Source organism: Camelus dromedarius, chromosome 25 (assembly GCF_036321535.1).
Source record: "Camelus dromedarius isolate mCamDro1 chromosome 25, mCamDro1.pat, whole genome shotgun sequence".
In the NCBI taxonomy this organism is placed as follows: domain Eukaryota; kingdom Metazoa; phylum Chordata; class Mammalia; order Artiodactyla; family Camelidae; genus Camelus; species Camelus dromedarius.
In genome coordinates, this window is record NC_087460.1 from 30,812,514 (window position 1) to 30,951,813 (window position 139,300).

The following is a 139,300-nucleotide window of genomic DNA, read 5'->3' on the forward strand; positions in this document are numbered from 1 at the left end:
CCCTGCGAGGGACCACCTGTGACACCAGGCAGCTGCGTGGATGGCGGCCCCAAACCTCGCCCACATTGTCAGCCGTGTTCCGAAATTCTGAGTGTGGGGAGGTTCCGTCTTCGGTCTGCAGCACTCGGAATATCCTAGGAGCCCTTCGGGTGTCTTCCCCGAGTGCCTACGAGTGCGGACGGCGGGGAAAAGTCAGGGGTTTGGCTGGAAATGCATTTAGCATCTAGCGCCTCCCCCTGGACAGGGGAGGTAATTAGCGGATTTCCCCCTGCCAGGGACCACCTGTAACACCAGGCAGCTGCGTGGAGGACGGCCCCAAACCTCCCCCACACTGTCAGCCGTGTTCCGGAATTCTGAGTGTAGGGAGGTTCCGTCATCTGTCTGCAGCACCCGGGATCTCCTAGGAGCCTTTCGCTTCTCTTCCCCGAGTCCCTCCCAGTGCGTGCTGCCGGGGAAAGGCGTGGGTTGGGCTGGAAATGCAGGTAGCATCTACTGCCTCCCCCTGGACAGGGTGGTAATTACCGGACTTCCCCCTGCCAGGGAACACCTGTGACACCTGGCAGCTGTGTGGAGGGCGGCCCCAAAACTCCCCCACACAGTCAGAAGTGTTCCGGAATTCTGATTGTGGGGAGGTTCCGTCTTCTGTCTGCAGCACCCGGGATCTCCTGGGAGCCATTCGCGTGTCTTCCCCGAGTGCCTCACTTTGCGGGCTGCCGGGGAAAGGCTGGGGTTGTGCTAGAAATGCAAGTAGCATCCAGTGCCTCCCCCTGGACAGGGGAGGTAATTAGCGGACTTCCCCCTGCCAGGGAACACCTGTGAAAACTGGCAGCTGCGTGGAGGTCGGCCCCAAAGCTCCCTCACACAGTCAGCCGTGTTCCAGAATTCTGAGTGTGTGGAGGTTCCGTCATCTGTCTGCAGCACCCGGGATCTCCTAGGAGCCCTTCGCGTGTCTTCCCCGAGTGCCTCCCAGTGCGGGCAGCCGGGGAAAGGCGGGGGTTGGGTTGAAAACCAGGTAACATCCAGTGCCTCCCCCTGGACAGGGGAGGTAATTAGCGGAATTCCCCCTGCCAGGGAACACCTGTGACACCACGCAGCTGCTTGGTGGGCGGCCCCAAACCTCCCCCACACTGTCAGACTTTTTCCGGGATTCTGAGTATGGGAAGGTTCCGTCCTCTGTCTGCAGCACCCGGGATCTCCTCGGAGCCCTTCGCGTGTCTTCCCCGAGTGCCTCCCAGTGCGGGCTGCCGGGGAAATTCGGGGGTTGTTCTGGAAACGCAGGTAGCATCTAGGGCCTACCCCTGGACAGGAGAGGTAATTAGCGGATTTCCCCTGCCAGGGAACACCTGTGTCACCAGGCAGCTGCGTGGGGGGCGGCCCGAATCCTCTAACACACTGTCCGCCGTGTTGCGGAATTCTGAGTGTGGGGAGGTTCCGTCTTCTGTCTGCAGAACCCCGGATTTCCTAGGAGCCTTTCGCTTCTCTTCCCCGAGTCCCTCCCAGTGCGTGCTGCCGGGGAAAGGCGTGGGTTTGGCTGGAAATGCAGGTAGCATCTACTGCCTCCCCCTGGACAGGGGAGGTAATTACCGGACTTCCCCCTGCCAGGGAACACCTGTGACACCTGGCAGCTGTGTGGAGGGCGGCCCCAAAACTCCCCCACACAGTCAGAAGTGTTCCGGAATTCTGATTGTGGGGAGGTTCCGTCTTCTGTCTGCAGCACCCGGGATCTCCTGGGAGCCATTCGCGTGTCTTCCCCGAGTGCCTCACTTTGCGGGCTGCCGGGGAAAGGCGGGGGATGGGCTTTAAATGCAGCTAGCATCTAGTGCCTCCCCCTGGACTGGGGAGGAATTTAGCGGAATTCCCCCAGCCACGGAAAACCTGTGACACCAGGCAGCTGAGTGAAGGGCGGCCCCAAAACTCTCCCGCACTGTCAGCCTTGTCCCGGAATTCTGAGTGTGGGGAGGTTCCGTCATCTCTCTGCAGCACCCGGGATCCCCTAGGAGCCCTTCGCGTGTTTTCCCCGAGTCCCTCCCAGTGCGGGCTCCCGGGGAATGGCTGGGGTTGGGCTGGAAATGCAGGTAGCATCTAGTGTCACCCCCTGGACAGAGGAGGTAATTAGCGGACTTCCCCCTGCCAGGGAACACCTGTGACACCAGGCAGCTGCGTGGAGGGCGGCCGCAACCTTCCCCCACACAGTCAGCCGTGTCCCGGAATTCTGAGTGTGGGGAGGTTCCGTCTTCTGTGTGGAGCACCCGGAATATCCTAGGAGCCCTTCGGGTGTATTCCCCGAGTGCCTTCGAGTGCGGACGGCGGGGAAAAGTCAGGGGTTTGTCTGGAAATGCATTTAGCATTCAGTGCCTCCCCCTGGACAGGGGTGGTAATTAGCGGAATTCCCCCTGCCAGGGAACACCTGTGACAACAGGCAGCTGCGTGGTGGGCGGCCCCAAACCTCCCCCACACTGTCAGCCTTTTTCCGGGATTCTGAGTATGGGAAGGTTCCATCATCTGTCTGCAGCACCCGGGAACACCTAGGAGCCCTTCGCGTGTCTTCCCCGAGTGCCTCCCAGTGCGGGCAGCCGGGGAAAGGCTGGGGTTTGGCTGGAAATGCAGGTAGCATCTAGTGCCTCCCCCTGGACAGGGGAGGTAATTAGCGGACTTCCCCTTGCCAGGGAACACCTGTGACTCCAGGCAGCGGTGTGGAGGGCGGCCCCAAACCTTCCCCACACAGTCAGGCGTGTCCCGGAAATCTGAGTGTGGGGAGGTTTCGTCTTCTGTGTGCAGCACCCGGGATCTCCTAGGGGCCCTTCGGGTGTCTTCCCCGAGTGCCTCCCATTGCGGGCTGCCGGGGAAATTCGGGGGTTGTTCTTGAAACGCAGGTAGCATCTAGTGCCTACCCCTGGACAGGAGAGGTAATTAGCGGATTTCCCCTACCAGGGAACACCTGTGTCACCAGGCAGCTGCGTGGGGGGCGGCCCGAAACCTCTAACACACTATCCGCCGTGTTGCGGAATTCTGAGTGTGGGGAGGTTTCGTCATCTGTCTGCAGCACCCGGGATCACCTAGGAGCCTTTCGCGTGTCTTCCCCGAGTCCCTCCCAGTGCGTGCTGCCGGGGAAAGGCGTGGGTTGGGCTGGAAATGCAGGTAGCATCTACTGCCTCCCCCTGGACAGGGGAGGTAATTACCGGACTTCCCCCTGCCAGGGAACACCTGTGACACCAGGCAGCTGTGTGGAGGGCGGCCCCAAAACTCCCCCACACAGTCAGAAATGTTCCGGAATTCTGATTGTGGGGAGGTTCCGTCATCTCTCTGCAGCACCCGGGATCCCCTAGGAGCCCTTCGCGTGTCTTCCCCGAGTCCCTCCCAGTGCGGGCTCCCGGGGAATGGCTGGGGTTGGGCTGGAAATGCAGGTAGCATCTAGTGCCACCCCCTGGACAGAGGAGGTAATTAGCGGACTTCCCCCTGCCAGGGAACACCTGTGACACCAGGCAGCTGCGTGGAGGGCGGCCGCAACCTTCCCCCACACTGTCAGCCGTGTTCCGGAATTCTGAGTGTGGGGAGGTTCCGTCATCTGTCTGCAGCACCCGGGATCCCCTAGGAGCGCTTCGCGTGTTTTCCTGAGTGCCTCCCAGTGCGGAATGCCGGGAAAAGTCGGGGGTTGCGCTGGAAATGCATTTAGCATCTAGTGCATCCCCCTGGACAGCGGAGGTAATTAGTGGACTTCCCCCTGCCAGGGAACACCAGTGACACCAGGCAACTATGTGGAGGGCGGCCGCGTAACTCCCCCACACAGTCAGACGTGTTCTGGAATTCTGAGTGTGGGGAGGATCCGTCTTCTGTCTGCAGCACCCGGGATCTCCTAGGAGCCATTCGCGTGTCTTCCCCGAGTGCCTCCCTGTGCGGGCTGCCGGGGAAAGGCGGGGGTTGGGCTGGAAATGCAGGTACCATCTAGTGCCTCCCCCTGGACAGGGGAGGTAATTAGCGGAATTCCCCCTGCCAGGGAACACCTGTGAAAACAGGCAGCTGCGTGGAGGACGGCCCCAAACCTCCCCCACACAGTCAGCCGTGTCCCGGAATTCTGAGTGTGGGGAGGTTCCGTCTTCTGTGTGGAGCACCCGGAATATCCTAGGAGCCCTTCGGGTGTATTCCCCGAGTGCCTTCGAGTGCGGACGTCGGGGAAAAGTCAGGGGTTTGGCTGGAAATGCATGTAGCATCTAGTGCCTCCCCCTGGACAGGGGAGGTAATTAGCGGAATTCCCCCTGCCAGGGAACACCTGTGACAACAGGCAGATGCTTGGTGGGCGGCCCCAAACCTCCCCCACACTGTCAGCCTTTTTCCGGGATTCTGAGTATGGGAAGGTTCCGTCATCTGTCTGCAGCACCCGGGAACTCCTAGGAGCCCTTCACGTGTATTCCCCGAGTGCCTCCCAGTGCGGGCAGCCGGGGAAAGTCTGGGGTTTGGCTGGAAATGCAGGTAGCATCTAGTGCCTCCCCCTGGACAGGGGAGGTAATTAGCGGACTTCCCCCTGCCAGGGAACACCTGTGACTCCAGGCAGCGGTGTGGAGGGCGGCCCCAAAACATCCCCACACAGTCAGGCGTGTCCCGGAAATCTGAGTGTGGGGAGGTTCCGTCTTCTGTGTGCAGCACCCGGGATCTACTAGGGGCCCTTCGGGTGTCTTCCCCGAGTGCCTCCCAGTGCGGGCTGCCAGGGAAATTCGGGGGTTGTTCTTGAAACGCAGGTAGCATCTAGTGCCTACCCCTGGACAGGAGAGGTAATTAGCGGATTTCCCCTGCCAGGGAACACCTGTGACACCAGGCAGCTGCGTGGAGGGCGGCCCGAATCCTCCAACACACTGTCCGACGTGTTCCGGAATTCTGAGTGTGGGGAGGTTCCGTCATCTGTCTGCAGCACCCGGGATCTCCTAGGAGCCTTTCGCGTGTCTTCCCCGTGTCCCTCCCAGTGCGTGCTGCCGGGGAAAGGCGTGGTCTGGGCTGGAAAAGCAGATAGCATCTACTGCCTCCCCCTGGACAGGGGAGGTTATTACCGGAATTCCCCCTGCCAGGGAACACCTGTGACACCAGGCAGCTGTGTGGAGGGCGGCCCCAAAACTCCCCCACACAGTCAGAAGTGTTCCGGAATTCTGATTGTGTGGAGGTTCCGTCTTCTATCTGCAGCACCCGGGATCTCCTGGGAGCCATTCGCGTGTTTTCCCCGAGTGCATCACTTTGCGGGCTGCCGGGGAAAGGCGGGGGATGGGCTGGAAATGCAGCTAGCATCTAGTGCCTCCCCCTGGTCAGGGGATGTATTTAGCGGAATTCCCCAAGCCACGGAAAACCTGTGACACCAGGCAGCTGCGTGGAGGGCGGCCCCAAAACTCACCCACACTGTCAGCCTTGTCCCTGAATTCTGAGTGTGGGGAGGTTCCGTCATCTCTCTGCAGCACCCGGGATCCCCTAGGAGCCCTTCGCGTGTCTTCCCCGATTCCCTCACAGTGCGGACTCCCGGGGAAAGGCTGGGGTTGGGCTGGAATTGCAGGTAGCATCTAGTGCCACCCCCTGGACAGGGGAGGTAATTAGCGGACTTCCCCCTGCCAGGGAACACCTGTGACACCAGGCAGCTGCGTGCAGGGCGGCCGCAACCATCCCCCACACTGTCAGCCTTTTTCCGGGATTCTGAGTATGGGAAGGTTCCGTCATCTGTCTGCAGCACCCGGGAACTCCTAGGAGCCCTTCGCCTGTCTTCCCCGAGTGACTCCCAGTGCGGGCAGCCGGGAAAAGTCGGGGCTTGGGCTTGAAATGCATTTAGCATCTAGTGCATCCCCCTGGACAGCGGATATAATTAGCGGACTTCCCACTGCCAGGGAACACCTGTGAAAACAGGCAGCTGCGTGGAGGACGGCCCCAACCCTCCCCCACACAGTCAGCCGTGTCCCGGAATTCTGAGTGTGGGGAGGTTCCGTCTTCTGTGTGGAGCACCCGGAATATCCTAGGAGCCCTTCGTGTGTCTTCCCCGAGTGCCTCCGATTGCGGACGGCGGGGAAAAGCCAGGGGTTTGGCTGGAAATGCATTTAGCATCTACTGCCTCCCCCTGGACAGGGGAGGTAATTAGCGGACTTCCCCCTGCCAGGGAACACCGGTGACACCAGGCAGCTGCGTGGAGGGCGGCCCGAAACCTCTAACACACTGTCCGCCGTGTTGCGGAATTCTGAGTGTGGGGAGGTTCCGTCATCTGTCTGCAGCACCCGGGATCTCCTAGGAGCCTTTCGCGTGTCTTCCCCGAGTGCCTCCCAGTGCGTGCTGCCGGGGAAAGGCGTGGGTTGGGCTGGAAATGCAGGTAGCATCTACTGCCTCCCCCTGGACAAGGGAGGTAATTACCGGACTTCCCCCTGCCAGGGAACACCTGTGACACCTGGCAGCTGTGTGGAGGTCGGCCGCAAAACTCCCCCACACAGTCAGAAGTGTTCCGGAATTCTGATTGTGGGGAGGTTCCGTCTTCTGTCTGCAGCACCCGGGATCTCCTGGGAGCCATTCGCGTGACTTCCCCGAGTGCCTCACTTTGCGGGCTGCCGGGTAAAGGCTGGGGTTGGGCTAGAAATGCAGGTAGCATCCAGTGCCTCCCCCTGGACAGGGGAGGTAATTAGCGGACTTCCCCCTGCCAGGGAACACCTGTGAAAACTGGCAGCTGCGTGGAGGTCGGCCCCAAAGCTCCCTCACACAGTCAGCCGTGTTCCAGAATTCTGAGTGTGTGGAGGTTCCGTCATCTGTCTGCAGCACCCGGGATCTCCTCGGAGCCCTTCGCGTGCCTTCCCCGAGTGCCTCCCAGTGCGGGCAGCCGGGGAAAGGCGGGGGTTGTGTTGAAAACCAGGTAACATCCAGTGCCTCCCCCTGGACAGGGGAGGTAATTAGCGGAATTCCCCCTGCCAGGGAACACCTGTGACACCACGCAGCTGCTTGGTGGGCGGCCCCAAACCTCCCCCACACTGTCAGCCTTTTTCCGGGATTCTGAGTATGGGAAGGTTCCGTCATCTGTCTGCAGCACCCGGGATCTCCTCGGAGCCCTTCGCGTGTCTTCCCCGAGTGCCTCCCAGTGCGGGCTGCCGGGGAAATTCGGGGGTTGTTCTGGAAACGCAGGTAGCATCTAGTGCCTACCCCTGGACAGGAGAGGTAATTAGCGGATTTCCCCTGCCAGGGAACACCTGTGCCACCAGGCAGCTGCGTGGAGGGCGGCCCGAATCCTCTAACACACTGTCCGCCGTGTTGCGGAATTCTGAGTGTGGGGAGGTTCCGTCATCTGTCTGCAGCACCCGGGATCTCCTAGGAGCCTTTCGCGTGTCTTCCCCGAGTCCCTCCCAGTGCGTGCTGCCGGGGAAAGGCGTGGGTTGGGCTGGAAATGCAGGTAGCATCTACTGCCTACCCCTGGACAGGGGAGGTAATTACCGGACTTCCCCCTGCCAGGGAAAACCTGTGACACCAGGCAGCTCTGTGGAGGGCGGCCCCAAAACTAACCCACACAGTCAGCCGAGTTCCAGAATTCTGAGTGTGCGGAGGTTCCGTCATCTGTCTGCAGCACCCGGGATCTCCTAGGAGCCCTTCACGTGACTTCCCCGAGTGCCTCCCAGTGCGGGATGCCGGGGAAAGCCCGGGTTTGTGCTGGAAATGCAGGTAGCATCTAGTGCCTCCCCCTGGACAGGGGAGGTAATTAGCAGAATTACCCTTGCCAGGGAACACCTGTGACACCAGGCAGCTGTGTGGAGGGCGGCCCCAAAACTCCCCAACACTGTCAGCCATGTTCCGAAATTCTGAGTGTGGGGAGGTTCCGTCATCTGTCTGCAGCACCCGGGATCTCCTAGGAGCCTTTCGCTTCTCTTCCCCGAGTCCGTCCCAGTGCGTGCTGCCGGGGAAAGGCATGGGTTGGGCTGGAAATGCAGGTAGCATCTACTGCCTCCCCCTGGACAGGGGAGGTAATTACCGGACTTCCCCCTGCCAGGGAACACCTGTGACACCTGGCAGCTGTGTGGAGGGCGGCCCCAAAACTCCCCCACACAGTCAGAAGTGTTCCGGAATTCTGATTGTGGGGAGGTTCCGTCTTCTGTCTGCAGCACCCGGGATCTCCTAGGAGCCATTCGCGTGTCTTCCCCGAGTGCCTCACTTTGCGCGCTGCCGGGGAAAGGCTGGGGTTGGGCTAGAAATGCAGGTAGCATCCAGTGCCTCCCCCTGGACAGGGGAGGTAATTAGCGGACTTCCCCCTGCCAGGGAACACCTGTGAAAACTGGCAGCTGCGTGGAGGTCAGCCCCAATGCTCCCTCACACTGTCAGCCGTGTTCCAGAATTCTGAGTGTGTGGAGGTTCCGTCATCTGTCTGCAGCACCCGGGATCTCCTAGGAGCCCTTCGCGTGTCTTCCCCGAGTGCCTCCCAGTGCGGGCAGCCGGGGAAAGGCGGGGGTTGGGTTGAAAACCAGGTAACATCCAGTGCCTCCCCCTGGACAGGGGAGGTAATTAGCGGAATTCCCCCTGCCAGGGAACACCTGTGACACCACGCAGCTGCTTGGTGGGCGGCCCCAAACCTCCCCCACTCTTTCAGACTTTTTCCGGGATTCTGAGTATGGGAAGGTTCCGTCATCTGTCTGCAGCACCCGGGATCTCCTCGGAGCCCTTCGCGTGTCTTCCCCGAGTGCCTCCCAGTGCGGGCTGCCGGGGAAATTCGGGGGTTGTTCTGGAAACGCAGGTAGCATCTACTGCCTCCCCCTGGACAGGGGAGGTAATTACCGGACTTCCCCCTGCCAGGGAACACCTGTGACAGCTGGCAGCTGTGTGGAGGGCGGCCCCAAAACTCCCCCACACAGTCAGAAGTGTTCCGGAATTCTGATTGTGGGGAGGATCCGTCTTCTGTCTGCAGCACCCGGGATCTCCTGGGAGCCATTCGCGTGTCTTCCCCGAGTGCCTCACTTTGCGGGCTGCCGTGGAAAGGCGGGGGATGGGCTGGAAATGCAGCTAGCATCTAGTGCCTCCCCCTGGACTCGGGAGGTATTTAGCGGAATTCCCCCAGCCACGGAAAACCTGTGACACCAGGCAGCTGCGTGAAGGGCGGCCCCAAAACTCTCCCGCACTCTCAGCCTTGTCCCGGAATTCTGAGGGTGGGGAGGTTCCGTCATCTCTCTGCAGCACCCGGGATCCCCTAGGAGCCCTTCGCGTGTCTTCCCCGAGTCCCTCCCAGTGCGGGCTCCCGGGGAATGGCTGGGGTTGGGCAGGAAATGCAGGTAGCATCTAGTGCCACCCCCTGGACAGAGGAGGTAATTAGCGGACTTCCCCCTGCCAGGGAACACCTGTGACACCAGGCAGCTGCGTGGAGGGCGGCCGCAACCTTCCCCCACACTGTCAGCCGTGTTCCGGAATTCTGAGTGTGGGGAGGTTCCGTCATCTGTCTGCAGCACCCGGGATCCCCTAGGAGCGCTTCGCGTGTTTTCCTGAGTGCCTCCCAGTGCGGAATGCCGGGAAAAGTCGGGGGTTGCGCTGGAAATGCATTTAGCATCTAGTGCATCCCCCTGGACAGCGGAGGTAATTAGTGGAATTCCCCCTGCCAGGGAACACCAGTGACACCAGGCAACTATGTGGAGGGCGGCCGCATAACTCCCCCACACAGTCAGACGTGTTCTGGAATTCTGAGTGTGGGGAGGATCCGTCTTCTGTCTGCAGCACCCGGGATCTCCTAGGAGCCCTTCGCGTGTCTTCCCCGAGTGCCTCCCTGTGCGGGCTGCCGGGGAAAGGCGGGGGTTGGGCTGGAAATGCAGGTATCATCTAGTGCCTCCCCCTGGACAGGGGAGGTAATTAGCGGAATTCCCCCTGCCAGGGAACACCTGTGAAAACAGGCAGCTGCGTGGAGGACGGCCCCAAACCTCCCCCACACAGTCAGCCGTGTCCCGGAATTCTGAGTGTGGGGAGGTTCCGTCTTCTGTGTGGAGCACCCGGAATATCCTAGGAGCCCTTCGGGTGTATTCCCCGAGTGCCTTCGAGTGCGGAAGGCGGGGAAAAGTCAGGGGTTTGGCTGGAAATGCATTTAGCATCTAGTGCCTCCCCCTGGACAGGGGAGGTAATTAGCGGAATTCCCCCTGCCAGGGAAAACCTGTGACAACAGGCAGATGCTTGGTGGGCGGCCCCAAACCTCCCCCACACTGTCAGCCTTTTTCCGGGATTCTGAGTATGGGAAGGTTCCGTCATCTGTCTGCAGCACCCGGGAACTCCTAGGAGCCCTTCGCGTGTCTTCCCCGAGTGCCTCCCAGTGCGGGCAGCCGGGGAAAGGCTGGGGTTTGGCTGGAAATGCAGGTAGCCTCTAGTGCCTCCCCCTGGACAGGGGAGGTAATTAGCGGACTTCCCCCTGCCAGGGAACACCTGTGACTCCAGGCAGTGGTGTGGAGGGCGGCCCCAAACCTTCCCCACACAGTCAGGCGTGTCCCGGAAATCTGAGTGTGGGGAGGTTCCGTCTTCTGTGTGCAGCACCCGGGATCTCCTAGGGGCCCTTCGGGTGTCTTCCCCGAGTGCCTCCCAGTGCGGGCTGCCGGGGAAATTCGGGGGTTGTTCTTGAAACGCAGGTAGCATCTAGTGCCTACCCCTGGACAGGAGAGGTAATTAGCGGATTTCCCCTACCAGGGAACACCTGTGTCACCAGGCAGCTGCGTGGGGGGCGGCCCGAATCCTCTAACACACTATCCGCCGTGTTGCGGAATTCTGAGTGTGGGGAGGTTCCGTCATCTGTCTGCAGCACCCGGGATCACCTAGGAGCCTTTCGCGTGTCTTCCCCGAGTCCCTCCCAGTGCGTGATGCCGGGGAAAGGCGTGGGTTGGGCTGGAAATGCAGGTAGCATCTACTGCCTCCCCCTGGACAGGGGAGGTAATTACCGGACTTCCCCCTGCCAGGGAACACCTGTGACACCAGGCAGCTGTGTGGAGGGCGGCCCCAAAACTCCCCCACACAGTCAGAAATGTTCCGGAATTCTGATTGTGGGGAGGTTCCGTCTTCTGTCTGCAGCACCCGGGATCTCCTGGGAGCCATTCGCGTGTGTTCCCCGAGTGCCTCACTTTGCGGGCTGCCGGGGAAAGGCGGGGGATGGGCTGGAAATGCAGGTAGCATCTAGTGCCACCCCCTGGACAGAGGAGGTAATTAGCGGACTTCCCCCTGCCAGGGAACACCTGTGACACCAGGCAGCTGCGTGGAGGGCGGCCGCAACCTTCCCCCACACTGTCAGCCGTGTTCCGGAATTCTGAGTGTGGGGAGGTTCCGTCGTCTGTCTGCAGCACCCGGGATCCCCTAGGAGCGCTTCGCCTGTCTTCCCCGAGTGACTCCCAGTGCGGGCAGCCGGGAAAAGAAGGGGCTTGGGCTTGAAATGCATTTAGCATCTAGTGCATCCCCCTGGACTGCGGATGTAATTAGCGGACATCCCCCTGCCAGGGAACACCTGTGAAAACAGGCAGCTGCGTGGAGGACGGCCCCAAACCTCCCCCACACAGTCAGCCGTGTCCCGGAATTCTGAGTGTGGGGAGGTTCCGTCTTCTGTGTGGAGCACCCGGAATATCCTAGGAGCCCTTCGTGTGTCTTCCCCGAGTGCCTCCGATTGCGGACGGCGGGGAAAAGCCAGGGGTTTGGCTGGAAATGCATTTAGCATCTACTGCCTCCCCCTGGACAGGGGAGGTAATTAGCGGACTTCCCCCTGCCAGGGAACACCGGTGACACCAGGCAGCTGCGTGGAGGGCGGCCCGAAACCTCTAACACACTGTCCGCCGTGTTGCGGAATTCTGAGTGTGGGGAGGTTCCATCATCTGTCTGAAGCACCCGGGATCTCCTAGGAGCCTTTCGCGTGTCTTCCCCGAGTCCCTCCCAGTGCGTGCTGCCGGGGAAAGGCGTGGGTTGGGCTGGAAATGCAGGTAGCATCTAATGCCTCCCCCTGGACAGGGGAGGTAATTAGCGGAATTCCCCCTGCCAGGGAACACCTGTGACACCAGGCAGCTGTGTGGAGGGCAGCCCCAAACTCCCTCACACAGTCAGAAGTGTTCCGGAATTCTGATTGTGGGGAGGTTCCGTCTTCTGTCTGCAGCACCCGGGATCTCCTGGGAGCCATTCGCGTGTCTTCCCCGAGTGCCTCACTTTGCGGGCTGCCGGGGAAAGGCGGGGGATGGGCTGGAAATGCAGCTAGCATCTAGTGCCTCCCCCTGGACTGGGGAGGTATTTAGCGGAATTCCCCCAGCCACGGAAAACCTGTGACACCAGGCAGCTGCGTGGAGGGCGGCCCAAAAACTCACCCACACTGTCAGACTTGTCCCGGAATTCTGAGTGTGGGGAGGTTCCGTCATCTCTCTGCAGCACCCGGGATCCCCTAGGAGCCCTTCGCGTGTCTTCCCCGAGTCCCGAACAGTGCGGACTCCCGGGGAAAGGCTGGGGTTGGGCTGGAAATGCAGGTAGCATCTAGTGCCACCCCCTGGACAGGGGAGGTAATTAGCGGACTTCCCCCTGCCAGGGAACACCTGTGACACCAGGCAGCTGCGTGCAGGGCGGCCGCAACCATCCCCCACACTGTCAGCCGTGTTCCGGAATTCTGAGTGTGGGGAGGTTCCGTCATTTGTCTGCAGCACCCGGGATCCCATAGGAGCCCTTCGTGTGTTTTCCCCGAGTGCCTCCCAGTGCGGGCAGCCGGGGAAAGGCGGGGGTTTGGCTGGAAATCCAGGTAGCATCTAGTGCCTACCCCTGGACAGGGGAGGAAATTAGCGGAATCCCCCTGCCATGGAACACCTGTGACACCAGGCAGCGGTGTGGAGGGCGGCTCGAAACCTTCCCCACACAGTCAGCCGTGTCCCGGAAATCTGAGTGTGGGGAGGTTCCGTCTTCTGTGTGCAGCACCCGGGATCTCCTAGGGGCCCTTCGGGTGTCTTCCCCGAGTGCCTCCCAGTGCGGGCTGCTGGGGAAATTCGGGGGTTGTTCTGGAAACGCAGGTAGCATCTAGTGCCTACCCCTGGACAGGGAAGGTAATTAGCGGAATTCCCCCTGCCAGGGAACACCTGTGACACCAGGCAGCTGCTTGGTGGGCGTCCCCAACCCTCCCCCAAACTGTCAGCCTTTTTCCGGGATTCTGAGTATGGGAAGGTTCCGTCATCTGTCTGCAGCACCCGGGAACTCCTAGGAGCCCTTCGCCTGTCTTCCCCGAGTGACTCCCAGTGCGGGCAGCCGGGGAAAGTCGGGGGTTTGGCTGGAAATGCAGGTAGCATCTAGTGCCTCCCCCTGGACAGCGGATGTAATTAGCGGACTTCGCCCTGCCAGGGAACACCTGTGAAAACAGGCAGCTGCGTGGAGGACGGCCCCAAAGCTCCCCCACACAGTCAGCCGTGTCCCGGAATTCTGAGTGTGGGGAGGTTCCGTCTTCTGTGTGGAGCACCCGGAATATCCTAGGAGCCCTTCGTGTGTCTTCCCCGAGTGCCTCCGATTGCGGACGGCGGGGAAAAGCCAGGGGTTTGGCTGGAAATGCATTTAGCATCTACTACCTCCCCCTGGACAGGGGAGGTAATTAGCGGAATTCCCCCTGCCAGGGAACACCGGTGACACCAGGCAGCTGCGTGGAGGGCGGCCCGAAACCTCTAACACAGTGTCCGCCGTGTTGCGGAATTCTGAGTGTGGGTAGGTTCCGTCATCTGTCTGCAGCACCCGGGATCTCCTAGGAGCTTTTCGCGTGTCTTCCCCGAGTCCCTCCCAGTGCGTGCTGCCGGGGAAAGGCGTGGGTTGGGCTGGAAATGCAGGTAGCATCTACTGCCTCCCCCTGGACAGGGGAGGTAATTACCGGACTTCCCCCTGCCAGGGAACACCTGTGACACCAGGCAGCTGTGTGGAGGGCGGCCCCAAACTCCCTCACACAGTCAGAAGTGTTCCGGAATTCTGATTGTGGGGAGGTTCCGTCTTCTGTCTGCAGCACCCGGGATCTCCTGGGAGCCATTCGCGTGTCTTCCCCGAGTGCATCACTTTGCGGGCTGCCGGGGAAAGGCGGGGGATGGGCTGGAAATGCACCTAGCATCTAGTGCCTCCCCCTGGACTGGGGAGGTATTTAGCGGGATTCCCCCAGCCACGGAAAACCTGTGACACCAGGCAGCTGCGTGGAGGGCGGCCCCAAAACTCACCCACACTCTCAGCCTTGTCCCGGAATTCTGAGTTTGGGGAGGTTCCGTCATCTCTCTGCAGCACCCGGGATCCCCTAGGAGCCCTTCGCGTGTTTTCCTGAGTGCCTCTCAGTGCGGACTGCCGGGAAAAGTCGGGGGTTGGGCTGGAAATGCATTTAGAATCTAGTGCATCCCCCTGGACAGCGGAGGTAATTAGCGGACTTCCCCCAGCCAGGGAACACCGGTGACACCAGGCAACTATGTGGAGGGCGGCCGAATAACTCCCCCACACAGTCAGACGTGATCCGGGATTCTGAGTGTGGGGAGTATCCGTCTTCTGTCTGCAGCACAAGGGATCTCCTAGGAGCCCTTCGCGTGTCTTCCCCGAGTGCCTCCCTGTGCGGGCTGCCGGGGAAAGGCGGGGGTTGGGCTGGAAATGCAGGTAGCAACTAGTGCCTCCCCCTGGACAGGGGTGGTAATTAGCGGAATTCCCCCTGCCAGGGAACACCTGTGAAAACAGGCAGCTGCGTGGAGGACGGCCCCAAACCTCCCACACACAGTCAGCCGTGTCCCGGAATTCTGAGTTTGGGGAGGTTCCGTCTTCTGTGTGGATCACCCGGAATATCCTAGGAACCCTTCGGGTGTATTCCCCGAGTGCCTCCGAGTGCGGACGGCGGGGAAAAGTCAGCGGTTTGGCTGGAAATGCATTTAGCATCTAGGGCCTCCCCCTGGACAGGGGAGGTAATTAGCGGAATTCCCCTTGCCAGGGAACACCTGTGACACCAGGCAGCTGCGTGGAGGGCGGCCCGAAACCTCCCACACACAGTCAGCCGTGTCCCGGAATTCTGAGTTTGGGGAGGTTCCGTCTTCTGTGTGGAGCACCCGGAATATCCTAGGAACCCTTCGGGTGTATTCCCCGAGTGCCTCCGAGTGCGGACGGCGGGGAAATGTCAGGGGTTTGGCTGGAAATGCATTTAGCATCTAGGGCCTCCCCCTGGGCAGGGGAGGTAATTAGCGGAATTCCCCTTGCCAGGGAACACCTGTGACACCAGGCAGCTGCGTGGAGGGCGGCCGCAACCCTCCCCCACACTGTCAGCCGTGTTCCGGAATTCTGAGTGTGGGGAGGTTCCGTCATCAGTCTGCAGCACCCGTGATCCCATAGGAGCCCTTCGCGTGTTTACCCCGAGTGCCTCCCAGTGCGGGCAGCCGGGGAAAGGCGGGGGTTTGGCTGGAAATGCAGGTAGCATCTAGTGCCTCCCCCTGGACAGGGGAGGAAATTAGCGTACTTCCCCCTGCCAGGGAACACCTGTGACACCAGGCAGCGGTGTGGAGGGCGGCTCGAAACCTTCCCCATACAGTCAGCCGTGTCCCGGAAATCTGAGTGTGGGGAGGTTCCGTCTTCTGTGTGCAGCACCCGGGATCTCCTAGGGGCCCTTCGGGGGTCTTCCCCGAGTGCCTCCCAGTGCGGGCTGCTGGGGAAATTCGGGGGTTGTTCTGGAAACGCAGGTAGCATCTAGTGCCTCCCCCTGGACAGGGGAGGAAATTAGCGGACTTCCCCCTGCCAGGGAACACCTGTGACTCCAGGCAGCGGTGTGGAGGGCGGCCCCAAACCTTCCCCACACTGTCAGGCGTGTCCCGGAAATCTGAGTGTGGGGAGGTTCCGTCTTCTGTCTGCAGCACCCGGGATCTCCTAGGAGCCTTTCGCGTGTCTTCCCCGTGTCCCTCCCAGTGCGTGCTGCCGGGGAAACGCGTGGGCTGGGCTGGAAATGCAGGTAGCATCTACTGCCTCCCCCTGGACAGGGGAGGTAATTACCGGAATTCCCCCTGCCAGGGAACACCTGTGACACCAGGCAGCTGCGTGGAGGGCGGCCGCAACCTTCCCCCACACTGTCAGCCGTGTTCCGGAATTCTGAGTGTGGGGAGGTTCCGTCATCTGTCTGCAGCACCCGGGATCCCCTAGGAGCGCTTCGCGTGTTTTCCTGAGTGCCTCCCAGTGCGGAATGCCGGGAAAAGTCGGGGGTTGCGCTGGAAATGCATTTAGCATCTAGTGCATCCCCCTGGACAGCGGAGGTAATTAGTGGACTTCCCCCTGCCAGGGAACACCAGTGACACCAGGCAACTATGTGGAGGGCGGCCGCATAACTCCCCCACACAGTCAGACGTGTTCTGGAATTCTGAGTGTGGGGAGGATCCGTCTTCTGTCTGCAGCACCCGGGATCTCCTAGGAGCCCTTCGCGTGTCTTCCCCGAGTGCCTCCCTGTGCGGGCTGCCGGGGAAAGGCGGGGGTTGGGCTGGAAATGCAGGTACCATCTAGTGCCTCCCCCTGGACAGGGGAGGTAATTAGCGGAATTCCCCCTGCCAGGGAACACCTGTGAAAACAGGCAGCTTCGTGGAGGACAGCCCGAAACCTCCCCCACACAGTCAGCCGTGTCCCGGAATTCTGAGTGTGGGGAGGTTCCGTCTTCTGTGTGGAGCACCCGGAATATCCTAGGAGCCCTTCGGGTGTATTCCCCGAGTGCCTTCGAGTGCGGACGGCGGGGAAAAGTCAGGGGTTTGGCTGGAAATGCATTTAGCATCTAGTGCCTCCCCCTGGACAGGGGAGGTAATTAGCGGAATTCCCCCTGCCAGGGAACACCTGTGACAACAGGCAGATGCTTGGTGGGCGGCCCCAAACCTCCCCCACACTGTCAGCCTTTTTCCGGGATTCTGAGTATGGGAAGGTTCCGTCATCTGTCTGCAGCACCCGGGAACTCCTAGGAGCCCTTCGCGTGTATTCCCCGACTGCCTCCCAGTGCGGGCAACCGGGGAAAGGCTGGGGTTTGGCTGGAAATGCAGGTAGCATCTAGTGCCTCCCCCTGGACAGGGGAGGTAATTAGCGGACTTCCCCCTGCCAGGGAACACCTGTGACTCCAGGCAGCGGTGTGGAGGGCGGCCCCAAACCTTCCCCACACAGTCAGGCGTGTCCCGGAAATCTGAGTGTGGGGAGGTTCCGTCTTCTGTGTGCAGCACCCGGGATCTCCTAGGGGCCCTTCGGGTTTCTTCCCCGAGTGCCTCCCAGTGCGGGCTGCCGGGGAAATTCGGGGGTTGTTCTTGAAACGCAGGTAGCATCTAGTGCCTACCCATGGACAGGAGAGGTAATTAGCGGATTTCCCCTGCCAGGGAACACCTGTGACACCAGGCAGCTGCGTGGAGGGCGGCCCGAATCCTCCAACACACTGTCCGACGTGTTCCGGAATTCTGAGTGTGGGGAGGTTCCGTCATCTGTCTGCAGCACCCGGGATCTCCTAGGAGCCTTTCGCGTGTCTTCCCCGTGTCCCTCCCAGTGCGTGCTGCCTGGGAAAGGCGTGGGCTGGGCTGGAAATGCAGGTAGCATCTACTGCCTCCCCCTGGACAGGGGAGGTAATTACCGGAATTCCCCCTGCCAGGGAACACCTGTGACACCAGGCAGCTGTGTGGAGGGCGGCCCCAAAACTCCCCCACACAGTCAGAAGTGTTCCGGAATTCTGATTGTGTGGAGGTTCCGTCTTCTGTCTGCAGCAACCGGGATCTCCTGGGAGCCATTCGCGTGTTTTCCCCGAGTGCATCACTTTGCGGGCTGCCGGGGGAAGGCGGGGGATGGGCTGGAAATGCAGCTAGCATCTAGTGCCTCCCCCTGGACAGGGGAGGTATTTAGCGGAATTCCACCAGCCACGGAAAACCTGTGACACCAGGCAGCTGCGTGGAGGGCGGCCCCAAAACTCACCCACACTGTCAGCCTTTTTCCGGGATTCTGAGTATGAGAAGGTTCCGTCATCTGTCTGCAGCACCCGGGAACTCCTAGGAGCCCTTCGCCTGTCTTCCCCGAGTGACTCCCAGTGCGGGCAGCCGGGAAAATAAGGGGCTTGGGCTTGAAATGCATTTAGCATCTAGTGCATCCCCCTGGACTGCGGATGTAATTAGCGGACATCCCCCTGCCAGGGAACACCTGTGAAAACAGGCAGCTGCGTGGAGGACGGCCCCAAACCTCCCCCACACAGTCAGCCGTGTCCCGGAATTCTGAGTGTGGGGAGGTTCCGTCTTCCGTGTGGAGCACCCGGAATATCCTAGGAGCCCTTCGTGTGTCTTCCCCGAGTGCCTCCGATTGCGGACTGCGGGGAAAAGCCAGGGGTTTGGCTGGAAATGCATTTAGCATCTACTGCCTCCCCCTGGACAGGGGAGGTAATTAGCGGACTTCCCCCTGCCAGGGAACACCGGTGACACCAGGCAGCTGCGTGGAGGGCGGCCCGAAACCTCTAACACACTGTCCGCCGTGTTGCGGAATTCTGAGTGTGGGGAGGTTCCATCATCTGTCTGAAGCACCCGGGATCTCCTAGGAGCCTTTCGCGTGTCTTCCCCGAGTCCCTCCCAGTGCGTGCTGCCGGGGAAAGGCGTGGGTTGGGCTGGAAATGCAGGTAGCATCTAATGCCTCCCCCTGGACAGGGGAGGTAATTAGCGGAATTCCCCCTGCCAGGGAACACCTGTGACACCAGGCAGCTGTGTGGAGGGCAGCCCCAAACTCCCTCACACAGTCAGAAGTGTTCCGGAATTCTGATTGTGGGGAGGTTCCGTCTTCTGTCTGCAGCACCCGGGATCTCCTGGGAGCCATTCGCGTGTCTTCCCCGAGTGCCTCACTTTGCGGGCTGCCGGGGAAAGGCGGGGGATGGGCTGGAAATGCAGCTAGCATCTAGTGCCTCCCCCTGGACTGGGGAGGTATTTAGCGGAATTCCCCCAGCCACGGAAAACCTGTGACACCAGGCAGCTGCGTGGAGGGCGGCCCAAAAACTCACCCACACTGTCAGACTTGTCCCGGAATTCTTAGTGTGGGGAGGTTCCGTCATCTCTCTGCAGCACCCGGGATCCCCTAGGAGCCCTTCGCGTGTCTTCCCCGAGTCCCGAACAGTGCGGACTCCCGGGGAAAGGCTGGGGTTGGGCTGGAAATGCAGGTAGCATCTAGTGCCACCCCCTGGACAGGGGAGGTAATTAGCGGACTTCCCCCTGCCAGGGAACACCTGTGACACCAGGCAGCTGCGTGCAGGGCGGCCGCAACCATCCCCCACACTGTCAGCCGTGTTCCGGAATTCTGAGTGTGGGGAGGTTCCGTCATTTGTCTGCAGCACCCGGGATCCCATAGGAGCCCTTCGTGTGTTTTCCCCGAGTGCCTCCCAGTGCGGGCAGCCGGGGAAAGGCGGGGGTTTGGCTGGAAATCCAGGTAGCATCTAGTGCCTACCCCTGGACAGGGGAGGAAATTAGCGGAATCCCCCTGCCATGGAACACCTGTGACACCAGGCAGCGGTGTGGAGGGCGGCTCGAAACCTTCCCCACACAGTCAGCCGTGTCCCGGAAATCTGAGTGTGGGGAGGTTCCGTCTTCTGTGTGCAGCACCCGGGATCTCCTAGGGGCCCTTCGGGTGTCTTCCCCGAGTGCCTCCCAGTGCGGGCTGCTGGGGAAATTCGGGGGTTGTTCTGGAAACGCAGGTAGCATCTAGTGCCTACCCCTGGACAGGGAAGGTAATTAGCGGAATTCCCCCTGCCAGGGAACACCTGTGACACCAGGCAGCTGCTTGGTGGGCGTCCCCAACCCTCCCCCAAACTGTCAGCCTTTTTCCGGGATTCTGAGTATGGGAAGGTTCCGTCATCTGTCTGCAGCACCCGGGAACTCCTAGGAGCCCTTCGCCTGTCTTCCCCGAGTGACTCCCAGTGCGGGCAGCCGGGGAAAGTCGGGGGTTTGGCTGGAAATGCAGGTAGCATCTAGTGCCTCCCCCTGGACAGCGGATGTAATTAGCGGACTTCGCCCTGCCAGGGAACACCTGTGAAAACAGGCAGCTGCGTGGAGGACGGCCCCAAAGCTCCCCCACACAGTCAGCCGTGTCCCGGAATTCTGAGTGTGGGGAGGTTCCGTCTTCTGTGTGGAGCACCCGGAATATCCTAGGAGCCCTTCGTGTGTCTTCCCCGAGTGCCTCCGATTGCGGACGGCGGGGAAAAGCCAGGGGTTTGGCTGGAAATGCATTTAGCATCTACTACCTCCCCCTGGACAGGGGAGGTAATTAGCGGAATTCCCCCTGCCAGGGAACACCGGTGACACCAGGCAGCTGCGTGGAGGGCGGCCCGAAACCTCTAACACAGTGTCCGCCGTGTTGCGGAATTCTGAGTGTGGGTAGGTTCCGTCATCTGTCTGCAGCACCCGGGATCTCCTAGGAGCTTTTCGCGTGTCTTCCCCGAGTCCCTCCCAGTGCGTGCTGCCGGGGAAAGGCGTGGGTTGGGCTGGAAATGCAGGTAGCATCTACTGCCTCCCCCTGGACAGGGGAGGTAATTACCGGACTTCCCCCTGCCAGGGAACACCTGTGACACCAGGCAGCTGTGTGGAGGGCGGCCCCAAACTCCCTCACACAGTCAGAAGTGTTCCGGAATTCTGATTGTGGGGAGGTTCCGTCTTCTGTCTGCAGCACCCGGGAACTCCTGGGAGCCATTCGCGTGTCTTCCCCGAGTGCATCACTTTGCGGGCTGCCGGGGAAAGGCGGGGGATGGGCTGGAAATGCACCTAGCATCTAGTGCCTCCCCCTGGACTGGGGAGGTATTTAGCGGGATTCCCCCAGCCACGGAAAACCTGTGACACCAGGCAGCTGCGTGGAGGGCGGCCCCAAAACTCACCCACACTCTCAGCCTTGTCCCGGAATTCTGAGTTTGGGGAGGTTCCGTCATCTCTCTGCAGCACCCGGGATCCCCTAGGAGCCCTTCGCGTGTTTTCCTGAGTGCCTCTCAGTGCGGACTGCCGGGAAAAGTCGGGGGTTGGGCTGGAAATGCATTTAGAATCTAGTGCATCCCCCTGGACAGCGGAGGTAATTAGCGGACTTCCCCCAGCCAGGGAACACCGGTGACACCAGGCAACTATGTGGAGGGCGGCCGAATAACTCCCCCACACAGTCAGACGTGATCCGGGATTCTGGTGTGGGGAGTATCCGTCTTCTGTCTGCAGCACAAGGGATCTCCTAGGAGCCCTTCGCGTGTCTTCCCCGAGTGCCTCCCTGTGCGGGCTGCCGGGGAAAGGCGGGGGTTGGGCTGGAAATGCAGGTAGCAACTAGTGCCTCCCCCTGGACAGGGGTGGTAATTAGCGGAATTCCCCCTGCCAGGGAACACCTGTGAAAACAGGCAGCTGCGTGGAGGACGGCCCCAAACCTCCCACACACAGTCAGCCGTGTCCCGGAATTCTGAGTTTGGGGAGGTTCCGTCTTCTGTGTGGATCACCCGGAATATCCTAGGAACCCTTCGGGTGTATTCCCCGAGTGCCTCCGAGTGCGGACGGCGGGGAAAAGTCAGCGGTTTGGCTGGAAATGCATTTAGCATCTAGGGCCTCCCCCTGGACAGGGGAGGTAATTAGCGGAATTCCCCTTGCCAGGGAACACCTGTGACACCAGGCAGCTGCGTGGAGGGCGGCCCGAAACCTCCCACACACAGTCAGCCGTGTCCCGGAATTCTGAGTTTGGGGAGGTTCCGTCTTCTGTGTGGAGCACCCGGAATATCCTAGGAACCCTTCGGGTGTATTCCCCGAGTGCCTCCGAGTGCGGACGGCGGGGAAATGTCAGGGGTTTGGCTGGAAATGCATTTAGCATCTAGGGCCTCCCCCTGGGCAGGGGAGGTAATTAGCGGAATTCCCCTTGCCAGGGAACACCTGTGACACCAGGCAGCTGCGTGGAGGGCGGCCGCAACCCTCCCCCACACTGTCAGCCGTGTTCCGGAATTCTGAGTGTGGGGAGGTTCCGTCATCAGTCTGCAGCACCCGTGATCCCATAGGAGCCCTTCGCGTGTTTACCCCGAGTGCCTCCCAGTGCGGGCAGCCGGGGAAAGGCGGGGGTTTGGCTGGAAATGCAGGTAGCATCTAGTGCCTCCCCCTGGACAGGGGAGGAAATTAGCGTACTTCCCCCTGCCAGGGAACACCTGTGACACCAGGCAGCGGTGTGGAGGGCGGCTCGAAACCTTCCCCATACAGTCAGCCGTGTCCCGGAAATCTGAGTGTGGGGAGGTTCCGTCTTCTGTGTGCAGCACCCGGGATCTCCTAGGGGCCCTTCGGGGGTCTTCCCCGAGTGCCTCCCAGTGCGGGCTGCTGGGGAAATTCGGGGGTTGTTCTGGAAACGCAGGTAGCATCTAGTGCCTCCCCCTGGACAGGGGAGGAAATTAGCGGACTTCCCCCTGCCAGGGAACACCTGTGACTCCAGGCAGCGGTGTGGAGGGCGGCCCCAAACCTTCCCCACACTGTCAGGCGTGTCCCGGAAATCTGAGTGTGGGGAGGTTCCGTCTTCTGTCTGCAGCACCCGGGATCTCCTAGGAGCCTTTCGCGTGTGTTCCCCGTGTCCCTCCCAGTGCGTGCTGCCGGGGAAACGCGTGGGCTGGGCTGGAAATGCAGGTAGCATCTACTGCCTCCCCCTGGACAGGGGAGGTAATTACCGGAATTCCCCCTGCCAGGGAACACCTGTGACACCAGGCAGCTGTGTGGAGGGCGGCCCCAAAACTCCCCCACACAGTCAGAAGTGTTCCGGAATTCTGATTGTGTGGAGGTTCCGTCTTCTGTCTGCAGCACCCGGGATCTCCTGGGAGCCATTCGCGTGTTTTCCCCGAGTGCATCACTTTGCGGGCTGCCGGGGAAAGGCGGGGGATGGGCTGGAATTGCAGCTAGCATCTAGGGCCTCCCCCTGGACAGGGGAGGTATTTAGCGGAATTCCCCAAGCCACGGAAAACCTGTGACACCAGGCAGCTGCGTGGAGGGCGGCCCCAAAACTCACCCACACTGTCAGCCTTGTCCCGGAATTCTGAGTGTGGGGAGGTTCCGTCATCTCTCTGCAGCACCCGGGATCCCCTAGGAACCCTTCGCGTGTCTTCCCCGAGTCCCTCACAGTGCGGGCAGCCGGGGAAAGGCGGGGGTTTGGCTGGAAATCCAGGTAGCATCTAGTGCCTACCCCTGGAAAGGGGAGGAAATTAGCGGAATCCCCCTGCCATGGAACACCTGTGACACCAGGCAGCTGCGTGGAGGACGGCCCCAAACCTCCCCCACACAGTCAGCCGTGTCCTGGAATTCTGAGTGTGGGGAGGTTCCGTTCTCTGTGTGGAGCACCCGGAATATCCTAGGAGCCCTTCGGGTATCTTCCCCGAGTGCCTCCGAGTGCGGACGGCGGGGAAAAGTCAGGGGTTTGGCTGGAAATGCATTTAGCATCTAGTGCCTCCCCCTGGACAGGGGAGGTAATTAGCGGAATTCCCCCTGCCAGGGAACACCTGTGACACCAGGCAGCTGCTTGGTGGGCGGCCCCAAACCTCCCCCAAACTGTCAGCCTTTTTCCGGGATTCTGAGTATGGGAAGGTTCCGTCATCTGTCTGCAGCACCCGGGAACTCCTAGGAGCCCTTCGCCTGTCTTCCCCGAGTGACTCCCAGTGCGGGCAGCCGGGGAAAGGCGGGGGTTTGGCTGGAAATGCAGGTAGCATCTAGTGCCTCCCCCTGGACAGGGGAGGAAATTAGCGGAATTCCCCCTGCCAGGGAACACCTGTGACACCAGGCAGCGGTGTGGAGGGTGGCCCCAAACCTTCCCCACACAGTCAGCCTTGTCCCGGAAATCTGAGTGTGGGGAGGTTCCGTCATCTGTCTGCAGCACCCGGGATCCCCTAGGAGCCCTTCGCGTGTTTTCCCCGAGTGCCTCCTAGTGCGGACTGCCGGGAAAAGTCGGGGCTTGGGCTTGAAATGCATTTAGCATCTAGTGCATCCCCCTGGACAGCGGATGTAATTAGCGGACTTCGCCCTGCCAGGGAACACCTGTGAAAACAGGCAGCTGCGTGGAGGACGGCCCCAAACCTCCCCCACACAGTCAGCCGTGTCCCGGAATTCTGACTGTGGGGAGGTTCCGTCTTCTGTGTGGAGCACCCGGAATATCCTAGGAGCCCTTCGTGTGTCTTCCCCGAGTGCCTCCGTTTGCGGACGGCGGGGAAATGCCAGGGGTTTGGCTGGAAATGCATTTAGCATCTACTGCCTCCCCCTGGACAGGGGAGGTAATTAGCGGACTTCCCCCTGCCAGGGAACACCGGTGACACCAGGCAGCTGCGTGGAGGGCGGCCCGAAACCTCTAACACAGTGTCCGCCGTGTTGCGGAATTCTGAGTGTGGGGAGGTTCCGTCATCTGTCTGCAGCACCCGGGATCTCCTAGGAGCTTTTCGCGTGTCTTCCCCGAGTCCCTCCCAGTGCGTGCTGCCGGGGAAAGGCGTGGGTTGGGCCGGAAATGCAGGTAGCATCTACTGCCTCCCCCTGGACAGGGGAGGTAATTACCGGACTTCCCCCTGCCAGGGAACACCTGTGACACCAGGCAGCTGTGTGGAGGGCGGCCCCAAACTCACTCACACAGTCAGCCGTGTCCCGGAATTCTGAGTTTGGGGAGGTTCCGTCTTCTGTGTGGAGCACCCGGAATATCCTAGGAACCCTTCGGGTGTATTCCCCGAGTGCCTCCGAGTGCGGACGGCGGGGAAGTGTCAGGGGTTTGGCTGGAAATGCATTTAGCATCTAGGGCCTCCCCCTGGACAGGGGAGGTAATTAGCGGAATTCCCCTTGCCAGGGAACACCTGTGACACCAGGCAGCTGCGTGGAGGGCGGCCGCAACCCTCCCCCACACTGTCAGCCGTGTTCCGGAATTCTGAGTGTGGGGAGGTTCCGTCATCAGTCTGCAGCACCCGTGATCCCATAGGAGCCCTTCGCGTGTTTACCCCGCGTGCCTCCCAGTGCGGGCAGCCGGGGAAATGCGGGGGTTTGGCTGGAAATGCAGGTAGCATCTAGTGCCTCCCCCTGGACAGGGGAGGAAATTAGCGGACTTCCCCCTGCCAGGGAACACCTGTGACACCAGGCAGCGGTGTGGAGGGCGGCTCGAAAATTTCCCCATACAGTCAGCCGTGTCCCGGAAATCTGAGTGTGGGGAGGTTCCGTCTTCTGTGTGCAGCACCCGGGATCTACTAGGGGCCCTTCGGGTGTCTTCCCCGAGTGCCTCCGATTGCGGACGGCGGGGAAAAGCCAGGGGTTTTGCTGGAAATGCATTTAGCATCTACTGCCTCCCCCTGGACAGGGGAGGTAATTAGCGGACTTCCCCCTGCCAGGGAACACCGGTGACACCAGGCAGCTGCGTGGAGGGCGGCCCGAAACCTCTAACACACTGTCCGCCGTGTTGCGGAATTCTGAGTGTGGGGAGGTTCCGTCATCTGTCTGAAGCACCCGGGATCTCCTAGGAGCCTTTCGCGTGTCTTCCCCGAGTCCCTCCCAGTGCGTGCTGCCGGGGAAAGGCGTGGGTTGGGCTGGAAATGCAGGTAGCATCTACTGCCTCCCCCTGGACAGGGGAGGTAATTAGCGGACTTCCACCTGCCAGGGAACACCTGTGACACCAGGCAGCTGTGTGGAGGGCAGCCCCACACTCCCTCACACAGTCAGAAGTGTTCCGGAATTCTGATTGTGAGGAGGTTCCGTCTTCTGTCTGCAGCACCCGGGATCACCTGGGAGCCATTCGCGTGTCTTCCCCGAGTGCCTCACTTTGCGGGCTGCCGGGGAAAGGCGGGGGATGGGCTGGAAATGCAGCTAGCATCTAGTGCCTCCCCTTGGACTGGGGAGGTATTTAGCGGAATTCCCCCAGCCACGGAAAACCTGTGACACCAGGTAGCTGCGTGGAGGGCGGCCCAAAAACTCACCCACACTGTCAGCCTTGTCCCGGAATTCTGAGTGTGGGGAGGTTCCGTCATCTCTCTGCAGCACCCGGGATCCCCTAGGAGCCCTTCGCGTGTCTTCCCCGAGTCCCTAACAGTGCGGACTCCCGGGGAAAGGCTGGGGTTGGGCTGGAAATGCAGGTAGCATCTAGTGCCACCCCCTGGACAGGGGAGGTAATTAGCGGACTTCCCCCTGCCAGGGAACACCTGTGACACCAGGCAGCTGCGTGCAGGGCGGCCGCAACCATCCCCCACACTGTCAGCCGTGTTCCGGAATTCTGAGTGTGGGGAGGTTCCGTCATTTGTCTGCAGCACCCGGGATCCCATAGGAGCCCTTCGTGTGTTTTCCCCGAGTGCCTCCCAGTGCGGGCAGCCGGGGAAAGGCGGGGGTTTGGCTGGAAATCCAGGTAGCATCTAGTGCCTACCCCTGGACAGGGGAGGAAATTAGCGGAATCCCCCTGCCATGGAACACCTGTGACACCAGGCAGCGGTGTGGAGGGCGGCTCGAAACCTTCCCCACACAGTCAGCCGTGTCCCGGAAATCTGAGTGTGGGGAGGTTCCGTCTTCTGTGTGCAGCACCCGGGATCTCCTAGGGGCCCTTCGGGTGTCTTCCCCGAGTGCCTCCCAGTGCGGGCTGCTGGGGAAATTCGGGGGTTGTTCTGGAAACGCAGGTAGCATCTAGTGCCTACCCCTGGACAGGGAAGGTAATTAGCGGAATTCCCCCTGCCAGGGAACACCTGTGACACCAGGCAGCGGTGTGGAGGGCGGCCCCAAACCTTCCCCACACAGTCAGCCTTGTCCCGGAAATCTGAGTGTGGGGAGGTTCCGTCATCTGTCTGCAGCACCCGGGATCCCCTAGGAGCGCTTCGCGTGTTTTCCCCGAGTGCCTCCTAGTGCGGACTGCCGGGAAAAGTCGGGGCTTGGGCTGGAAATGCATTTAGCATCTAGTGCATCCCCCTGGACAGCGGATGTAATTAGCGGACTTCGCCCTGCCAGGGAACACCTGTGAAAACAGGCAGCTGCGTGGAGGACGGCCCCAAAGCTCCCCCACACAGTCAGCCGTGTCCCGGAATTCTGAGTGTGGGGAGGTTCCGTCTTCTGTGTGGAGCACCCGGAATATCCTAGGAGCCCTTCGTGTGTCTTCCCCGAGTGCCTCCGATTGCGGACGGCGGGGAAAAGCCAGGGGTTTGGCTGGAAATGCATTTAGCATCTACTACCTCCCCCTGGACAGGGGAGGTAATTAGCGGAATTCCCCCTGCCAGGGAACACCGGTGACACCAGGCAGCTGCGTGGAGGGCGGCCCGAAACCTCTAACACAGTGTCCGCCGTGTTGCGGAATTCTGAGTGTGGGTAGGTTCCGTCATCTGTCTGCAGCACCCGGGATCTCCTAGGAGCTTTTCGCGTGTCTTCCCCGAGTCCCTCCCAGTGCGTGCTGCCGGGGAAAGGCGTGGGTTGGGCTGGAAATGCAGGTAGCATCTACTGCCTCCCCCTGGACAGGGGAGGTAATTACCGGACTTCCCCCTGCCAGGGAACACCTGTGACACCAGGCAGCTGTGTGGAGGGCGGCCCCAAACTCCCTCACACAGTCAGAAGTGTTCCGGAATTCTGATTGTGGGGAGGTTCCGTCTTCTGTCTGCAGCACCCGGGATCTCCTGGGAGCCATTCGCGTGTCTTCCCCGAGTGCATCACTTTGCGGGCTGCCGGGGAAAGGCGGGGGATGGGCTGGAAATGCACCTAGCATCTAGTGCCTCCCCCTGGACTGGGGAGGTATTTAGCGGAATTCCCCCAGCCACGGAAAACCTGTGACACCAGGCAGCTGCGTGGAGGGCGGCCCCAAAACTCACCCACACTGTCAGCCTTGTCCCGGAATTCTGAGTGTGGGGAGGTTCCGTCATCTCTCTGCAGCACCCGGGATCCCCTAGGAGCCCTTCGCGTGTTTTCCTGAGTGCCTCTCAGTGCGGACTGCCGGGAAAAGTCGGGGGTTGGGCTGGAAATGCATTTAGAATCTAGTGCATCCCCCTGGACAGCGGAGGTAATTAGCGGACTTCCCCCAGCCAGGGAACACCGGTGACACCAGGCAACTATGTGGAGGGCGGCCGAATAACTCCCCCACACAGTCAGACGTGATCCGGGATTCTGAGTGTGGGGAGTATCCGTCTTCTGTCTGCAGCACAAGGGATCTCCTAGGAGCCCTTCGCGTGTCTTCCCCGAGTGCCTCCCTGTGCGGGCTGCCGGGGAAAGGCGGGGGTTGGGCTGGAAATGCAGGTAGCAACTAGTGCCTCCCCCTGGACAGGGGTGGTAATTAGCGGAATTCCCCCTGCCAGGGAACACCTGTGAAAACAGGCAGCTGCGTGGAGGACGGCCCCAAACCTCCCACACACAGTCAGCCGTGTCCCGGAATTCTGAGTTTGGGGAGGTTCCGTCTTCTGTGTGGAGCACCCGGAATATCCTAGGAACCCTTCGGGTGTATTCCCCGAGTGCCTCCGAGTGCGGACGGCGGGGAAAAGTCAGCGGTTTGGCTGGAAATGCATTTAGCATCTAGGGCCTCCCCCTGGACAGGGGAGGTATTTAGCGGAATTCCCCTTGCCAGGGAACACCTGTGACACCAGGCAGCTGCGTGGAGGGCGGCCCGAAACCTCCCACACACAGTCAGCCGTGTCCCGGAATTCTGAGTTTGGGGAGGTTCCGTCTTCTGTGTGGAGCACCCGGAATATCCTAGGAACCCTTCGGGTGTATTCCCCGAGTGCCTCCGAGTGCGGACGGCGGGGAAATGACAGGGGTTTGGCTGGAAATGCATTTAGCATCTAGGGCCTACCCCTGGGCAGGGGAGGTAATTAGCGGAATTCCCCTTGCCAGGGAACACCTGTGACACCAGGCAGCTGCGTGGAGGGCGGCCGCAACCCTCCCCCACACTGTCAGCCGTGTTCCGGAATTCTGAGTGTGGGGAGGTTCCGTCATCAGTCTGTAGCACCCGTGATCCCATAGGAGCCCTTCGCGTGTTTACCCCGAGTGCCTCCCTGTGCGGGCAGCCGGGGAAAGGCGGGGGTTTGGCTGGAAATGCAGGTAGCATCTAGTGCCTCCCCCTGGACAGGGGAGGAAATTAGCGGACTTCCCCCTGCCAGGGAACACCTGTGACACCAGGCAGCGGTGTGGAGGGCGGCTCGAAACCTTCCCCATACAGTCAGCCGTGTCCCGGAAATCTGAGTGTGGGGAGGTTCCGTCTTCTGTGTGCAGCACCCGGGATCTCCTAGGGGCCCTTCGGGGGTCTTCCCCGAGTGCCTCCCAGTGCGGTCTGCTGGGGAAATTCGGGGGTTGTTCTGGAAACGCAGGTAGCATCTAGTGCCTCCCCCTGGACAGGGGAGGAAATTAGCGGACTTCCCCCTGCCAGGGAACACCTGTGACTCCAGGCAGCGGTGTGGAGGGCGGCCCCAAACTTTCCCCACACTGTCAGGCGTGTCCCGGAAATCTGAGTGTGGGGAGGTTCCGTCTTCTGTCTGCAGCACCCGGGATCTCCTAGGAGCCTTTCGCGTGTCTTCCCCGTGTCCCTCCCAGTGCGTGCTGCCGGGGAAACGCGTGGGCTGGGCTGGAAATGCAGGTAGCATCTACTGCCTCCCCCTGGACAGGGGAGGTAATTACCGGAATTCCCCCTGCCAGGGAACACCTGTGACACCAGGCAGCTGTGTGGAGGGCGGCCCCAAAACTCCCCCACACAGTCAGAAGTGTTCCGGAATTCTGATTGTGTGGAGGTTCCGTCTTCTGTCTGCAGCACCCGGGATCTCCTGGGAGCCATTCGCGTGTTTTCCCCGAGTGCATCACTTTGCGGGCTGCCGGGGAAAGGCGGGGGATGGGCTGGAATTGCAGCTAGCATCTAGGGCCTCCCCCTGGACAGGGGAGGTATTTAGCGGAATTCCCCAAGCCACGGAAAACCTGTGACACCAGGCAGCTGCGTGGAGGGCGGCCCCAAAACTCACCCACACTGTCAGACTTGTCCCGGAATTCTGAGTGTGGGGAGGTTCCGTCATCTCTCTGCAGCACCCGGGAACTCCTAGGAGCCCTTCGCCTGTCTTCCCCGAGTGACTCCCAGTGCGGGCAGCCGGGGAAAGGCGGGGGTTTGGCTGGAAATGCAGGTAGCATCTAGTGCCTCCCCCTGGACAGGGGAGGAAATTAGCGGAATTCCCCCTGCCAGGGAACACCTGTGACACCAGGCAGCGGTGTGGAGGGTGGCCCCAAACCTTCCCCACACAGTCAGCCTTGTCCCGGAAATCTGAGTGTGGGGAGGTTCCGTCATCTGTCTGCAGCACCCGGGAACTCCTAGGAGCCCTTCGCGTGTTTTCCCCGAGTGCCTCCTAGTGCGGACTGCCGGGAAAAGTCGGGGCTTGGGCTGGAAATGCATTTAGCATCTAGTGCATCCCCCTGGACAGCGGATGTAATTAGCGGACTTCGCCCTGCCAGGGAACACCTGTGAAAACAGGCAGCTGCGTGGAGGACGGCCCCAAACCTCCCCCACACAGTCAGCCGTGTCCCGGAATTCTGACTGTGGGGAGGTTCCGTCTTCTGTGTGGAGCACCCGGAATATCCTAGGAGCCCTTCGTGTGTCTTCCCCGAGTGCCTCCGTTTGCGGACGGCGGGGAAAAGCCAGGGGTTTGGCTGGAAATGCATTTAGCATCTACTGCCTCACCCTGGACAGGGGAGGTAATTAGCGGACTTCCCCCTGCCAGGGAACACCGGTGACACCAGGCAGCTGCGTGGAGGGCGGCCCGAAACCTCTAACACAGTGTCCGCCGTGTTGCGGAATTCTGAGTGTGGGGAGGTTCCGTCATCTGTCTGCAGCACCCGGGATCTCCTAGGAGCTTTTCGCGTGTCTTCCCCGAGTCCCTCCCAGTGCGTGCTGCCGGGGAAAGGCGTGGGTTGGGCCGGAAATGCAGGTAGCATCTACTGCCTCCCCCTGGACAGGGGAGGTAATTACCGGACTTCCCCCTGCCAGGGAACACCTGTGACACCAGGCAGCTGTGTGGAGGGCGGCCCCAAACTCACTCACACAGTCAGAAGTGTTCCGGAATTCTGATTGTGGGGAGGTTCCGTCTTCTGTCTGCAGCACCCGGGATCTCCTGGGAGCCATTCGCGTGTCTTCCCCGAGTGCCTCACTTTGCGGGCTGCCGGGGAAAGGCGGGGGATGGGCTGGAAATGCACCTAGCATCTAGTGCCTCCCCCTGGACTGGGGAGGTATTTAGCGGAATTCCCCCAGCCACGGAAAACCTGTGACACCAGGCAGCTGCGTGGAGGGCGGCCCCAAAACTCCCCCACACTGTCAGCCTTGTCCCGGAATTCTGAGTGTGGGGAGGTTCCGTCATCTCTCTGCAGCACCCGGGATCCCCTAGGAGCCCTTCGGGTGTCTTCCCCGAGTCCCTCCAAGTGTGGGCTCCTGGGGAAAGGCGGGGGTTGGGCTGGAAATGCAGGTAGCATCTAGTGCCTCCCCCTGGACAGGGGAGGTAATTAGCGGAATTCCCCCTGCCAGGGAACACCTGTCAAAACAGGCAGCTGCGTGGAGGACGGCCCCAAACCTCCCACACACAGTCAGCCGTGTCCCGGAATTCTGAGTTTGGGGAGGTTCCGTCTTCTGTGTGGAGCACCCGGAATATCCTAGGAACCCTTCGGGTGTATTCCCCGAGTGCCTCCGAGTGCGGACGGCGGGGAAATGTCAGGGGTTTGGCTGGAAATGCATTTAGCATCTAGGGCCTCCCCCTGGACAGGGGAGGTAATTAGCGGAATTCCCCTTGCCAGGGAACACCTGTGACACCAGGCAGCTGCGTGGAGGGCGGCCGCAACCCTCCCCCACACTGTCAGCCGTGTTCCGGAATTCTGAGTGTGGGGAGGTTCCGTCATCAGTCTGCAGCACCCGTGATCCCATAGGAGCCCTTCGCGTGTTTACCCCGAGTGCCTCCCAGTGCGGGCAGCCGGGGAAATGCGGGGGTTTGGCTGGAAATGCAGGTAGCATCTAGTACCTCCCTCTGGACAGGGGAGGAAATTAGCGGACTTCCCCCTGCCAGGGAACACCTGTGACACCAGGCAGCGGTGTGGAGGGCGGCTCGAAACCTTCCCCATACAGTCAGCCGTGTCCCGGAAATCTGAGTGTGGGGAGGTTCCGTATTCTGTGTGCAGCACCCGGGATCTACTAGGGGCCCTTCGGGTGTCTTCCCCGAGTGCCTCCCAGTGCGGGCTGCTGGGGAAATTCGGGGGTTGTTCTGGAAACGCAGGTAGCATCTAGTGCCTCCCCCTGGACAGGGGAGGTAATTAGCGGACTTCCCCCTGCCAGGGAACACCTGTGACTCCAGGCAGCGGTGTGGAGGGCGGCCCCAAACCTTCCCCACACTGTCAGGCGTGTCCCGGAAATCTGAGTGTGGGGAGGTTCCGTCTTCTGTCTGCAGCACCCGGGATCTCCTAGGAAACTTTCGCGTGTATTCCCCGTGTCCCTCCCAGTGCGTGCTGCCGGGGAAACGCGTGGGCTGGGCTGGAAATGCAGGTAGCATCTACTGCCTCCCCCTGGACAGGGGAGGTAATTACCGGAATTCCCCCTGCCAGGGAACACCTGTGACACCAGGCAGCTGTGTGGAGGGCGGCCCCAAAACTCCCCCACACAGTCAGAAGTGTTCCGGAATTCTGATTGTGTGGAGGTTCCGTCTTCTGTCTGCAGCACCCGGGATCTCCTGGGAGCCATTCGCGTGTTTTCCCAAGTGCATCACTTTGCGGGCTGCCGGGGAAAGGCGGGGGATGGGCTGGAAATGCAGCTAGCATCTAGTGCCTCCCCCTGGACAGGGGAGGTATTTAGCGGAATTCCCCAAGCCACGGAAAACCTGTGACACCAGGCAGCTGCGTGGAGGGCGGCCCCAAAACTCACCCACACTGTCAGACTTGTCCCGGAATTCTGAGTGTGGGGAGGTTCCGTCATCTCTCTGCAGCACCCGGGATCCCCTAGGAGCCCTTCGCGTGTCTTCCCCGTGTCCCTCACAGTGCGGACTCCCGGAGAAAGGCTGGGGTTGGGCTGGAAATGCAGTTAGCATCTAGTGCCACCCCCTGGACAGGGGAGGTAATTAGCGGACTTCCCCCTGCCAGGGAACACCTGTGACACTAGGCAGCTGCGTGCAGGGCGGCCGCAACCATCCCCCACACTGTCAGCCGTGTTCCGGAATTCTGAGTGTGGGGAGGTTCCGTCATCTGTCTGCAGCACCCGGGATCCCATAGGAGCCCTTCGTGTGTTTTCCCCGAGTGCCTCCCAGTGCGGGCAGCCGGGGAAAGGCGGGGGTTTGGCTGGAAATCCAGGTAGCATCTAGTGCCTACCCCTGGACAGGGGAGGAAATTAGCGGAATCCCCCTGCCATGGAACACCTGTGACACCAGGCAGCGGTGTGGAGGGCGGCTCGAAACCTTCCCCACACAGTCAGCCGTGTTCCGGAAATCTGAGTGTGGGGAGGTTCCGTCTTCTGTGTGCAGCACCCGGGATCTCCTAGGGGCCCTTCGGGTGTCTTCCCCGAGTCCCTCACAGTGCGGGCAGCCGGGGAAAGGCGGGGGTTTGGCTGGAAATCCAGGTAGCATCTAGTGCCTCCCCCTGGAAAGGGGAGGAAATTAGCGGAATCCCCCTGCCATGGAACACCTGTGACACCAGGCAGCTGCGTGGAGGACGGCCCCAAACCTCCCCCACACAGTCAGCCGTGTCCTGGAATTCTGAGTGTGGGGAGGTTCCGTTCTCTGTGTGGAGCACCCGGAATATCCTAGGAGCCCTTCGGGTATCTTCCCCGAGTGCCTCCGAGTGCGGACGGCGGGGAAAAGTCAGGGGTTTGGCTGGAAATGCATTTAGCATCTAGTGCCTCCCCCTGGACAGGGGAGGTAATTAGCGGAATTCCCCCTGCCAGGGAACACCTGTGACACCAGGCAGCTGCTTGGTGGGCGGCCCCAAACCTCCCCCAAACTGTCAGCCTTTTTCCGGGATTCTGAGTATGGGAAGGTTCCGTCATCTGTCTGCAGCACCCGGGAACTCCTAGGAGCCCTTCGCCTGTCTTCCCCGAGTGACTCCCAGTGCGGGCAGCCGGGGAAAGGCGGGGGTTTGGCTGGAAATGCAGGTAGCATCTAGTGCCTCCCCCTGGACAGGGGAGGAAATTAGCGGAATTCCCCCTGCCAGGGAACACCTGTGACACCAGGCAGCGGTGTGGAGGGTGGCCCCAAACCTTCCCCACACAGTCAGCCTTGTCCCGGAAATCTGAGTGTGGGGAGGTTCCGTCATCTGTCTGCAGCACCCGGGATCCCCTAGGAGCCCTTCGCGTGTTTTCCCCGAGTGCCTCCTAGTGCGGACTGCCGGGAAAAGTCGGGGCTTGGGCTTGAAATGCATTTAGCATCTAGTGCATCCCCCTGGACAGCGGATGTAATTAGCGGACTTCGCCCTGCCAGGGAACACCTGTGAAAACAGGCAGCTGCGTGGAGGACGGCCCCAAACCTCCCCCACACAGTCAGCCGTGTCCCGGAATTCTGACTGTGGGGAGGTTCCGTCTTCTGTGTGGAGCACCCGGAATATCCTAGGAGCCCTTCGTGTGTCTTCCCCGAGTGCCTCCGTTTGCGGACGGCGGGGAAATGCCAGGGGTTTGGCTGGAAATGCATTTAGCATCTACTGCCTCCCCCTGGACAGGGGAGGTAATTAGCGGACTTCCCCCTGCCAGGGAACACCGGTGACACCAGGCAGCTGCGTGGAGGGCGGCCCGAAACCTCTAACACAGTGTCCGCCGTGTTGCGGAATTCTGAGTGTGGGGAGGTTCCGTCATCTGTCTGCAGCACCCGGGATCTCCTAGGAGCTTTTCGCGTGTCTTCCCCGAGTCCCTCCCAGTGCGTGCTGCCGGGGAAAGGCGTGGGTTGGGCCGGAAATGCAGGTAGCATCTACTGCCTCCCCCTGGACAGGGGAGGTAATTACCGGACTTCCCCCTGCCAGGGAACACCTGTGACACCAGGCAGCTGTGTGGAGGGCGGCCCCAAACTCACTCACACAGTCAGAAGTGTTCCGGAATTCTGATTGTGGGGAGGTTCCGTCTTCTGTCTGCAGCACCCGGGATCTCCTGGGAGCCATTCGCGTGTCTTCCCCGAGTGCCTCACTTTGCGGACTGCCGGGGAAAGGCGGGGGATGGGCTGGAAATGCACCTAGCATCTAGTGCCTCCCCCTGGACTGGGGAGGTATTTAGCGGAATTCCCCCAGCCACGGAAAACCTGTGACACCAGGCAGCTGCGTGGGGGGCGGCCCCAAAACTCCCCCACACTGTCAGCCTTGTCCCGGAATTCTGAGTGTGGGGAGGTTCCGTCATCTCTCTGCAGCACCCGGGATCCCCTAGGAGCCCTTCGGGTGTCTTCCCCGAGTCCCTCCAAGTGCGGGCTCCTGGGGAAAGGCGGGGGTTGGGCTGGAAATGCAGGTAGCATCTAGTGCCTCCCCCTGGACAGGGGAGGTAATTAGCGGAATTCCCCCTGCCAGGGAACACCTGTCAAAACAGGCAGCTGCGTGGAGGACGGCCCCAAACCTCCCACACACAGTCAGCCGTGTCCCGGAATTCTGAGTTTGGGGAGGTTCCGTCTTCTGTGTGGAGCACCCGGAATATCCTAGGAACCCTTCGGGTGTATTCCCCGAGTGCCTCCGAGTGCGGACGGCGGGGAAATGTCAGGGGTTTGGCTGGAAATGCATTTAGCATCTAGGGCCTCCCCCTGGACAGGGGAGGTAATTAGCGGAATTCCCCTTGCCAGGGAACACCTGTGACACCAGGCAGCTGCGTGGAGGGCGGCCGCAACCCTCCCCCACACTGTCAGCCGTGTTCCGGAATTCTGAGTGTGGGGAGGTTCCGTCATCAGTCTGCAGCACCCGTGATCCCATAGGAGCCCTTCGCGTGTTTACCCCGCGTGCCTCCCAGTGCGGGCAGCCGGGGAAATGCGGGGGTTTGGCTGGAAATGCAGGTAGCATCTAGTGCCTCCCCCTGGACAGGGGAGGAAATTAGCGGACTTCCCCCTGCCAGGGAACACCTGTGACACCAGGCAGCGGTGTGGAGGGCGGCTCGAAAATTTCCCCATACAGTCAGCCGTGTCCCGGAAATCTGAGTGTGGGGAGGTTCCGTCTTCTGTGTGCAGCACCCGGGATCTACTAGGGGCCCTTCGGGTGTCTTCCCCGAGTGCCTCCGATTGCGGACGGCGGGGAAAAGCCAGGGGTTTTGCTGGAAATGCATTTAGCATCTACTGCCTCCCCCTGGACAGGGGAGGTAATTAGCGGACTTCCCCCTGCCAGGGAACACCTGTGACACCAGGCAGCTGCGTGCAGGGCGGCCGCAACCATCCCCCACACTGTCAGCCGTGTTCCGGAATTCTGAGTGTGGGGAGGTTCCGTCATTTGTCTGCAGCACCCGGGATCCCATAGGAGCCCTTCGTGTGTTTTCCCCGAGTGCCTCCCAGTGCGGGCAGCCGGGGAAAGGCGGGGGTTTGGCTGGAAATCCAGGTAGCATCTAGTGCCTACCCCTGGACAGGGGAGGAAATTAGCGGAATCCCCCTGCCATGGAACACCTGTGACACCAGGCAGCGGTGTGGAGGGCGGCTCGAAACCTTCCCCACACAGTCAGCCGTGTCCCGGAAATCTGAGTGTGGGGAGGTTCCGTCTTCTGTGTGCAGCACCCGGGATCTCCTAGGGGCCCTTCGGGTGTCTTCCCCGAGTGCCTCCCAGTGCGGGCTGCTGGGGAAATTCGGGGGTTGTTCTGGAAACGCAGGTAGCATCTAGTGCCTACCCCTGGACAGGGAAGGTAATTAGCGGAATTCCCCCTGCCAGGGAACACCTGTGACACCAGGCAGCTGCTTGGTGGGCGGCCCCAAACCTCCCCCAAACTGTCAGCCTTTTTCCGGGATTCTGAGTATGGGAAGGTTCCGTCATCTGTCTGCAGCACCCTGGAACTCCTAGGAGCCCTTCGCCTGTCTTCCCCGAGTGACTCCCAGTGCGGGCAGCCGGGGAAAGTCGGGGGTTTGGCTGGAAATGCAGGTAGCATCTAGTGCCTCCCCCTGGACAGGGGAGGTAATTAGCGGACTTCCCCCAGCCAGGGAACACCTGTGACACCAGGCAGCGGTGTGGAGGGCGGCCCCAAACCTTCCCCACACAGTCAGCCTTGTCCCGGAAATCTGAGTGTGGGGAGGTTCCGTCATCTGTCTGCAGCACCCGGGATCCCCTAGGAGCGCTTCGCGTGTTTTCCCCGAGTGCCTCCTAGTGCGGACTGCCGGGAAAAGTCGGGGCTTGGGCTGGAAATGCATTTAGCATCTAGTGCATCCCCCTGGACAGCGGATGTAATTAGCGGACTTCGCCCTGCCAGGGAACACCTGTGAAAACAGGCAGCTGCGTGGAGGGCGGCCGCAACCCTCCCCCACACTGTCAGCCGTGTTCCGGAATTCTGAGTGTGGGGAGGTTCCGTCATCAGTCTGTAGCACCCGTGATCCCATAGGAGCCCTTCGCGTGTTTACCCCGAGTGCCTCCCTGTGCGGGCAGCCGGGGAAAGGCGGGGGTTTGGCTGGAAATGCAGGTAGCATCTAGTGCCTCCCCCTGGACAGGGGAGGAAATTAGCGGACTTCCCCCTGCCAGGGAACACCTGTGACACCAGGCAGCGGTGTGGAGGGCGGCTCGAAACCTTCCCCATACAGTCAGCCGTGTCCCGGAAATCTGAGTGTGGGGAGGTTCCGTCTTCTGTGTGCAGCACCCGGGATCTCCTAGGGGCCCTTCGGGGGTCTTCCCCGAGTGCCTCCCAGTGCGGTCTGCTGGGGAAATTCGGGGGTTGTTCTGGAAACGCAGGTAGCATCTAGTGCCTCCCCCTGGACAGGGGAGGAAATTAGCGGACTTCCCCCTGCCAGGGAACACCTGTGACTCCAGGCAGCGGTGTGGAGGGCGGCCCCAAACTTTCCCCACACTGTCAGGCGTGTCCCGGAAATCTGAGTGTGGGGAGGTTCCGTCTTCTGTCTGCAGCACCCGGGATCTCCTAGGAGCCTTTCGCGTGTCTTCCCCGTGTCCCTCCCAGTGCATGCTGCCGGGGAAACGCGTGGGCTGGGCTGGAAATGCAGGTAGCATCTACTGCCTCCCCCTGGACAGGGGAGGTAATTACCGGAATTCCCCCTGCCAGGGAACACCTGTGACACCAGGCAGCTGTGTGGAGGGCGGCCCCAAAACTCCCCCACACAGTCAGAAGTGTTCCGGAATTCTGATTGTGTGGAGGTTCCGTCTTCTGTCTGCAGCACCCGGGATCTCCTGGGAGCCATTCGCGTGTTTTCCCCGAGTGCATCACTTTGCGGGCTGCCGGGGAAAGGCGGGGGATGGGCTGGAATTGCAGCTAGCATCTAGGGCCTCCCCCTGGACAGGGGAGGTATTTAGCGGAATTCCCCAAGCCACGGAAAACCTGTGACACCAGGCAGCTGCGTGGAGGGCGGCCCCAAAACTCACCCACACTGTCAGACTTGTCCCGGAATTCTGAGTGTGGGGAGGTTCCGTCATCTCTCTGCAGCACCCGGGATCCCCTAGGAGCCCTTCGGGTATCTTCCCCGAGTGCCTCCGAGTGCGGACGGCGGGGAAAAGTCAGGGGTTTGGCTGGAAATGCAGGTAGCATCTAGTGCCTCCCCCTGGACAGGGGAGGTAATTAGCGGAATTCCCCCTGCCAGGGAACACCTGTGACACCAGGCAGCTGCTTGGTGGGCGGCCCCAAACCTCCCCCAAACTGTCAGCCTTTTTCCGGGATTCTGAGTATGGGAAGGTTCCGTCATCTGTCTGCAGCACCCGGGAACTCCTAGGAGCCCTTCGCCTGTCTTCCCCGAGTGACTCCCAGTGCGGGCAGCCGGGGAAAGGCGGGGGTTTGGCTGGAAATGCAGGTAGCATCTAGTGCCTCCCCCTGGACAGGGGAGGAAATTAGCGGAATTCCCCCTGCCAGGGAACACCTGTGACACCAGGCAGCGGTGTGGAGGGTGGCCCCAAACCTTCCCCACACAGTCAGCCTTGTCCCGGAAATCTGAGTGTGGGGAGGTTCCGTCATCTGTCTGCAGCACCCGGGAACTCCTAGGAGCCCTTCGCGTGTTTTCCCCGAGTGCCTCCTAGTGCGGACTGCCGGGAAAAGTCGGGGCTTGGGCTGGAAATGCATTTAGCATCTAGTGCATCCCCCTGGACAGCGGATGTAATTAGCGGACTTCGCCCTGCCAGGGAACACCTGTGAAAACAGGCAGCTGCGTGGAGGACGGCCCCAAACCTCCCCAACACAGTCAGCCGTGTCCCGGAATTCTGACTGTGGGGAGGTTCCGTCTTCTGTGTGGAGCACCCGGAATATCCTAGGAGCCCTTCGTGTGTCTTCCCCGAGTGCCTCCGTTTGCGGACGGCGGGGAAAAGCCAGGGGTTTGGCTGGAAATGCATTTAGCATCTACTGCCTCACCCTGGACAGGGGAGGTAATTAGCGGACTTCCCCCTGCCAGGGAACACCGGTGACACCAGGCAGCTGCGTGGAGGGCGGCCCGAAACCTCTAACACAGTGTCCGCCGTGTTGCGGAATTCTGAGTGTGGGGAGGTTCCGTCATCTGTCTGCAGCACCCGGGATCTCCTAGGAGCTTTTCGCGTGTCTTCCCCGAGTCCCTCCCAGTGCGTGCTGCCGGGGAAAGGCGTGGGTTGGGCCGGAAATGCAGGTAGCATCTACTGCCTCCCCCTGGACAGGGGAGGTAATTACCGGACTTCCCCCTGCCAGGGAACACCTGTGACACCAGGCAGCTGTGTGGAGGGCGGCCCCAAACTCACTCACACAGTCAGAAGTGTTCCGGAATTCTGATTGTGGGGAGGTTCCGTCTTCTGTCTGCAGCACCCGGGATCTCCTGGGAGCCATTCGCGTGTCTTCCCCGAGTGCCTCACTTTGCGGGCTGCCGGGGAAAGGCGGGGGATGGGCTGGAAATGCACCTAGCATCTAGTGCCTCCCCCTGGACTGGGGAGGTATTTAGCGGAATTCCCCCAGCCACGGAAAACCTGTGACACCAGGCAGCTGCGTGGAGGGCGGCCCCAAAACTCCCCCACACTGTCAGCCTTGTCCCGGAATTCTGAGTGTGGGGAGGTTCCGTCATCTCTCTGCAGCACCCGGGATCCCCTAGGAGCCCTTCGGGTGTCTTCCCCGAGTCCCTCCAAGTGTGGGCTCCTGGGGAAAGGCGGGGGTTGGGCTGGAAATGCAGGTAGCATCTAGTGCCTCCCCCTGGACAGGGGAGGTAATTAGCGGAATTCCCCCTGCCAGGGAACACCTGTCAAAACAGGCAGCTGCGTGGAGGACGGCCCCAAACCTCCCACACACAGTCAGCCGTGTCCCGGAATTCTGAGTTTGGGGAGGTTCCGTCTTCTGTGTGGAGCACCCGGAATATCCTAGGAACCCTTCGGGTGTATTCCCCGAGTGCCTCCGAGTGCGGACGGCGGGGAAATGTCAGGGGTTTGGCTGGAAATGCATTTAGCATCTAGGGCCTCCCCCTGGACAGGGGAGGTAATTAGCGGAATTCCCCTTGCCAGGGAACACCTGTGACACCAGGCAGCTGCGTGGAGGGCGGCCGCAACCCTCCCCCACACTGTCAGCCGTGTTCCGGAATTCTGAGTGTGGGGAGGTTCCGTCATCAGTCTGCAGCACCCGTGATCCCATAGGAGCCCTTCGCGTGTTTACCCCGAGTGCCTCCCAGTGCGGGCAGCCGGTTAAATGCGGGGGTTTGGCTGGAAATGCAGGTAGCATCTAGTACCTCCCTCTGGACAGGGGAGGAAATTAGCGGACTTCCCCCTGCCAGGGAACACCTGTGACACCAGGCAGCGGTGTGGAGGGCGGCTCGAAACCTTCCCCATACAGTCAGCCGTGTCCCGGAAATCTGAGTGTGGGGAGGTTCCGTATTCTGTGTGCAGCACCCGGGATCTACTAGGGGCCCTTCGGGTGTCTTCCCCGAGTGCCTCCCAGTGCGGGCTGCTGGGGAAATTCGGGGGTTGTTCTGGAAACGCAGGTAGCATCTAGTGCCTCCCCCTGGACAGGGGAGGTAATTAGCGGACTTCCCCCTGCCAGGGAACACCTGTGACTCCAGGCAGCGGTGTGGAGGGCGGCCCCAAACCTTCCCCACACTGTCAGGCGTGTCCCGGAAATCTGAGTGTGGGGAGGTTCCGTCTTCTGTCTGCAGCACCCGGGATCTCCTAGGAAACTTTCGCGTGTCTTCCCCGTGTCCCTCCCAGTGCGTGCTGCCGGGGAAACGCGTGGGCTGGGCTGGAAATGCAGGTAGCATCTACTGCCTCCCCCTGGACAGGGGAGGTAATTACCGGAATTCCCCCTGCCAGGGAACACCTGTGACACCAGGCAGCTGTGTGGAGGGCGGCCCCAAAACTCCCCCACACAGTCAGAAGTGTTCCGGAATTCTGATTGTGTGGAGGTTCCGTCTTCTGTCTGCAGCACCCGGGATCTCCTGGGAGCCATTCGCGTGTTTTCCCCAAGTGCATCACTTTGCGGGCTGCTGGGGAAAGGCGGGGGATGGGCTGGAAATGCAGCTAGCATCTAGTGCCTCCCCCTGGACAGGGGAGGTATTTAGCGGAATTCCCCAAGCCACGGAAAACCTGTGACACCAGGCAGCTGCGTGGAGTGCGGCCCCAAAACTCACCCACACTGTCAGACTTGTCCCGGAATTCTGAGTGTGGGGAGGTTCCGTCATCTCTCTGCAGCACCCGGGATCCCCTAGGAGCCCTTCGCGTGTCTTCCCCGTGTCCCTAACAGTGCGGACTCCCGGAGAAAGGCTGGGGTTGGGCTGGAAATGCAGTTAGCATCTAGTGCCACCCCCTGGACAGGGGAGGTAATTAGCGGACTTCCCCCTGCCAGGGAACACCTGTGACACTAGGCAGCTGCGTGCAGGGCGGCCGCAACCATCCCCCACACTGTCAGCCGTGTTCCGGAATTCTGAGTGTGGGGAGGTTCCGTCATCTGTCTGCAGCACCCGGGATCCCATAGGAGCCCTTCGTGTGTTTTCCCCGAGTGCCTCCCAGTGCGGGCAGCCGGGGAAAGGCGGGGGTTTGGCTGGAAATCCAGGTAGCATCTAGTGCCTACCCCTGGACAGGGGAGGAAATTAGCGGAATCCCCCTGCCATGGAACACCTGTGACACCAGGCAGCGGTGTGGAGGGCGGCTCGAAACCTTCCCCACACAGTCAGCCGTGTTCCGGAAATCTGAGTGTGGGGAGGTTCCGTCTTCTGTGTGCAGCACCCGGGATCTCCTAGGGGCCCTTCGGGTGTCTTCCCCGAGTGCCTCCCAGTGCGGGCTGCTGGGGAAATTCGGGGGTTGTTCTGGAAACGCAGGTAGCATCTAGTGCCTACCCCTGGACAGGGAAGGTAATTAGCGGAATTCCCACTGCCTGGGAACACCTGTGACACCAGGCAGCTGCGTGGAGGACGGCCCCAAACCTCCCCCACACAGTCAGCCGTGTCCTGGAATTCTGAGTGTGGGGAGGTTCCGTTTTCTGTGTGGAGCACCCGGAATATCCTAGGAGCCCTTCGGGTATCTTCCCCGAGTGCCTCCGAGTGCGGACGGCGGGGAAAAGTCAGGGGTTTGGCTGGAAATGCATTTAGCATCTAGTGCCTCCCCCTGGACAGGGGAGGTAATTAGCGGAATTCCCCCTGCCAGGGAACACCTGTGACACCAGGCAGCTGCTTGGTGGGCGGCCCCAAACCTCCCCCAAACTGTCAGCCTTTTTCCGGGATTCTGAGTATGGGAAGGTTCCGTCATCTGTCTGCAGCACCCGGGAACTCCTAGGAGCCCTTCGCCTGTCTTCCCCGAGTGACTCCCAGTGCGGGCAGCCGGGGAAAGGCGGGGGTTTGGCTGGAAATGCAGGTAGCATCTAGTGCCTCCCCCTGGACAGGGGAGGTAATTAGCGGACTTCCCCCTGCCAGGGAACACCTGTGACACCAGGCAGCGGTGTGGAGGGCGGCCCCAAACCTTCCCCACACAGTCAGCCTTGTCCCGGAAATCTGAGTGTGGGGAGGTTCCGTCATCTGTCTGCAGCACCCGGGATCCCCTAGGAGCCCTTCGCGTGTTTTCCCCGAGTGCCTCCCAGTGCGGACTGCCTGGAAAAGTCGGGGCTTGGGCTGGAAATGCATTTAGCATCTACTGCCTCCCCCTGGACAGGGGAGGTAATTAGCGGACTTCCCCCTGCCAGGGAACACCGGTGACACCAGGCAGCTGCGTGGAGGGCGGCCCGAAACCTCTAACACACTGTCCGCCGTGTTGCGGAATTCTGAGTGTGGGGAGGTTCCGTCATCTGTCTGCAGCACCCGGGATCTCCTAGGAGCCTTTCGCGTGTCTTCCCCGAGTCCCTCCCAGTGCGTGCTGCCGGGGAAAGGCGTGGGTTGGGCTGGAAATGCAGGTAGCATCTACTGCCTCCCCCTGGACAGGGGAGGTAATTACCGGACTTCCCCCTGCCAGGGAACACCTGTGACACCAGGCAGCTGTGTGGAGGGCGGCCCCAAACTCCCTCACACAGTCAGAAGTGTTCCGGAATTCTGATTGTGGGGAGGTTCCGTCTTCTGTCTGCAGCACCCGGGATCTCCTGGGAGCCATTCGCGTGTCTTCCCCGAGTGCCTCACTTTGCGGGCTGCCGGGGAAAGGCGGGGGATGGGCTGGAAATGCAGCTAGTATCTAGTGCCTCCCCCTAGACTGGGGAGGTATTTAGCGGAATTCCCCCAGCCACGGAAAACCTGTGACACCAGGCAGCTGCGTGGAGGGCGGCCCCAAAACTCCCCCACACTGTCAGCCTTGTCCCGGAATTCTGAGTGTGGGGAGGTTCCGTCATCTCTCTGCAGCACCCGGGATCCCCTAGGAGCCCTTCGCGTGTCTTCCCCGAGTCTCTCCCAGTGCGGGCTCCCGGGGAAAGGCTGGGGTTGGGCTGGAAATGCAGGTAGCATCTAGTGCCACCCCCTGGACAGGGGAGGTAATTAGCGGACTTCCCCCTGCCAGGGAACACCTGTGACACCAGGCAGCTGCGTGCAGGGCGGCCGCAACCATCCCCCACACTGTCAGCCGTGTTCCGGAATTCTGAGTGTGGGGAGGTTCCGTCATCTGTCTGCAGCACCCGGGATCACCTAGGAGCCTTCGCGTGTTTTCCCCGAGTGCCTCCTAGTGCGGACTGCCGGGAAAAGTCGGGGCTTGGGCTGGAAATGCATTTAGCATCTAGTGCATCACCCTGGACAGCGGATGTAATTAGCGGACTTCGCCCTGCCAGGGAACACCGGTGAAAACAGGCAGCTGCGTGGAGGACGGCCCCAAACCTCCCCCACACAGTCAGCCGTGTCCCGGAATTCTGAGTGTGGGGAGGTTCCGTCTTCTGTCTGCAGCACCCGGGATCTCCTGGGAGCCATTCGCGTGTCTTCCCCGAGTGCCTCACTTTGCGGGCTGCCGGGGAAAGGCGGGGGATGGGCTGGAAATGCAGCTAGCATCTAGTGCCTCCCCCTGGACTGGGGAGGTATTTAGCGGAATTCCCCCAGCCACGGAAAACCTGTGACACCAGGCAGCTGCGTGGAGTGCGGCCCCAAAACTCCCCCACACTGTCAGCCTTGTCCCGGAATTCTGAGTGTGGGGAGGTTCCGTCATCTCTCTGCAGCACCCGGGATCCCCTAGGAGCCCTTCGGGTGTCTTCCCCGAGTCCCTCCCAGTGCGGGCTCCTGGGGAAAGGCTGGGGTTGGGCTGGAAAAGCAGGTAGCATCTAGTGCCACCCCCTGGACAGGGGAGGTAATTAGCGGATTTCCCCTGCCAGGGAACACCTGTGACACCAGGCAGCTGTGTGGAGTGCGGCCGCAACCTTCCCCCACACTGTCAGCCGTGTTCCGGAATTCTGAGTGTGGGGAGGTTCCGTCATCTGTGTGCAGCACCCGGTATCCCCTAGGAGCCCTTCGCGTGTTTTCCTGAGTGCCTCCCAGTGCGGACTGCCGGGAAAAGTCGGGGGTTGGGCTGGAAATGCATTTAGAATCTAGTGCATCCCCCTGGACAGCGGAGGTATTTAGCGGACTTCCCCCAGCCAGGGAACACCGGTGACACCAGGCAACTATGTGGAGGGCGGCCGAATAATTCCCCCACACAGTCAGACGTGATCCGGAATTCTGAGTGTGGGGAGGATCCGTATTCTGTCTGCAGCACAAGGGATCTCCTAGGAGCCATTCGCGTGTCTTCCCCGAGTGCCTCCCTGTGCGGGCTGCAGGGGAAAGGCGGGGGTTGGGCTGGAAATGCAGGTAGCATCTAGTGCCTCCCCCTGGACAGGGGAGGTAATTAGCGGAATTCCCCCTGCCAGGGAACACCTGTGAAAACAGGCAGCTGCGTGGAGGACGGCCCCAAACCTCCCACAAACAGTCAGCCGTGTCCCGGAATTCTGAGTTTGGGGAGGTTCCGTCTTCTGTGTGGAGCACCCGGAATATCCTAGGAACCCTTCGGGTGTATTCCCCGAGTGCCTCCGAGTGCGGACGGCGGGGAAAAGTCAGGGGTTTGGCTGGAAATGCATTTAGCATCTAGGGCCTCCCCCTGGACAGGGGAGGTAATTAGCGGAATTCCCCTTGCCAGGGAACACCTGTGACACCAGGCAGCTGCGTGGAGGGCGGCCGCAACCCTCCCCCACACTGTCAGCCGTGTTCCGGAATTCTGAGTGTGCGGAGGTTCCGTCATCAGTCTGCAGCACCCGGGATCCCATAGGAGCCCTTCACGTGTTTACCCCGAGTGCCTCCCAGTGCGGGCACCCGGGGAAAGGCGGGGGTTTGGCTGGAAATGCAGGTAGCATCTAGTGCCTCCCCCTGGACAGGGGAGGAAATTAGCGGACTTCCCCCTGCCAGGGAACACCTGTGACACCAGGCAGCGGTGTGGAGGGCGGCTCGAAACCTTCCCCATACAGTCAGCCGTGTCCCGGAAATCTGAGTGTGGGGAGGTTCCGTCTTCTGTGTGCAGCACCCGGGATCTCCTAGGGGCCCTTCGGGTATCTTCCCCGAGTGCCTCACAGTGCGGGCTGCTGGGGAAATTCGGGGGTTGTTCTGGAAACGCAGGTAGCATCTAGTGCCTCCCCCTGGACAGGGGAGGTAATTAGCGGAATTCCCCCTGCCAGGGAACACCTGTGACTCCAGGCAGCGGTGTGGAGGGCGGCCCCAAACCTTCCCAACACTGTCAGGCGTGTCCCGGAAATCTGAGTGTGGGGAGGTTCCGTCTTCTGTCTGCAGCACCCGGGATCTCCTAGGAGCCTTTCGCGTGTCTTCCCCGTGTCCTCCCCAGTGCGTGCTGCCGGGGAAACGCGTGGGCTGGGCTGGAAATGCAGGTAGCATCTACTGCCTACCCCTGGACAGGGGAGGTAATTACCGGAATTCCCCCTGCCAGGGAACACCTGCGACACCAGGCAGCTGTGTGGAGGGCGGCCCCAAATCTCCCCCACACAGTCAGAAGTGTTCCGGAATTCTGATTGTGTGGAGGTTCCGTCTTCTGTCTGCAGCACCCGGGATCTCCTGGGAGCCATTCGCGTGTTTTCCCCGAGTGCATCACTTTGCGGGCTACCGGGGAAAGGCGGGGGATGGGCTGGAAATGCAGCTAGCATCTAGTGCCTCCCCCTGGACAGGGGAGGTATTTAGCGGAATTCCCCAAGCCACGGAAAACCTGTGACACCAGGCAGCTGCGTGGAGGGCGGCCCCAAAACTCACCCACACTGTCAGACTTGTCCCGGAATTCTGAGTGTGGGGAGGTTCCGTCATCTCTCTGCAGCACCCGGGATCCCCTAGGAGCCCTTCGCGTGTCTTCCCCGAGTCCCTCACAGTGCGGACTCCCGGAGAAAGGCTGGGGTTGGGCTGGAAATGCAGTTAGCATCTAGTGCCACCCCCTGGACAGGGGAGGTAATTAGCGGACTTCCCCCAGCCAGGGAACACCTGTGACACCAGGCAGCTGCGTGCAGGGCGGCCGCAACCATCCCCCACACTGTCAGCCGTGTTCCGGAATTCTGAGTGTGGGGAGGTTCCGTCATCTGTCTGCAGCACCCGGGATCCCATAGGAGCCCTTCGTGTGTTTTCCCCGAGTGCCTCCCAGTGCGGGCAGCCGGGGAAAGGCGGGGGTTTGGCTGGAAATCCAGGTAGCATCTAGTGCCTACCCCTGGACAGGGGAGGAAATTAGCGGAATCCCAATGCCATGGAACACATGTGACACCAGGCAGCGGTGTGTAGGGCGGCTCGAAACCTTCCCCACACAGTCAGCCGTGTCCCGGAAATCTGAGTGTGGGGAGGTTCCTTCTTCTGTGTGCAGCACCCAGGATCTCCTAGGGGCCCTTCGGGTGTCTTCCCCGAGTGCCTCCCAGTGCGGGCTGCTGGGGAAATTCGGGGGTTGTTCTGGAAACGCAGGTAGCATCTAGTGCCTACCCCTGGACAGGGAAGGTAATTAGCGGAATTCCCCCTGCCTGGGAACACCTGTGAAACCAGGCAGCTGCGTGGAGGACGGCCCCAAACCTCCCCCACACAGTCAGCCGTGTCCTGGAATTCTGAGTGTGGGGAGGTTCCGTCATCTGTCTGCAGCACCCGGGATCTCCTAGGAGCCTTTCGCGTGTCTTCCCCGAGTCCATCCCAGTGCGTGCTGCCGGGGAAAGGCGTGGGTTGGGCTGGAAATGCAGGTAGCATCTACTGCTTCCCCCTGGACAGGGGAGGTAATTACCGGACTTCCCCCTGCCAGGGAACACCTGTGACACCAGGCAGCTGTGTGGAGGGCGGCCCAAAACTCCCTCACACAGTCAGAAGTGTTCCGGAATTCTGATTGTGGGGAGGTTCCGTCTTCTGTCTGCAGCACCCGGGATCTCCTGGGAGCCATTCGCGTGTCTTCCCCGAGTGCCTCACTTTGCGGGCTGCCGGGGAAAGGCGGGGGATGGGCTGGAAATGCAGCTAGCATCTAGTGCCTCCCCCTGGACTGGGGAGGTATTTAGCGGAATTCCCCCAGCCACGGAAAACCTGTGACACCAGGCAGCTGCGTGGAGGGCGGCCCCAAAACTCCCCCACACTGTCAGCCTTGTCCCGGAATTCTGAGTGTGGGGAGGTTCCGTCATCTCTCTGCAGCACCCGGGATCCCCTAGGAGCCCTTCGGGTGTCTTCCCCGAGTCCCTCCAAGTGCGGGCTCCTGGGGAAAGGCTGGGGTTGGGCTGGAAATGCAGGTAGCATCTAGTGCCACCCCCTCGACAGGGGAGGTAATTAGCGGACTTCCCCCTGCCAGGGAACACCGGTGACTCCAGGCAGCGGTGTGGAGGGCGGCCCCAAACCTTCCCCACACTGTCAGCCGTGTCCCGGAAATCTGAGTGTGGGGAGGTTCCGTCTTCTGTGTGCAGCACCCGGGATCTCCTAGGGGCCCTTCGGGTGTCTTCCCCGAGTGCCTCCCAGTGCGGGCTGCCGGGGAAATTCGGGGGTTGTTCTGGAAACGCAGGTAGCATCAAGTGCCTACCCCTGGACAGGAGAGGTAATTAGCGGATTTCCCCTGCCAGGGAACAGCTGTGACACCAGGCAGCTGCGTGGAGGGCGGCCCGAATCCTCCAACACACTGTCCGCCGTGTTCCGGAATTCTGATTGTGGGGAGGTTCCGTCTTATGTCTGCAGCACCCGGGATCTCTTAGGAGCCATTCGCGTGTCTTCCCCGAGTGCCTCACTTTGCGGGCTGCCGGGGAAAGGCGGGGGATGGGCTGGAAATGCAGCTAGCATCTAGTGCCTCCCCCTGGACAGGGGAGGTATTTAGCGGAATTCCCCCAGCAACGGAAAACCTGTGACACCAGGCAACTATGTGGAGGGCGGCCGCATAACTCCCCCACACAGTTAGACGTGTTCCGGAATTCTGAGTGTGGGGAGGTTCCGTCATCTGTCTGCAGCAACCGGGATCTCCTAGGAGACCTTCGCGTGTCTTCCCCGAGTCCCTCCCAGTGCGGGCTGCCGGGGAAATGCGGGGGTTGGGCTGGAAATGCAGGTACCATCTAGTGCCTCCCCCTGGACAGGGGAGGTAATTAGCGGACTTCCCCCTGCCAGGGAACACCTGTGACACCAGGCAGCTGCTTGGTGGGCGGCCCCAAACCTCCCCCAAACTGTCAGCCTTTTTCCGGGATTCTGAGTATGGGAAGGTTCCGTCATCTGTCTGCAGCACCCGGGAAGTCCTAGGAGCCCTTCGCCTGTCTTCCCCGAGTGACTCCCAGTGCGGGCAGCCGGGGAAAGGCGGAGGTTTGGCTGGAAATGCAGGTAGCATCTAGTGCCTCCCCCTGGACAGGGGAGGTAATTAGCGGACTTCCCCCTGCCAGGGAACACCTGTGACACCAGGCAGCTGTGTGTAGGGCGGCCCCAAACCTTCCCCACACAGTCAGCCTTGTCCCGGAAATCTGAGTGTGGGGAGGTTCCGTCATCTGTCTGCAGCACCCGGGATCCCCTAGGAGCCCTTCGCGTGTTTTCCCCGAGTGCCTCCTAGTGCGGACTGCCGGGAAAAGTCGGGGCTTGGGCTGGAAATGCATTTAGCATCTAGTGCATCCCCCTGGACAGCGGATGTAATTAGCGGACTTCGCCCTGCCAGGGAACACCTGTGAAAACAGGCAGCTGCGTGGAGGACGGCCCCAAACCTCCCCCACACAGTCAGCCGTGTCCCGGAATTCTGAGTGTGGGGAGGTTCCGTCTTCTGTGTGGAGCACCCGGAATATCCTAGGAGCCCTTCGTGTGTCTTCCCCGAATGCCTCCGATTGCGGACGGCGGGGAAAAGCCAGGGGTTTGGCTGGAAATGCATTTAGCATCTAGGGCCTCCCCCTGGACAGGGGAGGTAATTAGCGGAATTCCCCTTGCCAGGGAACACCTGTGACACCAGGCAGCTGCGTGGAGGGCGGCCGCAACCCTCCCCCACACTGTCAGCCGTGTTCCGGAATTCTGAGTGTGGGGAGGTTCCGTCATCAGTCTGCAGCACCCGGGATCCCATAGGAGCCCTTCACGTGTTTACCCCGAGTGCCTCCCAGTGCGGGCAGCCGGGGAAAGGCGGGGGTTTGGCTGGAAATGCAGGTAGCATCTAGTGCCTCCCCCTGGACAGGGGAGGAAATTAGCGGACTTCCCCCTGCCAGGGAACACCTGTGACACCAGGCAGCGGTGTGGAGGGCGGCTCGAAACCTTCCCCATACAGTCAGCCGTGTCCCGGAAATCTGAGTGTGGGGAGGTTCCGTCTTCTGTGTGCAGCACCCGGGATCTCCTAGGGGCCCTTCGGGTGTCTTCCCCGAGTGCCTCCCAGTGCGGGCTGCTGGGGAAATTCGGGGGTTGTTCTGGAAACGCAGGTAGCATCTAGTGCCTCCCCCTGTACAGGGGAGGTAATTAGCGGACTTCCCCCTGCCAGGGAACACCTGTGACTCCAGGCAGCGGTGTGGAGGGCGGCCCCAAACCTTCCCCACACTGTCAGGCGTGTCCCGGAAATCTGAGTGTGGGGAGGTTCCGTCTTCTGTCTGCAGCACCTGGGATCTCCTAGGAGCCTTTCGCGTGTCTTCCCCGTGTCCCTCCCAGTGCGTGCTGCCGGGGAAACGCGTGGGCTGGGCTGGAAATGCAGGTAGCATCTACTGCCTACCCCTGGACAGGGGAGGTAATTACCGGAATTCCCCCTGCCAGGGAACACCTGTGACACCAGGCAGCTGTGTGGAGGGCGGCCCCAAAACTCCCCCACACAATCAGAAGTGTTCCGGAATTCTGATTGTGTGGAGGTTCCGTCTTCTGTCTGCAGCACCCGGGATCTCCTGGGAACCATTCGCGTGTTTTCCCCGAGTGCATCACTTTGCGGGCTGCCGGGGAAAGGCGGGGGATGGGCTGGAAATGCAGCTAGCATCTAGTGCCTCCCCCTGGACAGGGGAGGTATTTAGCGGAATTCCCCAAGCCACGGAAAACCTGTGACACCAGGCAGCTGCGTGGAGGGCGGCCCCAAAACTCACCCACACTGTCAGACTTGTCCCGGAATTCTGAGTGTGGGGAGGTTCCGTCATCTCTCTGCAGCACCCGGGATCCCCTAGGAGCCCTTCGGGTGTCTTCCCCGAGTCCCTCACAGTGCGGACTCCCGGGGAAAAGCTGGGGTTGGGCTGGAAATGCAGTTAGCATCTAGTGCGACCCCCTGGACAGGGGAGGTAATTAGCGGACTTCCCCCAGCCAGGGAACACCTGTGACACCAGGCAGCTGCGTGCAGGGCGGCCGCAACCATCCCCCACACTGTCAGCCGTGTTCCGGAATTCTGAGTGTGGGGAGGTTCCGTCATCTGTCTGCAGCACCCGGGATCCCATAGGAGCCCTTCGTGTGTTTTCCCCGAGTGCCACCCAGTGCGGGCAGCCGGGGAAAGGCGGGGGTTTGGCTGGAAATCCAGGTAGCATCTAGTGCCTACCCCTGGACAGGGGAGGAAATTAGCGGAATCCCCCTGCCATGGAACACCTGTGACACCAGCCAGCGGTGTGGAGGGCGGCTCGAAACCTTCCCCACACAGTCAGCCGTTGTCCCGGAAATCTGAGTGTGGGGAGGTTCCGTCTTCTGTGTGCAGCACCCGGGATCTCCTAGGGGCCCTTCGGGTGTCTTCCCCGAGTGCCTCCCAGTGCGGGCTGCTGGGGAAATTCGGGGGTTGTTCTGGAAACGCATGTAGCATCTAGTGCCTACCCCTGGACAGGGAAGGTAATTAGCGGAATTCCCCCTGCCTGGGAACACCTGTGACACCAGGCAGCTGCGTGGAGGACGGCCCCAAACCTCCCCCACACAGTCAGCCGTGTCCTGGAATTCTGAGTGTGGGGAGGTTCCGTTTTCTCTGTGGAGCACCCGGAATATCCTAGGAGCCATTCGGGTATCTTCCCCGAGTGCCTCCGAGTGCGGACGGCGGGGAAAAGTCAGGGGTTTGGCTGGAAATGCATTTAGCATCTAGTGCCTCCCCCTGGACAGGGGAGGTAATTAGCGGAATTCCCCCTGCCAGGGAACACCTGTGACACCAGGCAGCTGCGTGGAGGGCGGCCCGAAACCTCTAACACAGTGTCCGCCGTGTTGCGGAATTCTGAGTGTGGGGAGGTTCCGTCATCTGTCTGCAGCACCCGGGATCTCCTAGGAGCCTTTCGCGTGTCTTCCCCGAGTCCCTCCCAGTGCGTGCTGCCGGGGAAAGGCGTGGGTTGGGCTGGAAATGCAGGTAGCATCTACTGCCTCCCCCTGGACAGGGGAGGTAATTACCGGACTTCCCCCTGCCAGGGAACACCTGTGACACCAGGCAGCTGTGTGGAGGGCGGCCCCAAACTCCCTCACACAGTCAGAAGTGTTCCGGAATTCTGATTGTGGGGAGGTTCCGTCTTCTGTCTGCAGCACCCGGGATCTCCTAAGGGTCCTTCGGGTGTCTTCCCCGAGTGCCTCCCAGTGCGGGCTGCCGGGGGAAATTCGGGGGTTGTTCTGGAAACGCATGTAGCATCAAGTGCCTACCCCTGGACAGGAGAGGTAATTAGCGGATTTCCCCTGCCAGGGAACAGCTGTCACACCAGGCAGCTGCGTGGAGGGCGGCCCGAATCCTCCAACACACTGTCCGACGTGTTCCAGAATTCTGAGTGTGGGGAGGTTCCGTCATCTGTCTGAAGCACCCGGGATCTCCTAGGAGCCTTTCGCGTGTCTTCCTCGTGTCCCTCCCTGTGCGTGCTGCCGGGGAAATGCGTGGGTTGGGCTGGAAATGCAGGTATCATCTACTGCCTTCCCCTGGACAGGGGAGGTAATTACCGGACTTCCCCCTGCCAGGGAACACCTGTGACACCAGGCAGCTGTGTGGAGGGCGGCCCAAAAAACTCACCCACACTGTCAGCCTTGTCCCGGAATTCTGAGTGTGGGGAGGTTCCGTCATCTGTCTGCAGCATCCGGGATCCCCTAGGAGCCCTTCGCGTGTCTTCCCCGAGTCCCTCCCAGTGCGGGCCCCTGGGGAAAGGCTGGGGTTGGGCTGGAAATGCAGGTAGCATCTAGTGCCACCCCCTGGACATGGGAGGTAATTAGCGGACTTCCCCCTGCCAGGGAACACCTGTGACACCAGGCAGCTGTGTGGAGTGCGGCCGCAACCTTCCCCCCACACTGTCAGCCGTGTTCCGGAATTCTGAGTGTGGGGAGGTTCCGTCATCTGTCTGCAGCACCCGGGATCCCCTAGGAGCGCTTCGCGTGTTTTCCTGAGTGCCTCCCTGTGCGGAATGCCGGGAAAAGTCGGGGGTTGGGCTGGAAATGCATTTAGCATCTAGTGCATCCCCCTGGACAGCGGAGGTAGTTAGCGGACTTCCCCCTGCCAGGGAACACCTGTGAAAACAGGCAGCTGCGTGGAGGACGGCCCCCAAACCTCCCCCACACAGTCAGCCGTGTCCCGGAATTCTGAGTGTGGGGAGGTTCCGTCTTCTGTGTGGAGCACCCGGAATATCCTAGGAGCCCTTCGGGTGTCTTCCCCGAGTGCCTCCGAGTGCGGACGGCGGGGAAAAGTCAGGGGTTTGGCTGGAAATGCATTTAGCATCTAGTGCCTCCCCCGGGACAGGGGAGGTAATTAGCGGAATTCCCCCTGCCAGGGAACACCTGTGACACTAGGCAGCTGCTTGGTGGGCGGCCCCAAACCTCCCCCACACTGTCAGCCTTTTTCCGGGATTCTGAGTATGGGAAGGTTCCGTCATCTGTCTGCAGCACCCGGGAACTCCTAGGAGCCCTTCGCGTGTCTTCCCCGAGTGACTCCCAGTGCGGGCAGCCGGGGAAAGGCGGGGGTTTGGCTGGAAATGCAGGTAGCATCTAGTGCCTCCCCCTGGACAGGGGAGGAAATTAGCGGACTTCCCCCTGCCAGGGAACACCTGTGACACCAGGCAGCGGTGTGGAGGGCGGCTCGAAACCTTCCCCATACAGTCAGCCGTGTCCCGGAACTCTGAGTGTGGGGAGGTTCCGTCTTCTGTGTGCAGCACCCGGGATCTCCTAGGGGCCCTTCGTGTGTCTTCCCCGAGTGCCTCCCAGTGCGGGCTGCTGGGGAAATTCGGGGGTTGTTCTGGAAACGCAGGTAGCATCTAGTGCCTCCCCCTGGACAGGGGAGGTAATTAGCGGACTTCCCCCTGCCAGGGAACACTTGTGACTCCAGGCAGCGGTGTGGAGAGCGGCCCCAAACCTTCCCCACACTGTCAGGCGTGTCCCGGAAATCTGAGTGTGGGGAGGGTCCGTCTTCTGTCTGCAGCACCCGGGATCTCCTAGGAGCCTTTCGCGTGTCTTCCCCGTGTCCCTCCCAGTGCGTGCTGCCGGGGAAACGCGTGGGCTGGGCTGGAAATGCAGGTAGCATCTACTGCCTCCCCCTGGACAGGGGAGGTAATTACCGGAATTCCCCCTGCCAGGGAACACCTGTGACACCAGGCAGCTGTGTGGGGGGCGGCCCCAAAACTCCCCCACACAGTCAGAAGTGTTCCGGAATTATGATTGTGTGGAGGTTCCGTCTTCTGTCTGCAGCACCCGGGATCTCCTGGGAGCCATTCGCGTGTTTTCCCCGAGTGCATCTCTTTGCGGGCTCCCGGGGAAAGGCGGGGGATGGGCTGGAAATGCAGCTAGCATCTAGTGCCTCCCCCTGGACAGGGGAGGTATTTAGCGGAATTCCCCAAGCCACGGAAAACCTGTGACACCAGGCAGCTGCGTGGAGGGCGGCCCCAAAACTCACCCACACTGTCAGACTTGTCCCGGAATTCTGAGTGTGGGGAGGTTCCGTCATCTCTCTGCAGCACCCGGGATCCCCTAGTAGCCCTTCGCCTGTCTTCCCCGAGTCCCTCACAGTGCGGACTCCCGGGGAAAAGCTGGGGTTGGGCTGGAAATGCAGTTAGCATCTAGTGCCACCCCCTGGACAGGTGAGGTAATTAGCGGACTTCCCCCAGCCAGGGAACACCTGTGACACCAGGCAGCTGCGTGCAGGGCGGCCGCAACCATCCCCCACACTGTCAGCCGTGTTCCGGAATTCTGACTGTGGGGAGGTTCCGTCTTCTGTGTGCAGCACCCGGGATCTCCTAGGGGATCTTCGGGTGTCTTCCCCGAGTGCCTCCCAGTGCGGGCTGCTGGGGAAATTCGGGGGTTGTTCTGCAAACGCAGGTAGCATCTAGTGCCTACCCCTGGACAGGGAAGGTAATTAGCGGAATTCCCCCTGCCTGGGAACACCTGTGACACCAGGCAGCAGCGTGGAGGACGGCCCCAAACCTCCCCCACACAGTCAGCCGTGTCCCGGAATTCTGAGTGTGGGGAGGTTCCGTCTTCTGTGTGGAGCACCCGGAATATCCTAGGAGCCCTTCGTGTGTCTTCCCCGAGTGCCTCCGATTGCGGACGGCGGGGAAATGCCAGGGGTTTGGCTGGAAATGCATTTAGCATCTACTGCCTCCCCCTGGACAGGGGAGGTAATTAGCGGACTTCCGCCTGCCAGGGAACACCGGTGACACCAGGCAGCTGCGTGGAGGGCGGCCGCAACCTTCCCCCACACTGTCAGCCGTGTTCCGGAATTCTGAGTGTGGGGAGGTTCCGTCATCTGTCTGCAGCACCCGGGATCCCCTAGGAGCCCTTCGCGTGTTTTCCTGAGTGCCTCCCAGTGCGGATTGCCGGGAAAAGTCGGGGGTTGTGCTGGAAATGCATTTAGCATCTAGTGCATCCCCCTGGAGAGCGGAGGTAATTAGCGGACTTCCCCCTGCCAGGGAACACTTGTGACTCCAGGCAGCGGTGTGGAGAGCGGCCCCAAACCTTCCCCACACTGTCAGGCGTGTCCCGGATATCTGAGTGTGGGGAGGGTCCGTCTTCTGTCTGCAGCACCCGGGATCTCCTAGGAGCCTTTCGCGTGTCTTCCCCGTGTCCCTCCCAGTGCGTGCTGCCGGGGAAACGCGTGGGCTGGGCTGGAAATGCAGGTAGCATCTACTGCCTCCCCCTGGACAGGGGAGGTAATTACCGGAATTCCCCCTGCCAGGGAACACCTGTGACACCAGGCAGCTGTGTGGGGGGCGGCCCCAAAACTCCCCCACACAGTCAGAAGTGTTCCGGAATTATGATTGTGTGGAGGTTCCGTCTTCTGTCTGCAGCACCCGGGATCTCCTGGGAGCCATTCGCGTGTTTTCCCCGAGTGCATCTCTTTGCGGGCTCCCGGGGAAAGGCGGGGGATGGGCTGGAAATGCAGCTAGCATCTAGTGCCTCCCCCTGGACAGGGGAGGTATTTAGCGGAATTCCCCAAGCCACGGAAAACCTGTGACACCAGGCAGCTGCGTGGAGGGCGGCCCCAAAACTCACCCACACTGTCAGACTTGTCCCGGAATTCTGAGTGTGGGGAGGTTCCGTCATCTCTCTGCAGCACCCGGGATCCCCTAGTAGCCCTTCGCCTGTCTTCCCCGAGTCCCTCACAGTGCGGACTCCCGGGGAAAAGCTGGGGTTGGGCTGGAAATGCAGTTAGCATCTAGTGCCACCCCCTGGACAGGTGAGGTAATTAGCGGACTTCCCCCAGCCAGGGAACACCTGTGACACCAGGCAGCTGCGTGCAGGGCGGCCGCAACCATCCCCCACACTGTCAGCCGTGTTCCGGAATTCTGACTGTGGGGAGGTTCCGTCTTCTGTGTGCAGCACCCGGGATCTCCTAGGGGATCTTCGGGTGTCTTCCCCGAGTGCCTCCCAGTGCGGGCTGCTGGGGAAATTCGGGGGTTGTTCTGCAAACGCAGGTAGCATCTAGTGCCTACCCCTGGACAGGGAAGGTAATTAGCGGAATTCCCCCTGCCTGGGAACACCTGTGACACCAGGCAGCAGCGTGGAGGACGGCCCCAAACCTCCCCCACACAGTCAGCCGTGTCCCGGAATTCTGAGTGTGGGGAGGTTCCGTCTTCTGTGTGGAGCACCCGGAATATCCTAGGAGCCCTTCGTGTGTCTTCCCCGAGTGCCTCCGATTGCGGACGGCGGGGAAATGCCAGGGGTTTGGCTGGAAATGCATTTAGCATCTACTGCCTCCCCCTGGACAGGGGAGGTAATTAGCGGACTTCCGCCTGCCAGGGAACACCGGTGACACCAGGCAGCTGCGTGGAGGGCGGCCGCAACCTTCCCCCACACTGTCAGCCGTGTTCCGGAATTCTGAGTGTGGGGAGGTTCCGTCATCTGTCTGCAGCACCCGGGATCCCCTAGGAGCCCTTCGCGTGTTTTCCTGAGTGCCTCCCAGTGCGGATTGCCGGGAAAAGTCGGGGGTTGTGCTGGAAATGCATTTAGCATCTAGTGCATCCCCCTGGAGAGCGGAGGTAATTAGCGGACTTCCCCCTGCCAGGGAACACTTGTGACTCCAGGCAGCGGTGTGGAGAGCGGCCCCAAACCTTCCCCACACTGTCAGGCGTGTCCCGGATATCTGAGTGTGGGGAGGGTCCGTCTTCTGTCTGCAGCACCCGGGATCTCCTAGGAGCCTTTCGCGTGTCTTCCCCGTGTCCCTCCCAGTGCGTGCTGCCGGGGAAACGCGTGGGCTGGGCTGGAAATGCAGGTAGCATCTACTGCCTCCCCCTGGACAGGGGAGGTAATTACCGGAATTACCCCTGCCAGGGAACACCTGTGACACCAGGCAGCTGTGTGGGGGGCGGCCCCAAAACTCCCCCACACAGTCAGAAGTGTTCCGGAATTATGATTGTGTGGAGGTTCCGTCTTCTGTCTGCAGCACCCGGGATCTCCTGGGAGCCATTCGCGTGTTTTCCCCGAGTGCATCTCTTTGCGGGCTCCCGGGGAAAGGCGGGGGATGGGCTGGAAATGCAGCTAGCATCTAGTGCCTCCCCCTGGACAGGGGAGGTATTTAGCGGAATTCCCCAAGCCACGGAAAACCTGTGACACCAGGCAGCTGCGTGGAGGGCGGCCCCAAAACTCACCCACACTGTCAGACTTGTCCCGGAATTCTGAGTGTGGGGAGGTTCCATCATCTCTCTGCAGCACCCGGGATCCCCTAGTAGCCCTTCGCCTGTCTTCCCCGAGTCCCTCACAGTGCGGACTCCCGGGGAAAAGCTGGGGTTGGGCTGGAAATGCAGTTAGCATCTAGTGCCACCCCCTGGACAGGTGAGGTAATTAGCGGACTTCCCCCAGCCAGGGAACACCTGTGACACCAGGCAGCTGCGTGCAGGGCGGCCGCAACCATCCCCCACACTGTCAGCCGTGTTCCGGAATTCTGACTGTGGGGAGGTTCCGTCTTCTGTGTGCAGCACCCGGGATCTCCTAGGGGATCTTCGGGTGTCTTCCCCGAGTGCCTCCCAGTGCGGGCTGCTGGGGAAATTCGGGGGTTGTTCTGCAAACGCAGGTAGCATCTAGTGCCTACCCCTGGACAGGGAAGGTAATTAGCGGAATTCCCCCTGCCTGGGAACACCTGTGACACCAGGCAGCAGCGTGGAGGACGGCCCCAAACCTCCCCCACACAGTCAGCCGTGTCCCGGAATTCTGAGTGTGGGGAGGTTCCGTCTTCTGTGTGGAGCACCCGGAATATCCTAGGAGCCCTTCGTGTGTCTTCCCCGAGTGCCTCCGATTGCGGACGGCGGGGAAATGCCAGGGGTTTGGCTGGAAATGCATTTAGCATCTACTGCCTCCCCCTGGACAGGGGAGGTAATTAGCGGACTTCCGCCTGCCAGGGAACACCGGTGACACCAGGCAGCTGCGTGGAGGGCGGCCGCAACCTTCCCCCACACTGTCAGCCGTGTTCCGGAATTCTGAGTGTGGGGAGGTTCCGTCATCTGTCTGCAGCACCCGGGATCCCCTAGGAGCCCTTCGCGTGTTTTCCTGAGTGCCTCCCAGTGCGGAATGCCGGGAAAAGTCGGGGGTTGTGCTGGAAATGCATTTAGCATCTAGTGCATCCCCCTGGAGAGCGGAGGTAATTAGCGGACTTCCCCCTGCCAGGGAACACCGGTGACACCAGGCAACTATGTGGAGGGCGGCTGCATAACTCCCCCACACAGTCAGACGTGTTCCGGAATTCTGAGTGTGGGGAGGATCCGTCTTCTGTCTGCAGCACCCGGGAACTCCTAGGAGCCCTTCGCGTGTCTTCCCCGAGTGACTCCCAGTGCGGGCAGCCGGGGAAAGGCGGGGGTTTGGCTGGAAATGCAGGTAGCATCTAGTGCCTCCCCCTGGACAGGGGAGGAAATTAGCGGAATTCCCCCTGCCAGGGAACACCTGTGACACCAGGCAGCGGTGTGGAGGGCGGCTCGAAACCTTCCCCATACAGTCAGCCGTGTCCCGGAAATCTGAGTGTGGGGAGGTTCCGTCTTCTGTGTGCAGCACCCGGGATCTCCTAGGGGCCCTTCGGGTGTCTTCCCCGAGTGCCTCCCAGTGCGGGCTGCTGGGGAAATTCGGGGGTTGTTCTGGAAACGCAGGTAGCATCTAGTGCCTCCCCCTGGAAAGGGGAGGTAATTAGCGGACTTCCCCCTGCCAGGGAACACCTGTGACTCCAGGCAGCGGTGTGGAGGGCGGCCCCAAACCTTCCCCACACTGTCAGGCGTGTCCCGGAAATCTGAGTGTGGGGAGGTTCCGTCTTCTGTCTGCAGCACCCGGGATCTCCTAGGAGCCTTTCGCGTGTCTTCCCCGTGTCCCTCCCAGTGCGTGCTGCCGGGGAAACGCGTGGGCTGGGCTGGAAATGCAGGTAGCATCTACTGCCTCCCCCTGGACAGGGGAGGTAATTACCGGAATTCCCCCTGCCAGGGAACACCTGTGACACCAGGCAGCTGTGTGGAGGGCGGCCCCAAAACTCCCCCACACAGTCAGAAGTGTTCCGGAATTCTGATTGTGTGGAGGTTCCGTCTTCTGTCTGCAGCACCCGGGATCTCCTGGGAGCCATTCGCGTGTTTTCCCCGAGTGCATCACTTTGCGGGCTGCCGGGGAAAGGCGGGGGATGGGCTGGAAATGCAGCTAGCATCTAGTGCCTCCCCCTGGACAGGGGAGGTATTTAGCGGAATTCCCCAAGCCACGGAAAACCTGTGACACCAGGCAGCTGCGTGGAGGGCGGCCCCAAAACTCACCCACACTGTCAGACTTGTCCCGGAATTCTGAGTGTGGGGAGGTTCCGTCATCTCTCTGCAGCACCCGGGATCCCCTAGGAGCCCTTCGCGTGTCTTCCCCGAGTCCCTCACAGTGCGGACTCCCGGGGAAAGTCTGGGGTTGGGCTGGAAATGCAGTTAGCATCTAGTGCCACCCCCTGGACAGGGGAGGTAATTAGCGGACTTCCCCCAGCCAGGGAACACCTGTGACACCAGGCAGCTGCGTGGAGGACGGCCCCAAACCTCCCCCACACAGTCAGCCGTGTCCCGGAATTCTGAGTGTGGGGAGGTTCCGTCTTCTGTGTGGAGCACCCGGAATATCCTAGGAGCCCTTCGTGTGTCTTCCCCGAGTGCCTCCGATTGCGGACGGCGGGGAAAAGCCAGGGGTTTGGCTGGAAATGCATTTAGCATCTACTGCCTCCCCCTGGACAGGGTAGGTAATTAGCGGACTTCCCCCTGCCAGGGAACACCTGTGACACCAGGCAGCTGCGTGGAGGGCGGCCCGAAACCTCTAACACACTGTCCGCCGTGTTGCGGAATTCTGAGTGTGGTGAGGATCCGTCTTCTGTCTGCAGCACCCGGGATCTCCTAGGAGCCCTTCACGTGTCTTCCCCGAGTGCCTCCCTGTGCGGCCTGCCGGGGAAAGGCGGGTGTTGGGCTGGAAATGCAGGTACCATCTAGTGCCTCCCCCTGGACAGGGGAGGTAATTAGCGGAATTCCCCCTGCCAGGGAACACCTGTGAAAACAGGCAGCTGCGTGGAGGACGGCCCCAAACCTCCCCCACACAGTCAGCCGTGTCCCGGAATTCTGAGTGTGGGGAGGTTCCGTCATCTGTCTGCAGCACCCGGGATCCCCTAGGAGCGCTTCGCGTGTTTTCCTGAGTGCCTCCCTGTGCGGAATGCCGGGAAAAGTCGGGGGTTGGGCTGGAAATGCATTTAGCATCTAGTGCATCCCCCTGGACAGCGGAGGTAGTTAGCGGACTTCCCCCTGCCAGGGAACACCGGTGACACCAGGCAACTATGTGGAGGGCGGCCGCATAACTCCCCCACACAGTTAGACGTGTTCCGGAATTCTGAGTGTGGGGAGGTTCCGTCATCTGTCTGCAGCAACCGGGATCTCCTAGGAGCCCTTCGCGTGTCTTCCCCGAGTCCCTCCCAGTGCGGGCTGCCGGGGAAAGGCGGGGGTTGGGCTGGAAATGCAGGTACCATCTAGTGCCTCCCCCTGGACAGGGGAGGTAATTAGCGGAATTCCCCCTGCCAGGGAACACTTGTGAAAACAGGCAGCTGCGTGGAGGACGGCCCCAAACCTCCCCCACACAGTCAGCCGTGTCCCTGAATTCTGAGTGTGGGGAGGTTCCGTCTTCTGTGTGGAGCACCCGGAATATCCTAGGAGCCCTTCGGGTGTCTTCCCCGAGTGCCTCCGATTGCGGACGGCGGGGAAAAGCCAGGGGTTTGGCTGGAAATGCATTTAGCATCTAGTGCATCCCCCTGGATAGGGGAGGTAATTAGCGGAATTCCCACTGCCAGGGAACACCTGTGACACCAGGCAGCTGTGTGGAGGGCGGCCCCAAAAATCCCCCACACAGTCAGAAGTGTTCCGGAATTCTGATTGTGGGGAGGTTCCGTCTTCTGTCTGTAGCACCCGGGATCTCCTGGGAGCCATTCGCGTGTCTTCCCGGAGTGCCTCAATTTGCGGGCTGCCGGGGAAAGGCGGGGGATGGGCTGGAAATGCAGCTAGCATCTAGTGCCTCCCCCTGGACAGGGGAGGTAATTAGCGGAATTCCCCCTGCCAGGGAACACCTGTGAAAACAGGCAGCTGCGTGGAGGACGGCCCCAAACCTCCCACACACAGTCAGCCGTGTCCCGGAATTCTGAGTTTGGGGAGGTTCCGTCTTCTGTGTGGAGCACCCGGAATATCCTAGGAACCCTTCGGGTGTATTCCCCGAGTGCCTCCGAGTGCGGACGGCGGGGAAAAGTCAGGGGTTTGGCTGGAAATGCATTTAGCATCTAGGGCCTCCCCCTGGACAGGGGAGGTAATTAGCGGAATTCCCCTTGCCAGGGAACACCTGTGACACCAGGCAGCTGCGTGGAGGGCGGCCGCAACCCTCCCCCACACTGTCAGCCGTGTTCCGGAATTCTGAGTGTGGGGAGGTTCCGTCATCAGTCTGCAGCACCCGGGATCCCATAGGAGCCCTTCACGTGTTTACCCCGAGTGCCTCCCAGTGCGGGCAGCCGGGGAAAGGCGGGGGTTTGGCTGGAAATGCAGGTAGCATCTAGTGCCTCCCCCTGGACAGGGGAGGAAATTAGCGGACTTCCCCCTGCCAGGGAACACCTGTGACACCAGGGAGCGGTGTGGAGGGCGGCTCGAAACCTTCCCCATACAGTCAGCCGTGTCCCGGAATTCTGAGTGTGGGGAGGTTCCGTCTTCTGTGTGCAGCACCCGGGATCTCCTAGGGGCCCTTCGGGTGTCTTCCCCGAGTGCCTCCCAGTGCGGCCTGCTGGGGAAATTCGGGGGTTGTTCCTGAAACGCAGGTAGCATCTAGTGCCTCCCCCTGGACAGGGGAGGTAATTAGCGGACTTCCCCCTGCCAGGGAACACCTGTGACTCCAGGCAGCGGTGTGGAGGGCGGCCCCAAACCTTCCCCACACTGTCAGGCGTGTCCCGGAAATCTGAGTGTGGGGAGGTTCCGTCTTCTGTCTGCAGCACCCGGGATCTCCTGGGAGCCATTCGCGTGTTTTCCCCGAGTGCATCACTTTGCGGGCTGCCGGGGAAAGGCGGGGGATGGGCTGGAAATGCAGCTAGCATCTAGTGCCTCCCCCTGGACAGGGGAGGTATTTAGCGGAATTCCCCAAGCCACGGAAAACCTGTGACACCAGGCAGCTGCGTGGAGGGCGGCCCCAAAACTCACCCACACTGTCAGACTTGTCCCGGAATTCTGAGTGTGGGGAGGTTCCGTCATCTCTCTGCAGCACCCGGGATCCCCTAGGAGCCCTTCGCGTGTCTTCCCCGAGTCCCTCACAGTGCGGACTCCCGGGGAAAGGCTGGGGTTGGGCTGGAAATGCAGTTAGCATCTAGTGCCACCCCCTGGACAGGGGAGGTAATTAGCGGACTTCCCCCAGCCAGGGAACACCTGTGACACCAGGCAGCTGCGTGCAGGGCGGCCGCAACCATCCCCCACACTGTCAGCCGTGTTCCGGAATTCTGAGTGTGGGGAGGTTCCGTCTTCTGTGTGCAGCACCCGGGATCTCCTAGGGGCCCTTCGGGTGTCTTCCCCGAGTGCCTCCCAGTGCGGGCTGCTGGGGAAATTCGGGGGTTGTTCTGGAAACGCAGGTAGCATCTAGTGCCTACCCCTGGACAGGGAAGGTAATTAGCGGAATTCCCCCTGCCTGGGAACACCTGTGACACCAGGCAGCTGCGTGGAGGACGGCCCCAAACCTCCCCCACACAGTCAGCCGTGTCCTGGAATTCTGAGTGTGGGGAGGTTCCGTTTTCTGTGTGGAGCACCCGGAATATCCTAGGAGCCCTTCGGGTATCTTCCCCGAGTGCCTCCGTGTGCGGACGACGGGGAAAAGTCAGGGGTTTGGATGGAAATGCATTTAGCATCTAGTGCTTCCCCTGGACAGGGGAGGTAATTAGCGGAATTCCCCCTGCCAGGGAACACCTGTGACACCAGGCAGCTGCTTGGTGGGCGGCCCCAAACCTCCCCCAAACTGTCAGCCTTTTTCCGGGATTCTGAGTATGGGAAGGTTCCGTCATCTGTCTGCAGCACCCGGGAACTCCTAGGAGCCCTTCGCCTGACTTCCCCGAGTGACTCCCAGTGCGGGCAGCCGGGGAAAGGCGGGGGTTTGGCTGGAAATGCAGGTAGCATCTAGTGCCTCCCCCTGGACAGGGGAGGTAATTAGCGGACTTCCCCCTGCCAGGGAACACCTGTGACACCAGGCAGCGGTGTGGAGGGCGGCCCCAAACCTTCTCCACACAGTCAGCCTTGTCCCGGAAATCTGAGTGTGGGGAGGTTCCGTCATCTGTCTGCAGCACCCCGGATCCCCTAGGAGCCCTTCGCGTGTTTTCCCCGAGTGCCTCCCAGTACGGACTGCCGGGAAAAGTCGGGGCTTGGGCTGGAAATGCATTTAGCATCTAGTGCATCCCCCTGGACAGCGGATGTAATTAGCGGACTTCCCCCTGCCAGGGAACACCGGTGACACCAGGCAGCTGCGTGGAGGGCGGCCCGAAACCTCTAACACACTGTCCGCCGTGTTGCGGAATTCTGAGTGTGGGGAGGTTCCGTCATCTGTCTGCAGCACCCGGGATCTCCTAGGAGCCTTTCGCGTGTCTTCCCCGAGTCCCTCCCAGTGCGTGCTGCCGGGGAAAGGCGTGGGTTGGGCTGGAAATGCAGGTAGCATCTACTGCCTCCCCCTGGACAGGGGAGGTAATTACCGGACTTCCCCCTGCCAGGGAACACCTGTGACACCAGGCAGCTGTGTGGAGGGCGGCCCCAAACTCCCTCACACAGTCAGAAGTGTTCCGGAATTCTGATTGTGGGGAGGTTCCGCCTTCTGTCTGCAGCACCCGGGATCTCCTGGGAGCCATTCGCGTGTCTTCCCCGAGTGCCTCACTTTGCGGGCTGCCGGGGAAAGGCGGGGGATGGGCTGGAAATGCAGCTAGCATCTAGTGCCTCCCCCTGGACTGGGGAGGTATTTAGCGGAATTCCCCCAGCCACGGAAAACCTGTGACACCAGGCAGCTGCGTGGAGGGCGGCCCCAAAACTCCCCCACACTGTCAGCCTTGTCCCGGAATTCTGAGTGTGGGGAGGTTCCGTCATCTCTCTGCAGCACCCGGGATCCCCTAGGAGCCCTTCGCGTGTCTTCCCCGAGTGCATCCCTGTGCGGCCTGCCGGGGAAAGGCGGGTGTTGGGCTGGAAATGCAGGTACCATCTAGTGCCTCCCCCTGGACAGGGGAGGTAATTAGCGGAATTCCCCCTGCCAGGGAACACCTGTGAAAACAGGCAGCTGCGTGGAGGACGGCCCCAAACCTCCCCCACACAGTCAGCCGTGTCCCGGAATTCTGAGTGTGGGGAGGATCCGTCATCTCTCTGCACCATCCGGGATCCCCTAGGAGCCCTTCGCGTGTCTTCCCCGAGTCCCTCCCAGCGCGGGCCCCCGGGGAAAGGCTGGGGTTGGGCTGGAAATGCAGGTAGCATCTAGTGCCACCCCCTGGACAGGGGAGGTAATTAGCGGACTTCCCCCTGCCAGGGAACACCTGTGACATCAGGCAGCTGTGTGGAGTGCGGCCGCAACCTTCCCCCACACTGTCAGCCGTGTTCCGGAATTCTGAGTGTGGGGAGGTTCCGTCATCTGTCTGCAGCACCCGGGATCCCCTAGGAGCGCTTCGCGTGTTTTCCTGAGTGCCTCCCTGTGCGGAATGCCGGGAAAATCGGGGGTTGGGCTGGAAATGCATTTGGCATCTAGTGCATCCCCCTGGACAGCGGAGGTAGTTAGCGGACTTCCCCCTGCCAGGGAACACTTGTGAAAACAGGCAGCTGCGTGGAGGACGGCCCCAAACCTCCCCCACACAGTCAGCCGTGTCCCTGAATTCTGAGTGTGGGGAGGTTCCGTCTTCTGTGTGGAGCACCCGGAATATCCTAGGAGCCCTTCGGGTGTCTTCCCCGAGTGCCTCCGATTGCGGACGGCGGGGAAAAGCCAGGGGTTTGGCTGGAAATGCATTTAGCATCTAGTGCATCCCCCTGGATAGGGGAGGTAATTAGCGGAATTCCCACTGCCAGGGAACACCTGTGACACCAGGCAGCTGTGTGGAGGGCGGCCCCAAAAATCCCCCACACAGTCAGAAGTGTTCCGGAATTCTGATTGTGGGGAGGTTCCGTCTTCTGTCTGCAGCACCCGGGATCTCCTGGGAGCCATTCGCGTGTCTTCCCGGAATGCCTCACTTTGCGGGCTGCCGGGGAAAGGCGGGGGATGGGCTGGAAATGCAGCTAGCATCTAGTGCCTCCCCCTGGACAGGGGAGGTAATTAGCGGAATTCCCCCTGCCAGGGAACACCTGTGAAAACAGGCAGCTGCGTGGAGGGCGGCCCCAAACCTCCCACACACAGTCAGCCGTGTCCCGGAATTCTGAGTTTGTGGAGGTTCCGTCTTCTGTGTGGAGCACCCGGAATATCCTAGGAACCCTTCGGGTGTATTCCCCGAGTGCCTCCGAGTGCGGACGGCGGGGAAAAGTCAGGGGTTTGGCTGGAAATGCATTTAGCATCTAGGGCCTCCCCCTGGACAGGGGAGGTAATTAGCGGAATTCCCCTTGCCAGGGAACACCTGTGACACCAGGCAGCTGCGTGGAGGGCGGCCGCAACCCTCCCCCACACTGTCAGCCGTGTTCCGGAATTCTGAGTGTGGGGAGGTTCCGTCATCAGTCTGCAGCACCCGGGATCCCATAGGAGCCCTTCACGTGTTTACCCCGAGTGCCTCCCAGTGCGGGCAGCCGGGGAAAGGCGGGGGTTTGGCTGGAAATGCAGGTAGCATCTAGTGCCTCCCCCTGGACAGGGGAGGAAATTAGCGGACTTCCCCCTGCCAGGGAACACCTGTGACACCAGGGAGCGGTGTGGAGGGCGGCTCGAAACCTTCCCCATACAGTCAGCCGTGTCCCGGAATTCTGAGTGTGGGGAGGTTCCGTCTTCTGTGTGCAGCACCCGGGATCTCCTAGGGGCCCTTCGGGTGTCTTCCCCGAGTGCCTCCCAGTGCGGCCTGCTGGGGAAATTCGGGGGTTGTTCCTGAAACGCAGGTAGCATCTAGTGCCTCCCCCTGGACAGGGGAGGTAATTAGCGGACTTCCCCCTGCCAGGGAACACCTGTGACTCCAGGCAGCGGTGTGGAGGGCGGCCCCAAACCTTCCCCACACTGTCAGGCGTGTCCCGGAAATCTGAGTGTGGGGAGGATCCGTCTTCTGTCTGCAGCACCCGGGATCTCCTAGGAGCCTTTCGCGTGTCTTCCCCGTGTCCCTCCCAGTGCGTGCTGCCGGGGAAACGCGTGGGCTGTGCTGGAAATGCAGGTAGCATCTACTGCCTACCCCTGGACAGGGGAGGTAATTACCGGAATTCCCCCTGCCAGGGAACACCTGTGACACCAGGCAGCTGTGTGGAGGGCGGCCCAAAAACTCCCCCACACAATCAGAAGTGTTCCGGAATTCTGATTGTGGGGAGGTTCCGTCTTCTGTCTGCAGCACCCGGGATCCCCTAGGAGCCCTTCGCGTGTCTTCCCCGAGTCCCTCACAGTGCGGACTCCCGGGGAAAGTCTGGGGTTGGGCTGGAAATGCAGTTAGCATCTAGTGCCACCCCCTGGACAGGGGAGGTAATTAGCGGACTTCCCCCAGCCAGGGAACACCTGTGACACCAGGCAGCTGCGTGGAGGACGGCCCCAAACCTCCCCCACACAGTCAGCCGTGTCCCGGAATTCTGAGTGTGGGGAGGTTCCGTCTTCTGTGTGGAGCACCCGGAATATCCTAGGAGCCCTTCGTGTGTCTTCCCCGAGTGCCTCCGATTGCGGACGGCGGGGAAAAGCCAGGGGTTTGGCTGGAAATGCATTTAGCATCTACTGCCTCCCCCTGGACAGGGTAGGTAATTAGCGGACTTCCCCCTGCCAGGGAACACCTGTGACACCAGGCAGCTGCGTGGAGGGCGGCCCGAAACCTCTAACACACTGTCCGCCGTGTTGCGGAATTCTGAGTGTGGTGAGGATCCGTCTTCTGTCTGCAGCACCCGGGATCTCCTAGGAGCCCTTCACGTGTCTTCCCCGAGTGCCTCCCTGTGCGGCCTGCCGGGGAAAGGCGGGTGTTGGGCTGGAAATGCAGGTACCATCTAGTGCCTCCCCCTGGACTGGGGAGGTAATTAGCGGAATTCCCCCTGCCAGGGAACACCTGTGAAAACAGGCAGCTGCGTGGAGGACGGCCCCAAACCTCCCCCACACAGTCAGCCGTGTCCCGGAATTCTGAGTGTGGGGAGGTTCCGTCATCTGTCTGCAGCACCCGGGATCCCCTAGGAGCGCTTCGCGTGTTTTCCTGAGTGCCTCCCTGTGCGGAATGCCGGGAAAAGTCGGGGGTTGGGCTGGAAATGCATTTAGCATCTAGTGCATCCCCCTGGACAGCGGAGGTAGTTAGCGGACTTCCCCCTGCCAGGGAACACCGGTGACACCAGGCAACTATGTGGAGGGCGGCCGCATAACTCCCCCACACAGTTAGACGTGTTCCGGAATTCTGAGTGTGGGGAGGTTCCGTCATCTGTCTGCAGCAACCGGGATCTCCTAGGAGCCCTTCGCGTGTCTTCCCCGAGTCCCTCCCAGTGCGGGCTGCCGGGGAAAGGCGGGGGTTGGGCTGGAAATGCAGGTACCATCTAGTGCCTCCCCCTGGACAGGGGAGGTAATTAGCGGAATTCCCCCTGCCAGGGAACACTTGTGAAAACAGGCAGCTGCGTGGAGGACGGCCCCAAACCTCCCCCACACAGTCAGCCGTGTCCCTGAATTCTGAGTGTGGGGAGGTTCCGTCTTCTGTGTGGAGCACCCGGAATATCCTAGGAGCCCTTCGGGTGTCTTCCCCGAGTGCCTCCGATTGCGGACGGCGGGGAAAAGCCAGGGGTTTGGCTGGAAATGCATTTAGCATCTAGTGCATCCCCCTGGATAGGGGAGGTAATTAGCGGAATTCCCACTGCCAGGGAACACCTGTGACACCAGGCAGCTGTGTGGAGGGCGGCCCCAAAAATCCCCCACACAATCAGAAGTGTTCCGGAATTCTGATTGTGGGGAGGTTCCGTCTTCTGTCTGTAGCACCCGGGATCTCCTGGGAGCCATTCGCGTGTCTTCCCGGAGTGCCTCAATTTGCGGGCTGCCGGGGAAAGGCGGGGGATGGGCTGGAAATGCAGCTAGCATCTAGTGCCTCCCCCTGGACAGGGGAGGTAATTAGCGGAATTCCCCCTGCCAGGGAACACCTGTGAAAACAGGCAGCTGCGTGGAGGACGGCCCCAAACCTCCCACACACAGTCAGCCGTGTCCCGGAATTCTGAGTTTGGGGAGGTTCCGTCTTCTGTGTGGAGCACCCGGAATATCCTAGGAACCCTTCGGGTGTATTCCCCGAGTGCCTCCGAGTGCGGACGGCGGGGAAAAGTCAGGGGTTTGGCTGGAAATGCATTTAGCATCTAGGGCCTCCCCCTGGACAGGGGAGGTAATTAGCGGAATTCCCCTTGCCAGGGAACACCTGTGACACCAGGCAGCTGCGTGGAGGGCGGCCGCAACCCTCCCCCACACTGTCAGCCGTGTTCCGGAATTCTGAGTGTGGGGAGGTTCCGTCATCAGTCTGCAGCACCCGGGATCCCATAGGAGCCCTTCACGTGTTTACCCCGAGTGCCTCCCAGTGCGGGCAGCCGGGGAAAGGCGGGGGTTTGGCTGGAAATGCAGGTAGCATCTAGTGCCTCCCCCTGGACAGGGGAGGAAATTAGCGGACTTCCCCCTGCCAGGGAACACCTGTGACACCAGGGAGCGGTGTGGAGGGCGGCTCGAAACCTTCCCCATACAGTCAGCCGTGTCCCGGAATTCTGAGTGTGGGGAGGTTCCGTCTTCTGTGTGCAGCACCCGGGATCTCCTAGGGGCCCTTCGGGTGTCTTCCCCGAGTGCCTCCCAGTGCGGCCTGCTGGGGAAATTCGGGGGTTGTTCCTGAAACGCAGGTAGCATCTAGTGCCTCCCCCTGGACAGGGGAGGTAATTAGCGGACTTCCCCCTGCCAGGGAACACCTGTGACTCCAGGCAGCGGTGTGGAGGGCGGCCCCAAACCTTCCCCACACTGTCAGGCGTGTCCCGGAAATCTGAGTGTGGGGAGGTTCCGTCTTCTGTCTGCAGCACCCGGGATCTCCTGGGAGCCATTCGCGTGTTTTCCCCGAGTGCATCACTTTGCGGGCTGCCGGGGAAAGGCGGGGGATGGGCTGGAAATGCAGCTAGCATCTAGTGCCTCCCCCTGGACAGGGGAGGTATTTAGCGGAATTCCCCAAGCCACGGAAAACCTGTGACACCAGGCAGCTGCGTGGAGGGCGGCCCCAAAACTCACCCACACTGTCAGACTTGTCCCGGAATTCTGAGTGTGGGGAGGTTCCGTCATCTCTCTGCAGCACCCGGGATCCCCTAGGAGCCCTTCGCGTGTCTTCCCCGAGTCCCTCACAGTGCGGACTCCCGGGGAAAGGCTGGGGTTGGGCTGGAAATGCAGTTAGCATCTAGTGCCACCCCCTGGACAGGGGAGGTAATTAGCGGACTTCCCCCAGCCAGGGAACACCTGTGACACCAGGCAGCTGCGTGCAGGGCGGCCGCAACCATCCCCCACACTGTCAGCCGTGTTCCGGAATTCTGAGTGTGGGGAGGTTCCGTCTTCTGTGTGCAGCACCCGGGATCTCCTAGGGGCCCTTCGGGTGTCTTCCCCGAGTGCCTCCCAGTGCGGGCTGCTGGGGAAATTCGGGGGTTGTTCTGGAAACGCAGGTAGCATCTAGTGCCTACCCCTGGACAGGGAAGGTAATTAGCGGAATTCCCCCTGCCTGGGAACACCTGTGACACCAGGCAGCTGCGTGGAGGACGGCCCCAAACCTCCCCCACACAGTCAGCCGTGTCCTGGAATTCTGAGTGTGGGGAGGTTCCGTTTTCTGTGTGGAGCACCCGGAATATCCTAGGAGCCCTTCGGGTATCTTCCCCGAGTGCCTCCGAGTGCGGACGGCGGGGAAAAGTCAGGGGTTTGGATGGAAATGCATTTAGCATCTAGTGCTTCCCCTGGACAGGGGAGGTAATTAGCGGAATTCCCCCTGCCAGGGAACACCTGTGACACCAGGCAGCTGCTTGGTGGGCGGCCCCAAACCTCCCCCAAACTGTCAGCCTTTTTCCGGGATTCTGAGTATGGGAAGGTTCCGTCATCTGTCTGCAGCACCCGGGAACTCCTAGGAGCCCTTCGCCTGTCTTCCCCGAGTGACTCCCAGTGCGGGCAGCCGGGGAAAGGCGGGGGTTTGGCTGGAAATGCAGGTAGCATCTAGTGCCTCCCCCTGGACAGGGGAGGTAATTAGCGGACTTCCCCCTGCCAGGGAACACCTGTGACACCAGGCAGCGGTGTGGAGGGCGGCCCCAAACCTTCTCCACACAGTCAGCCTTGTCCCGGAAATCTGAGTGTGGGGAGGTTCCGTCATCTGTCTGCAGCACCCCGGATCCCCTAGGAGCCCTTCGCGTGTTTTCCCCGAGTGCCTCCCAGTACGGACTGCCGGGAAAAGTCGGGGCTTGGGCTGGAAATGCATTTAGCATCTAGTGCATCCCCCTGGACAGCGGATGTAATTAGCGGACTTCCCCCTGCCAGGGAACACCGGTGACACCAGGCAGCTGCGTGGAGGGCGGCCCGAAACCTCTAACACACTGTCCGCCGTGTTGCGGAATTCTGAGTGTGGGGAGGTTCCGTCATCTGTCTGCAGCACCCGGGATCTCCTAGGAGCCTTTCGCGTGTCTTCCCCGAGTCCCTCCCAGTGCGTGCTGCCGGGGAAAGGCGTGGGTTGGGCTGGAAATGCAGGTAGCATCTACTGCCTCCCCCTGGACAGGGGAGGTAATTACCGGACTTCCCCCTGCCAGGGAACACCTGTGACACCAGGCAGCTGTGTGGAGGGCGGCCCCAAACTCCCTCACACAGTCAGAAGTGTTCCGGAATTCTGATTGTGGGGAGGTTCCGCCTTCTGTCTGCAGCACCCGGGATCTCCTGGGAGCCATTCGCGTGTCTTCCCCGAGTGCCTCACTTTGCGGGCTGCCGGGGAAAGGCGGGGGATGGGCTGGAAATGCAGCTAGCATCTAGTGCCTCCCCCTGGACTGGGGAGGTATTTAGCGGAATTCCCCCAGCCACGGAAAACCTGTGACACCAGGCAGCTGCGTGGAGGGCGGCCCCAAAACTCCCCCACACTGTCAGCCTTGTCCCGGAATTCTGAGTGTGGGGAGGTTCCGTCATCTCTCTGCAGCACCCGGGATCCCCTAGGAGCCCTTCGCGTGTCTTCCCCGAGTGCATACCTGTGCGGCCTGCCGGGGAAAGGCGGGTGTTGGGCTGGAAATGCAGGTACCATCTAGTGCCTCCCCCTGGACAGGGGAGGTAATTAGCGGAATTCCCCCTGCCAGGGAACACCTGTGAAAACAGGCAGCTGCGTGGAGGACGGCCCCAAACCTCCCCCACACAGTCAGCCGTGTCCCGGAATTCTGAGTGTGGGGAGGTTCCGTCATCTCTCTGCACCATCCGGGATCCCCTAGGAGCCCTTCGCGTGTCTTCCCCGAGTCCCTCCCAGTGCGGGCCCCCGGGGAAAGGCTGGGGTTGGGCTGGAAATGCAGGTAGCATCTAGTGCCACCCCCTGGACAGGGGAGGTAATTAGCGGACTTCCCCCTGCCAGGGAACACCTGTGACATCAGGCAGCTGTGTGGAGTGCGGCCGCAACCTTCCCCCACACTGTCAGCCGTGTTCCGGAATTCTGAGTGTGGGGAGGTTCCGTCATCTGTCTGCAGCACCCGGGATCCCCTAGGAGCGCTTCGCGTGTTTTCCTGAGTGCCTCCCTGTGCGGAATGCCGGGAAAATCGGGGGTTGGGCTGGAAATGCATTTGGCATCTAGTGCATCCCCCTGGACAGCGGAGGTAGTTAGCGGACTTCCCCCTGCCAGGGAACACTTGTGAAAACAGGCAGCTGCGTGGAGGACGGCCCCAAACCTCCCCCACACAGTCAGCCGTGTCCCTGAATTCTGAGTGTGGGGAGGTTCCGTCTTCTGTGTGGAGCACCCGGAATATCCTAGGAGCCCTTCGGGTGTCTTCCCCGAGTGCCTCCGATTGCGGACGGCGGGGAAAAGCCAGGGGTTTGGCTGGAAATGCATTTAGCATCTAGTGCATCCCCCTGGATAGGGGAGGTAATTAGCGGAATTCCCACTGCCAGGGAACACCTGTGACACCAGGCAGCTGTGTGGAGGGCGGCCCCAAAAATCCCCCACACAGTCAGAAGTGTTCCGGAATTCTGATTGTGGGGAGGTTCCGTCTTCTGTCTGCAGCACCCGGGATCTCCTGGGAGCCATTCGCGTGTCTTCCCGGAATGCCTCACTTTGCGGGCTGCCGGGGAAAGGCGGGGGATGGGCTGGAAATGCAGCTAGCATCTAGTGCCTCCCCCTGGACAGGGGAGGTAATTAGCGGAATTCCCCCTGCCAGGGAACACCTGTGAAAACAGGCAGCTGCGTGGAGGACGGCCCCAAACCTCCCACACACAGTCAGCCGTGTCCCGGAATTCTGAGTTTGTGGAGGTTCCGTCTTCTGTGTGGAGCACCCGGAATATCCTAGGAACCCTTCGGGTGTATTCCCCGAGTGCCTCCGAGTGCGGACGGCGGGGAAAAGTCAGGGGTTTGGCTGGAAATGCATTTAGCATCTAGGGCCTCCCCCTGGACAGGGGAGGTAATTAGCGGAATTCCCCTTGCCAGGGAACACCTGTGACACCAGGCAGCTGCGTGGAGGGCGGCCGCAACCCTCCCCCACACTGTCAGCCGTGTTCCGGAATTCTGAGTGTGGGGAGGTTCCGTCATCAGTCTGCAGCACCCGGGATCCCATAGGAGCCCTTCACGTGTTTACCCCGAGTGCCTCCCAGTGCGGGCAGCCGGGGAAAGGCGGGGGTTTGGCTGGAAATGCAGGTAGCATCTAGTGCCTCCCCCTGGACAGGGGAGGAAATTAGCGGACTTCCCCCTGCCAGGGAACACCTGTGACACCAGGGAGCGGTGTGGAGGGCGGCTCGAAACCTTCCCCATACAGTCAGCCGTGTCCCGGAATTCTGAGTGTGGGGAGGTTCCGTCTTCTGTGTGCAGCACCCGGGATCTCCTAGGGGCCCTTCGGGTGTCTTCCCCGAGTGCCTCCCAGTGCGGCCTGCTGGGGAAATTCGGGGGTTGTTCCTGAAACGCAGGTAGCATCTAGTGCCTCCCCCTGGACAGGGGAGGTAATTAGCGGACTTCCCCCTGCCAGGGAACACCTGTGACTCCAGGCAGCGGTGTGGAGGGCGGCCCCAAACCTTCCCCACACTGTCAGGCGTGTCCCGGAAATCTGAGTGTGGGGAGGATCCGTCTTCTGTCTGCAGCACCCGGGATCTCCTAGGAGCCTTTCGCGTGTCTTCCCCGTGTCCCTCCCAGTGCGTGCTGCCGGGGAAACGCGTGGGCTGTGCTGGAAATGCAGGTAGCATCTACTGCCTACCCCTGGACAGGGGAGGTAATTACCGGAATTCCCCCTGCCAGGGAACACCTGTGACACCAGGCAGCTGTGTGGAGGGCGGCCCCAAAACTCCCCCACACAATCAGAAGTGTTCCGGAATTCTGATTGTGGGGAGGTTCCGTCTTCTGTCTGCAGCACCCGGGATCCCCTAGGAGCGCTTCGCGTGTTTTCCTGAGTGCCTCCCTGTGCGGAATGCCGGGAAAAGTCGGGGGTTGGGCTGGAAATGCATTTAGCATCTAGTGCATCCCCCTGGACAGCGGAGGTAGTTAGCGGACTTCCCCCTGCCAGGGAACACTTGTGAAAACAGGCAGCTGCGTGGAGGACGGCCCCAAACCTCCCCCACACAGTCAGCCGTGTCCCTGAATTCTGAGTGTGGGGAGGTTCCGTCTTCTGTGTGGAGCACCCGGAATATCCTAGGAGCCCTTCGGGTGTCTTCCCCGAGTGCCTCCGATTGCGGACGGCGGGGAAAAGCCAGGGGTTTGGCTGGAAATGCATTTAGCATCTAGTGCATCCCCCTGGATAGGGGAGGTAATTAGCGGAATTCCCACTGCCAGGGAACACCTGTGACACCAGGCAGCTGTGTGGAGGGCGGCCCCAAAAATCCCCCACACAGTCAGAAGTGTTCCGGAATTCTGATTGTGGGGAGGTTCCGTCTTCTGTCTGCAGCACCCGGGATCTCCTGGGAGCCATTCGCGTGTCTTCCCGGAATGCCTCACTTTGCGGGCTGCCGGGGAAAGGCGGGGGATGGGCTGGAAATGCAGCTAGCATCTAGTGCCTCCCCCTGGACAGGGGAGGTAATTAGCGGAATTCCCCCTGCCAGGGAACACCTGTGAAAACAGGCAGCTGCGTGGAGGACGGCCCCAAACCTCCCACACACAGTCAGCCGTGTCCCGGAATTCTGAGTTTGTGGAGGTTCCGTCTTCTGTGTGGAGCACCCGGAATATCCTAGGAACCCTTCGGGTGTATTCCCCGAGTGCCTCCGAGTGCGGACGGCGGGGAAAAGTCAGGGGTTTGGCTGGAAATGCATTTAGCATCTAGGGCCTCCCCCTGGACAGGGGAGGTAATTAGCGGAATTCCCCTTGCCAGGGAACACCTGTGACACCAGGCAGCTGCGTGGAGGGCGGCCGCAACCCTCCCCCACACTGTCAGCCGTGTTCCGGAATTCTGAGTGTGGGGAGGTTCCGTCATCAGTCTGCAGCACCCGGGATCCCATAGGAGCCCTTCACGTGTTTACCCCGAGTGCCTCCCAGTGCGGGCAGCCGGGGAAAGGCGGGGGTTTGGCTGGAAATGCAGGTAGCATCTAGTGCCTCCCCCTGGACAGGGGAGGAAATTAGCGGACTTCCCCCTGCCAGGGAACACCTGTGACACCAGGGAGCGGTGTGGAGGGCGGCTCGAAACCTTCCCCATACAGTCAGCCGTGTCCCGGAATTCTGAGTGTGGGGAGGTTCCGTCTTCTGTGTGCAGCACCCGGGATCTCCTAGGGGCCCTTCGGGTGTCTTCCCCGAGTGCCTCCCAGTGCGGCCTGCTGGGGAAATTCGGGGGTTGTTCCTGAAACGCAGGTAGCATCTAGTGCCTCCCCCTGGACAGGGGAGGTAATTAGCGGACTTCCCCCTGCCAGGGAACACCTGTGACTCCAGGCAGCGGTGTGGAGGGCGGCCCCAAACCTTCCCCACACTGTCAGGCGTGTCCCGGAAATCTGAGTGTGGGGAGGTTCCGTCTTCTGTCTGCAGCACCCGGGATCTCCTAGGAGCCTTTCGCGTGTCTTCCCCGTGTCCCTCCCAGTGCGTGCTGCCGGGGAAACGCGTGGGCTGTGCTGGAAATGCAGGTAGCATCTACTGCCTACCCCTGGACAGGGGAGGTAATTACCGGAATTCCCCCTGCCAGGGAACACCTGTGACACCAGGCAGCTGTGTGGAGGGCGGCCCCAAAACTCCCCCACACAATCAGAATTGTTCCGGAATTCTGATTGTGTGGAGGTTCCGTCTTCTGTCTGCAGCACCCGGGATCTCCTGGGAGCAATTCGCGTGATTTCCCCGAGTGCATCACTTTGCGGGCTGCCGGGGAAAGGCGGGGGATGGGCTGGAAATGCAGCTAGCATCTAGTGCCTCCCCCTGGACAGGGGAGGTATTTAGCGGAATTCCCCAAGCCACGGAAAACCTGTGACACCAGGCAGCTGCGTGGAGGGCGGCCCCAAAACTCACCCACACTGTCAGACTTGTCCCGGAATTCTGAGTGTGGGGAGGTTCCGTCATCTCTCTGCAGCACCCGGGATCCCCTAGGAGCCCTTCGCGTGTCTTCCCCGAGTCCCTCACAGTGCGGACTCCCGGGGAAAGGCTGGGGTTGGGCTGGAAATGCAGTTAGCATCTAGTGCCACCCCCTGGACAGGGGAGGTAATTAGCGGACTTCCCCCAGCCAGGGAACACCTGTGACACCAGGCAGCTGCGTGCAGGGCGGCCGCAACCATCCCCCACACTGTCAGCCGTGTTCCGGAATTCTGAGTGTGGGGAGGTTCCGTCATCTGTCTGCAGCACCCGGGATCCCATAGGAGCCCTTCGTGTGTTTTCCCCGAGTGCCACCCAGTGCGGGCAGCCGGGGAAAGGCGGGGGTTTGGCTGGAAATCCAGGTAGCATCTAGTGCCTACCCCTGGACAGGGGAGGAAATTAGCGGAATCCCCCTTCCATGGAACACCTGTGACACCAGCCAGCGGTGTGGAGGGCGGCTCGAAACCTTCCCCACACAGTCAGCCGTGTCCCGGAAATCTGAGTGTGGGGAGGTTCCGTCTTCTGTGTGCAGCACCCGGGATCTCCTAGGGGCCCTTCGGGTGTCTTCCCCGAGTGCCTCCCAGTGCGGGCTGCTGGGGAAATTCGGGGGTTGTTCTGGAAACGCAGGTAGCATCTAGTGCCTACCCCTGGACAGGGAAGGTAATTAGCGGAATTCCCCCTGCCTGGGAACACCTGTGACACCAGGCAGCTGCGTGGAGGACGGCCCCAAACCTCCCCCACACAGTCAGCCGTGTCCTGGAATTCTGAGTGTGGGGAGGTTCCGTTTTCTGTGTGGAGCACCCGGAATATCCTAGGAGCCCTTCGGGTATCTTCCCCGAGTGCCTCCGAGTGCGGACGGCGGGGAAAAGTCAGGGGTTTGGCTGGAAATGCATTTAGCATCTAGTGCCTCCCCCTGGACAGGGGAGGTAATTAGCGGAATTCCCCCTGCCAGGGAACACCTGTGACACCAGGCAGCTGCTTGGTGGGCGGCCCCAAACCTCCCCCAAACTGTCAGCCTTTTTCCGGGATTCTGAGTATGGGAAGGTTCCGTCATCTGTCTGCAGCACCCGGGAACTCCTAGGAGCCCTTCGCCTGTCTTCCCCGAGTGACTCCCAGTGCGGGCAGCCGGGGAAAGGCGGGGGTTTGGCTGGAAATGCAGGTAGCATCTAGTGCCTCCCCCTGGACAGGGGAGGTAATTAGCGGACTTCCCCCTGCCAGGGAACACCTGTGACACCAGGCAGCGGTGTGGAGGGCGGCCCCAAACCTTCTCCACACAGTCAGCCTTGTCCCGGAAATCTGAGTGTGGGGAGGTTCCGTCATCTGTCTGCAGCACCCGGGATCCCCTAGGAGCCCTTCGCGTGTTTTCCCCGAGTGCCTCCCAGTACGGACTGCCGGGAAATGTCGGGGCTTGGGCTGGAAATGCATTTAGCATCTAGTGCATCCCCCTGGACAGCGGATGTAATTAGCGGACTTCCCCCTGCCAGGGAACACCGGTGACACCAGGCAGCTGCGTGGAGGGTGGCCCGAAACTTCTAACACACTGTCCACCGTGTTGCGGAATTCTGAGTGTGGGGAGGTTCCGTCATCTGTCTGCAGCACCCGGGATCTCCTAGGAGCCTTTCGCGTGTCTTCCCCGAGTCCCTCCCAGTGCGTGCTGCCGGGGAAAGGCGTGGGTTGGGCTGGAAATGCAGGTAGCATCTACTGCCTCCCCCTGGACAGGGGAGGTAATTACCGGACTTCCCCCTGCCAGGGAACACCTGTGACACCAGGCAGCTGTGTGGAGGGCGGCCCCAAACTCCCTCACACAGTCAGAAGTGTTCCGGAATTCTGATTGTGGGGAGGTTCCGCCTTCTGTCTGCAGCACCCGGGATCTCCTGGGAGCCATTCGCGTGTCTTCCCCGAGTGCCTCACTTTGCGGGCTGCCGGGGAAAGGCGGGGGATGGGCTGGAAATGCAGCTAGCATCTAGTGCCTCCCCCTGGACTGGGGAGGTATTTAGCGGAATTCCCCCAGCCACGGAAAACCTGTGACACCAGGCAGCTGCGTGGAGGGCGGCCCCAAAACTCCCCCACACTGTCAGCCTTGTCCGGAATTCTGAGTGTGGGGAGGTTCCGTCATCTCTCTGCAGCACCCGGGATCCCCTAGGAGCCCTTCGGGTGTCTTCCCAGAGTCCCTCCCAGTGCGGGCTCCTGGGAAAAGTCTGGGGTTGGGCTGGAAATGCAGGTAGAATCTAGTGCCACCCCCTCGACAGGGGAGGTAATTAGCGGACTTCCCCCTGCCAGGGAACACCGGTGACTCCAGGCAGCGGTGCGGAGGGCGGCCCCAAAACTTCCCCACACTGTCAGGCGTGTCCCGGAAATCTGAGTGTGGGGAGGTTCCGTCTTCTGTGTGCAGCAACCGGGATCTCCTAGGGGCCCTTCGGGTGTCTTCCCCGAGTGCCTCTCAGTGCGGGCTGCCGGGGAAATTCGGGGGTTGTTCTGGAAACGCAGGTAGCATCAAGTGCCTACCCCTGGACAGGAGAGGTAATTAGCGGATTTCCCCTGCCAGGGAACAGCTGTGACACCAGGCAGCTGCGTGGAGGGCGGCCCGAATCCTCCAACACACTGTCCGCCGTGTTCCGGAATTCTGAGTGTGGGGAGGTTCCGTCATCTCTCTGCAGCACCCGGGATCTCCTAGGAGCCTTTCGCGTGTCTTCCCCGTGTCCCTCCCAGTGCGTGCTGCCGGGGAAAGGCGTGGGTTGGGCTGGAAATGCAGGTATCATCTACTGCCTTCCCCTGGACAGGGGAGGTAATTACCGGACTTCCCCCTGCCTGGGAACACCTGTGACACCAGGCAGCTGCGTGGAGGACGGCCCCAAACCTCCCCCACACAGTCAGCCGTGTCCTGGAATTCTGAGTGTGGGGAGGTTCCGTTTTCTGTGTGGAGCACCCGGAATATCCTAGGAGCCCTTCGGGTATCTTCCCCGAGTGCCTCCAAGTGCGGACGGCGGGGAAAAGTCAGGGGTTTGGCTGGAAATGCATTTAGCATCTAGTGCCTCCCCCTGGACAGGGGAGGTAATTAGCGGAATTCCCCCTGCCAGGGAACACCTGTGACACCAGGCAGCTGCTTGGTGGGCGGCCCCAAACCTCCCCCAAACTGTCAGCCTTTTTCCGGGATTCTGAGTATGGGAAGGTTCCGTCATCTGTCTGCAGCACCCGGGAACTCCTAGGAGCCCTTCGCCTGTCTTCCCCGAGTGACTCCCAGTGCGGGCAGCCGGGGAAAGGCGGGGGTTTGGCTGGAAATGCAGGTAGCATCTAGTGCCTCCCCCTGGACAGGGGAGGTAATTAGCGGACTTCCCCCTGCCAGGGAACACCTGTGACACCAGGCAGCGGTGTGGAGGGCGGCCCCAAACCTTCTCCACACAGTCAGCCTTGTCCCGGAAATCTGAGTGTGGGGAGGTTCCGTCATCTGTCTGCAGCACCCGGGATCCCCTAGGAGCACTTCGCGTGTTTTCCCCGAGTGCCTCCCAGTACGGACTGCCGGGAAATGTCGGGGCTTGGGCTGGAAATGCATTTAGCATCTAGTGCATCCCCCTGGACAGCGGATGTAATTAGCGGACTTCCCCCTGCCAGGGAACACCGGTGACACCAGGCAGCTGCGTGGAGGGCGGCCCGAAACCTCTAACACACTGTCCGCCGTGTTGCGGAATTCTGAGTGTGGGGAGGTTCCGTCATCTGTCTGCAGCACCCGGGATCTCCTAGGGGCCCTTCGGGTGTCTTCCCCGAGTGCCTCCCAGTGCGGGCTGCCGGGGAAATTCGGGGGTTGTTCTGGAAACGCAGGTAGCATCAAGTGCCTACCCCTGGACAGGAGAGGTAATTAGCGGATTTCCCCTGCCAGGGAACAGCTGTGACACCAGGCAGCTGCGTGGAGGGCGGCCCGAATACTCCAACACAATGTCCGCCGTATTCCGGAATTCTGAATGTGGGGAGGTTCCGTCATCTCTCTGCAGCACCCGGGATCTCCTAGGAGCCTTTCGCGTGTCTTCCCCGTGTCCCTCCCAGTGCGTGCTGCCGGGGAAAGGCGTGGGTTGGGCTGGAAATGCAGGTATCATCTACTGCCTTCCCCTGGACAGGGGAGGTAATTACCGGACTTCCCCCTGCCAGGGAACACCTGTGACACCAGGCAGCTGTGTGGAGGGCGGCCCCAAAACTCCCCCACACAGTCAGAAGTGTTCCGGTATTCTGATTGTGGGGAGGTTCCGTCTTATGTCTGCAGCACCCGGGATCTCTTAGGAGCCATTCGCGTGTCTTCCCCGAGTGCCTCACTTTGCGGGCTGCCGGGGAAAGGCGGGGGATTGGCAGGAAATGCAGCTAGCATCTAGTGCCTCCCCCTGGAGAGGGGAGGTATTTAGCGGAATTCCCCCAGCAACGGAAAACCTGTGACACCAGGCAGCTGCGTGGAGGGCGGCCCCAAAACTCACCCACACTGTCAGCCTTGTCCCGGAATTCTGAGTGTGGGGAGGTTCCGTCATCTCTCTGCAGCACCCGGGATCCCCAAGGAGCCCTTCGCGTGTCTTCCCCGATTCCCTCCCAGTGCGGACTCCCGGGGAAAGGCTGGGGTTGGGCTGGAAATGCAGGTAGCATCTAGTGCCACCCCCTGGACATGGGAGGTAATTAGCCGACTTCGCCCTGCCAGGGAACACCGGTGACACCAGGCAGCTATGTGGCGGGCGGCCGCATAACTCCCCCACACAGTCAGACGTGTTCCGGAATTCTGAGTGTGGGGAGGATCCGTCTTCTGTCTGCAGCACCCGGGATCTCCTAGGAGCCCTTCGCGTGTCTTCCCCGAGTGCATCCCTGTGCGGCCTGCCGGGGAAAGGCGGGTGTTGGGCTGGAAATGCAGGTACCATCTAGTGCCTCCCCCTGGACAGGGGAGGTAATTAGCGGAATTCCCCCTGCCAGGGAACACCTGTGAAAACAGGCAGCTGCGTGGAGGACGGCCCCAAACCTCCCCCACACAGTCAGCCGTGTCCCGGAATTCTGAGTGTGGGGAGGTTCCGTCATCTGTCTGCAGCACCCGGGATCCCCTAGGAGCGCTTCGCGTGTTTTCCTGAGTGCCTCCCTGTGCGGAATGCCGGGAAAAGTCGGGGGTTGGGCTGGAAATGCATTTAGCATCTAGTGCATCCCCCTGGACAGCGGAGGTAGTTAGCGGACTTCCCCCTGCCAGGGAACACCGGTGACACCAGGCAACTATGTGGAGGGCGGCCGCATAACTCCCCCACACAGTTAGACGTGTTCCGGAATTCTGAGTGTGGGGAGGTTCCGTCATCTGTCTGCAGCAACCGGGATCTCCTAGGAGCCCTTCGCGTGTCTTCCCCGAGTCCCTCCCAGTGCGGGCTGCCGGGGAAAGGCGGGGGTTGGGCTGGAAATGCAGGTACCATCTAGTGCCTCCCCCTGGACAGGGGAGGTAATTAGCGGAATTCCCCCTGCCAGGGAACACTTGTGAAAACAGGCAGCTGCGTGGAGGACGGCCCCAAACCTCCCCCACACAGTCAGCCGTGTCCCTGAATTCTGAGTGTGGGGAGGTTCCGTCTTCTGTGTGGAGCACCCGGAATATCCTAGGAGCCCTTCGGGTGTCTTCCCCGAGTGCCTCCGATTGCGGACGGCGGGGAAAAGCCAGGGGTTTGGCTGGAAATGCATTTAGCATCTAGTGCATCCCCCTGGATAGGGGAGGTAATTAGCGGAATTCCCACTGCCAGGGAACACCTGTGACACCAGGCAGCTGTGTGGAGGGCGGCCCCAAAAATCCCCCACACAGTCAGAAGTGTTCCGGAATTCTGATTGTGGGGAGGTTCCGTCTTCTGTCTGTAGCACCCGGGATCTCCTGGGAGCCATTCGCGTGTCTTCCCGGAGTGCCTCAATTTGCGGGCTGCCGGGGAAAGGCGGGGGATGGGCTGGAAATGCAGCTAGCATCTAGTGCCTCCCCCTGGACAGGGGAGGTAATTAGCGGAATTCCCCCTGCCAGGGAACACCTGTGAAAACAGGCAGCTGCGTGGAGGACGGCCCCAAACCTCCCACACACAGTCAGCCGTGTCCCGGAATTCTGAGTTTGGGGAGGTTCTGTCTTCTGTGTGGAGCACCCGGAATATCCTAGGAACCCTTCGGGTGTATTCCCCGAGTGCCTCCGAGTGCGGACGGCGGGGAAAAGTCAGGGGTTTGGCTGGAAATGCATTTAGCATCTAGGGCCTCCCCCTGGACAGGGGAGGTAATTAGCGGAATTCCCCTTGCCAGGGAACACCTGTGACACCAGGCAGCTGCGTGGAGGGCGGCCGCAACCCTCCCCCACACTGTCAGCCGTGTTCCGGAATTCTGAGTGTGGGGAGGTTCCGTCATCAGTCTGCAGCACCCGGGATCCCATAGGAGCCCTTCACGTGTTTACCCCGAGTGCCTCCCAGTGCGGGCAGCCGGGGAAAGGCGGGGGTTTGGCTGGAAATGCAGGTAGCATCTAGTGCCTCCCCCTGGACAGGGGAGGAAATTAGCGGACTTCCCCCTGCCAGGGAACACCTGTGACACCAGGGAGCGGTGTGGAGGGCGGCTCGAAACCTTCCCCATACAGTCAGCCGTGTCCCGGAATTCTGAGTGTGGGGAGGTTCCGTCTTCTGTGTGCAGCACCCGGGATCTCCTAGGGGCCCTTCGGGTGTCTTCCCCGAGTGCCTCCCAGTGCGGCCTGCTGGGGAAATTCGGGGGTTGTTCCTGAAACGCAGGTAGCATCTAGTGCCTCCCCCTGGACAGGGGAGGTAATTAGCGGACTTCCCCCTGCCAGGGAACACCTGTGACTCCAGGCAGCGGTGTGGAGGGCGGCCCCAAACCTTCCCCACACTGTCAGGCGTGTCCCGGAAATCTGAGTGTGGGGAGGTTCCGTCTTCTGTCTGCAGCACCCGGGATCTCCTGGGAGCCATTCGCGTGTTTTCCCCGAGTGCATCACTTTGCGGGCTGCCGGGGAAAGGCGGGGGATGGGCTGGAAATGCAGCTAGCATCTAGTGCCTCCCCCTGGACAGGGGAGGTATTTAGCGGAATTCCCCAAGCCACGGAAAACCTGTGACACCAGGCAGCTGCGTGGAGGGCGGCCCCAAAACTCACCCACACTGTCAGACTTGTCCCGGAATTCTGAGTGTGGGGAGGTTCCGTCATCTCTCTGCAGCACCCGGGATCCCCTAGGAGCCCTTCGCGTGTCTTCCCCGAGTCCCTCACAGTGCGGACTCCCGGGGAAAGGCTGGGGATGGGCTGGAAATGCAGTTAGCATCTAGTGCCACCCCCTGGACAGGGGAGGTAATTAGCGGACTTCCCCCAGCCAGGGAACACCTGTGACACCAGGCAGCTGCGTGCAGGGCGGCCGCAACCATCCCCCACACTGTCAGCCGTGTTCCGGAATTCTGAGTGTGGGGAGGTTCCGTCTTCTGTGTGCAGCACCCGGGATCTCCTAGGGGCCCTTCGGGTGTCTTCCCCGAGTGCCTCCCAGTGCGGGCTGCTGGGGAAATTCGGGGGTTGTTCTGGAAACGCAGGTAGCATCTAGTGCCTACCCCTGGACAGGGAAGGTAATTAGCGGAATTCCCCCTGCCTGGGAACACCTGTGACACCAGGCAGCTGCGTGGAGGACGGCCCCAAACCTCCCCCACACAGTCAGCCGTGTCCTGGAATTCTGAGTGTGGGGAGGTTCCGTTTTCTGTGTGGAGCACCCGGAATATCCTAGGAGCCCTTCGGGTATCTTCCCCGAGTGCCTCCGAGTGCGGACGGCGGGGAAAAGTCAGGGGTTTGGATGGAAATGCATTTAGCATCTAGTGCTTCCCCTGGACAGGGGAGGTAATTAGCGGAATTCCCCCTGCCAGGGAACACCTGTGACACCAGGCAGCTGCTTGGTGGGCGGCCCCAAACCTCCCCCAAACTGTCAGCCTTTTTCCGGGATTCTGAGTATGGGAAGGTTCCGTCATCTGTCTGCAGCACCCGGGAACTCCTAGGAGCCCTTCGCCTGTCTTCCCCGAGTGACTCCCAGTGCGGGCAGCCGGGGAAAGGCGGGGGTTTGGCTGGAAATGCAGGTAGCATCTAGTGCCTCCCCCTGCACAGGGGAGGTAATTAGCGGACTTCCCCCTGCCAGGGAACACCTGTGACACCAGGCAGCGGTGTGGAGGGCGGCCCCAAACCTTCTCCACACAGTCAGCCTTGTCCCGGAAATCTGAGTGTGGGGAGGTTCCGTCATCTGTCTGCAGCACCCCGGATCCCCTAGGAGCCCTTCGCGTGTTTTCCCCGAGTGCCTCCCAGTACGGACTGCCGGGAAAAGTCGGGGCTTGGGCTGGAAATGCATTTAGCATCTAGTGCATCCCCCTGGACAGCGGATGTAATTAGCGGACTTCCCCCTGCCAGGGAACACCGGTGACACCAGGCAGCTGCGTGGAGGGCGGCCCGAAACCTCTAACACACTGTCCGCCGTGTTGCGGAATTCTGAGTGTGGGGAGGTTCCGTCATCTGTCTGCAGCACCCGGGATCTCCTAGGAGCCTTTCGCGTGTCTTCCCCGAGTCCCTCCCAGTGCGTGCTGCCGGGGAAAGGCGTGGGTTGGGCTGGAAATGCAGGTAGCATCTACTGCCTCCCCCTGGACAGGGGAGGTAATTACCGGACTTCCCCCTGCCAGGGAACACCTGTGACACCAGGCAGCTGTGTGGAGGGCGGCCCCAAACTCCCTCACACAGTCAGAAGTGTTCCGGAATTCTGATTGTGGGGAGGTTCCGCCTTCTGTCTGCAGCACCCGGGATCTCCTGGGAGCCATTCGCGTGTCTTCCCCGAGTGCCTCACTTTGCGGGCTGCCGGGGAAAGGCGGGGGATGGGCTGGAAATGCAGCTAGCATCTAGTGCCTCCCCCTGGACTGGGGAGGTATTTAGCGGAATTCCCCCAGCCACGGAAAACCTGTGACACCAGGCAGCTGCGTGGAGGGCGGCCCCAAAACTCCCCCACACTGTCAGCCTTGTCCCGGAATTCTGAGTGTGGGGAGGTTCCGTCATCTCTCTGCAGCACCCGGGATCCCCTAGGAGCCCTTCGCGTGTCTTCCCCGAGTGCATCCCTGTGCGGCCTGCCGGGGAAAGGCGGGTGTTGGGCTGGAAATGCAGGTACCATCTAGTGCCTCCCCCTGGACAGGGGAGGTAATTAGCGGAATTCCCCCTGCCAGGGAACACCTGTGAAAACAGGCAGCTGCGTGGAGGACGGCCCCAAACCTCCCCCACACAGTCAGCCGTGTCCCGGAATTCTGAGTGTGGGGAGGTTCCGTCATCTCTCTGCACCATCCGGGATCCCCTAGGAGCCCTTCGCGTGTCTTCCCCGAGTCCCTCCCAGTGCGGGCCCCCGGGGAAAGGCTGGGGTTGGGCTGGAAATGCAGGTAGCATCTAGTGCCACCCCCTGGACAGGGGAGGTAATTAGCGGACTTCCCCCTGCCAGGGAACACCTGTGACATCAGGCAGCTGTGTGGAGTGCGGCCGCAACCTTCCCCCACACTGTCAGCCGTGTTCCGGAATTCTGAGTGTGGGGAGGTTCCGTCATCTGTCTGCAGCACCCGGGATCCCCTAGGAGCGCTTCGCGTGTTTTCCTGAGTGCCTCCCTGTGCGGAATGCCGGGAAAATCGGGGGTTGGGCTGGAAATGCATTTGGCATCTAGTGCATCCCCCTGGACAGCGGAGGTAGTTAGCGGACTTCCCCCTGCCAGGGAACACTTGTGAAAACAGGCAGCTGCGTGGAGGACGGCCCCAAACCTCCCCCACACAGTCAGCCGTGTCCCTGAATTCTGAGTGTGGGGAGGTTCCGTCTTCTGTGTGGAGCACCCGGAATATCCTAGGAGCCCTTCGGGTGTCTTCCCCGAGTGCCTCCGATTGCGGACGGCGGGGAAAAGCCAGGGGTTTGGCTGGAAATGCATTTAGCATCTAGTGCATCCCCCTGGATAGGGGAGGTAATTAGCGGAATTCCCACTGCCAGGGAACACCTGTGACACCAGGCAGCTGTGTGGAGGGCGGCCCCAAAAATCCCCCACACAGTCAGAAGTGTTCCGGAATTCTGATTGTGGGGAGGTTCCGTCTTCTGTCTGCAGCACCCGGGATCTCCTGGGAGCCATTCGCGTGTCTTCCCGGAATGCCTCACTTTGCGGGCTGCCGGGGAAAGGCGGGGGATGGGCTGGAAATGCAGCTAGCATCTAGTGCCTCCCCCTGGACAGGGGAGGTAATTAGCGGAATTCCCCCTGCCAGGGAACACCTGTGAAAACAGGCAGCTGCGTGGAGGACGGCCCCAAACCTCCCACACACAGTCAGCCGTGTCCCGGAATTCTGAGTTTGTGGAGGTTCCGTCTTCTGTGTGGAGCACCCGGAATATCCTAGGAACCCTTCGGGTGTATTCCCCGAGTGCCTCCGAGTGCGGACGGCGGGGAAAAGTCAGGGGTTTGGCTGGAAATGCATTTAGCATCTAGGGCCTCCCCCTGGACAGGGGAGGTAATTAGCGGAATTCCCCTTGCCAGGGAACACCTGTGACACCAGGCAGCTGCGTGGAGGGCGGCCGCAACCCTCCCCCACACTGTCAGCCGTGTTCCGGAATTCTGAGTGTGGGGAGGTTCCGTCATCAGTCTGCAGCACCCGGGATCCCATAGGAGCCCTTCACGTGTTTACCCCGAGTGCCTCCCAGTGCGGGCAGCCGGGGAAAGGCGGGGGTTTGGCTGGAAATGCAGGTAGCATCTAGTGCCTCCCCCTGGACAGGGGAGGAAATTAGCGGACTTCCCCCTGCCAGGGAACACCTGTGACACCAGGGAGCGGTGTGGAGGGCGGCTCGAAACCTTCCCCATACAGTCAGCCGTGTCCCGGAATTCTGAGTGTGGGGAGGTTCCGTCTTCTGTGTGCAGCACCCGGGATCTCCTAGGGGCCCTTCGGGTGTCTTCCCCGAGTGCCTCCCAGTGCGGCCTGCTGGGGAAATTCGGGGGTTGTTCCTGAAACGCAGGTAGCATCTAGTGCCTCCCCCTGGACAGGGGAGGTAATTAGCGGACTTCCCCCTGCCAGGGAACACCTGTGACTCCAGGCAGCGGTGTGGAGGGCGGCCCCAAACCTTCCCCACACTGTCAGGCGTGTCCCGGAAATCTGAGTGTGGGGAGGATCCGTCTTCTGTCTGCAGCACCCGGGATCTCCTAGGAGCCTTTCGCGTGTCTTCCCCGTGTCCCTCCCAGTGCGTGCTGCCGGGGAAACGCGTGGGCTGTGCTGGAAATGCAGGTAGCATCTACTGCCTACCCCTGGACAGGGGAGGTAATTACCGGAATTCCCCCTGCCAGGGAACACCTGTGACACCAGGCAGCTGTGTGGAGGGCGGCCCCAAAACTCCCCCACACAATCAGAAGTGTTCCGGAATTCTGATTGTGGGGAGGTTCCGTCTTCTGTCTGCAGCACCCGGGATCCCCTAGGAGCGCTTCGCGTGTTTTCCTGAGTGCCTCCCTGTGCGGAATGCCGGGAAAAGTCGGGGGTTGGGCTGGAAATGCATTTAGCATCTAGTGCATCCCCCTGGACAGCGGAGGTAGTTAGCGGACTTCCCCCTGCCAGGGAACACTTGTGAAAACAGGCAGCTGCGTGGAGGACGGCCCCAAACCTCCCCCACACAGTCAGCCGTGTCCCTGAATTCTGAGTGTGGGGAGGTTCCGTCTTCTGTGTGGAGCACCCGGAATATCCTAGGAGCCCTTCGGGTGTCTTCCCCGAGTGCCTCCGATTGCGGACGGCGGGGAAAAGCCAGGGGTTTGGCTGGAAATGCATTTAGCATCTAGTGCATCCCCCTGGATAGGGGAGGTAATTAGCGGAATTCCCACTGCCAGGGAACACCTGTGACACCAGGCAGCTGTGTGGAGGGCGGCCCCAAAAATCCCCCACACAGTCAGAAGTGTTCCGGAATTCTGATTGTGGGGAGGTTCCGTCTTCTGTCTGCAGCACCCGGGATCTCCTGGGAGCCATTCGCGTGTCTTCCCGGAATGCCTCACTTTGCGGGCTGCCGGGGAAAGGCGGGGGATGGGCTGGAAATGCAGCTAGCATCTAGTGCCTCCCCCTGGACAGGGGAGGTAATTAGCGGAATTCCCCCTGCCAGGGAACACCTGTGAAAACAGGCAGCTGCGTGGAGGACGGCCCCAAACCTCCCACACACAGTCAGCCGTGTCCCGGAATTCTGAGTTTGTGGAGGTTCCGTCTTCTGTGTGGAGCACCCGGAATATCCTAGGAACCCTTCGGGTGTATTCCCCGAGTGCCTCCGAGTGCGGACGGCGGGGAAAAGTCAGGGGTTTGGCTGGAAATGCATTTAGCATCTAGGGCCTCCCCCTGGACAGGGGAGGTAATTAGCGGAATTCCCCTTGCCAGGGAACACCTGTGACACCAGGCAGCTGCGTGGAGGGCGGCCGCAACCCTCCCCCACACTGTCAGCCGTGTTCCGGAATTCTGAGTGTGGGGAGGTTCCGTCATCAGTCTGCAGCACCCGGGATCCCATAGGAGCCCTTCACGTGTTTACCCCGAGTGCCTCCCAGTGCGGGCAGCCGGGGAAAGGCGGGGGTTTGGCTGGAAATGCAGGTAGCATCTAGTGCCTCCCCCTGGACAGGGGAGGAAATTAGCGGACTTCCCCCTGCCAGGGAACACCTGTGACACCAGGGAGCGGTGTGTAGGGCGGCTCGAAACCTTCCCCATACAGTCAGCCGTGTCCCGGAATTCTGAGTGTGGGGAGGTTCCGTCTTCTGTGTGCAGCACCCGGGATCTCCTAGGGGCCCTTCGGGTGTCTTCCCCGAGTGCCTCCCAGTGCGGCCTGCTGGGGAAATTCGGGGGTTGTTCCTGAAACGCAGGTAGCATCTAGTGCCTCCCCCTGGACAGGGGAGGTAATTAGCGGACTTCCCCCTGCCAGGGAACACCTGTGACTCCAGGCAGCGGTGTGGAGGGCGGCCCCAAACCTTCCCCACACTGTCAGGCGTGTCCCGGAAATCTGAGTGTGGGGAGGTTCCGTCTTCTGTCTGCAGCACCCGGGATCTCCTAGGAGCCTTTCGCGTGTCTTCCCCGTGTCCCTCCCAGTGCGTGCTGCCGGGGAAACGCGTGGGCTGTGCTGGAAATGCAGGTAGCATCTACTGCCTACCCCTGGACAGGGGAGGTAATTACCGGAATTCCCCCTGCCAGGGAACACCTGTGACACCAGGCAGCTGTGTGGAGGGCGGCCCCAAAACTCCCCCACACAATCAGAATTGTTCCGGAATTCTGATTGTGTGGAGGTTCCGTCTTCTGTCTGCAGCACCCGGGATCTCCTGGGAGCAATTCGCGTGATTTCCCCGAGTGCATCACTTTGCGGGCTGCCGGGGAAAGGCGGGGGATGGGCTGGAAATGCAGCTAGCATCTAGTGCCTCCCCCTGGACAGGGGAGGTATTTAGCGGAATTCCCCAAGCCACGGAAAACCTGTGACACCAGGCAGCTGCGTGGAGGGCGGCCCCAAAACTCACCCACACTGTCAGACTTGTCCCGGAATTCTGAGTGTGGGGAGGTTCCGTCATCTCTCTGCAGCACCCGGGATCCCCTAGGAGCCCTTCGCGTGTCTTCCCCGAGTCCCTCACAGTGCGGACTCCCGGGGAAAGGCTGGGGTTGGGCTGGAAATGCAGTTAGCATCTAGTGCCACCCCCTGGACAGGGGAGGTAATTAGCGGACTTCCCCCAGCCAGGGAACACCTGTGACACCAGGCAGCTGCGTGCAGGGCGGCCGCAACCATCCCCCACACTGTCAGCCGTGTTCCGGAATTCTGAGTGTGGGGAGGTTCCGTCATCTGTCTGCAGCACCCGGGATCCCATAGGAGCCCTTCGTGTGTTTTCCCCGAGTGCCACCCAGTGCGGGCAGCCGGGGAAAGGCGGGGGTTTGGCTGGAAATCCAGGTAGCATCTAGTGCCTACCCCTGGACAGGGGAGGAAATTAGCGGAATCCCCCTTCCATGGAACACCTGTGACACCAGCCAGCGGTGTGGAGGGCGGCTCGAAACCTTCCCCACACAGTCAGCCGTGTCCCGGAAATCTGAGTGTGGGGAGGTTCCGTCTTCTGTGTGCAGCACCCGGGATCTCCTAGGGGCCCTTCGGGTGTCTTCCCCGAGTGCCTCCCAGTGCGGGCTGCTGGGGAAATTCGGGGGTTGTTCTGGAAACGCAGGTAGCATCTAGTGCCTACCCCTGGACAGGGAAGGTAATTAGCGGAATTCCCCCTGCCTGGGAACACCTGTGACACCAGGCAGCTGCGTGGAGGACGGCCCCAAACCTCCCCCACACAGTCAGCCGTGTCCTGGAATTCTGAGTGTGGGGAGGTTCCGTTTTCTGTGTGGAGCACCCGGAATATCCTAGGAGCCCTTCGGGTATCTTCCCCGAGTGCCTCCGAGTGCGGACGGCGGGGAAAAGTCAGGGGTTTGGCTGGAAATGCATTTAGCATCTAGTGCCTCCCCCTGGACAGGGGAGGTAATTAGCGGAATTCCCCCTGCCAGGGAACACCTGTGACACCAGGCAGCTGCTTGGTGGGCGGCCCCAAACCTCCCCCAAACTGTCAGCCTTTTTCCGGGATTCTGAGTATGGGAAGGTTCCGTCATCTGTCTGCAGCACCCGGGAACTCCTAGGAGCCCTTCGCCTGTCTTCCCCGAGTGACTCCCAGTGCGGGCAGCCGGGGAAAGGCGGGGGTTTGGCTGGAAATGCAGGTAGCATCTAGTGCCTCCCCCTGGACAGGGGAGGTAATTAGCGGACTTCCCCCTGCCAGGGAACACCTGTGACACCAGGCAGCGGTGTGGAGGGCGGCCCCAAACCTTCTCCACACAGTCAGCCTTGTCCCGGAAATCTGAGTGTGGGGAGGTTCCGTCATCTGTCTGCAGCACCCGGGATCCCCTAGGAGCCCTTCGCGTGTTTTCCCCGAGTGCCTCCCAGTACGGACTGCCGGGAAATGTCGGGGCTTGGGCTGGAAATGCATTTAGCATCTAGTGCATCCCCCTGGACAGCGGATGTAATTAGCGGACTTCCCCCTGCCAGGGAACACCGGTGACACCAGGCAGCTGCGTGGAGGGTGGCCCGAAACTTCTAACACACTGTCCACCGTGTTGCGGAATTCTGAGTGTGGGGAGGTTCCGTCATCTGTCTGCAGCACCCGGGATCTCCTAGGAGCCTTTCGCGTGTCTTCCCCGAGTCCCTCCCAGTGCGTGCTGCCGGGGAAAGGCGTGGGTTGGGCTGGAAATGCAGGTAGCATCTACTGCCTCCCCCTGGACAGGGGAGGTAATTACCGGACTTCCCCCTGCCAGGGAACACCTGTGACACCAGGCAGCTGTGTGGAGGGCGGCCCCAAACTCCCTCACACAGTCAGAAGTGTTCCGGAATTCTGATTGTGGGGAGGTTCCGCCTTCTGTCTGCAGCACCCGGGATCTCCTGGGAGCCATTCGCGTGTCTTCCCCGAGTGCCTCACTTTGCGGGCTGCCGGGGAAAGGCGGGGGATGGGCTGGAAATGCAGCTAGCATCTAGTGCCTCCCCCTGGACTGGGGAGGTATTTAGCGGAATTCCCCCAGCCACGGAAAACCTGTGACACCAGGCAGCTGCGTGGAGGGCGGCCCCAAAACTCCCCCACACTGTCAGCCTTGTCCGGAATTCTGAGTGTGGGGAGGTTCCGTCATCTCTCTGCAGCACCCGGGATCCCCTAGGAGCCCTTCGGGTGTCTTCCCAGAGTCCCTCCCAGTGCGGGCTCCTGGGAAAAGTCTGGGGTTGGGCTGGAAATGCAGGTAGAATCTAGTGCCACCCCCTCGACAGGGGAGGTAATTAGCGGATTCCCCCTGCCAGGGAACACCGGTGACTCCAGGCAGCGGTGCGGAGGGCGGCCCCAAAACTTCCCCACACTGTCAGGCGTGTCCCGGAAATCTGAGTGTGGGGAGGTTACGTCTTCTGTGTGCAGCAACCGGGATCTCCTAGGGGCCCTTCGGGTGTCTTCCCCGAGTGCCTCTCAGTGCGGGCTGCCGGGGAAATTCGGGGGTTGTTCTGGAAACGCAGGTAGCATCAAGTGCCTACCCCTGGACAGGAGAGGTAATTAGCGGATTTCCCCTGCCAGGGAACAGCTGTGACACCAGGCAGCTGCGTGGAGGGCGGCCCGAATCCTCCAACACACTGTCCGCCGTGTTCCGGAATTCTGAGTGTGGGGAGGTTCCGTCATCTCTCTGCAGCACCCGGGATCTCCTAGGAGCCTTTCGCGTGTCTTCCCCGTGTCCCTCCCAGTGCGTGCTGCCGGGGAAAGGCGTGGGTTGGGCTGGAAATGCAGGTATCATCTACTGCCTTCCCCTGGACAGGGGAGGTAATTACCGGACTTCCCCCTGCCTGGGAACACCTGTGACACCAGGCAGCTGCGTGGAGGACGGCCCCAAACCTCCCCCACACAGTCAGCCGTGTCCTGGAATTCTGAGTGTGGGGAGGTTCCGTTTTCTGTGTGGAGCACCCGGAATATCCTAGGAGCCCTTCGGGTATCTTCCCCGAGTGCCTCCAAGTGCGGACGGCGGGGAAAAGTCAGGGGTTTGGCTGGAAATGCATTTAGCATCTAGTGCCTCCCCCTGGACAGGGGAGGTAATTAGCGGAATTCCCCCTGCCAGGGAACACCTGTGACACCAGGCAGCTGCTTGGTGGGCGGCCCCAAACCTCCCCCAAACTGTCAGCCTTTTTCCGGGATTCTGAGTATGGGAAGGTTCCGTCATCTGTCTGCAGCACCCGGGAACTCCTAGGAGCCCTTCGCCTGTCTTCCCCGAGTGACTCCCAGTGCGGGCAGCCGGGGAAAGGCGGGGGTTTGGCTGGAAATGCAGGTAGCATCTAGTGCCTCCCCCTGGACAGGGGAGGTAATTAGCGGACTTCCCCCTGCCAGGGAACACCTGTGACACCAGGCAGCGGTGTGGAGGGCGGCCCAAAACCTTCTCCACACAGTCAGCCTTGTCCCGGAAATCTGAGTGTGGGGAGGTTCCGTCATCTGTCTGCAGCACCCGGGATCCCCTAGGAGCACTTCGCGTGTTTTCCCCGAGTGCCTCCCAGTACGGACTGCCGGGAAATGTCGGGGCTTGGGCTGGAAATGCATTTAGCATCTAGTGCATCCCCCTGGACAGCGGATGTAATTAGCGGACTTCCCCCTGCCAGGGAACACCGGTGACACCAGGCAGCTGCGTGGAGGGCGGCCCGAAACCTCTAACACACTGTCCGCCGTGTTGCGGAATTCTGAGTGTGGGGAGGTTCCGTCATCTGTCTGCAGCACCCGGGATCTCCTAGGGGCCCTTCGGGTGTCTTCCCCGAGTGCCTCCCAGTGCGGGCTGCCGGGGAAATTCGGGGGTTGTTCTGGAAACGCAGGTAGCATCAAGTGCCTACCCCTGGACAGGAGAGGTAATTAGCGGATTTCCCCTGCCAGGGAACAGCTGTGACACCAGGCAGCTGCGTGGAGGGCGGCCCGAATACTCCAACACAATGTCCGCCGTATTCCGGAATTCTGAATGTGGGGAGGTTCCGTCATCTCTCTGCAGCACCCGGGATCTCCTAGGAGCCTTTCGCGTGTCTTCCCCGTGTCCCTCCCAGTGCGTGCTGCCGGGGAAAGGCGTGGGTTGGGCTGGAAATGCAGGTATCATCTACTGCCTTCCCCTGGACAGGGGAGGTAATTACCGGACTTCCCCCTGCCAGGGAACACCTGTGACACCAGGCAGCTGTGTGGAGGGCGGCCCCAAAACTCCCCCACACAGTCAGAAGTGTTCCGGTATTCTGATTGTGGGGAGGTTCCGTCTTATGTCTGCAGCACCCGGGATCTCTTAGGAGCCATTCGCGTGTCTTCCCCGAGTGCCTCACTTTGCGGGCTGCCGGGGAAAGGCGGGGGATTGGCAGGAAATGCAGCTAGCATCTAGTGCCTCCCCCTGGAGAGGGGAGGTATTTAGCGGAATTCCCCCAGCAACGGAAAACCTGTGACACCAGGCAGCTGCGTGGAGGGCGGCCCCAAAACTCACCCACACTGTCAGCCTTGTCCCGGAATTCTGAGTGTGGGGAGGTTCCGTCATCTCTCTGCAGCACCCGGGATCCCCAAGGAGCCCTTCGCGTGTCTTCCCCGATTCCCTCCCAGTGCGGACTCCCGGGGAAAGGCTGGGGTTGGGCTGGAAATGCAGGTAGCATCTAGTGCCACCCCCTGGACATGGGAGGTAATTAGCCGACTTCGCCCTGCCAGGGAACACCGGTGACACCAGGCAGCTATGTGGCGGGCGGCCGCATAACTCCCCCACACAGTCAGACGTGTTCCGGAATTCTGAGTGTGGGGAGGATCCGTCTTCTGTCTGCAGCACCCGGGATCTCCTAGGAGCCCTTCGCGTGTCTTCCCCGAGTGCATCCCTGTGCGGCCTGCCGGGGAAAGGCGGGTGTTGGGCTGGAAATGCAGGTACCATCTAGTGCCTCCCCCTGGACAGGGGAGGTAATTAGCGGAATTCCCCCTGCCAGGGAACACCTGTGAAAACAGGCAGCTGCGTGGAGGACGGCCCCAAACCTCCCCCACACAGTCAGCCGTGTCCCGGAATTCTGAGTGTGGGGAGGTTCCGTCATCTCTCTGCACCATCCGGGATCCCCTAGGAGCCCTTCGCGTGTCTTCCCCGAGTCCCTCCCAGTGCGGGCCCCCGGGGAAAGGCTGGGGTTGGACTGGAAATGCAGGTAGCATCTAGTGCCACCCCCTGGACAGGGGAGGTAATTAGCGGACTTCCCCCTGCCAGAGAACACCTGTGACACCAGGCAGCTGTGTGGAGTGCGGCCGCAACCTTCCCCCACACTGTCAGCCGTGTTCCGGAATTCTGAGTGTGCGGAGGTTCCGTCATCAGTCTGCAGCACCCGGGATCCCATAGGAGCCCTTCACGTGTTTACCCCGAGTCCCTCCCAGTGCGGGCACCCGGGGAAAGGCGGGGGTTGGGCTGGAAATGCAGGTAGCATCTAGTGCCTCCCCCTGGACAGGGGAGGTAATTAGCGGAATTCCCCCTGCCAGGGAACACCTGTGAAAACAGGCAGCTGCGTGGAGGACGGCCCCAAACCTCCCACACACAGTCAGCCGTGTCCCGGAATTCTGAGTTTGCGGAGGTTCCGTCTTCTGTGTGGAGCACCCGGAATATCCTAGGAACCCTTCGGGTGTATTCCCCGAGTGCCTCCGAGTGCGGACGGCGGGGAAAAGTCAGGGGTTTGGCTGGAAATGCATTTAGCATCTAGGGCCTCCCCCTGGACAGGGGAGGTAATTAGCGGAATTCCCCTTGCCAGGGAACACCTGTGACACCAGGCAGCTGCGTGGAGGGCGGCCGCAACACTCCCCCACACTGTCAGCCGTGTTCCGGAATTCTGAGTGTGCGGAGGTTCCGTCATCAGTCTGCAGCACCCGGGATCCCATAGGAGCCCTTCACGTGTTTACCCCGAGTGCCTCCCAGTGCGGGCAGCCGGGGAAAGGCGGGGGTTTGGCTGGAAATGCAGGTAGCATCTAGTGCCTCCCCCTGGACAGGGGAGGAAATTAGCGGACTTCCCCCTGCCAGGGAACACCTGTGACACCAGGCAGCGGTGTGGAGGGCGGCTCGAAACCTTCCCCATACAGTCAGCCGTGTCCCGGAAATCTGAGTGTGGGGAGGTTCCGTCTTCTGTGTGCAGCACCCGGGATCTCCTAGGGGCCCTTCGGGTATCTTCCCCGAGTGCCTCACAGTGCGGGCTGCTGGGGAAATTCGGGGGTTGTTCTGGAAACGCAGGTAGCATCTAGTGCCTCCCCCTGGACAGGGGAGGTAATTAGCGGAATTCCCCCTGCCAGGGAACACCTGTGACTCCAGGCAGCGGTGTGGAGGGCGGCCCCAAACCTTCCCAACACTGTCAGGCGTGTCCCGGAAATCTGAGTGTGGGGAGGTTCCGTCTTCTGTCTGCAGCACCCGGGATCTCCTAGGAGCCTTTCGCGTGTCTTCCCCGTGTCCTTCCCAGTGCGTGCTGCCGGGGAAACGCGTGGGCTGGGCTGGAAATGCAGGTAGCATCTACTGCCTACCCCTGGACAGGGGAGGTAATTACCGGAATTCCCCCTGCCAGGGAACACCTGCGACACCAGGCAGCTGTGTGGATGGCGGCCCCAAAACTCCCCCACACAGTCAGAAGTGTTCCGGAATTCTGATTGTGTGGAGGTTCCGTCTTCTGTCTGCAGCACCCGGGATCTCCTGGGAGCCATTCGCGTGTTTTCCCCGAGTGCATCACTTTGCGGGCTACCGGGGAAAGGCGGGGGATGGGCTGGAAATGCAGCTAGCATCTAGTGCCTCCCCCTGGACAGGGGAGGTATTTAGCGGAATTCCCCAAGCCACGGAAAACCTGTGACACCAGGCAGCTGCGTGGAGGGCGGCCCCAAAACTCACCCACACTGTCAGACTTGTCCCGGAATTCTGAGTGTGGGGAGGTTCCGTCATCTCTCTGCAGCACCCGGGATCCCCTAGGAGCCCTTCGCGTGTCTTCCCCGAGTCCCTCACAGTGCGGACTCCCGGAGAAAGGCTGGGGTTGGGCTGGAAATGCAGTTAGCATCTAGTGCCACCCCCTGGACAGGGGAGGTAATTAGCGGACTTCCCCCAGCCAGGGAACACCTGTGACACCAGGCAGCTGCGTGCAGGGCGGCCGCAACCATCCCCCACACTGTCAGCCGTGTTCCGGAATTCTGAGTGTGGGGAGGTTCCGTCATCTGTCTGCAGCACCCGGGATCCCATAGGAGCCCTTCGTGTGTTTTCCCGAGTGCCTCCCAGTGCGGGCAGCCGGGGAAAGGCGGGGGTTTGGCTGGAAATCCAGGTAGCATCTAGTGCCTACCACTGGACAGGGGAGGAAATTAGCGTAATCCCAATGCCATGGAACACCTGTGACACCAGGCAGCGGTGTGTAGGGCGGCTCGAAACCTTCCCCACACAGTCAGCCGTGTCCCGGAAATCTGAGTGTGGGGAGGTTCCGTCTTCTGTGTGCAGCACCCAGGATCTCCTAGGGGCCCTTCGGGTTTCTTCCCCGAGTGCCTCCCAGTGCGGGCTGCTGGGGAAATTCGGGGGTTGTTCTGGAAACGCAGGTAGCATCTAGTGCCTACCCCTGGACAGGGAAGGTAATTAGCGGAATTCCCCCTGCCTGGGAACACCTGTGAAACCAGGCAGCTGCGTGGAGGACGGCCCCAAACCTCCCCCACACAGTCAGCCGTGTCCTGGAATTCTGAGTGTGGGGAGGTTCCGTCATCTGTCTGCAGCACCCGGGATCTCCTAGGAGCCTTTCGCGTGTCTTCCCCGAGTCCATCCCAGTGCGTGCTGCCGGGGAAAGGCGTGGGTTGGGCTGGAAATGCAGGTAGCATCTACTGCTTCCCCCTGGACAGGGGAGGTAATTACCGGACTTCCCCCTGCCAGGGAACACCTGTGACACCAGGCAGCTGTGTGGAGGGCGGCCCAAAACTCCCTCACACAGTCAGAATTGTTCCGGAATTCTGATTGTGGGGAGGTTCCGTCTTCTGTCTGCAGCACCCGGGATCTCCTGGGAGCCATTCGCGTGTCTTCCCCGAGTGCCTCACTTTGCGGGCTGCCGGGGAAAGGCGGGGGATGGGCTGGAAATGCAGCTAGCATCTAGTGCCTCCCCCTGGACTGGGGAGGTATTTAGCGGAATTCCCCCAGCCACGGAAAACCTGTGACACCAGGCAGCTGCGTGGAGGGCGGCCCCAAAACTCCCCCACACTGTCAGCCTTGTCCCGGAATTCTGAGTGTGGGGAGGTTCCGTCATCTCTCTGCAGCACCCGGGATCCCCTAGGAGCCCTTCGGGTGTCTTCCCAGAGTCCCTCCAAGTGCGGGCTCCTGGGGAAAGGCTGGGGTTGGGCTGGAAATGCAGGTAGCATCTAGTGCCACCCCCTCGACAGGGGAGGTAATTAGCGGACTTCCCCCTGCCAGGGAACACCGGTGACTCCAGGCAGCGGTGTGGAGGGCGGCCCCAAACCTTCCCCACACTGTCAGCCGTGTCCCGGAAATCTGAGTGTGGGGAGGTTCCGTATTCTGTGTGCAGCACCCGGGATCTCCTAGGGGCCCTTCGGGTGTCTTCCCCGAGTGCCTCCCAGTGCGGGCTGCCGGGGAAATTCGGGGGTTGTTCTGGAAACGCAGGTAGCATCAAGTGCCTACCCCTGGACAGGAGAGGTAATTAGCGGATTTCCCCTGCCAGGGAACAGCTGTGACACCAGGCAGCTGCGTGGAGGGCGGCCCGAATCCTCCAACACACTGTCCGCCGTGTTCCGGAATTCTGATTGTGGGGAGGTTCCGTCATATGTCTGCAGCACCCGGGATCTCTTAGGAGCCATTCGCGTGTCTTCCCCGAGTGCCTCACTTTGCGGGCTGCCGGGGAAAGGCGGGGGATGGGCTGGAAATGCAGCTAGCATCTAGTGCCTCCCCCTGGACAGGGGAGGTATTTAGCGGAATTCCCCCAGCAACGGAAAACCTGTGACACCAGGCAACTATGTGGAGGGCGGCCGCATAACTCCCCCACACAGTTAGACGTGTTCCGGAATTCTGAGTGTGGGGAGGTTCCGTCATCTGTCTGCAGCAACCGGGATCTCCTAGGAGACCTTCGCGTGTCTTCCCCGAGTCCCTCCCAGTGCGGGCTGCCGGGGAAATGCGGGGGTTGGGCTGGAAATGCAGGTACCATCTAGTGCCTCCCCCTGGACAGGGGAGGTAATTAGCGGACTTCCCCCTTCCAGGGAACACCTGTGACACCAGGCAGCTGCGTGCAGGGCGGCCGCAACCATCCCCCACACTGTCAGCCGTGTTCCGGAATTCTGAGTGTGGGGAGGTTCCGTCATTTGTCTGCATCAACCGGGATCCCATAGGAGCTCTTCGTGTGTTTTCCCCGAGTGCCTCCCAGTGCGGGCAGCCGGGGAAAGGCGGGGGTTTGGCTGGAAATCCAGGTAGCTTCTAGTGCCTACCCCTGGACAGGGGAGGAAATTAGCGGAATCCCCCTGCCATGGAACACCTGTGACACCAGGCAGCGGTGTGGAGGGCGGCTCGAAACCTTCCCCACACAGTCAGCCGTGTCCCGGATATCTGAGTGTGGGGAGGTTCCGTCTTCTGTGTGCAGCACCCGGGATCTCCTAGGGGCCCTTCGGGTGTCTTCCCCGAGTGCCTCCCAGTGCGGGCTGCTGGGGAAATTCGGGGGTTGTTCTGGAAACGCAGGTAGCATCTAGTGCCTACCCCTGGACAGGGAAGGTAATTAGCAGAATTCCCCCTGCCAGGGAACACCTGTGACACCAGGCAGCTGCGTGGAGGACGGCCCCAAACCTCCCCCACACAGTCAGCCGTGTCCTGGAATTCTGAGTGTGGGGAGGTTCCGTTTTCTGTGTGGAGCACCCGGAATATCCTAGGAGCCATTCGGGTATCTTATCCGAGTGCCTCCGAGTGCGGACGGTGGGGAAAAGTCAGGGGTTTGGCTGGAAATTCATTTAGCATCTAGTGCCTCCCCCTGGACAGGGGAGGTAATTAGCGGAATTCCCCCTGCCAGGGAACACCTGTGACACCAGGCAGCTGCTTGGTGGGCGGCCCCAAACCTCCCCCAAACTGTCAGCCTTTTTCCGGGATTCTGAGTATGGGAAGGTTCCGTCATCTGTCTGCAGCACCCGGGAACTCCTAGGAGCCCTTCGCCTGTCTTCCCCGAGTGACTCCCAGTGCGGGCAGCCGGGGAAAGGCGGGGGTTTGGCTGGAAATGCAGGTAGCATCTAGTGCCTCCCCCTGGACAGGGGAGGTAATTAGCGGACTTCCCCCTGCCAGGGAACACCTGTGACACCAGGCAGCTGTGTGTAGGGCGGCCCCAAACCTTCCCCACACAGTCAGCCTTGTCCCGGAAATCTGAGTGTGGGGAGGTTCCGTCATCTGTCTGCAGCACCCGGGATCCCCTAGGAGCCCTTCGCGTGTTTTCCCCGAGTGCCTCCTAGTGCGGACTGCCGGGAAAAGTCGGGGCTTGGGCTGGAAATGCATTTAGCATCTAGTGCATCCCCCTGGACAGCGGATGTAATTAGCGGACTTCGCCCTGCCAGGGAACACCTGTGAAAACAGGCAGCTGCGTGGAGGACGGCCCCAAACCTCTCCACACAGTCAGCCGTGTCCCGGAATTCTGAGTGTGGGGAGGTTCCGTCTTCTGTGTGGAGCACCCGGAATATCCTAGGAGCCCTTCGTGTGTCTTCCCCGAATGCCTCCAATTGCGGACGGCGGGGAAAAGCCAGGGGTTTGGCTGGAAATGCATTTAGCATCTAGGGCCTCCCCCTGGACAGGGGAGGTAATTAGCGGAATTCCCCTTGCCAGGGAACACCTGTGACACCAGGCAGCTGCGTGGAGGGCGGCCGCAACCCTCCCCCACACTGTCAGCCGTGTTCCGGAATTCTGAGTGTGGGGAGGTTCCGTCATCAGTCTGCAGCACCCGGGATCCCATAGGAGCCCTTCACGTGTTGACCCCGAGTGCCTCCCAGTGCGGGCTGCTGGGGAAAGGCGGGGGTTTGGCTGGAAACGCAGGTAGCATCTAGTGCCTCCCCCTGAACAGGGGAGGTAATTAGCGGACTTCCCCCTGCCAGGGAACACCTGTGACTCCAGGCAGCGGTGTGGAGGGCGGCCCCAAACCTTCCCCACACTGTCAGGCGTGTCCCGGAAATCTGAGTGTGGGGAGGTTCCGTCTTCTGTCTGCAGCACCTGGGATCTCCTAGGAGCCTTTCGCGTGTCTTCCCCGTGTCCCTCCCAGTGCGTGCTGCCGGGGAAACGCGTGGGCTGGGCTGGAAATGCAGGTAGCATCTACTGCCTACCCCTGGACAGGGGAGGTAATTACCGGAATTCCCCCTGCCAGGGAACACCTGTGACACCAGGCAGCTGTGTGGAGGGCGGCCCCAAAACTCCCCCACACAATCAGAAGTGTTCCGGAATTCTGATTGTGTGGAGGTTCCGTCTTCTGTCTGCAGCACCCGGGATCTCCTGGGAGCCATTCGCGTGTTTTCCCCGAGTGCATCACTTTGCGGGCTGCCGGGGAAAGGCGGGGGATGGGCTGGAAATGCAGCTAGCATCTAGTGCCTCCCCCTGGACAGGGGAGGTATTTAGCGGAATTCCCCAAGCCACGGAAAACCTGTGACACCAGGCAGCTGCGTGGAGGGCGGCCCCAAAACTCACCCACACTGTCAGACTTGTCCCGGAATTCTGAGTGTGGGGAGGTTCCGTCATCCCTCTGCAGCACCCGGGATCCCCTAGGAGCCCTTCGCTTGTCTTCCCCGAGTCCCTCACAGTGCGGACTCCCGGGGAAAAGCTGGGGTTGGGCTGGAAATGCAGTTAGCATCTAGTGCGACCCCCTGGACAGGGGAGGTAATTAGCGGACTTCCCCCAGCCAGGGAACACCTGTGACACCAGGCAGCTGCGTGCAGGGCGGCCGCAACCATCCCCCACACTGTCAGCCGTGTTCCGGAATTCTGAGTGTGGGGAGGTTCCGTCTTCTGTGTGGAGCACCCGGAATATCCTAGGAGCCCTTCGGGTGTCTTCCCCGAGTGCCTCCGAGTGCGGACGGCGGGGAAAAGTCAGGGGTTTGGCTGGAAATGCATTTAGCATCTAGTGCCTCCCCCGGGACAGGGGAGGTAATTAGCGGAATTCCCCCTGCCAGGGAACACCTGTGACACTAGGCAGCTGCTTGGTGGGCGGCCCCAAACCTCCCCCACACTGTCAGCCTTTTTCCGGGATTCTGAGTGTGGGAAGGTTCCGTCATCTGTCTGCAGCACCCGGGAACTCCTAGGAGCCCTTCGCGTGTCTTCCCCGAGTGACTCCCAGTGCGGGCAGCCGGGGAAAGGCGGGGGTTTGGCTGGAAATGCAGGTAGCATCTAGTGCCTCCCCCTGGACAGGGGAGGAAATTAGCGGACTTCCCCCTGCCAGGGAACACCTGTGACACCAGGCAGCGGTGTGGAGGGCGGCTCGAAACCTTCCCCATACAGTCAGCCGTGTCCCGGAACTCTGAGTGTGGGGAGGTTCCGTCTTCTGTGTGCAGCACCCGGGATCTCCTAGGGGCCCTTCGGGTGTCTTCCCCGAGTGCCTCCCAGTGCGGGCTGCTGGGGAAATTCGGGGGTTGTTCTGGAAACGCAGGTAGCATCTAGTGCCTCCCCCTGGACAGGGGAGGTAATTAGCGGACTTCCCCCTGCCAGGGAACACTTGTGACTCCAGGCAGCGGTGTGGAGAGCGGCCCCAAACCTTCCCCACACTGTCAGGCGTGTCCCGGAAATCTGAGTGTGGGGAGGGTCCGTCTTCTGTCTGCAGCACCCGGGATCTCCTAGGAGCCTTTCGCGTGTCTTCCCCGTGTCCCTCCCAGTGCGTGCTGCCATGGAAACGCGTGGGCTGGGCTGGAAATGCAGGTAGCATCTACTGCCTCCCCCTGGACAGGGGAGGTAATTACCGGAATTCCCCCTGCCAGGGAACACCTGTGACACCAGGCAGCTGTGTGGGGGGCGGCCCCAAAACTCCCCCACACAGTCAGAAGTGTTCCGGAATTATGATTGTGTGGAGGTTCCGTCTTCTGTCTGCAGCACCCGGGATCTCCTGGGAGCCATTCGCGTTTTTTCCCCGAGTGCATCCCTTTGCGGGCTCCCGGGGAAAGGCGGGGGATGGGCTGGAAATGCAGCTAGCATCTAGTGCCTCCCCCTGGACAGGGGAGGTATTTAGCGGAATTCCCCAAGCCACGGAAAACCTGTGACACCAGGCAGCTGCGTGGAGGGCGGCCCCAAAACTCACCCACACTGTCAGACTTGTCCCGGAATTCTGAGTGTGGGGAGGTTCCGTCATCTCTCTGCAGCACCCGGGATCCCCTAGTAGCCCTTCGCCTGTCTTCCCCGAGTCCCTCACAGTGCGGACTCCCGGGGAAAAGCTGGGGTTGGGCTGGAAATGCAGCTAGCATCTAGTGCCTCCCCCTGGACAGGGGAGGTATTTAGCGGAATTCCCCAAGCCACGGAAAACCTGTGACACCAGGCAGCTGCGTGGAGGGCGGCCCCAAAACTCACCCACACTGTCAGACTTGTCCCGGAATTCTGAGTGTGGGGAGGTTCCGTCATCTCTCTGCAGCACCCGGGATCCCCTAGTAGCCCTTCGCCTGTCTTCCCCGAGTCCCTCACAGTGCGGACTCCCGGGGAAAAGCTGGGGTTGGGCTGGAAATGCAGTTAGCATCTAGTGCCACCCCCTGGACAGGGGAGGTAATTAGCGGACTTCCCCCAGCCAGGGAACACTTGTGACACCAGGCAGCTGCGTGCAGGGCGGCCGCAACCATCCCCCACACTGTCAGCCGTGTTCCGGAATTCTGACTGTGGGGAGGTTCCGTCTTCTGTGTGCAGCACCCGGGATCTCCTAGGGGATCTTCGGGTGTCTTCCCCGAGTGCCTCCCAGTGCGGGCTGCTGGGGAAATTCGGGGGTTGTTCTGCAAACGCAGGTAGCATCTAGTGCCTACCCCTGGACAGGGAAGGTAATTAGCGGAATTCCCCCTGCCTGGGAACACCTGTGACACCAGGCAGCTGCGTGGAGGACGGCCCCAAACCTCCCCCACACAGTCAGCCGTGTCCCGGAATTCTGAGTGTGGGGAGGTTCCGTCTTCTGTGTGAAGCACCCGGAATATCCTGGGAGCCCTTCGTTTGTCTTCCCCGAGTGCCTCCGATTGCGGACGGCGGGGAAATGCCAGGGGTTTGGCTGGAAATGCATTTAGCATCTACTGCCTCCCCCTGGACAGGGGAGGTAATTAGCGGACTTCCGCCTGCCAGGGAACACCGGTGACACCAGGCAGCTGCGTGGAGGGCGGCCGCAACCTTCCCCCACACTGTCAGCCGTGTTCCGGAATTCTGAGTGTGGGGAGGTTCCGTCATCTGTCTGCAGCACCCGGGATCCCCTAGGAGCCCTTCGCGTGTTTTCCTGAGTGCCTCCCAGTGCGGATTGCCGGGAAAAGTCGGGGGTTGTGCTGGAAATGCATTTAGCATCTAGTGCATCCCCCTGGAGAGCGGAGGTAATTAGCGGACTTCCCCCTGCCAGGGAACACCGGTGACACCAGGCAACTATGTGGAGGGCGGCTGCATAACTCCCCCACACAGTCAGACGTGTTCCGGAATTCTGAGTGTGGGGAGGATCCGTCTTCTGTCTGCAGCACCCGGGAACTCCTAGGAGCCCTTCGCGTGTCTTCCCCGAGTGACTCCCAGTGCGGGCAGCCGGGGAAAGGCGGGGGTTTGGCTGGAAATGCAGGTAGCATCTAGTGCCTCCCCCTGGACAGGGGAGGTAATTAGCGGACTTCCCCCAGCCAGGGAACACCTGTGACACCAGGCAGCTGCGTGCAGGGCGGCCGCAACCATCCCCCACACTGTCAGCCGTGTTCCGGAATTCTGAGTGTGGGGAGGTTCCGTCATCTGTCTGCAGCACCCGGGATCCCATAGGAGCCCTTCGTGTGTTTTCCCCGAGTGCCTCCCAGTGCGGGCAGCCGGGGAAAGGCGGGGGTTTGACTGGAAATCCAGGTAGCATCTAGTGCCTACCCCTGGACAGGGGAGGAAATTAGCGGAATCCACCTGCCATGGAACACCTGTGACACCAGGCAGCGGTGTGGAGGGCGGCTCAAAACCTTCCCCACACAGTCAGCCGTGTCCCGGAAATCTGAGTGTGGGGAGGTTCCGTCTTCTGTGTGCAGCACCCGGGATCTCCTAGGGGACCTTCGGGTGTCTTCCCCGAGTGCCTCCCAGTGCGGGCTGCTGGGGAAATTCGGGGGTTGTTCTGGTAACGCAGGTAGCATCTAGTGCCTACCCCTGGACAGGGAAGGTAATTAGCGGAATTCCCCCTGCCTGGGAACACCTTTGACACCAGGCAGCTGCGTGGAGGACGGCCCCAAACCTCCCCCACACAGTCAGCCGTGTCCCGGAATTCTGAGTGTGGGGAGGTTCCGTCTTCTGTGTGGAGCACCCGGAATATCCTAGGAGCCCTTCGTGTGTCTTACCCGAGTGCCTCCGATTGCGGACGGCGGGGAAAAGCCAGGGGTTTGGCTGGAAATGCATTTAGCATCTACTGCCTCCCCCTGGACAGGGTAGGTAATTAGCGGACTTCCCCCTGCCAGGGAACACCTGTGACACCAGGCAGCGGTGTGGAGGGCGGCCCCAAACCTTCTCCACACAGTCAGCCTTGTCCCGGAAATCTGAGTGTGGGGAGGTTCCGTCATCTGTCTGCAGCACCCGGGATCCCCTAGGAGCCCTTCGCGTGTTTTCCCCGAGTGCCTCCCAGTACGGACTGCCGGGAAATGTCGGGGCTTGGGCTGGAAATGCATTTAGCATCTAGTGCATCCCCCTGGACAGCGGATGTAATTAGCGGACTTCCCCCTGCCAGGGAACACCGGTGACACCAGGCAGCTGCGTGGAGGGCGGCCCGAAACCTCTAACACACTGTCCGCCGTGTTGCGGAATTCTGAGTGTGGGGAGGTTCCGTCATCTGTCTGCAGCACCCGGGATCTCCTAGGAGCCTTTCGCGTGTCTTCCCCGAGTCCCTCCCAGTGCGTGCTGCCGGGGAAAGGCGTGGGTTGGGCTGGAAATGCAGGTAGCATCTACTGCCTCCCCCTGGACAGGGGAGGTAATTACCGGACTTCCCCCTGCCAGGGAACACCTGTGACACCAGGTAGATGTGTGGAGGGCGGCCCCAAACTCCCTCACACAGTCAGAAGTGTTCCGGAATTCTGATTGTGGGGAGGTTCCGCCTTCTGTCTGCAGCACCCGGGATCTCCTGGGAGCCATTCGCGTGTCTTCCCCGAGTGCCTCACTTTGCGGGCTGCCGGGGAAAGGCGGGGGATGGGCTGGAAATGCAGCTAGCATCTAGTGCCTCCCCCTGGACTGGGGAGGTATTTAGCGGAATTCCCCCAGCCACGGAAAACCTGTGACACCAGGCAGCTGCGTGGAGGGCGGCCCCAAAACTCCCCCACACTGTCAGCCTTGTCCCGGAATTCTGAGTGTGGGGAGGTTCCGTCATCTCTCTGCAGCACCCGGGATCCCCTAGGAGCCCTTCGCGTGTCTTCCCCGAGTGCATCCCTGTGCGGCCTGCCGGGGAAAGGCGGGTGTTGGGCTGGAAATGCAGGTACCATCTAGTGCCTCCCCCTGGACAGGGGAGGTAATTAGCGGAATTCCCCCTGCCAGGGAACACCTGTGAAAACAGGCAGCTGCGTGGAGGACGGCCCCAAACCTCCCCCACACAGTCAGCCGTGTCCCGGAATTCTGAGTGTGGGGAGGTTCCGTCATCTCTCTGCACCATCCGGGATCCCCTAGGAGCCCTTCGCGTGTCTTCCCCGAGTCCCTCCCAGTGCGGGCCCCCGGGGAAAGGCTGGGGTTGGGCTGGAAATGCAGGTAGCATCTAGTGCCACCCCCTGGACGGGGGAGGTAATTAGCGGACTTCCCCCTGCCAGGGAACACCTGTGACACCAGGCAGCTGTGTGGAGTGCGGCCGCAACCTTCCCCCACACTGTCAGCCGTGTTCCGGAATTCTGAGTGTGGGGAGGTTCCGTCTTCTGTGTGGAGCACCCGGAATATCCTAGGAGCCCTTCGGGTGTCTTCCCCGAGTGCCTCCGATTGCGGACGGCGGGGAAAAGCCAGGAGTTTGGCTGGAAATGCATTTAGCATCTAGTGCATCCCCCTGGATAGGGGAGGTAATTAACGGAATTCCCACTGCCAGGGAACACCTGTGACACCAGGCAGCTGTGTGGAGGGCGGCCCCAAAAATCCCCCACACAGTCAGAAGTGTTCCGGAATTCTGATTGTGGGGAGGTTCCGTCTTCTGTCTGCAGCACCCGGGATCTCCTGGGAGCCATTCGCGTGTCTTCCCGGAATGCTTCACTTTGCGGGCTGCCGGGGAAAGGCGGGGGATGGGCTGGAAATGCAGCTAGCATCTAGTGCCTCCCCCTGGACAGGGGAGGTAATTAGCGGAATTCCCCCTGCCAGGGAACACCTGTGATAACAGGCAGCTGCGTGGAGGACGGCCCCAAACCTCCCACACACAGTCAGCCGTGTCCCGGAATTCTGAGTTTGTGGAGGTTCCGTCTTCTGTGTGGAGCACCCGGAATATCCTAGGAACCCTTCGGGTGTATTCCCCGAGTGCCTCCGAGTGCGGACGGCGGGGAAAAGTCAGGGGTTTGGCTGGAAATGCATTTAGCATCTAGGGCCTCCCCCTGGACAGGGGAGGTAATTAGCGGAATTCCCCTTGCCAGGGAACACCTGTGACACCAGGCAGCTGCGTGGAGGGCGGCCGCAACCCTCCCCCACACTGTCAGCCGTGTTCCGGAATTCTGAGTGTGGGGAGGTTCCGTCATCAGTCTGCAGCACTCGGGATCCCATAGGAGCCCTTCACGTGTTTACCCCGAGTGCCTCCCAGTGCGGGCAGCCGGGGAAAGGCGGGGGTTTGGCTGGAAATGCAGGTAGCATCTAGTGCCTCCCCCTGGACAGGGGAGGAAATTAGCGGACTTCCCCCTGCCAGGGAACACCTGTGACACCAGGGAGCGGTGTGGAGGGCGGCTCGAAACCTTCCCCATACAGTCAGCCGTGTCCCGGAATTCTGAGTGTGGGGAGGTTCCGTCTTCTGTGTGCAGCACCCGGGATCTCCTAGGGGCCCTTCGGGTGTCTTCCCCGAGTGCCTCCCAGTGCGGCCTGCTGGGGAAATTCGGGGGTTGTTCCTGAAACGCAGGTAGCATCTAGTGCCTCCCCCTGGACAGGGGAGGTAATTAGCGGACTTCCCCCTGCCAGGGAACACCTGTGACTCCAGGCAGCGGTGTGGAGGGCGGCCCCAAACCTTCCCCACACTGTCAGGCGTGTCCCGGAAATCTGAGTGTGGGGAGGTTCCGTCTTCTGTCTGCAGCACCCGGGATCTCCTAGGAGCCTTTCGCGTGTCTTCCCCGTGTCCCTCCCAGTGCGTGCTGCCGGGGAAACGCGTGGGCTGTGCTGGAAATGCAGGTAGCATCTACTGCCTCCCCCTGGACAGGGGAGGTAATTACCGGAATTCCCCCTGCCAGGGAACACCTGTGACACCAGGCAGCTGTGTGGAGGGCGGCCCCAAAACTCCCCCACACAATCAGAAGTGTTCCGGAATTCTGATTGTGTGGAGGTTCCGTCTTCTGTCTGCAGCACCCGGGATCTCCTGGGAGCCATTCGCGTGTTTTCCCCGAGTGCATCACTTTGCGGGCTGCCGGGGAAAGGCGGGGGATGGGCTGGAAATGCAGCTAGCATCTAGTGCCTCCCCCTGGACAGGGGAGGTATTTAGCGGAATTCCCCAAGCCACGGAAAACCTGTGACACCAGGCAGCTGCGTGGAGGGCGGCCCCAAAACTCACCCACACTGTCAGACTTGTCCCGGAATTCTGAGTGTGGGGAGGTTCCGTCATCTCTCTGCAGCACCCGGGATCCCCTAGGAGCCCTTCGCGTGTCTTCCCCGAGTCCCTCACAGTGCGGACTCCCGGGGAAAGGCTGGGGTTGGGCTGGAAATGCAGTTAGCATCTAGTGCCACCCCCTGGACAGGGGAGGTAATTAGCGGACTTCCCCCAGCCAGGGAACACCTGTGACACCAGGCAGCTGCGTGCAGGGCGGCCGCAACCATCCCCCACACTGTCAGCCGTGTTCCGGAATTCTGAGTGTGGGGAGGTTCCGTCATCTGTCTGCAGCACCCGGGATCCCATAGGAGCCCTTCGTGTGTTTTCCCCGAGTGCCACCCAGTGCGGGCAGCCGGGGAAAGGCGGGGGTTTGGCTGGAAATCCAGGTAGCATCTAGTGCCTACCCCTGGACAGGGGAGGAAATTAGCGGAATCCCCCTGCCATGGAACACCTGTGACACCAGCCAGCGGTGTGGAGGGCGGCTCGAAACCTTCCCCACACAGTCAGCCGTGTCCCGGAAATCTGAGTGTGGGGAGGTTCCGTCTTCTGTGTGCAGCACCCGGGATCTCCTAGGGGCCCTTCGGGTGTCTTCCCCGAGTGCCTCCCAGTGCGGGCTGCTGGGGAAATTCGGGGGTTGTTCTGGAAACGCAGGTAGCATCTAGTGCCTACCCCTGGACAGGGAAGGTAATTAGCGGAATTCCCCCTGCCTGGGAACACCTGTGACACCAGGCAGCTGCGTGGAGGACGGCCCCAAACCTCCCCCACACAGTCAGCCGTGTCCTGGAATTCTGAGTGTGGGGAGGTTCCGTTTTCTGTGTGGAGCACCCGGAATATCCTAGGAGCCCTTCGGGTATCTTCCCCGAGTGCCTCCGAGTGCGGACGGCGGGGAAAAGTCAGGGGTTTGGCTGGAAATGCATTTAGCATCTAGTGCCTCCCCCTGGACAGGGGAGGTAATTAGCGGAATTCCCCCTGCCAGGGAACACCTGTGACACCAGGCAGCTGCTTGGTGGGCGGCCCCAAACCTCCCCCAAACTGTCAGCCTTTTTCCGGGATTCTGAGTATGGGAAGGTTCCGTCATCTGTCTGCAGCACCCGGGAACTCCTAGGAGCCCTTCGCCTGTCTTCCCCGAGTGACTCCCAGTGCGGGCAGCCGGGGAAAGGCGGGGGTTTGGCTGGAAATGCAGGTAGCATCTAGTGCCTCCCCCTGGACAGGGGAGGTAATTAGCGGACTTCCCCCTGCCAGGGAACACCTGTGACACCAGGCAGCGGTGTGGAGGGCGGCCCCAAACCTTCTCCACACAGTCAGCCTTGTCCCGGAAATCTGAGTGTGGGGAGGTTCCGTCATCTGTCTGCAGCACCCGGGATCCCCTAGGAGCCCTTCGCGTGTTTTCCCCGAGTGCCTCCCAGTACGGACTGCCGGGAAATGTCGGGGCATGGGCTGGAAATGCATTTAGCATCTAGTGCATCCCCCTGGACAGCGGATGTAATTAGCGGACTTCCCCCTGCCAGGGAACACCGGTGACACCAGGCAGCTGCGTGGAGGGTGGCCCGAAACCTCTAACACACTGTCCGCCGTGTTGCGGAATTCTGAGTGTGGGGAGGTTCCGTCATCTGTCTGCAGCACCCGGGATCTCCTAGGAGCCTTTCGCGTGTCTTCCCCGAGTCCCTCCCAGTGCGTGCTGCCGGGGAAAGGCGTGGGTTGGGCTGGAAATGCAGGTAGCATCTACTGCCTCCCCCTGGACAGGGGAGGTAATTACCGGACTTCCCCCTGCCAGGGAACACCTGTGACACCAGGCAGCTGTGTGGAGGGCGGCCCCAAACTCCCTCACACAGTCAGAAGTGTTCCGGAATTCTGATTGTGGGGAGGTTCCGTCTTCTGTCTGCAGCACCCGGGATCTCCTGGGAGCCATTCGCGTGTCTTCCCGGAATGCTTCACTTTGCGGGCTGCCGGGGAAAGGCGGGGGATGGGCTGGAAATGCAGCTAGCATCTAGTGCCTCCCCCTGGACAGGGGAGGTAATTAGCGGAATTCCCCCTGCCAGGGAACACCTGTGATAACAGGCAGCTGCGTGGAGGACGGCCCCAAACCTCCCACACACAGTCAGCCGTGTCCCGGAATTCTGAGTTTGTGGAGGTTCCGTCTTCTGTGTGGAGCACCCGGAATATCCTAGGAACCCTTCGGGTGTATTCCCCGAGTGCCTCCGAGTGCGGACGGCGGGGAAAAGTCAGGGGTTTGGCTGGAAATGCATTTAGCATCTAGGGCCTCCCCCTGGACAGGGGAGGTAATTAGCGGAATTCCCCTTGCCAGGGAACACCTGTGACACCAGGCAGCTGCGTGGAGGGCGGCCGCAACCCTCCCCCACACTGTCAGCCGTGTTCCGGAATTCTGAGTGTGGGGAGGTTCCGTCATCAGTCTGCAGCACCCGGGATCCCATAGGAGCCCTTCACGTGTTTACCCCGAGTGCCTCCCAGTGCGGGCAGCCGGGGAAAGGCGGGGGTTTGGCTGGAAATGCAGGTAGCATCTAGTGCCTCCCCCTGGACAGGGGAGGAAATTAGCGGACTTCCCCCTGCCAGGGAACACCTGTGACACCAGGGAGCGGTGTGGAGGGCGGCTCGAAACCTTCCCCATACAGTCAGCCGTGTCCCGGAATTCTGAGTGTGGGGAGGTTCCGTCTTCTGTGTGCAGCACCCGGGATCTCCTAGGGGCCCTTCGGGTGTCTTCCCCGAGTGCCTCCCAGTGCGGCCTGCTGGGGAAATTCGGGGGTTGTTCCTGAAACGCAGGTAGCATCTAGTGCCTCCCCCTGGACAGGGGAGGTAATTAGCGGACTTCCCCCTGCCAGGGAACACCTGTGACTCCAGGCAGCGGTGTGGAGGGCGGCCCCAAACCTTCCCCACACTGTCAGGCGTGTCCCGGAAATCTGAGTGTGGGGAGGTTCCGTCTTCTGTCTGCAGCACCCGGGATCTCCTAGGAGCCTTTCGCGTGTCTTCCCCGTGTCCCTCCCAGTGCGTGCTGCCGGGGAAACGCGTGGGCTGTGCTGGAAATGCAGGTAGCATCTACTGCCTCCCCCTGGACAGGGGAGGTAATTACCGGAATTCCCCCTGCCAGGGAACACCTGTGACACCAGGCAGCTGTGTGGAGGGCGGCCCCAAAACTCCCCCACACAATCAGAAGTGTTCCGGAATTCTGATTGTGTGGAGGTTCCGTCTTCTGTCTGCAGCACCCGGGATCTCCTGGGAGCCATTCGCGTGTTTTCCCCGAGTGCATCACTTTGCGGGCTGCCGGGGAAAGGCGGGGGATGGGCTGGAAATGCAGCTAGCATCTAGTGCCTCCCCCTGGACAGGGGAGGTATTTAGCGGAATTCCCCAAGCCACGGAAAACCTGTGACACCAGGCAGCTGCGTGGAGGGCGGCCCCAAAACTCACCCACACTGTCAGACTTGTCCCGGAATTCTGAGTGTGGGGAGGTTCCGTCATCTCTCTGCAGCACCCGGGATCCCCTAGGAGCCCTTCGCGTGTCTTCCCCGAGTCCCTCACAGTGCGGACTCCCGGGGAAAGGCTGGGGTTGGGCTGGAAATGCAGTTAGCATCTAGTGCCACCCCCTGGACAGGGGAGGTAATTAGCGGACTTCCCCCAGCCAGGGAACACCTGTGACACCAGGCAGCTGCGTGCAGGGCGGCCGCAACCATCCCCCACACTGTCAGCCGTGTTCCGGAATTCTGAGTGTGGGGAGGTTCCGTCATCTGTCTGCAGCACCCGGGATCCCATAGGAGCCCTTCGTGTGTTTTCCCCGAGTGCCACCCAGTGCGGGCAGCCGGGGAAAGGCGGGGGTTTGGCTGGAAATCCAGGTAGCATCTAGTGCCTACCCCTGGACAGGGGAGGAAATTAGCGGAATCCCCCTGCCATGGAACACCTGTGACACCAGCCAGCGGTGTGGAGGGCGGCTCGAAACCTTCCCCACACAGTCAGCCGTGTCCCGGAAATCTGAGTGTGGGGAGGTTCCGTCTTCTGTGTGCAGCACCCGGGATCTCCTAGGGGCCCTTCGGGTGTCTTCCCCGAGTGCCTCCCAGTGCGGGCTGCTGGGGAAATTCGGGGGTTGTTCTGGAAACGCAGGTAGCATCTAGTGCCTACCCCTGGACAGGGAAGGTAATTAGCGGAATTCCCCCTGCCTGGGAACACCTGTGACACCAGGCAGCTGCGTGGAGGACGGCCCCAAACCTCCCCCACACAGTCAGCCGTGTCCTGGAATTCTGAGTGTGGGGAGGTTCCGTTTTCTGTGTGGAGCACCCGGAATATCCTAGGAGCCCTTCGGGTATCTTCCCCGAGTGCCTCCGAGTGCGGACGGCGGGGAAAAGTCAGGGGTTTGGCTGGAAATGCATTTAGCATCTAGTGCCTCCCCCTGGACAGGGGAGGTAATTAGCGGAATTCCCCCTGCCAGGGAACACCTGTGACACCAGGCAGCTGCTTGGTGGGCGGCCCCAAACCTCCCCCAAACTGTCAGCCTTTTTCCGGGATTCTGAGTATGGGAAGGTTCCGTCATCTGTCTGCAGCACCCGGGAACTCCTAGGAGCCCTTCGCCTGTCTTCCCCGAGTGACTCCCAGTGCGGGCAGCCGGGGAAAGGCGGGGGTTTGGCTGGAAATGCAGGTAGCATCTAGTGCCTCCCCCTGGACAGGGGAGGTAATTAGCGGACTTCCCCCTGCCAGGGAACACCTGTGACACCAGGCAGCGGTGTGGAGGGCGGCCCCAAACCTTCTCCACACAGTCAGCCTTGTCCCGGAAATCTGAGTGTGGGGAGGTTCCGTCATCTGTCTGCAGCACCCGGGATCCCCTAGGAGCCCTTCGCGTGTTTTCCCCGAGTGCCTCCCAGTACGGACTGCCGGAAAATGTCGGGGCTTGGGCTGGAAATGCATTTAGCATCTAGTGCATCCCCCTGGACAGCGGATGTAATTAGCGGACTTCCCCCTGCCAGGGAACACCGGTGACACCAGGCAGCTGCGTGGAGGTTGGCCCGAAACCTCTAACACACTGTCCGCCGTGTTGCGGAATTCTGAGTGTGGGGAGGTTCCGTCATCTGTCTGCAGGACCCGGGATCTCCTAGGAGCCTTTCGCGTGTCTTCCCCGAGTCCCTCCCAGTGCGTGCTGCCGGGGAAAGGCGTGGGTTGGGCTGGAAATGCAGGTAGCATCTACTGCCTCCCCCTGGACAGGGGAGGTAATTACCGGACTTCCCCCTGCCAGGGAACACCTGTGACACCAGGCAGCTGTGTGGAGGGCGGCCCCAAACTCCCTCACACAGTCAGAAGTGTTCCGGAATTCTGATTGTGGGGAGGTTCCGCCTTCTGTCTGCAGCACCCGGGATCTCCTGGGAGCCATTCGCGTGTCTTCCCCGAGTGCCTCACTTTGCGGGCTGCCGGGGAAAGGCGGGGGATGGGCTGGAAATGCAGCTAGCATCTAGTGCCTCCCCCTGGACTGGGGAGGTATTTAGCGGAATTCCCCCAGCCACGGAAAACCTGTGACACCAGGCAGCTGCGTGGAGGGCGGCCCCAAAACTCCCCCACACTGTCAGCCTTGTCCCGGAATTCTGAGTGTGGGGAGGTTCCGTCATCTCTCTGCAGCACCCGGGATCCCCTAGGAGCCCTTCGGGTGTCTTCCCCGAGTCCCTCCCAGTGCGGGCTCCTGGGAAAAGTCTGGGGTTGGGCTGGAAATGCAGGTAGCATCTAGTGCCACCCCCTCGACAGGGGAGGTAATTAGCGGACTTCCCCCTGCCAGGGAACACCGGTGACTCCAGGCAGCGGTGCGGAGGGCGGCCCCAAACCTTCCCCACACTGTCAGGCGTGTCCCGGAAATCTGAGTGTGGGGAGGTTCCGTCTTCTGTGTGCAGCAACCGGGATCTCCTAGGGGCCCTTCGGGTGTCTTCCCCGAGTGCCTCCCAGTGCGGGCTGCCGGGGAAATTCGGGGGTTGTTCTGGAAACGCAGGTAGCATCAAGTGCCTACCCCTGGACAGGAGAGGTAATTAGCGGATTTCCCCTGCCAAGGAACAGCTGTGACACCAGGCAGCTGCGTGGAGGGCGGCCCGAATCCTCCAACACACTGTCCGCCGTGTTCCGGAATTCTGAGTGTGGGGAGGTTCCGTCATCTCTCTGCAGCACCCGGGATCTCCTAGGAGCCTTTCGCGTGTCTTCCCCGTGTCCCTCCCAGTGCGTGCTGCCGGGGAAAGGCGTGGGTTGGGCTGGAAATGCAGGTATCATCTACTGCCTTCCCCTGGACAGGGGAGGTAATTACCGGACTTCCCCCTGCCAGGGAACACCTGTGACACCAGGCAGCTGTGTGGAGGGCGGCCCCAAAACTCCCCCACACAGTCAGAAGTGTTCCGGTATTCTGATTGTGGGGAGGTTCCGTCTTATGTCTGCAGCACCCGGGATCTCTTAGGAGCCATTCGCGTGTCTTCCCCGAGTGCCTCACTTTGCGGGCTGCCGGGGAAAGGCGGGGGATGGGCAGGAAATGCAGCTAGCATCTAGTGCCTCCCCCTGGACAGGGGAGGTATTTAGCGGAATTCCCCCAGCAACGGAAAACCTGTGACACCAGGCAGCTGCGTGGAGGGCGGCCCCAAAACTCACCCACACTGTCAGCCTTGTCCCGGAATTCTGAGTGTGGGGAGGTTCCGTCATCTCTCTGCAGCACCCGGGATCCCCAAGGAGCCCTTCGCGTGTCTTCCCCGATTCCCACCCAGTGCAGACTCCCGGGGAAAGGCTGGGGTTGGGCTGGAAATGCAGGTAGCATCTAGTGCCACCCCCTGGACAGGGGAGGTAATTAGCCGACTTCGCCCTGCCAGGGAACACCGGTGACACCAGGCAGCTATGTGGCGGGCGGCCGCATAACTCCCCCACACAGTCAGACGTGTTCCGGAATTCTGAGTGTGGGGAGGATCCGTCTTCTGTCTGCAGCACCCGGGATCTCCTAGGAGCCCTTCGCGTGTCTTCCCCGAGTGCATCCCTGTGCGGCCTGCCGGGGAAAGGCGGGTGTTGGGCTGGAAATGCAGGTACCATCTAGTGCCTCCCCCTGGACAGGGGAGGTAATTAGCGGAATTCCCCCTGCCAGGGAACACCTGTGAAAACAGGCAGCTGCGTGGAGGACGGCCCCAAACCTCCCCCACACAGTCAGCCGTGTCCCGGAATTCTGAGTGTGGGGAGGTTCCGTCATCTCTCTGCACCATCCGGGATCCCCTAGGAGCCCTTCGCGTGTCTTCCCCGAGTCCCTCCCAGTGCGGGCCCCCGGGGAAAGGCTGGGGTTGGGCTGGAAATGCAGGTAGCATCTAGTGCCACCCCCTGGACAGGGGAGGTAATTAGCGGACTTCCCCCTGCCAGGGAAAACCTGTGACACCAGGCAGCTGTGTGGAGTGCGGCCGCAACCTTCCCCCACACTGTCAGCCGTGTTCCGGAATTCTGAGTGTGGGGAGGTTCCGTCATCTGTCTGCAGCACCCGGGATCCCCTAGGAGCGCTTCGCGTGTTTTCCTGAGTGCCTCCCTGTGCGGAATGCCGGGAAAAGTCGGGGGTTGGGCTGGAAATGCATTTAGCATCTAGTGCATCCCCCTGGACAGCGGAGGTAGTTAGCGGAATTCCCCCTGCCAGGGAACACCGGTGACACCAGGCAACTATGTGGAGGGCGGCCGCATAACTCCCCCACACAGTTAGACGTGTTCCGGAATTCTGAGTGTGGGGAGGTTCCGTCATCTGTCTGCAGCAACCGGGATCCCCTAGGAGACCTTCGCGTGTCTTCCCCGAGTCCCTCCCAGTGCGGGCTGCCGGGGAAAGGCGGGGGTTGTGCTGGAAATGCAGGTACCATCTAGTGCCTCCCCCTGGACAGGGGAGGTAATTAGCGGAATTCCCCCTGCCAGGGAACACTTGTGAAAACAGGCAGCTGCGTGGAGGTCGGCCCCAAACCTCCCCCACACAGTCAGCCGTGTCCCTGAATTCTGAGTGTGGGGAGGTTCCGTCTTCTGTGTGGAGCACCCGGAATATCCTAGGAGCCCTTCGGGTGTCTTCCCCGAGTGCCTCCGATTGCGGACGGCGGGGAAAAGCCAGGGGTTTGGCTGGAAATGCATTTAGCATCTAGTGCATCCCCCTGGATAGGGGAGGTAATTAGCGGAATTCCCACTGCCAGGGAACACCTGTGACACCAGGCAGCTGTGTGGAGGGCGGCCCCAAAAATCCCCCACACAGTCAGAAGTGTTCCGGAATTCTGATTGTGGGGAGGTTCCGTCTTCTGTCTGCAGCACCCGGGATCTCCTGGGAGCCATTCGCGTGTCTTCCCGAAATGCCTCACTTTGCGGGCTGCCGGGGAAAGGCGGGGGATGGGCTGGAAATGCAGCTAGCATCTAGTGCCTCCCCCTGGACAGGGGAGGTAATTAGCGGAATTCCCCCTGCCAGGGAACACCTGTGAAAACAGGCAGCTGCGTGGAGGACGGCCCCAAACCTCCCACACACAGTCAGCCGTGTCCCGGAATTCTGAGTTTGTGGAGGTTCCGTCTTCTGTGTGGAGCACCCGGAATATCCTAGGAACCCTTCGGGTGTATTCCCCGAGTGCCTCCGAGTGCGGACGGCGGGGAAAAGTCAGGGGTTTGGCTGGAAATGCATTTAGCATCTAGGGCCTCCCCCTGGACAGGGGAGGTAATTAGCGGAATTCCCCTTGCCAGGGAACACCTGTGACACCAGGCAGCTGCGTGGAGGGCGGCCGCAACCCTCCCCCACACTGTCAGCCGTGTTCCGGAATTCTGATTGTGGGGAGGTTCCGTCATCATTCTGCAGCACCCGGGATCCCATAGGAGCCCTTAACGTGTTTACCCCGAGTGCCTCCCAGTGCGGGCAGCCGGGGAAAGGCGGGGGTTTGGCTGGAAATGCAGGTAGCATCTAGTGCCTCCCCCTGGACAGGGGAGGAAATTAGCGGACTTCCCCCTGCCAGGGAACACCTGTGACACCAGGGAGCGGTGTGGAGGGCGGCTCGAAACCTTCCCCATACAGTCAGCCGTGTCCCGGAATTCTGAGTGTGGGGAGGTTCCGTCTTCTGTGTGCAGCACCCGGGATCTCCTAGGGGCCCTTCGGGTGTCTTCCCCGAGTGCCTCCCAGTGCGGCCTGCTGGGGAAATTCGGGGGTTGTTCCTGAAACGCAGGTAGCATCTAGTGCCTCCCCCTGGACAGGGGAGGTAATTAGCGGACTTCCCCCTGCCAGGGAACACCTGTGACTCCAGGCAGCGGTGTGGAGGGCGGCCCCAAACCTTCCCCACACTGTCAGGCGTGTCCCGGAAATCTGAGTGTGGGGAGGTTCCGTCTTCTGTCTGCAGCACCCGGGATCTCCTAGGAGCCTTTCTCGTGTCTTCCCCGTGTCCCTCCCAGTGCGTGCTGCCGGGGAAACGCGTGGGCTGTGCTGGAAATGCAGGTAGCATCTACTGCCTACCCCTGGACAGGGGAGGTAATTACCGGAATTCCCCCTGCCAGGGAACACCTGTGACACCAGGCAGCTGTGTGGAGGGCGGCCCCAAAACTCCCCCACACAATCAGAAGTGTTCCGGAATTCTGATTGTGTGGAGGTTCCGTCTTCTGTCTGCAGCACCCGAGATCTCCTGGGAGCCATTCGCGTGTTTTCCCCGAGTGCATCACTTTGCGGGCTGCCGGGGAAAGGCGGGGGATGGGCTGGAAATGCAGCTAGCATCTAGTGCCTCCCCCTGGACAGGGGAGGTATTTAGCGGAATTCCCCAAGCCACGGAAAACCTGTGACACCAGGCAGCTGCGTGGAGGGCGGCCCCAAAACTCACCCACACTGTCAGACTTGTCCCGGAATTCTGAGTGTGGGGAGGTACCGTCATCTCTCTGCAGCACCCGGGATCCCCTAGGAGCCCTTCGCGTGTCTTCCCCGAGTCCCTCACAGTGCGGACTCCCGGGGAAAGGCTGGGGTTGGGCTGGAAATGCAGTTAGCATCTAGTGCCACCCCCTGGACAGGGGAGGTAATTAGCGGACTTCCCCCAGCCAGGGAACACCTGTGACACCAGGCAGCTGCGTGCAGGGCGGCCGCAACCATCCCCCACACTGTCAGCCGTGTTCCGGAATTCTGAGTGTGGGGAGGTTCCGTCATCTGTCTGCAGCACCCGGGATCCCATAGGAGCCCTTCGTGTGTTTTCCCCGAGTGCCACCCAGTGCGGGCAGCCGGGGAAAGGCGGGGGTTTGGCTGGAAATCCAGGTAGCATCTAGTGCCTACCCCTGGACAGGGGAGGAAATTAGCGGAATCCCCCTGCCATGGAACACCTGTGACACCAGCCAGAGGTGTGGAGGGCGGCTCGAAACCTTCCCCACACAGTCAGCCGTGTCCCAGAAATCTGAGTGTGGGGAGGTTCCGTCTTCTGTGTGCAGCACCCGGGATCTCCTAGGGGCCCTTCGGGTATCTTCCCCGAGTGCCTCCGAGTGCGGACGGCGGGGAAAAGTCAGGGGTTTGGCTGGAAACGCAGGTAGCATCTAGTGCCTACCCCTGGACAGGGAAGGTAATTAGCGGAATTCCCCCTGCCTGGGAACACCTGTGACACCAGGCAGCTGCGTGGAGGACGACCCCAAACCTCCCCCACACAGTCAGCCGTGTTCTGGAATTCTGAGTGTGGGGAGGTTCCGTTTTCTGTGTGGAGCACCCGGAATATCCTAGGAGCCCTTCGGGTATCTTCCCCGAGTGCCTCCGAGTGCGGACGGCGGGGAAAAGTCAGGGGTTTGGCTGGAAATGCATTTAGCATCTAGTGCCTCCCCCTGGACAGGGGAGGTAATTAGCGGAATTCCCCCTGCCAGGGAACACCTGTGACACCAGGCAGCTGCTTGGTGGGCGGCCCCAAACCTCCCCCAAACTGTCAGCCTTTTTCCGGGATTCTGAGTATGGGAAGGTTCCGTCATCTGTCTGCAGCACCCGGGAACTCCTAGGAGCCCTTCGCCTGTCTTCCCCGAGTGACTCCCAGTGCGGGCAGCCGGGGAAAGGCGGGGGTTTGGCTGGAAATGCAGGTAGCATCTAGTGCCTCCCCCTGGACAGGGGAGGTAATTAGCGGACTTCCCCCTGCCAGGGAACACCTGTGACACCAGGCAGCGGTGTGGAGGGCGGCCCAAAACCTTCTCCACACAGTCAGCCTTGTCCCGGAAATCTGAGTGTGGGGAGGTTCCGTCATCTGTCTGCAGCACCCGGGATCGCCTAGGAGCCCTTCGCGTGTTTTCCCCGAGTGCCTCCCAGTACGGACTGCCGGAAAATGTCGGGGCTTGGGCTGGAAATGCATTTAGCATCTAGTGCATCCCCCTGGACAGCGGATGTAATTAGCGGACTTCCCCCTGCCAGGGAACACCGGTGACACCAGGCAGCTGCGTGGAGGGCGGCCCGAAACCTCTAACACACTGTCCGACGTGTTGCGGAATTCTGAGTGTGGGGAGGTTCCGTCATCTGTCTGCAGCACCCGGGATCTCCTAGGAGCCATTCGCGTGTCTTCCCCGAGTCCCTCCCAGTGCGTGCTGCCGGGGAAAGGCGTGGGTTGGGCTGGAAATGCAGGTAGCATCTACTGCCTCCCCCTGGACAGGGGAGGTAATTACCGGACTTCCCCCTGCCAGGGAACACCTGTGACACCAGGCAGCTGTGTGGAGGGCGGCCCCAAACTCCCTCACACAGTCAGAAGTGTTCCGGAATTCTGATTGTGGGGAGGTTCCGTCTTCTGTCTGCAGCACCCGGGATCTCCTGGGAGCCATTCGCGTGTCTTCCCCGAGTGCCTCACTTTGCGGGCTGCCGGGGAAAGGCGGGGGATGGGCTGGAAATGCAGCTAGCATCTAGTGCCTCCCCCTGGACTGGGGAGGTATTTAGCGGAATTCCCCCAGCCACGGAAAACCTGTGACACCAGGCAGCTGCGTGGAGGGCGGCCCCAAAACTCCCCCACACTGTCAGCCTTGTCCCGGAATTCTGAGTGTGGGGAGGTTCCGTCATCTCTCTGCAGCACCCGGGATCCCCTAGGAGCCCTTCGGCTGTCTTCCCCGAGTCCCTCCCAGTGCGGGCTCCTGGGAAAAGTCTGGGGTTGGGCTGGAAATGCAGGTAGCATCTAGTGCCACCCCCTCGACAGGGGAGGTAATTAGCGGACTTCCCCCTGCCAGGGAACACCGGTGACTCCAGGCAGCGGTGCGGAGGGCGGCCCCAAACCTTCCCCACACTGTCAGGCGTGTCCCGGAAATCTGAGTGTGGGGAGGTTCCGTCTTCTGTGTGCAGCACCCGGGATCTCCTAGGGGCCCTTCGGGTGTCTTCCCCGAGTGCCTCCCAGTGCGGGCTGCCGGGGAAATTCGGGGGTTGTTCTGAAAACGCAGGTAGCATCAAGTGCCTACCCCTGGACAGGAGAGGTAATTAGCGGATTTCCCCTGCCAGGGAACAGCTGTGACACCAGGCAGCTGCGTGGAGGGCGGCCCGAATCCTCCAACACACTGTCCGCCGTGTTCCAGAATTCTGAGTGTGGGGAGGTTCCGTCATCTCTCTGCAGCACCCGGGATCTCCTAGGAGCCTTTCGCGTGTCTTCCCCGTGTCCCTCCCAGTGCATGCAGCCGGGGAAAGGCGTGGGTTGGGCTGGAAATGCAGGTATCATCTACTGCCTTCCCCTGGACAGGGGAGGTAATTACCGGACTTCCCCCTGCCAGGGAACACCTGTGACACCAGGCAGCTGTGTGGAGGGCGGCCCCAAAACTCCCCCACACAGTCAGAAGTGTTCCGGTATTCTGATTGTGGGGAGGTTCCGTCTTATGTCTGCAGCACCCGGGATCTCCTGGGAGCCATTCGCGTGTCTTCCCCGAGTGCCTCACTTTGCGGGCTGCCGGGGAATGGCGGGGGATGGGCTGGAAATGCAGCTAGCATCTAGTGCCTCCCCCTGGACAGGGGAGGTATTTAGCGGAATTCCCCCAGCAACGGAAAACCTGTGACACCAGGCAGCTGCGTGGAGGGCGGCCCCAAAACTCACCCACACTGTCAGCCTTGTCCCGGAATTCTGAGTGTGGGGAGGTTCCGTCATCTCTCTGCAGCACCCGGGATCCCCAAGGAGCCCTTCGCGTGTCTTCCCCGATTCCCTCCCAGTGCGGACTCCCGGGGAAAGGCTGGGGTTGGGCTGGAAATGCAGGTAGCATCTAGTGCCTACCCCTGGACAGGGGAGGAAATTAGCGGAATCCCCCTGCCATGGAACACCTGTGACACCAGCCAGCGGTGTGGAGGGCGGCTCGAAACCTTCCCCACACAGTCAGCCGTGTCCCGGAAATCTGAGTGTGGGGAGGTTCCGTCATCTGTCTGCAGCACCCGGGATCCCCTAGGAGCACTTCGCGTGTTTTCCCCGAGTGCCTCCCAGTGCGGGCTGCTGGGGAAATTCGGGGGTTGTTCTGGAAACGCAGGTAGCATCTAGTGCCTACCCCTGGACAGGGAAGGTAATTAGCGGAATTCCCCCTGCCTGGGAACACCTGTGACACCAGGCAGCTGCGTGGAGGACGGCCCCAAACCTCCCCCACACAGTCAGCCGTGTCCTGGAATTCTGAGTGTGGGGAGGTTCCGTTTTCTGTGTGGAGCACCCGGAATATCCTAGGAGCCCTTCGGGTATCTTCCCCGAGTGCCTCCAAGTGCGGACGGCGGGGAAAAGTCAGGGGTTTGGCTGGAAATGCATTTAGCATCTAGTGCCTCCCCCTGGACAGGGGAGGTAATTAGCGGAATTCCCCCTGCCAGGGAACACCTGTGACACCAGGCAGCTGCTTGGTGGGCGGCCCCAAACCTCCCCCAAACTGTCAGCCTTTTTCCGGGATTCTGAGTATGGGAAGGTTCCGTCATCTGTCTGCAGCACCCGGGAACTCCTAGGAGCCCTTCGCCTGTCTTCCCCGAGTGACTCCCAGTGCGGGCAGCCGGGGAAAGGCGGGGGTTTGGCTGGAAATGCAGGTAGCATCTAGTGCCTCCCCCTGGACAGGGGAGGTAATTAGCGGACTTCCCCCTGCCAGGGAACACCTGTGACACCAGGCAGCGGTGTGGAGGGCGGCCCAAAACCTTCTCCACACAGTCAGCCTTGTCCCGGAAATCTGAGTGTGGGGAGGTTCCGTCATCTGTCTGCAGCACCCGGGATCCCCTAGGAGCACTTCGCGTGTTTTCCCCGAGTGCCTCCCAGTACGGACTGCCGGGAAATGTCGGGGCTTGGGCTGGAAATGCATTTAGCATCTAGTGCATCCCCCTGGACAGCGGATGTAATTAGCGGACTTCCCCCTGCCAGGGAACACCGGTGACACCAGGCAGCTGCGTGGAGGGCGGCCCGAAACCTCTAACACACTGTCCGCCGTGTTGCGGAATTCTGAGTGTGGGGAGGTTCCGTCATCTGTCTGCAGCACCCGGGATCTCCTAGGAGCCTTTCGCGTGTCTTCCCCGAGTCCCTCCCAGTGCGTGCTGCCGGGGAAAGGCGTGGGTTGGGCTGGAAATGCAGGTAGCATCTACTGCCTCCCCCTGGACAGGGGAGGTAATTACCGGACTTCCCCCTGCCAGGGAACACCTGTGACACCAGGCAGCTGTGTGGAGGGCGGCCCCAAACTCCCTCACACAGTCAGAAGTGTTCCGGAATTCTGATTGTGGGGAGGTTCCGTCTTCTGTCTGCAGCACCCGGGATCTCCTGGGAGCCATTCGCGTGTCTTCCCCGAGTGCCTCACTTTGCGGGCTGCCGGGGAAAGGCGGGGGATGGGCTGGAAATGCAGCTAGCATCTAGTGCCTCCCCCTGGACTGGGGAGGTATTTAGCGGAATTCCCCCAGCCACGGAAAACCTGTGACACCAGGCAGCTGCGTGGAAGGCGGCCCCAAAACTCCCCCACACTGTCAGCCTTGTCCCGGAATTCTGAGTGTGGGGAGGTTCCGTCATCTCTCTGCAGCACCCGGGATCCCCTAGGAGCCCTTCGGGTGTCTTCCCTGAGTCCCTCCCACTGCGGGCTCCTGGGAAAAGTCTGGGGTTGGGCTGGAAATGCAGGTAGCATCTAGTGCCACCCCCTCGACAGGGGAGGTAATTAGCGGACTTCCCCCTGCCAGGGAACACCGGTGACTCCAGGCAGCGGTGCGGAGGGCGGCCCCAAACCTTCCCCACACTGTCAGGCGTGTCCCGGAAATCTGAGTGTGGGGAGGTTCCGTCTTCTGTGTGCAGCACCCGGGATCTCCTAGGGGCCCTTCGGGTGTCTTCCCCGAGTGCCTCCCAGTGCGGGCTGCCGGGGAAATTCGGGGGTTGTTCTGGAAACGCAGGTAGCATCAAGTGCCTACCCCTGGACAGGAGAGGTAATTAGCGGATTTCCCCTGCCAGGGAACAGCTGTGACACCAGGCAGCTGCGTGGAGGGCGGCCCGAATACTCCAACACAATGTCCGCCGTATTCCGGAATTCTGAGTGTGGGGAGGTTCCGTCATCTCTCTGCAGCACCCGGGATCTCCTAGGAGCCTTTCGCGTGTCTTCCCCGTGTCCCTCCCAGTGCGTGCTGCTGGGGAAAGGCGTGGGTTGGGCTGGAAATGCAGGTATCATCTACTGCCTTCCCCTGGACAGGGGAGGTAATTACCGGACTTCCCCCTGCCAGGGAACACCTGTGACACCAGGCAGCTGTGTGGAGGGCGGCCCCAAAACTCCCCCACACAGTCAGAAGTGTTCCGGTATTCTGATTGTGGGGAGGTTCCGTCTTATGTCTGCAGCACCCGGGATCTCTTAGGAGCCATTCGCGTGTCTTCCCCGAGTGCCTCACTTTGCGGGCTGCCGGGGAAAGGCGGGGGATTGGCAGGAAATGCAGCTAGCATCTAGTGCCTCCCCCTGGAGAGGGGAGGTATTTAGCGGAATTCCCCCAGCAACGGAAAACCTGTGACACCAGGCAGCTGCGTGGAGGGCGGCCCCAAAACTCACCCACACTGTCAGCCTTGTCCCGGAATTCTGAGTGTGGGGAGGTTCCGTCATCTCTCTGCAGCACCCGGGATCCCCAAGGAGCCCTTCGCGTGTCTTCCCCGATTCCCTCCCAGTGCGGACTCCCGGGGAAAGGCTGGGGTTGGGCTGTAAATGCAGGTAGCATCTAGTGCCTACCCCTGGACAGGGGAGGAAATTAGCGGAATCCCCCTGCCATGGAACACCTGTGACACCAGCCAGCGGTGTGGAGGGCGGCTCGAAACCTTCCCCACACAGTCAGCCGTGTCCCGGAAATCTGAGTGTGGGGAGGTTCCGTCATCTGTCTGCAGCACCCGGGATCCCCTAGGAGCACTTCGCGTGTTTTCCCCGAGTGCCTCCCAGTGCGGGCTGCTGGGGAAATTCGGGGGTTGTTCTGGAAACGCAGGTAGCATCTAGTGCCTACCCCTGGACAGGGAAGGTAATTAGCGGAATTCCCCCTGCCTGGGAACACCTGTGACACCAGGCAGCTGCGTGGAGGACGGCCCCAAACCTCCCCCACACAGTCAGCCGTGTCCTGGAATTCTGAGTGTGGGGAGGTTCCGTTTTCTGTGTGGAGCACCCGGAATATCCTAGGAGCCCTTCGGGTATCTTCCCCGAGTGCCTCCAAGTGCGGACGGCGGGGAAAAGTCAGGGGTTTGGCTGGAAATGCATTTAGCATCTAGTGCCTCCCCCTGGACAGGGGAGGTAATTAGCGGAATTCCCCCTGCCAGGGAACACCTGTGACACCAGGCAGCTGCTTGGTGGGCGGCCCCAAACCTCCCCCAAACTGTCAGCCTTTTTCCGGGATTCTGAGTATGGGAAGGTTCCGTCATCTGTCTGCAGCACCCGGGAACTCCTAGGAGCCCTTCGCCTGTCTTCCCCGAGTGACTCCCAGTGCGGGCAGCCGGGGAAAGGCGGGGGTTTGGCTGGAAATGCAGGTAGCATCTAGTGCCTCCCCCTGGACAGGGGAGGTAATTAGCGGACTTCCCCCTGCCAGGGAACACCTGTGACACCAGGCAGCGGTGTGGAGGGCGGCCCAAAACCTTCTCCACACAGTCAGCCTTGTCCCGGAAATCTGAGTGTGGGGAGGTTCCGTCATCTGTCTGCAGCACCCGGGATCCCCTAGGAGCACTTCGCGTGTTTTCCCCGAGTGCCTCCCAGTACGGACTGCCGGGAAATGTCGGGGCTTGGGCTGGAAATGCATTTAGCATCTAGTGCATCCCCCTGGACAGCGGATGTAATTAGCGGACTTCCCCCTGCCAGGGAACACCGGTGACACCAGGCAGCTGCGTGGAGGGCGGCCCGAAACCTCTAACACACTGTCCGCCGTGTTGCGGAATTCTGAGTGTGGGGAGGTTCCGTCATCTGTCTGCAGCACCCGGGATCTCCTAGGAGCCTTTCGCGTGTCTTCCCCGAGTCCCTCCCAGTGCGTGCTGCCGGGGAAAGGCGTGGGTTGGGCTGGAAATGCAGGTAGCATCTACTGCCTCCCCCTGGACAGGGGAGGTAATTACCGGACTTCCCCCTGCCAGGGAACACCTGTGACACCAGGCAGCTGTGTGGAGGGCGGCCCCAAAACTCCCCCACACAGTCAGAAGTGTTCCGGTATTCTGATTGTGGGGAGGTTCCGTCTTCTGTCTGCAGCACCCGGGATCTCCTGGGAGCCATTCGCGTGTCTTCCCCGAGTGCCTCACTTTGCGGGCTGCCGGGGAAAGGCGGGGGATGGGCTGGAAATGCAGCTAGCATCTAGTGCCTCCCCCTGGACTGGGGAGGTATTTAGCGGAATTCCCCCAGCCACGGAAAACCTGTGACACCAGGCAGCTGCGTGGAGGGCGGCCCCAAAACTCCCCCACACTGTCAGCCTTGTCCCGGAATTCTGAGTGTGGGGAGGTTCCGTCATCTCTCTGCAGCACCCGGGATCCCCTAGGAGCCCTTCGGCTGTCTTCCCCGAGTCCCTCCCAGTGCGGGCTCCTGGGAAAAGTCTGGGGTTGGGCTGGAAATGCAGGTAGCATCTAGTGCCACCCCCTCGACAGGGGAGGTAATTAGCGGACTTCCCCCTGCCAGGGAACACCGGTGACTCCAGGCAGCGGTGCGGAGGGCGGCCCCAAACCTTCCCCACACTGTCAGGCGTGTCCCGGAAATCTGAGTGTGGGGAGGTTCCGTCTTCTGTGTGCAGCACCCGGGATCTCCTAGGGGCCCTTCGGGTGTCTTCCCCGAGTGCCTCCCAGTGCGGGCTGCCGGGGAAATTCGGGGGTTGTTCTGAAAACGCAGGTAGCATCAAGTGCCTACCCCTGGACAGGAGAGGTAATTAGCGGATTTCCCCTGCCAGGGAACAGCTGTGACACCAGGCAGCTGCGTGGAGGGCGGCCCGAATCCTCCAACACACTGTCCGCCGTGTTCCAGAATTCTGAGTGTGGGGAGGTTCCGTCATCTCTCTGCAGCACCCGGGATCTCCTAGGAGCCTTTCGCGTGTCTTCCCCGTGTCCCTCCCAGTGCATGCAGCCGGGGAAAGGCGTGGGTTGGGCTGGAAATGCAGGTATCATCTACTGCCTTCCCCTGGACAGGGGAGGTAATTACCGGACTTCCCCCTGCCAGGGAACACCTGTGACACCAGGCAGCTGTGTGGAGGGCGGCCCCAAAACTCCCCCACACAGTCAGAAGTGTTCCGGTATTCTGATTGTGGGGAGGTTCCGTCTTATGTCTGCAGCACCCGGGATCTCCTGGGAGCCATTCGCGTGTCTTCCCCGAGTGCCTCACTTTGCGGGCTGCCGGGGAATGGCGGGGGATGGGCTGGAAATGCAGCTAGCATCTAGTGCCTCCCCCTGGACAGGGGAGGTATTTAGCGGAATTCCCCCAGCAACGGAAAACCTGTGACACCAGGCAGCTGCGTGGAGGGCGGCCCCAAAACTCACCCACACTGTCAGCCTTGTCCCGGAATTCTGAGTGTGGGGAGGTTCCGTCATCTCTCTGCAGCACCCGGGATCCCCAAGGAGCCCTTCGCGTGTCTTCCCCGATTCCCTCCCAGTGCGGACTCCCGGGGAAAGGCTGGGGTTGGGCTGGAAATGCAGGTAGCATCTAGTGCCTACCCCTGGACAGGGGAGGAAATTAGCGGAATCCCCCTGCCATGGAACACCTGTGACACCAGCCAGCGGTGTGGAGGGCGGCTCGAAACCTTCCCCACACAGTCAGCCGTGTCCCGGAAATCTGAGTGTGGGGAGGTTCCGTCATCTGTCTGCAGCACCCGGGATCCCCTAGGAGCACTTCGCGTGTTTTCCCCGAGTGCCTCCCAGTGCGGGCTGCTGGGGAAATTCGGGGGTTGTTCTGGAAACGCAGGTAGCATCTAGTGCCTACCCCTGGACAGGGAAGGTAATTAGCGGAATTCCCCCTGCCTGGGAACACCTGTGACACCAGGCAGCTGCGTGGAGGACGGCCCCAAACCTCCCCCACACAGTCAGCCGTGTCCTGGAATTCTGAGTGTGGGGAGGTTCCGTTTTCTGTGTGGAGCACCCGGAATATCCTAGGAGCCCTTCGGGTATCTTCCCCGAGTGCCTCCAAGTGCGGACGGCGGGGAAAAGTCAGGGGTTTGGCTGGAAATGCATTTAGCATCTAGTGCCTCCCCCTGGACAGGGGAGGTAATTAGCGGAATTCCCCCTGCCAGGGAACACCTGTGACACCAGGCAGCTGCTTGGTGGGCGGCCCCAAACCTCCCCCAAACTGTCAGCCTTTTTCCGGGATTCTGAGTATGGGAAGGTTCCGTCATCTGTCTGCAGCACCCGGGAACTCCTAGGAGCCCTTCGCCTGTCTTCCCCGAGTGACTCCCAGTGCGGGCAGCCGGGGAAAGGCGGGGGTTTGGCTGGAAATGCAGGTAGCATCTAGTGCCTCCCCCTGGACAGGGGAGGTAATTAGCGGACTTCCCCCTGCCAGGGAACACCTGTGACACCAGGCAGCGGTGTGGAGGGCGGCCCAAAACCTTCTCCACACAGTCAGCCTTGTCCCGGAAATCTGAGTGTGGGGAGGTTCCGTCATCTGTCTGCAGCACCCGGGATCCCCTAGGAGCACTTCGCGTGTTTTCCCCGAGTGCCTCCCAGTACGGACTGCCGGGAAATGTCGGGGCTTGGGCTGGAAATGCATTTAGCATCTAGTGCATCCCCCTGGACAGCGGATGTAATTAGCGGACTTCCCCCTGCCAGGGAACACCGGTGACACCAGGCAGCTGCGTGGAGGGCGGCCCGAAACCTCTAACACACTGTCCGCCGTGTTGCGGAATTCTGAGTGTGGGGAGGTTCCGTCATCTGTCTGCAGCACCCGGGATCTCCTAGGAGCCTTTCGCGTGTCTTCCCCGAGTCCCTCCCAGTGCGTGCTGCCGGGGAAAGGCGTGGGTTGGGCTGGAAATGCAGGTAGCATCTACTGCCTCCCCCTGGACAGGGGAGGTAATTACCGGACTTCCCCCTGCCAGGGAACACCTGTGACACCAGGCAGCTGTGTGGAGGGCGGCCCCAAACTCCCTCACACAGTCAGAAGTGTTCCGGAATTCTGATTGTGGGGAGGTTCCGTCTTCTGTCTGCAGCACCCGGGATCTCCTGGGAGCCATTCGCGTGTCTTCCCCGAGTGCCTCACTTTGCGGGCTGCCGGGGAAAGGCGGGGGATGGGCTGGAAATGCAGCTAGCATCTAGTGCCTCCCCCTGGACTGGGGAGGTATTTAGCGGAATTCCCCCAGCCACGGAAAACCTGTGACACCAGGCAGCTGCGTGGAAGGCGGCCCCAAAACTCCCCCACACTGTCAGCCTTGTCCCGGAATTCTGAGTGTGGGGAGGTTCCGTCATCTCTCTGCAGCACCCGGGATCCCCTAGGAGCCCTTCGGGTGTCTTCCCTGAGTCCCTCCCACTGCGGGCTCCTGGGAAAAGTCTGGGGTTGGGCTGGAAATGCAGGTAGCATCTAGTGCCACCCCCTCGACAGGGGAGGTAATTAGCGGACTTCCCCCTGCCAGGGAACACCGGTGACTCCAGGCAGCGGTGCGGAGGGCGGCCCCAAACCTTCCCCACACTGTCAGGCGTGTCCCGGAAATCTGAGTGTGGGGAGGTTCCGTCTTCTGTGTGCAGCACCCGGGATCTCCTAGGGGCCCTTCGGGTGTCTTCCCCGAGTGCCTCCCAGTGCGGGCTGCCGGGGAAATTCGGGGGTTGTTCTGGAAACGCAGGTAGCATCAAGTGCCTACCCCTGGACAGGAGAGGTAATTAGCGGATTTCCCCTGCCAGGGAACAGCTGTGACACCAGGCAGCTGCGTGGAGGGCGGCCCGAATACTCCAACACAATGTCCGCCGTATTCCGGAATTCTGAGTGTGGGGAGGTTCCGTCATCTCTCTGCAGCACCCGGGATCTCCTAGGAGCCTTTCGCGTGTCTTCCCCGTGTCCCTCCCAGTGCGTGCTGCTGGGGAAAGGCGTGGGTTGGGCTGGAAATGCAGGTATCATCTACTGCCTTCCCCTGGACAGGGGAGGTAATTACCGGACTTCCCCCTGCCAGGGAACACCTGTGACACCAGGCAGCTGTGTGGAGGGCGGCCCCAAAACTCCCCCACACAGTCAGAAGTGTTCCGGTATTCTGATTGTGGGGAGGTTCCGTCTTATGTCTGCAGCACCCGGGATCTCTTAGGAGCCATTCGCGTGTCTTCCCCGAGTGCCTCACTTTGCGGGCTGCCGGGGAAAGGCGGGGGATTGGCAGGAAATGCAGCTAGCATCTAGTGCCTCCCCCTGGAGAGGGGAGGTATTTAGCGGAATTCCCCCAGCAACGGAAAACCTGTGACACCAGGCAGCTGCGTGGAGGGCGGCCCCAAAACTCACCCACACTGTCAGCCTTGTCCCGGAATTCTGAGTGTGGGGAGGTTCCGTCATCTCTCTGCAGCACCCGGGATCCCCAAGGAGCCCTTCGCGTGTCTTCCCCGATTCCCTCCCAGTGCGGACTCCCGGGGAAAGGCTGGGGTTGGGCTGTAAATGCAGGTAGCATCTAGTGCCTACCCCTGGACAGGGGAGGAAATTAGCGGAATCCCCCTGCCATGGAACACCTGTGACACCAGCCAGCGGTGTGGAGGGCGGCTCGAAACCTTCCCCACACAGTCAGCCGTGTCCCGGAAATCTGAGTGTGGGGAGGTTCCGTCATCTGTCTGCAGCACCCGGGATCCCCTAGGAGCACTTCGCGTGTTTTCCCCGAGTGCCTCCCAGTGCGGGCTGCTGGGGAAATTCGGGGGTTGTTCTGGAAACGCAGGTAGCATCTAGTGCCTACCCCTGGACAGGGAAGGTAATTAGCGGAATTCCCCCTGCCTGGGAACACCTGTGACACCAGGCAGCTGCGTGGAGGACGGCCCCAAACCTCCCCCACACAGTCAGCCGTGTCCTGGAATTCTGAGTGTGGGGAGGTTCCGTTTTCTGTGTGGAGCACCCGGAATATCCTAGGAGCCCTTCGGGTATCTTCCCCGAGTGCCTCCAAGTGCGGACGGCGGGGAAAAGTCAGGGGTTTGGCTGGAAATGCATTTAGCATCTAGTGCCTCCCCCTGGACAGGGGAGGTAATTAGCGGAATTCCCCCTGCCAGGGAACACCTGTGACACCAGGCAGCTGCTTGGTGGGCGGCCCCAAACCTCCCCCAAACTGTCAGCCTTTTTCCGGGATTCTGAGTATGGGAAGGTTCCGTCATCTGTCTGCAGCACCCGGGAACTCCTAGGAGCCCTTCGCCTGTCTTCCCCGAGTGACTCCCAGTGCGGGCAGCCGGGGAAAGGCGGGGGTTTGGCTGGAAATGCAGGTAGCATCTAGTGCCTCCCCCTGGACAGGGGAGGTAATTAGCGGACTTCCCCCTGCCAGGGAACACCTGTGACACCAGGCAGCGGTGTGGAGGGCGGCCCAAAACCTTCTCCACACAGTCAGCCTTGTCCCGGAAATCTGAGTGTGGGGAGGTTCCGTCATCTGTCTGCAGCACCCGGGATCCCCTAGGAGCACTTCGCGTGTTTTCCCCGAGTGCCTCCCAGTACGGACTGCCGGGAAATGTCGGGGCTTGGGCTGGAAATGCATTTAGCATCTAGTGCATCCCCCTGGACAGCGGATGTAATTAGCGGACTTCCCCCTGCCAGGGAACACCGGTGACACCAGGCAGCTGCGTGGAGGGCGGCCCGAAACCTCTAACACACTGTCCGCCGTGTTGCGGAATTCTGAGTGTGGGGAGGTTCCGTCATCTGTCTGCAGCACCCGGGATCTCCTAGGAGCCTTTCGCGTGTCTTCCCCGAGTCCCTCCCAGTGCGTGCTGCCGGGGAAAGGCGTGGGTTGGGCTGGAAATGCAGGTAGCATCTACTGCCTCCCCCTGGACAGGGGAGGTAATTACCGGACTTCCCCCTGCCAGGGAACACCTGTGACACCAGGCAGCTGTGTGGAGGGCGGCCCCAAAACTCCCCCACACAGTCAGAAGTGTTCCGGTATTCTGATTGTGGGGAGGTTCCGTCTTATGTCTGCAGCACCCGGGATCTCTTAGGAGCCATTCGCGTGTCTTCCCCGAGTGCCTCACTTTGCGGGCTGCCGGGGAAAGGCGGGGGATTGGCAGGAAATGCAGCTAGCATCTAGTGCCTCCCCCTGGACTGGGGAGGTATTTAGCGGAATTCCCCCAGCCACGGAAAACCTGTGACACCAGGCAGCTGCGTGGAAGGCGGCCCCAAAACTCCCCCACACTGTCAGCCTTGTCCCGGAATTCTGAGTGTGGGGAGGTTCCGTCATCTCTCTGCAGCACCCGGGATCCCCTAGGAGCCCTTCGGGTGTCTTCCCTGAGTCCCTCCCACTGCGGGCTCCTGGGAAAAGTCTGGGGTTGGGCTGGAAATGCAGGTAGCATCTAGTGCCACCCCCTCGACAGGGGAGGTAATTAGCGGACTTCCCCCTGCCAGGGAACACCGGTGACTCCAGGCAGCGGTGCGGAGGGCGGCCCCAAACCTTCCCCACACTGTCAGGCGTGTCCCGGAAATCTGAGTGTGGGGAGGTTCCGTCTTCTGTGTGCAGCACCCGGGATCTCCTAGGGGCCCTTCGGGTGTCTTCCCCGAGTGCCTCCCAGTGCGGGATGCCGGGGAAATTCGGGGGTTGTTCTGGAAACGCAGGTAGCATCAAGTGCCTACCCCTGGACAGGAGAGGTAATTAGCGGATTTCCCCTGCCAGGGAACAGCTGTGACACCAGGCAGCTGCGTGGAGGGCGGCCCGAATACTCCAACACAATGTCCGCCGTATTCCGGAATTCTGAGTGTGGGGAGGTTCCGTCATCTCTCTGCAGCACCCGGGATCTCCTAGGAGCCTTTCGCGTGTCTTCCCCGTGTCCCTCCCAGTGCGTGCTGCTGGGGAAAGGCGTGGGTTGGGCTGGAAATGCAGGTATCATCTACTGCCTTCCCCTGGACAGGGGAGGTAATTACCGGACTTCCCCCTGCCAGGGAACACCTGTGACACCAGGCAGCTTTGTGGAGGGCGGCCCCAAAACTCCCCCACACAGTCAGAAGTGTTCCGGTATTCTGATTGTGGGGAGGTTCCGTCTTATGTCTGCAGCACCCGGGATCTCTTAGGAGCCATTCGCGTGTCTTCCCCGAGTGCCTCACTTTGCGGGCTGCCGGGGAAAGGCGGGGGATTGGCAGGAAATGCAGCTAGCATCTAGTGCCTCCCCCTGGAGAGGGGAGGTATTTAGCGGAATTCCCCCAGCAACGGAAAACCTGTGACACCAGGCAGCTGCGTGGAGGGCGGCCCCAAAACTCACCCACACTGTCAGCCTTGTCCCGGAATTCTGAGTGTGGGGAGGTTCCGTCATCTCTCTGCAGCACCCGGGATCCCCAAGGAGCCCTTCGCGTGTCTTCCCCGATTCCCTCCCAGTGCGGACTCCCGGGGAAAGGCTGGGGTTGGGCTGTAAATGCAGGTAGCATCTAGTGCCTACCCCTGGACAGGGGAGGAAATTAGCGGAATCCCCCTGCCATGGAACACCTGTGACACCAGCCAGCGGTGTGGAGGGCGGCTCGAAACCTTCCCCACACAGTCAGCCGTGTCCCGGAAATCTGAGTGTGGGGAGGTTCCGTCATCTGTCTGCAGCACCCGGGATCCCCTAGGAGCACTTCGCGTGTTTTCCCCGAGTGCCTCCCAGTACGGACTGCCGGGAAATGTCGGGGCTTGGGCTGGAAATGCATTTAGCATCTAGTGCATCCCCCTGGACAGCGGATGTAATTAGCGGACTTCCCCCTGCCAGGGAACACCGGTGACACCAGGCAGCTGCGTGGAGGGCGGCCCGAAACCTCTAACACACTGTCCGCCGTGTTGCGGAATTCTGAGTGTGGGGAGGTTCCGTCATCTGTCTGCAGCACCCGGGATCTCCTAGGAGCCTTTCGCGTGTCTTCCCCGAGTCCCTCCCAGTGCGTGCTGCCGGGGAAAGGCGTGGGTTGGGCTGGAAATGCAGGTAGCATCTACTGCCTCCCCCTGGACAGGGGAGGTAATTACCGGACTTCCCCCTGCCAGGGAACACCTGTGACACCAGGCAGCTGTGTGGAGGGCGGCCCCAAAACTCCCCCACACAGTCAGAAGTGTTCCGGTATTCTGATTGTGGGGAGGTTCCGTCTTATGTCTGCAGCACCCGGGATCTCTTAGGAGCCATTCGCGTGTCTTCCCCGAGTGCCTCACTTTGCGGGCTGCCGGGGAAAGGCGGGGGATTGGCAGGAAATGCAGCTAGCATCTAGTGCCTCCCCCTGGACTGGGGAGGTATTTAGCGGAATTCCCCCAGCCACGGAAAACCTGTGACACCAGGCAGCTGCGTGGAAGGCGGCCCCAAAACTCCCCCACACTGTCAGCCTTGTCCCGGAATTCTGAGTGTGGGGAGGTTCCGTCATCTCTCTGCAGCACCCGGGATCCCCTAGGAGCCCTTCGGGTGTCTTCCCTGAGTCCCTCCCACTGCGGGCTCCTGGGAAAAGTCTGGGGTTGGGCTGGAAATGCAGGTAGCATCTAGTGCCACCCCCTCGACAGGGGAGGTAATTAGCGGACTTCCCCCTGCCAGGGAACACCGGTGACTCCAGGCAGCGGTGCGGAGGGCGGCCCCAAACCTTCCCCACACTGTCAGGCGTGTCCCGGAAATCTGAGTGTGGGGAGGTTCCGTCTTCTGTGTGCAGCACCCGGGATCTCCTAGGGGCCCTTCGGGTGTCTTCCCCGAGTGCCTCCCAGTGCGGGATGCCGGGGAAATTCGGGGGTTGTTCTGGAAACGCAGGTAGCATCAAGTGCCTACCCCTGGACAGGAGAGGTAATTAGCGGATTTCCCCTGCCAGGGAACAGCTGTGACACCAGGCAGCTGCGTGGAGGGCGGCCCGAATACTCCAACACAATGTCCGCCGTATTCCGGAATTCTGAGTGTGGGGAGGTTCCGTCATCTCTCTGCAGCACCCGGGATCTCCTAGGAGCCTTTCGCGTGTCTTCCCCGTGTCCCTCCCAGTGCGTGCTGCTGGGGAAAGGCGTGGGTTGGGCTGGAAATGCAGGTATCATCTACTGCCTTCCCCTGGACAGGGGAGGTAATTACCGGACTTCCCCCTGCCAGGGAACACCTGTGACACCAGGCAGCTTTGTGGAGGGCGGCCCCAAAACTCCCCCACACAGTCAGAAGTGTTCCGGTATTCTGATTGTGGGGAGGTTCCGTCTTATGTCTGCAGCACCCGGGATCTCTTAGGAGCCATTCGCGTGTCTTCCCCGAGTGCCTCACTTTGCGGGCTGCCGGGGAAAGGCGGGGGATTGGCAGGAAATGCAGCTAGCATCTAGTGCCTCCCCCTGGAGAGGGGAGGTATTTAGCGGAATTCCCCCAGCAACGGAAAACCTGTGACACCAGGCAGCTGCGTGGAGGGCGGCCCCAAAACTCACCCACACTGTCAGCCTTGTCCCGGAATTCTGAGTGTGGGGAGGTTCCGTCATCTCTCTGCAGCACCCGGGATCCCCAAGGAGCCCTTCGCGTGTCTTCCCCGATTCCCTCCCAGTGCGGACTCCCGGGGAAAGGCTGGGGTTGGGCTGTAAATGCAGGTAGCATCTAGTGCCTACCCCTGGACAGGGGAGGAAATTAGCGGAATCCCCCTGCCATGGAACACCTGTGACACCAGCCAGCGGTGTGGAGGGCGGCTCGAAACCTTCCCCACACAGTCAGCCGTGTCCCGGAAATCTGAGTGTGGGGAGGTTCCGTCATCTGTCTGCAGCACCCGGGATCCCCTAGGAGCACTTCGCGTGTTTTCCCCGAGTGCCTCCCAGTACGGACTGCCGGGAAATGTCGGGGCTTGGGCTGGAAATGCATTTAGCATCTAGTGCATCCCCCTGGACAGCGGATGTAATTAGCGGACTTCCCCCTGCCAGGGAACACCGGTGACACCAGGCAGCTGCGTGGAGGGCGGCCCGAAACCTCTAACACACTGTCCGCCGTGTTGCGGAATTCTGAGTGTGGGGAGGTTCCGTCATCTGTCTGCAGCACCCGGGATCTCCTAGGAGCCTTTCGCGTGTCTTCCCCGAGTCCCTCCCAGTGCGTGCTGCCGGGGAAAGGCGTGGGTTGGGCTGGAAATGCAGGTAGCATCTACTGCCTCCCCCTGGACAGGGGAGGTAATTACCGGACTTCCCCCTGCCAGGGAACACCTGTGACACCAGGCAGCTTTGTGGAGGGCGGCCCCAAAACTCCCCCACACAGTCAGAAGTGTTCCGGTATTCTGATTGTGGGGAGGTTCCGTCTTATGTCTGCAGCACCCGGGATCTCTTAGGAGCCATTCGCGTGTCTTCCCCGAGTGCCTCACTTTGCGGGCTGCCGGGGAAAGGCGGGGGATTGGCAGGAAATGCAGCTAGCATCTAGTGCCTCCCCCTGGAGAGGGGAGGTATTTAGCGGAATTCCCCCAGCAACGGAAAACCTGTGACACCAGGCAGCTGCGTGGAGGGCGGCCCCAAAACTCACCCACACTGTCAGCCTTGTCCCGGAATTCTGAGTGTGGGGAGGTTCCGTCATCTCTCTGCAGCACCCGGGATCCCCAAGGAGCCCTTCGCGTGTCTTCCCCGATTCCCTCCCAGTGCGGACTCCCGGGGAAAGGCTGGGGTTGGGCTGTAAATGCAGGTAGCATCTAGTGCCTACCCCTGGACAGGGGAGGAAATTAGCGGAATCCCCCTGCCATGGAACACCTGTGACACCAGCCAGCGGTGTGGAGGGCGGCTCGAAACCTTCCCCACACAGTCAGCCGTGTCCCGGAAATCTGAGTGTGGGGAGGTTCCGTCATCTGTCTGCAGCACCCGGGATCCCCTAGGAGCACTTCGCGTGTTTTCCCCGAGTGCCTCCCAGTACGGACTGCCGGGAAATGTCGGGGCTTGGGCTGGAAATGCATTTAGCATCTAGTGCATCCCCCTGGACAGCGGATGTAATTAGCGGACTTCCCCCTGCCAGGGAACACCGGTGACACCAGGCAGCTGCGTGGAGGGCGGCCCGAAACCTCTAACACACTGTCCGCCGTGTTGCGGAATTCTGAGTGTGGGGAGGTTCCGTCATCTGTCTGCAGCACCCGGGATCTCCTAGGAGCCTTTCGCGTGTCTTCCCCGAGTCCCTCCCAGTGCGTGCTGCCGGGGAAAGGCGTGGGTTGGGCTGGAAATGCAGGTAGCATCTACTGCCTCCCCCTGGACAGGGGAGGTAATTACCGGACTTCCCCCTGCCAGGGAACACCTGTGACACCAGGCAGCTGTGTGGAGGGCGGCCCCAAACTCCCTCACACAGTCAGAAGTGTTCCGGAATTCTGATTGTGGGGAGGTTCCGTCTTCTGTCTGCAGCACCCGGGATCTCCTGGGAGCCATTCGCGTGTCTTCCCCGAGTGCCTCACTTTGCGGGCTGCCGGGGAAAGGCGGGGGATGGGCTGGAAATGCAGCTAGCATCTAGTGCCTCCCCCTGGACTGGGGAGGTATTTAGCGGAATTCCCCCAGCCACGGAAAACCTGTGACACCAGGCAGCTGCGTGGAAGGCGGCCCCAAAACTCCCCCACACTGTCAGCCTTGTCCCGGAATTCTGAGTGTGGGGAGGTTCCGTCATCTCTCTGCAGCACCCGGGATCCCCTAGGAGCCCTTCGGGTGTCTTCCCTGAGTCCCTCCCACTGCGGGCTCCTGGGAAAAGTCTGGGGTTGGGCTGGAAATGCAGGTAGCATCTAGTGCCACCCCCTCGACAGGGGAGGTAATTAGCGGACTTCCCCCTGCCAGGGAACACCGGTGACTCCAGGCAGCGGTGCGGAGGGCGGCCCCAAACCTTCCCCACACTGTCAGGCGTGTCCCGGAAATCTGAGTGTGGGGAGGTTCCGTCTTCTGTGTGCAGCACCCGGGATCTCCTAGGGGCCCTTCGGGTGTCTTCCCCGAGTGCCTCCCAGTGCGGGCTGCCGGGGAAATTCGGGGGTTGTTCTGGAAACGCAGGTAGCATCAAGTGCCTACCCCTGGACAGGAGAGGTAATTAGCGGATTTCCCCTGCCAGGGAACAGCTGTGACACCAGGCAGCTGCGTGGAGGGCGGCCCGAATACTCCAACACAATGTCCGCCGTATTCCGGAATTCTGAGTGTGGGGAGGTTCCGTCATCTCTCTGCAGCACCCGGGATCTCCTAGGAGCCTTTCGCGTGTCTTCCCCGTGTCCCTCCCAGTGCGTGCTGCTGGGGAAAGGCGTGGGTTGGGCTGGAAATGCAGGTATCATCTACTGCCTTCCCCTGGACAGGGGAGGTAATTACCGGACTTCCCCCTGCCAGGGAACACCTGTGACACCAGGCAGCTGTGTGGAGGGCGGCCCCAAAACTCCCCCACACAGTCAGAAGTGTTCCGGTATTCTGATTGTGGGGAGGTTCCGTCTTATGTCTGCAGCACCCGGGATCTCTTAGGAGCCATTCGCGTGTCTTCCCCGAGTGCCTCACTTTGCGGGCTGCCGGGGAAAGGCGGGGGATTGGCAGGAAATGCAGCTAGCATCTAGTGCCTCCCCCTGGAGAGGGGAGGTATTTAGCGGAATTCCCCCAGCAACGGAAAACCTGTGACACCAGGCAGCTGCGTGGAGGGCGGCCCCAAAACTCACCCACACTGTCAGCCTTGTCCCGGAATTCTGAGTGTGGGGAGGTTCCGTCATCTCTCTGCAGCACCCGGGATCCCCAAGGAGCCCTTCGCGTGTCTTCCCCGATTCCCTCCCAGTGCGGACTCCCGGGGAAAGGCTGGGGTTGGGCTGGAAATGCAGGTAGCATCTAGTGCCACCCCCTGGACAGGGGAGGTAATTAGCCGACTTCGCCCTGCCAGGGAACACCGGTGACACCAGGCAGCTATGTGGCGGGCGGCCGCATAACTCCCCCACACAGTCAGACGTGTTCCGGAATTCTGAGTGTGGGGAGGATCCGTCTTCTGTCTGCAGCACCCGGGATCTCCTAGGAGCCCTTCGCGTGTCTTCCCCGAGTGCATCCCTGTGCGGCCTGCCGGGGAAAGGCGGGTGTTGGGCTGGAAATGCAGGTACCATCTAGTGCCTCCCCCTGGACAGGGGAGGTAATTAGCGGAATTCCCCCTGCCAGGGAACACCTGTGAA